The sequence below is a fragment of the Haemaphysalis longicornis genome, unplaced genomic scaffold, assembly GCF_048455015.1.
Source record: "Haemaphysalis longicornis isolate Haplotype H1 unplaced genomic scaffold, Haemaphysalis longicornis Haplotype H1 scaffold_2, whole genome shotgun sequence".
NCBI lineage: Eukaryota > Metazoa > Arthropoda > Arachnida > Ixodida > Ixodidae > Haemaphysalis > Haemaphysalis longicornis.
In genome coordinates, this window is record NW_027526295.1 from 34824880 (window position 1) to 34969058 (window position 144179).

At 46.3% G+C, this 144179-nt stretch overlaps 1 protein-coding gene and 1 pseudogene across 1 annotated transcript; one reads left to right on the forward strand and one right to left on the reverse strand.

The window, feature by feature from the left end:
- The first annotated feature begins 22866 nt into the window (after positions 1-22866).
- Positions 22867-66407, forward strand: LOC144167054 (uncharacterized). The gene is made up of 5 exons (XM_077696443.1): positions 22867-22908; positions 29786-29851; positions 33541-33647; positions 44730-44917; positions 65248-66407. The coding sequence occupies exons 2-5, from the start codon at positions 29826-29828 to the stop codon at positions 66187-66189; spliced, it is 1263 nt and encodes a 420-aa protein (XP_077552569.1). The 5' UTR covers positions 22867-22908; positions 29786-29825; the 3' UTR covers positions 66190-66407.
- An 8533-nt stretch (positions 66408-74940) lies between these two features.
- LOC144167904 (uncharacterized) lies at positions 74941-90915 on the reverse strand (annotated as a pseudogene).
- Positions 90916-144179: the final 53264 nt, after the last annotated feature.

Consider the following 144179-nt stretch of genomic DNA (forward strand, 5'->3'; position numbering starts at 1 on the left):
TCTTGCGAAGACTCAATCAGGAACGAAAACGATAGTGAGTGACTAGAAGTCCGCCATCAGAAACATCGATTGCGGAAGGATCTCCAACACCGCATGGAGGATTCTCGCGAACGCAAAGGTGCTCATTTGAACAGAAAACGTTTTTGTTGCCACCAGCTCATCGGCGTCTCATCGGGAAGGAAGTGTCACATGCGACCGCCCGAAGTCTTACCGTCCGGATGATCGCCACCGCCACCGTCATAGGCTCCATTCCGCCGTACGCGGAACGGAGAGAAGACAACGTTCCGCCCCCTCCTAGAGCAGACAACGGGATGGGAAACTTTCAAGTAAAAATGTCATACTATACACTAGCGAATATTACTATAGACTAGCGAGGGAAGTACGACCTCGTGCAAATACGTAGCTTAGTAGGAAAGACGAGGTAGTCTGCAGACGGCTATCTACGGGGTCTTCCTAAACCCTGAATGTACAGTGAATAACAACCGAAAATATTCCGTTCCAAATGCAAAAACCATAAGGACTTCGCAGATTTATCCCAAGTGGTCTGGTCGTGTCCCTCCAACAAAACGCCTCGCGGGGATACTGCATCCTGGGAGGCCCTGTTACTCAGCTAGGCCTCCAGCACGCACTAAGAGAAAAGTCATCGATCTTGCCCGAGAAGCCGCCAAATCCCAAGGGATTCCTGCTGACTGATTCGGGGTGGTGGGGTGAGGGTACACCTTTCTATCCTCCTCGATTTTCTCGTCCTTCTCCTCGTCCTCCGCCTTGTTCTCTTCTTCGTCCTCCTCCTCCTTTCCTTCTCCCCTTCCTGCGCCACTTCCTCCTTGTCTTCCTCCATCTTTCATTATCCCCTTCCTCCGCCTCTTGCACCTCCTCTTCCTCTGCTTCCGCCTTCTCCTGCTCCTCATCCTCCTCGTAGATTTTGCCGCACATTCTGTAGAGTTCGTTTGACATGAATTAAGATTTGGCGTTATTCAGGGGTTGGGCTTTTTAAAACGTTTATGTTTTAGGGGCACATATTGAGAAAAGCGACAGATTTGAAGTACGCACAAAAGCAAATTGCTATCAACTTCCTGCGGCAGTCTGTCAAAAGCCAGTTAAAGGTAATCGAGGATTGATGTGTCACTAACACTCACAGTTGAAGTTTTTGCTTTGTTTACTTTATGGTTGCTTATGAGACCAGCGACTACAACCTTATGATAAATAATTCCGTCCTTGATGTTGCCTTCATGCAGGAAGGTTTTATTCGATAAGAATAACACGTCAAGAATAGACTGCCGGTGTCCCAGTATTCTCGTCGTCGCTTTCAAAACTTGAATAAGCCTATGTTTGGCCATCATCTCTAGCATAGTATCAGCAGGATACCGCTCTGTGGGCCCTGCAATCAGTGTGCCCCACTTTACACCATAGTATATACTCAATATTCCGATAAGTGCATGTACTTCTGCTTCTGTCATTACTTAACGCTGATAGGTGTTTGTATAGCTGATAAAAAATTCTACGCTACTTCCGGGACGCCAACATTCATGCATTAAGAATAATGGCAAGGGCCCATATCTGAGTTTTATTTACCAGCAATGCCACGTGCCAATCACTCTCCCTTCAGCTTATACGAAAAAAAATGGCAGCCTCTCCCCTCCGTGGATGATTGTGAGGGTGCGGATTACGGAGACTCGATATGACCGCCGAGTTGCGCCCCGAGTGACATCCGATTTGCGCCCCGACCGTCATTGAATTTGAACCGTGAGTCGCACCTTGAAAATTCCCTAAAGGAAACGGCAACTCATGGCTGAAATCGAATTTCGTTTGATTTTCGTTTGATGGTTGTGTGAACGCGGATGAACGCGGACGGACATTGGCAGGTCCTAAGGTTCTGTGTAACGTTAATGGCGAGGGAGTAACCCGTTTTACACGTAGGTACTAGCTCGCGGTCGTAGCCCAATGGGTAGGACGACAGACATTACCTCTGTCTGGTCTAACAGACAGCGACTCGTATCCTGCCGGTGCCTCTGTGATGTTTTGCGATTGTAAATGCTATTCGCACGGACGCGGACAGACGTTGAGCTGTCCTAAGGTGCTCCGCCCCTAAAGGCTAAACGATTTAGGCAAACCTTTATCACTGCGGATATCCAGGTTTGCATTATAGGTTTGCATTATAGCAATCCAGTGTGGATCGTGTGGCAAATACAAGACTTCCAACAGTTCCGTTTTGTTAACAACGCTCACTGCGCTTACGTTGATTACCCTCAGTTCTCATGGCTCTGAATGGCAATCGCGACTCTTATTACCTAGAACGTTGCCTCGGCGATGCGGAGTTGAACTCCAAGATTAGACTGAAAGTCCCACGTGTACGCATGGTATTCGATAAAAAGCTGATCAGTTAAGCGTCTAGCCTTCGCATTCTCTTGCTTGTCGATTGTGGCGGAGGGCCCCAAAAGCTTTATTTTCTTCAGTTTGCTTTTGAGCAATAATCCGATATATTGTACCCATGGTTAGGAATGAGGACTGGTAAAGGTTTATTTACAAGGCGAACATGAGCCCAGAAACAATGCGCTGCTTGTAGACTCATGGCTGGAACGTCGTGTACCTATTCTCTCACACATAGTGCGTCTCGGCTTCTTCTTCCTTGCCTTTCACTTGTTCGCTGATGCCTGACATCAGTGTCCAGCCTACTCGTAATATTCAAACATGTTGTAATATTTTTATTGGTTTTCTTTGCCTTCTTGCAATGCTTTAAAACATCCGTTTCTTCGTTGAAATAAACAGTCTGAAGATCACAGGTCGCTTTTGATCGGTGACCATTCTGCCCAGCCTATGTGCATGTTCTAAAGATGATACCTGGACGCCGACACAATCAGAAAGGACACCCTTTTATACTTTCTGTTCAATGGCTTCTCGCGTCCCATCTGCGCTCTCTGGAATTCCAAAAGATATGAGATTGGTTTTTCGAGCTATATCCTCCACTGAGCAAACCTGTTTTGTCGTTGCTGTAATCATTTTTGCAGGTTTCGCACAGTTCTCTCAAGGGAAACCAAATTGGCACTTTAGGTAGAGATCAAAGCTAGGTTTTCTTTAATGTCGCCAAGTCTTTTTTTCGGTGATGTGTTACTAGAACAGATTCAAGTAATTATTTTACCGTGGGACATGGATTTGTCCTGATATTCCGAGACAACAAAATTAGAAGACAAGCCCGCGCCATACTCAAAAGTTTAAATCAGGAATTTGTGATTTCCAGCATGATAAGACAGAGGTAATTGGTACGGAACTGCAAGGTAGCCGAGTAAGCGATATTGTTGCACCGGTGCGGCGCTTCCACTGAAGCGCTCGCCTTCAGGAGGGGATTTATATGCCGTGAGTCAATTGGTGACGTTCTGAGCCTTGAAGGAATCCATTGGTATGTTCTCTAGCGTCACCCATTCAACCCACGATGACTACAGCAGCAATCGATGATCAGTGGTTCATAACGCGTAGTATACAATACGTGGCGCAATGTGCAAAGCAATCCAGGAATGGTTAGAGGACATTGTTGCATCCGTGCCACCACTCCCACAAAAATGGAGGGAAACGGGCTTTGCCTAACTAATCCACCGATAATTGTTCTTCTCTTCTGGCGTCCTGATCAACTATGTATCAAAAACACGCTCCGGCGCAACGCCCTTCGGATTGCTTTCTGCTGGGACAAGTTGGGAGATGTAACCGGCTGTTGGGAGAAGAAAGACGAAAAAACTCAGCGGGGAGCTGAATGCGTCACAAAATCTAAAACAGGCTGCATCAAAACGGAGGGAAATGTAACTGCGTTAATCATGGCTAACCTACGCCCGCCCCGCCACCCCCCCCCCGTCCCCCCCACGCAGAGGGGGGAGTATGAGTACGACGTGCGATACCAAATTGAAATGCAACAAACAGCAAATCACATGTTCTTCTTCAAGACGTACAGCAAGAGCTCCCTGCCCCCTACATGCTACGCTAGAACTTCAAACAGGGCATGCAACATAAGATACAAATGTTAATATTGTAAGCAGACGGAAGACACTGCACAAGTCGGCCTCAGATCCAGTCGACTAGCTTTAATCAGACCGTCGGTGACTCAACCGAATCAGCCAGCTGTGACGATGATTGCGTACAGATGATCATGATAATGGGTATGCACAGATGAGGGATTGGTCCTACCGAATGACGGCGATTGGCCACAGCATGTAAGTGTCCCATAGCGCAATAATTGTCGAGTAATGTTGACGGCGCTTATACACGCTCACAATATCCCCCCTCGGCTGGAAGCGGCCTCCTCGTCTCAGAGAGTCACGATGCACCCTGGTTGTAACGTTTCATGCGAGAGACGTGCACTATTTGAGTTCCTCGCCGTCGGCGGTCAGTAGGGTAGCTGCCGGAGACACCAGATAGTTTACAAGAGATGTCTGCTCCACTACGATGTACGGACCAATGTACGTATGCAAGAACTTCTCGCATAGACCGGGGGAGCGTAATGGTGTCCACAGTAATACTTCGTCCCCAGGTCGGAAGTGAACGGAGCGGTGAGTAGAATCGTACTGGCTTTTGTGTTCTTGCTGTGTGACTTCAGTGTGAAGACGGGGCAGGGGATGACAGTGGTCAAGCCGAGAGACGAACACGTCAGAAAACGGGGCGGCAAGGGAGTCCGGGGCAGAAAAGAAAGCCGTGTCAATGATGAAAGAGGGGGAGCGTTCATGAATCAGGAAGAAAGGTGAGTAGCCAGTGGTGCTCTCGATAGCAGAATTGTAGGCGAATGTAACAAAAGGAAGAATTTGATCCCAGTTAGTGTGGTCGGGCTTAATATACATGGATAGCATGTCGGAGAGAGTACGATGAAATCGTTCGGTGATGACGTTGGTTTGAGGATGGCAGCTAGTGGTAGTTTTGTGCACAGCATTTGCGGCTTTAAGCACTTCATCCAGAATTTCAGATAGGAATGCCTTGCCTCGGTCGCTCAAAAGCACGTGAGGTGCACCGTGGCGCAAGATAATGTTTTCAAGTACGAAATCTAGAATTTCGTGAGCGCATCCAGATCGCAGAGACGCTGTTTCCGTGTACCTGGTCAAATGGCCGACCCCCGTTACAATCCAGCGGTAGCCGGTGGGTGTGCGTGGGAGCGGTCCATACAGATGAATGCCCACCGCATCAAAAGGAGAAGGCGGACAGGGAACTGGTTGTAACGGACCAGTTGGGGAAGACGTACTGTGTTTCCTCTGTTGGCATTTGGCACACGATGAAATGTGTTTTGCCACACTTGTGGACATCCCAGGCCAGAAAAACGGCTACGGATTCAGTCGTACGTTTTTTTAAAACCTGGGTGTCCAGCGGTCGCATCATCGTGGAATGCCTCTAAAATGACTGGCCTGAGCATCCGAGGGAAAAGTGACCCATCGACTGCGTGCAGGGTGATGGCTGTAACGGCAGAGAACACCACTAACCAGCGAAAAGTTCTTGAGCTGCTGACGTAAGCGGCTGTTGGGTGGTCGTGCGGTGCCTTCAAGTCTTTTTATGATTCGGCGACAATAATTATCGCCACGTTGCAAGTCCGGTAAGTTGAGTGCGTCTTCAACGATGGCGCAAGAAATGGGTGCGATGTGTAGGACAGGCTGCGTCGACGCTGAGGCAGGTGCTGGCGATTTGGACAACGGGCAACGGGAAAGGGCGTCGGAATCCAAATGCTACTTGCCGGAATTGTATGTAACAGTAAAGCTGTACTGCTGCAGACGAAGAACCCAATGGCGAAGGCGTCTGGAAAGGCTCTTGAGTGTCGACAGCCAGCACAACACATGGTGATCGGTAACTAAAGTGAAATGCCTGCAGTATACCTAAGGGCGAAACTTTTGAATTGCCCAAACAAAAGCTAGGCACTCCTTTTTCTTTATGCTGTAGTTTTGTTCTGGCGCCGTAAGCGAACGACTGGCATATGCAACCACTCGCTCCTTGTGTTGGGCATCTAGTTGGAGCAAGACGGCACCAATGCCTTGCCCAGTGGCGTCCGTGTGTAGGATCGTTGGAGCGCTGTCGTTAAAATGGCAAAGGACGGGGCTCGATGTGAGCGCATCTTTGAGGGCCTGAAATGCCCGTTCACAATCTTCTGTCCAAACGAAAGAAATGCCAGGGCATAGAAGGTGATGTAGCGGGGAAGCAACTGTTGCAAAATTTTGTATAAATTTGTAGAAGTATGATGCGAGTCGGGTGAAGCTGCGGAGTTCTTTGTGCTGTTGTGGACGGGGGAAATTTCAAACTCCTGAAACCTTTTTGGGGTCCGGTTGAATTCCTTTTTTGCTCACGACTTGGCCTAATACTTTGATAGATTTGCTGGCGAAAGTGCATTTCTTTGCGTTTATCTGCAGGCCCGCATTGGAAAGACAACTCAGCACTTCGTCCAGACGGCGTAAGTGTTAGTCAAATGTACCTGTCAAATGTACCTGTAACAATGTCGTGCAGGTAGCAGAGACATGTTTTCCACTTAAGACCACGAAGCACGGTGTCGATCATTCGCTCAAACGTGGCAGGCGCATTACACAGACCAAAGGGCATCACGTTGAACTCTAAAAGCCCGTCTGGGGTGGAAAACGCAGTCTTCGCTTTGTCATCCTCGTGCATTGGGATCTGCCAATATCCCGAGCGTAAGTCGAGACTCGAGAAGTACTCCACTCGTTGGAGACTTTGCAAGGCATCGTTGATGCGGGACAGTGGATAAACGTCTTTCTGAGTGATCTTATTTAGTGCACGGTAGTCGACAGAAAAGCGAAATGACCCATCCTTCTTTTCGACTAACACAACCAGTGATGACCAAAAGCTCGACGATGGGAGGATAACGTCGCGCTTGAGCACCTCAGCGACCCGCTCTTCAATTATTTTCCTTTCGTGAGAAGAGACGCGGTATGCTCGCCGGCGTACAATCGCGGAGCCATCTGTCTCAATTCGGTGAGTGGTCACAGTCGTCCGTTTTACAGTGTTAGCAACCACATCAAAGGATGCAAGGTGCTTCGCCAGTACCATGAGCAGCTGTTCTGTATACTCAGAGGCTTATGGTTGCAGAGATACTAGAGACACCACCCGAAGAAGCAAGGCCACACACACGCGAAGGTGGTATTGCGTTGGAAAGGACAGAAACAGGCTCTCTGTCAACCACTGCATCGACGGTCATGCCTTTAGGCAACAAAATTTGCTCTTTGGTGATGTTCCAAGCGCCCAGAGCTGCAGATCCTTGTTGAAAACGAACGAGGCATGTGGACATAGCAATTCCTCAGTGAAGCATACGGCTTGACGGAGACGCTACCACATCGCCTGCGAAAATGCTGCTAGAGGCCACCAAAAAAACTTGTTCACAACCCGGCGGCAAAAAATATACCATGCGTAAGTTTACGTGCTTGTGTCGGGAGCTTGGCACAGGGGAAGGCTCTGTGCTGGAAATGTGAATGGCTGGTTGGCCACAGGAAATAAGTGCAGAAGCTGAAGAAAGTCCCATCCAAAACTAATTCATGGGCGCACTCTGGGAGAAAGGCAAACTCAATATAGTGACAATCGTCTCCGATGACGACACATGCTGTGCAAGATGCGGCAGGCTGTATGACATTTCCATTTGCACTACACAATGAAGGTCCACAGTAGGGCGTCTTCACTTTATGTAGCCGGGCACACAGGTCACTATGTATGACGGAGATACTAGCACAAGTGTCCACTAAAGCTTGCACGACAATTCCTTCCACATATACAGGGAAAATGTTCAAGGGACGCGCCGGAGGAGTTGTAGACAGATCGCATGATGCAGTTTCCCCTCCATAAACTGCAGCATCTAGTCTTCGGGCTCGTAGTTGGCGTCGTTCGATACAGGACGAACAGGAGAGGCAAAGCGTCGTCCATGTGAAGGTAAACGGCGCCTAGGGCCACGTGGACTGCGGGAAAGGTCGGGTGAGTCCTGAGGCGACGAGGAGCGATTGCGAGGTTGATTAACAGGTCGTCGAGGGCTGTAGTTGTAGAGGAGATCGCGTTCACAGGGCGCGTAACTCCACCGCTCATCTTTCTGTGCCGACGGCCAAATAGCGAGATGCGGCCGCGAATTCCCCAACAGAAACAGACCGCGCGTTCTTTAGGGCGGAAATCTAGACGTGGTCGCCAGTTGGGACATGTTGGTGAAGCATGGACCGCTGAGGAGATCGCTGTGAGCTGTTCGAGCATTGACGGAGGTGCAGGAACTACAATCGGAGAGACCGGGAATCGTGAAGCGGCGTCCGCGTACAAGGGTGCGGCGAAAGCCACTGCGGGGGTACAGCGCGGACTACAAGTCATCGACGCCAGCTCCTCGTTAATAATCCCCCGCAAATCAGTCGCAGGCTGAGCACACCAGTCACCTTGAGAGCACGATTGGCCTTGCTTTTGGAATTCCTCGCGAATGATATCGCGTATGACAGCACGAAGCTCCGACTAAGGAGGAAGACGAGCTGATTCCTGTCGTGGCTGCAGGCGGGTCGCTTGAAGCTGGTCAAGATGCTGACACGCGGTTCGTATGTCCTCCGCGGAAGACGGATTCTGCAGGGCAAGCAAGTTAAAGGCGAACTCTGCGATGCCTCTTGAAGTGCAGAGGTGCGCTGCCTGACATGAAACGTAGGACAGGGTTAATACCACAAAAACAGACAAGGTGAGGTGGAAACTATCAAATATTTATTATCTTGTGAAGGGGGGCGGTTATATAAGACGCAAATGAAGAACATGCACGAAAAATAACAATAAAACGCTACACGTGACATGATATCTATTCCTCATTTAGGAACCTTATTTCACGCGCCGAAAGCCGGATTGAAGGGGCGCTAACGCAATCTCCCTCCACTCCTGACAACATTGCATATGCTTCGTATATCTCGCGGGCAATCTTGTCTCTGGAGCGGAACAAAATGGTTGTCCAATCAAAATCGGGCGAACATTTCTTCTCGCACTTCTCAACATGCGCGGCCAAATTTCCATTCGCCGCCAGTTGCGCGCATGCATTCTTATGTTCCCGTAATCTGTCGTTGAGACAGCGGCCTGATTGCACCACGTAGGACCTACCACAGGTAGGTTGTACGTGGTAGGTCGTACGTGGAGCAATCAGGCCGCTGTTTAGGCCGCGCTTCTTAACATGCGCTTCTTAATTTGGCCGCGCTTCTTAACATGCGAGGCCAAATTTCCATTCGCCGCCAGTTGCGCGCATGCATTCGTATGTTCCCGTAATCTGTCGTTGAGACAGCGGCCTGATTGCCCCACGTAGGACCTACCACAGGTAGGTCGTACGTGGTAGGTCGTACGTGGAGCAATCAGGCCGCTGTCTCAACGACAGATTACGGGAACACAAGAATGCATGCGCGCAACTGGCGGCAAATGGAAATTTGGCCGCGCATGTTAAGAAGTGCGAGAAGAAATGTTCGCCCGATTTTGAGGGGACAACCATTTTGTTCCGCTCCAGAGACAAGATTACCCGCGACATATACGAAGCATATGCAATGTTGTCAGGAGTGGAGGGAGATTGCGTTAGCGCCCCTTCAATCCGGCTTTCGGCGCGTGAAATAAGGTTCCTAAATGAGGAATAGATATCATGTCACGTGTAGCGTTTTATTGTCATTTTTTCGTGCACGTTCTTCATTTCCGTCTTATATAACCGCCCCCCTTCACAAGATAATAAACATTTGATAGTTTCCACCTCACCTTGTCTGTTTTTGTGGTATTAACCCTGTCCTACGTTTCATGTCAGGCAGCGCACCTCTGCACTTCAAGATGCTAAAACACCAACTAGCCCACTCCCAAGCTCTGCGATGCCCTTGAGTAGATGGCGAACTTTGTCAGCCTCTGACATGTCTGAGTTCACCCGACGGCAGAGAGCTAGGACATCCTCAATATAAGACGCAAATGTCTCCTCCGGACGCTGCCAGCGGGCATCTACTTTTCTCTTTGCCTCATCTGAACACGCAGGTGGTGTGCCAAACATTTTGCGGATAGTCTCAGTGAAGGAGGCCCAATCAGTTATGGTGTGCTCGTTGTTTTGGTACCAGGTCTTTGCAACTTCATTCAGGGAGAGACTTACGTTATGTAGCTTGAAATTCTCGTCCCACCTGTTAAATTGGCTGGCTTGGTTGAATTCGTCAAGGCGCTCCTCAACGTCTTCGCCACGGAGAGCAGCGAAGCCGGGAGGGTCGCTCTGGTGGCAACTCTCCATCCATGCCGGCGAGGTAGGAGCGGCAGCATTCGGCGCGCCTTCTCGCTCCATTGGACGTGGTGGCGGTTGCACAAGGCGACCGGAACGGAGCTCCAGGGGTGCAGCTAGGTCAGGGAGAGGTCAGGGTCGAAAGAAGCACCCTCCACCACTTGTAAGGAGACGGAAGACACTGCACAAGTCGGCACCAGTTCCACTGGACTAGATTTAATCAGACCGTCGGCGACTCAACCGAATCAGCCTCCCGTGACGATGATTACGTACAGATGATGATGAAAATAGGTATGCACACATGAGGGATCGGTACTACCGAATGACGGCGATTGGCCACAGCATGTAAGTGTCCCATAGCGCAATAATTGTCCAGTAATGTTGACTGCGCTTATACACGCTTACACTATTTGCTAGAAACTATTTTCTGGTTTGGCGAATTTCAACAACTTCTGAATCCCGGTGCGAAGCGTTGGTCACTTAGGAGGGGATGGCGGCGGCTGCTGCTGCTCCAAAAAAAGAAAACAATACGGCTGAGTTTGTTCCAATTAGGAGTATAAATTAAGAGGAGAGACCAAGAGCCCAGACGTCCCGGTGATTCGGTGGTGCTTCTATTTACAAGATGGTGACCGGTGAAGATGAAGCAGCTCGAGAGAGAGCTGCTCACGACAGATTGCGGGCACCGATGATGATAATTGTATCGGTGCTGTGATGATAATTAGAATGTTTCTACCTTAAATTTTAAATGAGAAGCCATCTGTGCTGGGGGAGATTAACAGGCTATTAACCCAAAATCCCAAGAAGGCAAGTTCTAATTTTTATTTACGCGGCATAACTCTGAACTCGTAAACGTACACAGTCATGTCTGCGTGCATTTATGTGTATGTGGTTTTCCGGAGCAGCGTTAGCTTCACTGCAGCTTTGAAACATGAGCTTGTAAGAGGCGTGATAACCCAAATAGAATCGAATGTCAAAAGTAGCGAAGAATGGTTCGAAATAACAATGTACAAGATAGCTGTGTAAAAACTTGGTCTCTATCCCGCCCTGGGGAAGTGGATATCAAGCAAAGCTTTTGTAAACCACAAAAAATTATGATAAAGGAAGGTATGAAATATTTCTCCTTGTCTCGGCGAGCTTGTCGGTTGCGCTCGGCTAGTGTCTCTAGATAAGGGTATCTGCACTTTTAGACTGCGGTGGTTCATGGTGCCGCCATTTTGTTGCTAATTCATTTTAGTCAGTCAACTTTCGTAGGCTTAGCTTGGCCTTCCGACTCTGAGGTGACGGGGGAATGACGTCGTTCCAAATTCGGAGCAGAGATAACGCGTGTAACAGCATTTCAGCAGCAGAAGTGTTTTAAAAGATGCCGTTTTGCTACTATTTCGGTAGTATTGTTAACAAACGATCCTTTAACGGCGAGGGCGTGGACATAGATACACGCAAAATTGGCCCCCTTGCTGACTTTCGTGCCTCCGTTGCGGTACTCTCATGCTTTATATACTGACACTCGCACGGCTTCTGTTGCGGCAAATGCTGGGTCCTGCCTAGCCTTGCGCATGCACTCGGCGTATTGGGCAAGAATTGCTCTATATAGTGACACTAGTCCTGCCTAGCCTTCAAATATAATCTGCAAAAATTATTTTTGCCAGGAATACAAGGCCGGGAGGGGGTACCATTGTTCGCAGTCGCTTTATCATTCATAACACGGCTTCGATGCTTGTTTTGTGGTTTACTTAAAGGAATTCTGAGCCCTGTGCTGTACGCCTGATTAGCCTGACGCAGGGGCTCGGCGTCTTAGGCCTTGGTGCCTTGGTTTATTTGCCCGCGGGGAAGAACCGTTGGGAACACAGGTATAGAGATTTGCTGTAAAATATCGGTACCTCCCACACACCTATTTATTTATTTATTTATTTATTTGGAAACTATACCTAAATAAAATGGATGACTTTATGGTAAAAAAACACGAATCCATTATAGCAAAAAACGAAGACATAACTCACTGAAATTGTATGCAAATACACAGGATAAAAATAACATTGCAAAGCAAGGGCGACATTTCTTAAGCTAGGGCAACAACACCCGCCGTGATGGCTCAGTAGCTAAGGCGTTGCGCTGCTGAGCACGAGGTCGCGGGTTCGATTCACGGCCGTTGCGACCACTTTTTTGATGGAGGAGAAAACCAAAAACGTTCGTGTGTTTGCGATTTCGGCGCACGTAAACACCTCCAGGTGGTCAAAATTAATCCGGAGCCCTCCACTACGACGTGCCTCATCGCCTGCGTTGCGTCGGCTCGTTAAACACTACAATCAATCAATCAAGCAATGGGGAACACACAGCAGAAAAACTGTGGAAAATAGCAAAAGTAATTTTAATGGCAGGGGAAGATAACCTCTAGCAGCACACACAGGAATATACACACGAGAGGACACTACTAGAGGGCAGGCGGTTCCAACCGTCTGATGTTTTAGTATGAAAGAAATGAAACGTTGATTAGTACGACAACCAGGGATGTTCAGTTTCAAGGGGTGACCTATGCGCAAGAATATGTATGAGGGACTGGAAAGAAGTTCATTTGTCATCTGTGGACTGACGTGGTAGATTTTATGAAACAATATAAGCCGTTACAGTTTTCTGCGAACTAAAAGAGGGGGCAGGTTTAGCGTTCATTTCATTGAAGATGTACTGGTCTTGCGAGCGTAACTAGATAGGATCACACGTGCACTTCACTTTTGAGCGGATTAGAAAGTCTTAATAAGGTAGTCGTGCACTGGATAACCATTGAACCCGCATACTCCAGTTCAGGGTGGATTTGAGTCTTTTAAAGTGTCGGCGGTGAAATAGAGGTAGCCGATCCGGCTCGTGTGCAGAAGGACCGTGGTTCGAATCCCGGGGCCGGACAATGTCCTCTCGATTTAAAAAGTCTGCCTTTGATCGAATTTCGAATGGGGCTTGGGTTTCGGCCTGACAACGGCGACCATTGCCGGTAAAGCACTTCCTCACCAGAGCCGGATTGGCCACGCTGGTGCAGAAAGGGCCACAATCTCCCATGAACACGCCAACCCACGGCCCTCAGTCTCCAGTAGCTGCGAAGCAACTGACCACGGCGGCGGTCAGACCTGTGACCCAGAAGAAGGTGCTAAGAATACCCGGATCCGGACAGGCCGCCTTCAGAATCTGAACCTGGCAACGCTTAACACGAGAACCTTATCTAGTGAAGCGATTCTAGAGGTGTTGTTCGAGGAATTAAAGAGCACTAAATAGGATGTCATAGGGCTTAAGTGAGGTTAGGAGGACTGGTGTAGCCTTTACGTTGCTTAAAAATGGACAGGTCCTATGTTACCGTTGTCTAGTGGATACAAGAGAACTGGGAGTGGGATTTCTAGGCAATAAAAGCATAGCTCGCAACATAGAAGAATGCTATACATTAAGCAAAGGGCAACAGATCTGTTAATTAGGCTCAATAAGAGGAACAAACTCAAGTTCGTACAGGGGTACGCGCCCACATCCAGCCACAACTACCAGGCAGTGGAACGGCTCTGTGAAGATGTGGAATCAGCAATGACTAAAGGATAAACACAGTATACCGTAGTTATGGGGGATTTCATTGCTACAGTAGGCAAGAATCAGGCTGGAGACAAAGGGGTTGGGAACTATGGCCTGTGCTGTAGAAATAGCAGGGGGGACCCACTAGTCGAGTTCGCAGAACGGAATAACCTACGCATAATGAATACCTCCTTCTGCAAATCGGAGAGCAGCATAAAAATGAAGTACACTTCACATTATGCGATAACCGTGACATCGTGAAGAATGTGGATGTGCTCTGAAGAGTAAGTTGTAGAAATACCTATGTGAATATATCTTTTTTCTCGGTGAGATATTTACCTATGTAAGGTTTAACTGCGTGTAATTTGTTGTTGAATTCTTTCTTGCATTACTGCTGCCACATTTCACGAAATCTCCGTCGTATAGCTGGTTTCATGTCGAGATATGAAAACAAGAGGTTTATGCACGGAGTGTGAAGGGCAGCTGCCGCAGCATACCGGTCGGCGATTTCGTTCCCCCGTATGCTGCCGAGCCCGGGCACGCAGCACACCACTATCCTCATATCTGAAGCGTATGCCGACATTATCTTCCTAATTAGCGGGTTTAATAAAGGTTTTACTTGGTTTTGTCAAATTTAATGCCATCACAACACTGAGCGAATCTGTAAAGCTAGCAGACTGTTGTATATTTGTTTCTGCGGTGTAGTCTATCGTAATGAAAATTGCGTTTGCTTCTGCTGTAAAAATGCTGCAGTTTGGGCTCAGTGTATTTGTACTACTGGAGTTGGGGCCATGTGCAGCGCATGAGACAGCAGAAGCGGACTTCGAAGCATCTGTGTAAAAAGTAGTGTAAGGGTAGGTGTGTTGTAAGTGTAAAAAATGCTCTAAAATAGGTTCTCTTGGTGCGTTTTTTTGCTCGATTGTCAAAAAGATAACTCACACGACACTGGACGCAGGTCCCAAGGAGCAACAAGGTCGGTGGAAGCAGTCTTGTATAAGTCATTAAATGAGACCACAAGTTTCTGTGCCAGCAATCTAGTTCGGAAGGGTAATGGCATGGTGATAGAGGGACGGTTAAAAAGATATTGCCAGCCGACGCGTCAGTGATGATAGAATTAGATGGATTATTTGTCAATAATGCTATCTTGAGAGCATGTTGAGAGCATACGCTACTGCTGTATACGTCCGCTGATGGCCTAAACACCATTGGTCACACTTAACATATAGGCTCTAGACGGGACTTGTACGAAAGGCACCGGACGCAAGCCAGAGCCCTAGGCGGATACTGAATCCGCCATTTTAAGGTGGTTTACTAGGGGATTCATATACGACACTGCCATAGTCAAGGTGTGACCTCCCCAAGCTGTTCAAGAGACGCAGAAGGCACGTTTGATCTGCTCCACAGGTCTGGCGGGACAAGATTTTCAGTATTTTCATTGCCCTGGTGCATTTATTCTTTAGTTGTTTAATGTGAGTAAACTTGCCGTATAGCACAGCAAGGAATATGTTTTTTTTTTACCGGAATGGCCACACAATTTAAAAGAATATCAGGGTCAGGCCTTATACCACCCTGCCTTGAGAACGAAACACAGGTACTCTTTTCGGGGTTCACCTTAAACTCATTCTTCTCAGCCGACTTGGGAAGCCTGTTCACACCCAGTTTGGCCGGCCGCTCAATAATGGATAGGTTATATGATCTAAGGTACTCTTTTCGGGGTTCACCTTAAACTCATTCTGCTAAGCCCACTTGGCAAGCCTGTTCAGACCCAGTTGGGCCGGCCACTCAATAATGGATAGGTTATGGGACTTAAAACTGATAGGTATATCATCCTCATATACGGAGTAAAAAATAGTTAGCGGGAGTGCCTTTCGAAGACTGTTCATCTTAAGGGTAAATAGTGTACAGCTGAGCACCCCGCCCTGTGGAACTCCATTTTCTTGTGTGTATTTCCGAAACTGCTGCACCAACTCTTACTGGGAGGATACGCTCAGTCAGATAGTTTTCTAGTGTGTTCGGCATGTTTCCTGATGCACCGTATGACTTCAGGTCGCGCAGGATACCGTAATGCCAAGCAGTGTCATACACTTTTTCTAAATCAAAGAAAATAGACACGCAGGGCTGCGTGTGAACGAATGCGTGCTTGATCTACGTCTCCAAGGCCACAAACTAGGCAGTCGTGACACTGCGGACCTAAATCCTGCCTGGCAGCTATCGAGGATTCTGTGATATTCTCAGTACAATAGTCGTCTATCAATGATCTTTTCAAGCAACTTTCTCAGGCTGCTGGTAAGGGCAATGGAACGATAACTAGATGGAGAGGAAGGATCCTTGCCTTCCTTCAGAATAAGTACGTCTGTTGACCTTCTCCACCCCCGTGGAAAGCGTCCAAGAGACCAAATTTTATTAAAGAGGGAAACAAGAGCGTCAATTGTGTCCGCGTGGAGGTTTCGTATCACTTCGTATGATATTTCGTCCGGGCCAGGTGCTGAATTTTTCATGTGGCCAGGGCAGCATGAAGCTCCTGGAGCGACAATAGGGAGTTCCAAGAGCCCTTTGATGGCTTGTGGTCCCATATGGGTTTGTGCTCTGCGGATTTTTTATGCTGTAGCCCCTCGCGTAGTGTGAAGAACTGGATACGTGCTCAAAGTGTTTTGCAAGCTTGTTTGCCTGGTGCTTAAGCGTGTTACCTGTGGTGCTGACAAGGAGTAACTTGTTTGTCTGGTGTCCTTTGAGTTACCTTATTCCATTCCATATCTTGGATGTGTCAGTGTAAGAATTATTAGATGATGTAAAAACCTCCAACTGTGGGTTTTGGCTTTTTTGGGGAGCACTTTCCCACGGCTCTGGCGCGCATAATTACAAGCTATTATGTTCTGGGCACTGGGGTATCTACGATGACCCCAGGTGTTAATTTGTGTTTGTAGTGCAAGCCTGCATTTTTCATTCCACCAAAGCCTCCTCAGATTATAAGTAACAAAGGTACCTTGGGAATGGCACTTCGGGCTGACTCAATGATATGACACGTAATAAAACTACAAGATTCATCGATGCCTAAGTGACAGATGGTTGCGTAAGAGAGTTTTGATTTTTATTCAAACTTTGCCCAGTCCGCACCGGAATATCTGGACTTCTATGTCAGATGGAACTGCAGGGTCCTGTTTCTAGACATCGGAGGGTAACTGGGAAGTGGTCACTTCCGTAGGAGTTTGTGTCGGCCTGCCATTCTACGAACGGAAAAAGAATGGAAGAGCCAATAGCCAGATCGATGTGTGAATTTGTGTGGTGTGTTTGACTTTAGTATGTTGGCCGTTTTTCGTTGAATAGGCAAGCTCGGGATGATAAAAATTACACCACCTTCCCGTAGGGGACCCTGAGTATTATGCGAAGCAGCCATAGGGTCAACTTAAGTTCCAATTAGATTTCAGTTAGTCGTTTTCGTTGACGTTGAGCTTCGCGTGCCTTGGTTGTATCAGTAGCTTCTTGAAGTAGTTGGAATGAGTGAAGGACATAAGGCGCGTTCGTAGCACATGCTCCCGTCTCGGTTTCTAGTGTAGTGAGAAGAGTGCACGTACCTCCCGGTGCGGCCAAAGAATCGTGGGATCAAAACCGCGCGCCACCTGACTATTTCTTTTTATAGCAGAGTGCGGTGACATCAGCCTAAACGCTGACGGGGCTGAAGAGACGCGCATGCGCAGTAGAGTGCGAACGGCGGACAACGAAAACGAGAGAGGGAGGGAGGGACACAGCCATGAGCATGAGACGGTTCGCATCTAAAGAAACTTTTCCAGCAAGCGACCCCGGGTATCTGTACGTTCACACCCCCAGAGTTCACAATGAGCATTAGGATCGCGTACTAAGAAAAATGTAGTGGAAGCTCGTCTATTAGAGACTCGAAATCTGAACTTGATTGGTAGTAGTCACGAAAAATGTATAAGCAGCAGACTGTTAATAAAAATTATTGCCTGTGCAGCCACTGCTTCTACAGGAGTTAGTAACTGAAGGAATTTACAGCGGATAGATTTTTACACGACAATCGCTACGCCACCAGAGGAGTAAGTCTACCTCTATATGTCTTTCCTGGATACTGTGTATTAAGTGAGGAAGTTTGTTTGTGTGGGTTTCAGGTGTGTTTTTTGTGGGCACATGATATTCGGCTGGTGTTTGTGGAGAAGTTCATAGATGTCATCGAGGTTTTTCATTAGGCTGCTACAGTTACATTGCATTGTACTTTGGGCTACCATAATATTTTAGGAGGATTACGGTGTTTTGTATGGCGTTTTCTGGATGATGCTACCTACGTCACTGCACCTAAATCAGAACCCGTGTCGGCGGGGCTTGGGGTTTTTTCCACGGCCAAAACCTCCGCAGTGCTCTTTTTAGGACAGGGACGCAGCCGAGATGGCGTAATATCCATGTAGTCATTCAGGTTTTGAGGCTTTGAATAGATGGAGGTCTTACGAAGCCCACCCCGCGACGTGTTTTATGGAATGATAGCAGATCCCGCCGCCACCTTTTTTTATGTGTTGGACATGGCTGTGGAACCGGGGCCTTCCGCTTCCGCATCCATCGCCCCCAGTGTTTCGGCGGCCCAAGTGTGTGGGGTGGCGACCGAAACACCAGTTCCAATGTTTTTTTCTTGTTCTGCAACACCTGCAAACGCAGCATGAGTTCAAACAGTGTTTTGGGCCACCACAGGCAGTGCCTCGGGGGGTGGAGGCAGGACCAGGTCATTTCGCTCGCCTGAGTACCCGCTGAAACCAGACGCCACCCTACCCCTCGGCGGGCTGCGTCGGCGTAGCCCCTTGAAGGTTGCAGAGCGTGCCGTTTACGCGCTTCTGAGAATGACAGATTTTGGGTCACTTTGAGGCTGATGATCCCTTTTTCTTGTTGGAATTTCTGGCAAGAGCGAGAGAATGCTGCGTGGGGTTCATCAAAGTTGCTGCACTATAATGGTGTGGTTTTCCACTCGCCAGTCACATGATCGTGTCCGGTGCACTTAGCACGAGTTTGTTTCCCTCGACAACCATTGTTCCCATGCCCATACTGTTGGCACCTAAAGCAACGGCATGGGTTGGGTATGTATACTCTGGTCTTGCAGTGGATAAAGCCAGCCAGACCTGACAGACTCTGGCAAAGTGCATGGATCGAAGGTTAATATGATGTGCTTTCACTGTATTTCATTTCCGTTACGTCTAATTGTGACGCGTGAAACAGCGGTTACCCCCTGCTCACGCAAATTTTCAAGGAGGTTCGAGTCAGTTTCATTCATCAGTACTTCTTCGTAAATTACACCTTGTCAGCTGTTCAGGGTGTGGAGGGGAGTTACAGTGATATGAAAGTCGGCTAACTTTGTTTGCTTCAGACGGGTGTTCGATTGGTCCTTGTTGTCCACTTCGATCAGCAGGTCTCAAGAGGTTAGTTTTCGCGCGTGGTAGTTTTGCCTACGAGACTTTGAATAAACGTAGCTACTACGAACACAGACCTGCTGGTAATGGGCGTTGGTTTTTCGGGATTTGTGAAAAGCAGGTTTTAAATAGGGTTGAAAATTGCTTCGGTGTGGGCCCTCTTTGGAGCGTCGATCATTTGAGGACAGGAGAGGGGTTTTGAGTATGCCATGCGCCATAGTATAAAACAGGGACGGGAGTTCTTTCTTCATTGACGTTACCCTGGTAGTCAATGAAGTCCCGGAGCCTGGTAGGCTGATAGGGAGCCCATCGGCCGGAGTTTGACCAGGACTTCGAGGGCCACCGTTTACTGCTTCTACCCTTCACCTTTCAACGATTCGCCATGGTTGGACACAGCTTATGTCTGGGAGCTCTGGGTCCACGGTGTCGCTGCTCACCGTCACCATGAATACTCAAGGTGCCCCGTGCGGGAAGAATGTGTTTATTAACTTTACCCTATTTCTCTCTTCAAATCACACCTGTCCATTTTACGACTGTTGCGATTGTCTATTCCTAAGTTTCTTACTGACCTTTCTCCCATTTGCTTCTTACTGACCTTTCGTTTAAGTCTCCTACTACTATCTTGAGCTGCGTGGCCTTCTTCATTTACAATTCGACGTCATCGTAGAAGCTATCTAGTGTTTCTTCACAAAAGCTGGTTGTTGGCACATACGCATGTACTATCCTTGACCTGTATCGCTTGTTCAGCTTCATCACAACAGCCGCGTCTTTCTCGGTACTACTGAAAAACTACTCCACGTTTTCTGCGGTTTCTCGGTGGAAAGAAAAATCCAACCCCGTGTTCATTCTTCTCTTGGGGTCCACTGTAGCATAGAATATTCCCTATAGTCAGTTTCATAAACCCTTCTCCTGACCTTGTAACTTGCCTTAGCCCCATAATATCCTAGCTAATATCAGAAAACTCCTCTAGTAATACAGATAAGCTTCCCTCGCTAGACAGAGTGTGTGTTAAACGGTGCCAGGGTCAAGTTCTACTGACAGCCTGTCGGGAACGAAAGATTCTTAGCACCCTCTGCCGTATCGCTGTTACGACCGCCGCCATGCACAGGTGCTCTACAGCTGCCGGGGACTGAGGGCCGAAAGTTGAGTCGGTTAGGAATGGGGCGGTGACGGCCAACTACTACATCAGGGTAGGCAGGTCCTTCTCTGGAGAGGAAGTGCTGGTTATGTCTCTAAAGTCATTCCTAGTGTGGTTGAACCTTTCTAGTATAGCCCAGGATGCAGGATGCAGGAACCTTTCTAGAATAGCCCAGGATACAGGATGATGGTTACTTCGGGCGGCAGGCAGCACTCCATACCTGCATGTGTTGGGCATAGAAAGGAAGACGAAAAATAACGAGACAGCGAAAAGAGCTTTCCGTGGTCGGCGCTGTTCCGCAAGTCTGCGTTGATACTGAGACGGCGTTTGTCGGATTTGCTACATATACGGGTAGTTCTGAAGGAGCAAGCAGACACCATGGCTTACTAATGAGATTCCCTGACATCTGACCGCTGGAATGGTGCGCCACTTTTATGCTCAAATGTATACCTACGAAAAATCGCTAGTTTGAAGCTCAGCTGGTCAAAGAGAACCTGGCTAAGAGTACCTGAGTTTCTCAGCTGTCGCTCAGCTCTCTAGTTTGAAGTTAAGCTCGCGCAGCTCCTTCAAAGCATGTCTGCCATGAATGGAAGCTTCTCGAACGTACGGTGACTGTTTAAATTTTGGCTTATGGCTGTTACTTTACAAAGGATGCGCGTAACGGGCTGATTGAACTTGTCAAACTGTCGAAATAGCAATGCGCTGGCGCGAATATTGCCTTTAAAGGTTGACCTTCTCAGAGAGGATAGCTACATTGGTTTTAGTTTCGTTTCATTTATAACTCTAACACTATTCGTGATACCAGGTTCAAATTCGGTTCAAAGGTGCTCCACAACTTTTGAGAATAGTGCGAGATGATTAGACCTTTGCAGATTTTCTGACAATACTGTGGTACTTTGCGCAGCTCCGTGCAAACACGGCGTTCGAGAAGCTTCCATTTATAGCGAACGAGTTCGGACGGAGCAGTCTAAGTAATTCAGTACACCATTAGTTCACAGTGGAAAATACCGCAGCTACATGTCCCTCGCGGGTACCTGCAAGTACCTCTTTGACACTTTAATGATTAGGACTGTGCTTTTCGAGTTAGAATATTGATAACAAGTGTATGAAGAGATCCAAACACCAAAAATGCATGCCAATACCTGACTGTGCCGTCAACATAATGCGTTAGATTTTCATAAAGTAGCGCCATTGCTCTTTCTTAAAGATTTGTGCTTGGTAGCTGGGACGCCCTGTACATGTTGGATATGCATATGGTTCACGCAACTATTTAACCAATCTTGCTTGGAGGCATTCTCTCCCTTCTTTTGGCAGCTTATGGTATTTGGCGGATTATCAAACCTCTACACAGTCGTCAAAGCGGCAGTTGAGCTACAAGTGCGACGCGCAGACTCGCACGCACGCACGCATGCACGCATGTCACATAATTTATTCACGCAGGCAACCCGGAAACCCTGCCTGCTAATGACTTTGGGTTATTACTCTGTGTGCCTTCGAAGCTCAAAAGGCTTCGCATTTACACTCGGTCAAAAGGAACAAACTCCGTATGTTTTTTTTTTTTTTTTTTTCAACAGCAGCCTTCTTCGCCACTTAAGTGACCTGCGCTTCACTCGTAGAATCAGATGTTGAAATGGGTTGAGCCGAAAGAAGTCCGGCATATAAATATAAACTTTTTGAGCTCACGTTGGACTGGGTATGTAAAGCTCCGGCATTATACCCAAGGCAGTGCGAGGGTACGTCTTAAAGGAATGAGCACACAGGCTGTTTTTTATTATTCGTTTACTTACAGAAGCGGACATTGTACTTCCTACAGGGTCAAAGTAGGCAAAACCTAAGCAAAGTTGGTTGATTTCACCTGCGTCTCATTTCCGCGTGTTTTACAGATAATGATGAAATGTGGTGCCCACTGCGTTTTTCGAATGAAGTCAGCTATTATAGCGGCAATCGTTGACCCAGCACCGGGTGGATGGGAAGTCGTCCGGTAGATTATCTTACTGCGTGTATTTCGATTCGCAACGCCTGCTTAAATCTTTCAAGCTTGGAAAACGGAACATTTCCACGCCGGAAAGCATATTTTTCACACAAAATTATTCTGCATCAATTGTCTTAACCTATTACAAATTCTCACTTCCGAGGATTCTCCAAGGTCTGTTCCAGTAAACAAAATAGTGTATATTTCCCCAGCAAAGTGAATGGCGCAAGCTTTCTTCTTACTGATTTCCACAAATAAGCATTCCCTGTGCAACCTTGCCTTCATTTTCGCAGCTCATCATGGTTCCAAAAATACTCCGAATGTAACATGATGGGAATCTGTACGTTTCTCATCATTCAATGCCTAGCTAGGGGTGGCTTCTGTAGCCCTGATTTCACTGCGTGTTCCGCAAGGCAAGGTATCACCCCACAACACTAGCGACACAAACAGGATCAGCGTTTTCAGGGCAAGACGGCGAGTATTTGCCGACCAATCAGCAGCCCTAATGGACACAAGCGGCCAGTATCACTGACACATGAAACTGTTGAGTTCTCGTGTTACACTTTGCAAAGCCCCTTCTGCCTATATATTTGGCATCACGCCTGCCACTCAGCAGAAGCAGCAGTAACGTCGACTGGAGAAGGCAGAAGTTGTGCTCTTACAGGTTAGTGTGAATAGTCAATTTCTTGCGCATAAAGTGTCACTTCATGCACGTTTCGTGATGCAGACTTGGAATTTCGAATTGCACCGGTGTCTTGATGAAATTGCACTGGTTCTGCTGTGCTTCTTAAGTGACGATGCTGGTTGTCTAGCCTTTGTTTCTGGGAAGGATTATCTGTTGATTGGTCTTAATAAGGGCTTCGTTACAGTCATAGGCGGCTGTATACGTGACCCCCATGCCCGCTGAAAAGATTAGGAAATGTTCGCCCACATTTAGAAGGTCACAAAAAAATTTCATTGTCTTGTTTGTTTTGAAAGCTTTGGGAATTCTAGGTGAAAACAAAAATATTTTGTTCTTCTCGCCCTTTCAAAGGCGCTGCCCTAGGGGTGGCTGAAATTACTGTAAATATAGAGTTAGAGCATTCAAGTTCAACAAAGATAGCAACGCTAATCACGAAATATTGCAAAGTACAATTGTCAACATCAAGACACTAAAAGCTGATATAAAGTCCAAATCAAAGTTTAGTTAATTTAAATGATGGCTTTCTGTTGATAAAAATCACAGCACTTTTATTGCGTAATTCGACAGACCAATGAGCGACTATAAAGCCTGATGAAGCAGTGGCCACTTGCGATCCATTTCCCGCAAATTTCTTATGACGTCACATACACTTCTTTTTGACATTTGCGTCAGATTGCATCAGTCTGGAGGTTGCTGTCAAGAATACCATGAAGATTATAAATAATTATCGCTAGTTCTGTTTCAAAGGATACAAATTTACGAAAAATATGCTGGCAATTATGAAACAAATGTTAGTGCTCAGGAAGACGCTGGTCAGCGAAACGGGGCCAAAGTTTAGAGGACTGGTTCTTACCTGTTGAGTGGACCGGTCCAGATTTCCAAATTTCAAGTCACAGGTAACATTCCTGTTTCAAGCGACAGTGAGAACCGCATAAATAAATATGAAGGAATATTTGTTTTAATTTTCTTGAACAGTTTGTAGCTAATGTTGTCTATGAGAGTTGATGAGGAAAGTTTCATTATCTCGATAAGAGAAGGAATGCCAGCAATAGCGAATTCGGCTGCAGGTAGTATTGGTAAAATTGTTGTGTCTTGCGTTGGAAGCGGCAAATCTGCTTTGTTAATAAACATAAAGCAGAACGTGATGCTAAATCTTCGCCACAATTAGCGTCACTGACTTCCTCATCCATCTCATGAGTAAGCATTGTTTCGCTTCTCGGCGGCAGGTTTACAGCTTCCCTGAACCTTGCAGGGTTATTTGTAAAATTTTAGGTAAGTCGTTGTGGTATAGTGAATGAGTCTGCTACGAATTTCTGCATAAAATGCGTCTCTGCAGCGTATTGTATATCCGGCGTGCACGCGTTTCTCTTAAAGGGGCACTGACACAAAATTTTGAATGCGAGATAACTTTGGAGATAGATTGGCGGGAACACATATACATCATCTGCAAAATATCAGCGGCGAATACAGCCTAGAACATATTTAAAATCAATTTTAAAGTGTGGGAAACGCAATCGAACAGCCAGCAGAGGACCACACGCAATCGACATCCCGAGGATATTGTGTAAATAAACCACATCCAACACGTCACGAGTTTGTGTTTGCCGCTTCTGCACTGCCGGCGTTTTTCGCCGGCTCGCCCGGCTCGCCGCTCCAATCGGAAGGCCGGAGGGCGGAGCTTCTGCTCTCGAGAACGAACGACCCGATCGTTGGCGGCGGAGGCGCCGTCAGCTAATCGCGCAGCTGGCCGCGACCAAAGTTCTACAGCGATTTCAGGCACTCTGTTTCTATTACTGTTTATTACCATTGGATGCGAAAACGCGGCGGAGGCACGAAAAGCCCACTGAGCTAGCCGCACGGTCGCTGTGCAGGAGGCGGCCACAGCCTCGAAGTGGCCCAGGCCGGCGCAGGTAGCTCGAGTGATAGCTTGTTACCACTGCACGAAATTGTCCCCAAGTCCCGACCATGGTGGCTTGCATGAGAAAGGAGTTATTAATGCGATGGCGGGTTGCATTAAAAATTGTCATCTGCACCGCTTACGAGAGCGGCACTAGAATATCCGCCGCAGTGCTAAGCCGAACACAAGTGTAGGCGGGCCTGTAGGCAGAACGGCCGGCTGCTCCCAGCGCGCGTCTTGCCACCCACCGTCTCGAGCGTCGCGCGTCGTTCTTTAGCCGCGGTAGCATTTGCACTCGCAGCGCCTGCGTCACATCCACGGTCTCTGTTTAATTAAGCGCCTTACAAGATCAGTACGTGGGGGCATTCACAGAAACGGCCGTCGATACGGATTCGACAGCGCTACGGCAGCTCTGCTCTGGGATATCCCTCCGACGGTCACGTGGTCAGCTTTGTTCACTCAAAATCCATCGTTTCCCGGCACTCGCTGAAACCGAAACTGCGACTGGCCGCATTGAAAATGCCTCTAAATAAACAAAAGTCGCACGCTGAAGCAAATGAGGTTTCTACAGGTTATAAGTAGGTAACTAGCTACTTATCGCAACAAAAAAACAACGTGCAAAATTTTTGTGTCACTGCCTGTTTAAGATTCGCGGGGCGAAAGGGGCACTGCGTTTTATTTTCTGCTTTTCGTAACCTTTTTAAAAACAGGCGAATATTTTGGTCGGCCAGGCATTTATTTATTGTGTTTGTTTACGTATAAATGTACAAGGTATATTCATTATTCGACGGAAAAAATAACCAGTTACGTTTAGGGCATTTGGAATAAAACTTGATCCAAAATTAGACAAAAACTCGCGTGGTTTCTCATTGCATTAAAACTGCCTTTATTAAACAGAAGTCATTTCCTAGAAATGTGGCGTGTTTTAGGAGAAGGTAATATGGGCAGTATAAATTACGTTGTTCTCTGAAATTTCGTGTAAGTACGCAGTAGATTTGTTGCTTGTGGTGTCGTTTGTCAATCAAGAATTCTGGAAGATTCGCCAATCGCACAAGTTGGTTCGGATGCAAGTGGATTAAGGTTAAACATTAAAGAAACAAATTCTTATGTTTCAGTATGCCCTGTAATTAAAGATTTTTTGTTTACCCTGTGCATATTAGGAAATGTAAAGTCACTATGAAAAATAATATGTGCTATGCTGCATTTCAGAACAGGCTTAGAAAAGATTTCTTTTGGTTCGCGAGCGAAATTTGTATCAGTACTCGGGGACCAGTAGCATACACCAAGTAATATTGTATCCAGTGGGGCACGGCATATCACCCATTATATACCGTGTTATGAAGTGATGTTGACAAGTGAGCAAGAAAGCTCTTGGCTAGTCGTGATGTGTACTCCCGTACACGTGCATCTTTGCGGTGGTGAGAAAAAATGATAATGTTCGGCAATTCAACCAGAGCCTCTGTATCTCAATGTCATCACTAAAGCCCGTTTCGCTCAATATCAGTAAGCTGATGCGGGATGCTTTTAATAAATAAGGCAGCAGCGCGCGCTTTGAAGTCAAACTACATATTTTAATATGAATCACGAACAAAATTCTACCGTGTGTGTTTGTGCGTGGCTATTTGTGCGCACGCGCACTGCGTACTGATCCCTATGGTATTTATTTGACAATTACTGCTTTTTTGTCAAACAAGTATCCCTGATGTTCCGTGCGCAAGATTGTAAAACACAATGAAAATGGCACAGCGTTTCTTCTACAAAAAAAAAAACTTTCTTGATGCTATTCGGGCGAGTTCGGTGAAATATTCACGAGTGCTAAAGCTCTCACCTTTTCTTTTAAGCCCGCGGAAAGAATAGGTACTTTAGTTTTGAAGAGCGAATGATTATTATGATGATGCAGCCTATTGGTTTTTTATTTGTAGCGGGGTGATGACGTGCCATCTTACAAAAATGTTTTATACTATTCGTTTAATACTAGCGCTGCTTAGGGCAGGCACAAAAACTTGTTATGCACAAAAAACTTTTTCTCCTGTTACAGGTAGTAACTGTTTTAGGCATTATTCCCCTTTCTGCTTTTCGTCCACCAGCATTTTAATCTTATTTTCATCCCCTCGACAGTCTTGAAATTAACATCCTCTGTGCTACCCTTAAATGTCCTAGGGCTTCTGGAAGTCGAATATTTCTCTCATGTAAATTTGGACGGATACCCCCGCCTTATACCACTATGAGGCATGTAATTTCTGTTTCTTTTCCGCAAACCACGCATACCTCAACATTTTGTGTATACTTCTCCACAAAGTTCTTAGTTCGCAAGCAACCTGCTCTATCCTCAAAAAGGAAAGCACAAAATTTTCACAATAAGCGCCGTTTGCGGTTATTGGTGTGCCCGCAGCGGTCGTGCGCACGCTGTACTTCGTTATTGTAAGTTTAACAAGTTCAAGTGCAGGATTAATACAGTCGAGCCCGCTTATAACGAACACCACGGGAAACCGAAATCACTTCGTTATATCCGCTTTTCGCTATATATGGACAGAAAATTCATGTATACCAATGGTAACGGGAAACGAAGATTTGTTCGTTATAGCCGCTATTTTTTTAAAACCGGGTTCGATAGAAGTGGGCTACACTGTATTTGTTTTTACTGAGCGAACGTTTTAGTGACTTTAGTGCAAGAAAAAATTACATTTTTACGCCAAGAAGGGTTTTTGATGATGTCGAAACGCTCCTACAAGTAATACCCACACACACGCACGCACGTACGTACATGCACGGGCGGTCGCATGCACGCCATGAAGTTTGGCATCTGCTTTTGCTCCAAGAGTTAGAAGATTCTGTTCCTAATGTTCTAAATCTCCAATCCCCTGGCTACGATCAGTGGTGGTCTGGTTTTTGGTGGCTATTCAGGACGTTGCCCCTCAGACTTTGTGTCCGGCCGTGTTTTGTGTGTATGTCTCCAAAAGCAACAACAATGCGCGTATGACCTTCACACATTAGGTAACGGGCAAGCAGAATCACTGGGGCTTGGCAGTGGAACCCCACCATAGTCCCTTGATGTTTAGTAGATGGTCAATACAAAATACCTTCCTACATGGGCAGGATTAACGCCATAGCGCATGTGTGGAAATATAGCCGCGAAACCCATAGAACGCGCTGGAAAGTGACTGCTCCTTTTAAGGGGGTACAGGGGATGCCAGAAGGGTGATTGGGATGGCGGACTTGTCTCGGTGCGGTACAGCGGGAGCATGGCTATGTCAAAGGTCGTTAAAAATGGGTGGCAAAAAGGGGGCGAGCCTAATGTTCGGATTTGTTGATAGCAGACCGACAGTTTCTGATAGGCAGACGATGCTGCGAGCAGGAAAGTCATCGATCGTAACTGGTCCAGTTTTAGCGCTGTTACATACCAGTGGGGTACTAACTCATCTGCAGCTCGTTTAAAATGATTCTTTCTGCTATTGCTGTGGTGGGCATCGTGATAAGTAAATAAATAAATAAATTGTAAAAGATGGATGTTGTGTGATAACGGTCAGTGCTCACGGCCGTGATGTGTCTATACATTTGTGTAGTGTAAAACCAGCTTCCATCCACATCTAGGCACGAATGTCCCGGCGTCCACATGACATTGAATCTAAGAAGTCATTCCTTTACGGAACAAAGTACGGCCCTGTGATGAGATACGGCCGAGGTGGCAGTGTCGACGGGCGGCCTGGATGTTCTGGATAATCGTCCTGTATGGCATGTTGGCTGCGGGTGGGATGTGCGTAGCGGGTGGGATGTGCTAAGCCCATCTCCTCTGCGGTTTCGGGGCAGCTTGTAGGCGCTGCTGTCATGAGGAGTTATTTACCCTCAATTTCGAATTTGCTGACGGCATCTCCTGATCATCATGGGTATGGGCAGGCGTTCGTATATCTAAAGTTGGACTACGGAGCAGGCTGTGCGGTGATTGCTTTGAAGCGCGTCTGGCGGCGGGCAATATTATAGATGCAATGCTTTTTTGTGGGATTTCTACAACAATGAACGCTTCGCGCATGGTAAGTGGTATACGCCTTTTACGATCGTGCGCATTATGTATGAAATAATGGAGATAGGAAGGTGTAGCGTGCTAAGTCGGCGTGAATTTGGAGCGTCTTTATTTGTAACTCTTTTGTAATACGTGGAGCCCTTCCCCTGTGTTGAATAGCTGGTGAGTTTTCATGTGAATGTTTGCGGAGATAAATGTATGCCGATTTGTATGGCTGGAGAGTCATTATGTTCGGCTGAATGCGGAAAAGTTAAGTTGAAAGGTGGTGGTGAGCGGGTTATCAGATGAAACGCTAAGGTGATGATTGCGCTTTCTTGATGGTTGTTTAAGAAACTGTTATATACTTTAATATGACAGGAGTTAGGTTGATAAAAAGGTGGATAAAAAATTAGGGTTTCAATATAGTGATCAAATAGAAAACGGTTTGGTCGGCAGGCAGAAATTGTAGTTATTTTAAAAGAACAAACGGCCAAGGTCGCTCACAAATTACAGTCGTACTTTGAATAAATAGGTTGGGTGGATGTTTCTGTACGTTTTAAATGCCATTAGTACCGCTTTCTTTTTGCTATGTTCGTACCAGAAAGCTTATTAAAATATCGCATGTATTAGTGTTTTCTACTTTAAAATTGTCGCCCCTTATTGGGCTTGCGGTGGTGTGAGTTCCACTTATAGAAGTTCCTTTTGTGCTATTAGAGCCTCTAAACGACATTTACGAGATCTCAACACGCCGAAGTTCATAATTATGTTTAATTCTTCATGAAAGTGACACAGTTGATTCAGTAACTGCAATCTGCTGGAATTTTGAGCTAGCCCCCAGTGCTGATATGTATGTACGCGATGTGCTCACGCGTGGAAAGCGGGGTACATTTTTGCGGCTGTGTGGTCCATTATACGTGCGTTTATGTGCCTGTGGTTCTGTAAGAACCGAATTTCGCTTTCTACAGGTTTCGAGTGGTCACTACTGGGCCTGAGCGGCTAACCAATATGATGAAAACGCCGTATACTTCAAGGTAAGTGGTGTGGGAATATATAAATAATAATAATCTTTATATGCAGGAACCTATGGCTGCGGGTTAGCTTAGCTATTTGTTGATATGAAAAGCGAAAGCCTGGCTTAGCCAGGTTAAGTCTTGGTTTCGTTTCGTTAAAATTTGATATAGCTGTATTCACTGTACTAATCGTCCAAAGCCTGCCTTTGTTTACGGTTGTGTTCACTCCTCCGGCGTTTTCCCAGACCAACGAATCGCCTGGCATTATCCGCGGGGTGGTCAGATGCCACTTGCTGGCGACGGCTCAAAGCGTCCAGCTCCCGTGCAATGCTCAGAGAGCACGGCCCGGCCTCGCTCTTATTAACGGCCAAGCTCGCATGTACGCGGCCTGTAACGCAGTTAGGCGCGAACCAGCTGCGGAAAGCGCATGCGCCAAGCCGGAAGCGGCGGCGAGAGCAACGTACGCGGTTGTCGGCAAAGCGTGGCCTGCTTAGTCACTGATTGCCCTGCCAAGTATACTGCTCAGCTGCGTCAAATAAAGAACAAATTTACCAAAATTAGTAAAGATTTGGTTTTAAAGTATAGTCGCCAGCAAAAGTTTGCGGAATGTCCAGAGCGATGCAGAGCGGCGGAAAACAGCATTGCTGCGCAATCTGCAGCCAGCGGGCGCCTGGTCGGTCGAGGCTCAAGGAACTGGCGTGCTAGGCGCGCTTTGTGCATGCGTGTCCTTTATTAATTACGGGGCATCTCTGATCCCTCCCGTGCCCCCGACATGGTTTCGATTTTCGCGGCAGCCGCTGTGGCGCCGCGTGACCATCGCCGTCTTTCCGCTCATCACTGGTGCAACAAAACACTTCGCCCGCGGCCGCCGTTTTCGCGGCGGGCAACGTTGAATAAATCATATCTTAGTGATTCATTGGTCGACGACTAAATTTATTTTACAGGAGTTATTTAGGCTACCTAATGGAAACTGCGTCTGGTGACGGGGTGCATGAAAAAAAGTCGCGTCATTGAATTTATTATTGCGGCAAAGTAAACTTTCCGGTGAATATTGCGGCAAAGCAAACTTTCTTGTCTAATGTATGTATCAAGTAAAAACATCATACCGAAATTGGCCGCGAGGATGGCGTTATCATTAACGCCTAATCACATGTACTTGCCACAGGTAGTTTATATGGAAGGCGTAAACGATAGGGAATTCCTGTCTGCTGTCGATACATGACATTCAAAGGAGAAGGTATGGTTACAGAAAATGGCTGTAAACCTCGTTTTGTCGGAACTACCCCAGACAAAATCGTATGATAATTAGTCGCGCAGACGACTGCAACGTTTTGCAAGCCAGTTTCAGTCCCGTGTTTGTACTATAGAATAAAACATTAGTCCGTATTGCTTCCATTCACTCTTCAGTCTCTGACTCTGGGACCTCCTTCTGAAATATTATATTGTATACAGTTTGTTGTAATAAAAAATGAAATAAATTCAAATTTAAAAAAAAATAACTAGGACGTAAGCGAAACTCTTACCCATAACCAGTTTGTTTCGTGACCTTTTTGAATTCCGCCCAGGTTAGCTTGTTATCCTTCATCACAGACTGCAAGGGCTCTAAATTTGTTCCCATTTCTCTTCACTTAAACTTTCGTGTGTGTTCCGCCTGTTACAACTGGTGCACCCCCTAGTCCTCATATGAAAAACTTTGCGTTTGAACTGGAGTATTTGCTCTGCACCCAACAGTTCTGAGTTCGTTTTCTGTTATAGCGGATGCCCGTAAAAGTGCTTCGTACTCATCTGAGTGTGTAATTTATATTGCCACTTGCTCTCACCACTCTCCATTTGCCACTTGCACTCGCAACTTGCCACTTGCACTTCCGTCACTGGCTACTTAGAGCTGCCGGTAAGGCGGGCGATATGCGTTCTTTGGTCCTCCGGAGCGCGGGGCGGCACGGTCAGAGCACGCACCAACATCAATTGCGGTAGCTACAGGCGTGAGCGGTGAATGGCAATTCTGGGCCAGCTTACAGGTTATCGGTGCTTAGGGTAAAATTTAGAACATAATTCGTGCTCAACCAGTAGTGCCTCGGGGAAGATAACATTTATTCAACGTTGTGCGCCACGCAAACAGCGGCTGCATTCGGGCGACGTGTTTTGTTGCACCAGTGATAGCGGAAGGACGGCGATGGTCACGCGGCGCCACAGCGGCTGCCGCGAACGTCGAAAGCATGTCGGGGGCAAGGGAGGGATCAGCGATGCCCCGTAACTAATAAAGGACAGGCATGTGCAAAGCTCGCCTAGCACGGAAGTTCCTTGAGCCTCGACCCGGCGCCCGCTGGCTGCAGATGGCGCAGCAATGCAGTTTTGCGCCCGTCGGCCACGCGCTGCACATCCCGCAAACTTTTGCTGGCGACTGTACGTACATTATTCCACGGCAAATTTCACCTTGAACAAAAACCGATCCACACCAGCACTGCGGTACCCTTATTCTAGGGAAGCCACTGCGTGTGTTATTCTTTTTGTTGACGTAATTTGCGCCGTAACACAATGAAAGGAAAGCGAAGAATGATACTCAGCCACGGTACAGAAGAAAAAGAAGGGTTGATATTAATATGTTCCAAGAGACAAAGAAAAAAAATCAAACAAAGTGATGGATGCACCATGCAAGAGAAAACAAGTAAAAAAGTGTCGCCATGCCTTTGCTTTCAAAGTGCCTAAGGAGTCTTGAGTGCCCCAAAGAATGTTCCTATCCTTAGTTTCGAGAGGAACGCCCATTCGCTTTCTCTGTCGTATCTCTCAACGCAATCATTTTGGATAGGAAAAGGATATCACATCACTGACTATAACCTATAGTCTTCTGGTTTGATAGACCTTGTTTTTGATTTAGTATTCGATGGTTTCAAACGTCACCGTGTTCGAAGTGACAGAGCAAACGGCAGTAACCTTGATTCGGTGACTGAATGTGCATGTCATTTTGTTACTACTTGTTCAACTCTGGTACTTTCGTTTTTTTTTGCTGCGGAGCATAGGTTCGGTCCAAGAAACGTTAATTTCAACTAGAAACATCCTGTTTCTTCATTAACAGTGGATGACTTCTGTTTTATGTCAATGGTGTAATCATGCTCACCAAACGCGAACAACTGACATTGTGATCACAGTGAAAAACGGAAAGACCGTGTTGCCAAGAGCTGAGACTTGTGTATGAAAGTGTAATATTTTTAAACGCACTGGCTTCGCTGTATCGTCCCTGTATATAATAAAAGTGTGCAAGCGAAAATTCGCAAATTTGTTGGAATCGTAGTAATGACAGTGTTTAAGGCATTACGGTATGTGTCATTCTTATTGATTAGAGTGATCTACTCTACAAAAATTTAATGCGTACTTTCAAAGTGTTTACCTTGCAACGAAGGAATTATATCAAGGAGGTTATTCTCTTGATATTGCAGTAAATAGTAAACTTTCTTTGAAGGGCGCATACAAGAAACCGAGTAAAGATGAAGTGTTCTTGCGTTACCCAGAAGATTTTTTTGCTATGCGGTCAAGACATTGCGAGAAAATACGCCAGTTTACACACGCTGGTGAGACTTATGGTTCGCCGTAACATGCTCGGGGAGATCTTGATGTATTCGTGTCATGTGGCCGATGAATAGTGCTTACCGTAGAGCTATAAACCTGATCGAAGGAATTTCTCGCTGGCGAACTTGTTTCCTTTAAATGTGCAGGTATTCAGCAGTGCTGCTCAGCTCCTTGCTGGTAGTAGTGGTTGGATTAACGTCGCAGTCAGCACGCAGTCTTCAGCGCCATGAGCGGGACTTGCCATCCACTGCTGGTGAGAAAGAAATCGAGCCTGTAGATCAGCATGACCACTAAAACTCCTGATATGCCCGGATGTATCGAAGTAAAAAATACCTTTGAGCGAGACAGGGATAGAAAGAGATAAAAAGCAGGGATTGCGAAATACAAACGAAGGAGCGTAGAAATTCCGTTTTCGGGGAATATTGAGCTCTAAATAGGAACCACGATTGACCACCGACTTTAATTTCAAATGAAGATCAAATAAATCAAATGAAGTTTAATTATTACAAAACATATACAAGGATTTGCAGACAAGGGTCACAATGTCACAGGACTGCGACGGCACCCTCGATAAGTAAATGCAACGGAAGCATTCAATATGCAATGTAGCAGCACAGGTGAATGCAGAAAAGTCACCTGCTTAACTGTAATTCACGTGAACATACACAAGAATTCACGAGGAACAATCCCAAAAAACATACAAGAAAAAAATCGTAAGGGTAGCGGCGTTCAGTAAGCGCTAGCTAAACAAATATTCGCACAAACAAAAAACGGTCGTCGGTGGGGACAAACGATAAACAATGATACAAAGTAGGAACAAAGAAAAAAAAAGGTCGACATTCGGGTAATTTACAGCAAAAAAGTGCCAGTAATGCAACAAAAAACAACAAGAAAAAAAGGGAAACCACACAGTTGAAAGTGAAATTGAAAGTTTATTTTATAAAAAGAATACATACATAATATTATACAGACAAGGGTCCCATAGTCGACAGACTGTAAGGGGACCCTTGATGATGAATACACAAACAAATGTTTTAAAGCAGCAAATGGGCGTATCATCTCATCATAATAGTAAAAAGACAAGTGAAGTTAATCTATAATCTACATGCACTCAACAGTAAGCCTAATATATATAAACAAAAAGTTATACAATGTGAAGTAACGTAAAAGAAATAACGGCACAAGCAAACAGGAATGTAACTCATAAATACGAACAAAAGCAGGATTGTAACTAAACCAGAAGAAACTCTCTAAGATTGTTTTTAAAGCATGTAATAGAAGACGACGATTTAACCGTAACAGGCAAATTATTCCACAATGTGATAGCTGCGAAACAAGATGTTTTCTTACCGTAATTAGTTCAAACAGGTGGTAACAAGAAATTATTATTACTTGAAAATCTGGTGAAGGTTTTGCTTCGTAAACTAACAAGATCAATGAAATCATAAGAATGGTAAGAGTGCAATAATTTGTAAAAAAATACTCCCAGGTTATAGTGAAATACTGCATTAATTGATAGTATGTTATTCTGACGTAGAAGGCCTGAAGCAGAAGAACGACATGAACTGAACGTTATAATCCGAATACACTGATTTTGAATATGTTGAACCGATGAAACGTGTGAAGAGTACGCGTTGCCCCATAAAACAATGCCATAATGGAAATGACTGTGAACAAAAGCAGAATATAAAGACAACAGAGCATGATGAGGAAAAAAGCGCCGAGCTTTGATCAAAGCTCGTATGCCAAAAGCTGTTTTTTGCTTAAGATTGGAAAAGTGCGATTTATATGTAAGGTTAGGGTCGAGATGAATGCCAAGGAATGTAACGCGGTCACATGGTGCAATTAAATGAGGCCCAAGTTTTAGTTCAGGAAAAATAGTGATAGTTTTCTGATGGGACTTGAATACCATAAATTTAGTTTTTTCCGGGTTAATAATTAGGTAATTGTCACGGCACCAGTTTATAACGTTGTTAAGCACTGCATTCAAGTTAGAGGTAAGGCAAATTATTGATTTATTAGATAATGATATTGTAGTATCATCCGCATACAAAACGCAATGAGAGGGATTAATGCAATCGGGAAGGTCGTTAATATATAAAATAAAAAGTAAAGGACCTAAGATTGATCCCTGGGGAACACCTTGATTAAATGTTCTCGTTTCAGAGAAAGTATCAGCAACATATACAGTGTGTTTTCTGTTTAGTAAGTAACTTTTCAAAAAGGATAATGCCGGTCCGGTTATGCCATACGTTTCTAGTTTATTAAACAAGATTTCGTGATTAATGGTATCAAATGCTTTAGTTAAGTCTAAAAAAGAGACCCCACGAAATTTCCAGAGTCAATAGATTTCTTAATAAAGTCAGTTAACGAAAGCAAAGCTAGGTTAGTGGAACGTTCAGACCGAAAACCGAATTGACAAGGGTTTAGTATATTAAACTTAGTTAGGTAGCTATTAAGACGTTTGGAAAACAGCTGTTCAATTACTTTACTCAGACAGGAGAGAATGGAAATGGGGCGGTAGTTAGATAGTAATAATCGATCACCTTTTTTGAAAATTGGGTATCACTTTAGCTTTTTTTAAAGAAGATGGGAAGGTTCCAGACCTAAATACAAGATTTATTATATGGGTAAGTGTATTTACGATTAAATCGACAACTAACTTCAAATGACGAATAGAAATGTTATCTAGGCCTGGGCTCCTGTTTTTTTAGTGTACCATGCGTAGACCGGACTTCTTCTGGTGTAACCGGGAATAAAAAGAAAGATTGGCTAGCACGGCGCATACCATGTTGCGCATTCACAGACTGAAGGGGGTTATTGTAGACAGAGGAAAAATATTCGCAAAAAGCATCGGCAATGTCAGTAGGTTTATTTAGGTTTGCTCCATTGTAGGTAATTTTTTGTATTGAGGCAATTACTGTAGTCGTGTTAAGAAAGGTATTAAATAGATTCCATTGTTTTTTTGGGTTATTTTCGTGTTTAGCAAATTCATTCACATAATAACGTATTTTTGCCTGTTTTAAAAGAATGTTTAGGAGCGAGCAGTATTTTTTGTAACGCTTAGATAAATTGGAATTAAAGGGCTGCCTTTTGGTTTTCTTGTAGAGATTATCTTTCTTTCGCATGCTTTCTAAAAGTCCATGAGTAATCCAAGGATTATTCGGGTAGCTGAATCGTTTTTTACATTTAACAGTAGTAGTGCTAGATGACACAGGTCTTAAAAACGCCGAAGAAAAGTGCTGCAGTGCTAGTTCTGCATCATCCATAGAGTTAATGGTACGCCAGTCAGTCGCCCTGATAGCTTCTATACATTTTACCGAATCAAATACGGATGTGAAATGAGAACTGCATTTTTCAGGTACCTCCGCGTCAAAAATAAGCAAAATAGAAAAATGATCGGTGATATCTGAGTCAAGAACGGCTGGGAAAAGTTGGGGTGATAGGTTAGATATTGCATGGTCTAATAAAGTGCAGGGAGCATTGCGCACGCATCTCGTGGGTGAATGTATCAGTGATTCGAATCCAAACCCAGTAAAGCAATCTGTGTAAGCTGTAGACGAGTTAGATTCGGTGTCAAGTAAGTTAATGTTTATGTCACCAACTAACAGAACGTCCTTATTTTCGAATGCTAGCTGGTTAAGAATAGTATCAAGGTTAAGCAGTAATTCAGTGAGAGAGGACGAAGGGGAACGATAGATGCAACCAATGACGAACTTTTTATTGTTATGGGGGAGTAGTGACCTATCCGTTTCTATCCACACCGATTCGCAATGATTAGTAGTGAAGGACAGATCATGTCTACGTGGGTACGAGATATTAGGCGATATGAAAACTGCTGTTCCTCCATGGCTATCTGAAGCTCGATGAGAATACTCTGATGGATATGATGGAAAACTGTGCCTATTGCTGTCAGAATCAGAAAGCCAAGTTTCTGATATGCATATGAAACTATTGATTGTGTCGAGGTTCTTCTTTAGGCTTCGTGCATTAAAATGGATTAAAGACCGATTGTTGTTAGAAAGACGGTTTTTTGCATCATCGGGTGACAGCAAAGCCATTGGTTGCAGTTTGCCCGCAGTAGCTCAAAAAGCTACAAGCCTGAGGATTATGAGAAAACCCTCAAGTCCCTCTCTGTGTCAATGCGAAAGACCTTGCTGTCCTCGGTTTTTGGGGCCTTTATGCGACAGTTGTCCGTCCGTAGGAATTGCCAGTGGTGCTCTTTCTTAAGAGATAGGGCCTTGGAAAAAAGCTTCTTGTTTTCAAAAGTCAGATGCTCGTTAACGAAGACAGGCACATGGGTGTTTCCAGAAAAACCAATGTTGCTAGTGCACAGCCTTGCCTTGCGCGCCTTCCGGAGGAAGTCATTCTTTTTTTTCACGCGAGCAAAAACGGACGATTATGTTTTTTTCATTCTTATTTTTCGACATTGTTGGGACGCGATGCACGACGTCAATGTCCGTTACCTCAGCAGGGCACTCAATGGCGTTTGCCATGGTCTGTAAGATCTCATGGCAGTTTTCACCTTCCGTCACAGGAACGCCCTTGATCTCAATGTTGTTCAGTCCCGAGTATTGTTCTAGTTCGCCCACCCTTTTCTCGAGAGCAGCGTTGCTTGCCGAAAGCTCGTTATTTGACGCAATCAGCTCCGCCTGTTTCGACTTCATCAAGTCATATTCCGTACTTAGGAAGTCAACAGTCTCAGATAGCTTAACGTGTTCGCCGAGTACCAGGTTTTCTAACTTCGTCTTAAACTTTTCGGCAAGCGCATCTAGCATACCATCTTTCTTATCATCAAGCAACGCCTCAAGGGACGCAATCTTCTGCGCTAGCTCAGCATTAGTAGGCATTGCACCCCAAAAAATGAGCACCAAAACGCCACAAACGCTGGGCAGCAACAGTCGCGGCAAAACAATAACCAACGGTTGGAATTTTTACGCAACCAACCTGCAAAATAGGGCAGATGCGACTTAGGAAGCGTGTCTCGTCGCCGCCACTGCTGCTGCCATATGAAGCCGGGTTGCCGTGGGTGCTCCTTTAAGACTCCGCTTGGGGGTGACGAGAGCCGCGCAGGTGCAGCAGGCTGCAGGCAGCGCAGGCTCAGAGGGTCTGTTGGGCCAACGCTCAGACGCACACGTGCAGGGCAGCGGCGCAGGCGCACGTGGATTTGACCACGTAGGCAGGTGATGCAGCAGGAACCCGAAGATGGTAACCGGCAAACAGGCTGCAAAATAGGGCAGATGCGACTTAGGAAGCGTGTCTCGTCGCCGCCACTGCTGCCACTGTAACACTGTTACAGTGGGGGGTATGGAAAGAATTGGAACGATGCAATTCGAAGTAATAATAATAAAGCGGATGTCAAATGCAGAGCAACGCTTTTGTGTGTTGAAAGTTGTAGTTACTTTAAAAGGAACTTATTAACAGATCTTTTAAACGAAGACAAGTGCGCAGTGGATTTAGCCGTTTGTGGAGAATTCCAGAATGAAACAGCAGCGAAGTGTCATGTTGGCTTTCCGTAAATACGGAAGTTGAAAGGAGCAATACAAGATTTTGGGTAAACAAAAACCTGGTGCAGTTGGGATTAAGGAGAAAGAATAAATCTATAAAACTAATCGGCAATTCAGCATTAAGCAATTTGAAAAGCAGAAGGGGTAATTTATAATGAAGCATTTCTGTGCGGAAAAGATATTGTCACGAAGACAAGGACGATGCAGTTGTCTTGAATGAGAAACACGTTTATTGGAGCGAACTTGTGCTCCCCTAACAACTCAAAAGAATACAGAGGCGGCGAAGCAGCGGTCAACAAAGTGACTTGCACAGGCGAGTGTCGTCGAATGGAATGCCCCGGCGTCCGCACTGCAGGCTTTTTATCTTTTGGCGCGCGTGGTTCTCGAAACGTGATTCGCATCGAGAACATATTAGATCCAAGAAGATTATTCTGGGCTGTTCACGTTAGATCGGAATGCTCTCCCTATCACAACAGATAACACATGCGGCTCAGAAAGAAAGAATGGAACACGCGCTTCCCTTGGCGCAGAGATAACACAGACCGGCGCAGCCGGGCGGTAAACATAAATAAACAAACCCAATGTATGGTTCGCGGCAATATTACGTTCATATAGCACAACTAACGCGCTGGAATGTAAAGGGGCAGAAGTGATAATACGTATTCCTCGATTTTGAACATGCTGAATGGATGGCAGGCGACATTGGTAGGTGTTGCCCCATGCAGCGATTCCATAACTGATATGACAGTATGAAAGCAAAATAGACATCAGTGCATTGAAGCAGTAAACCTAAATTTAAAGGGGTAAGCTTAGGAGGTTACGTTTCCTAAGAAATATCTGTGTAATAACGCCTATTTTTAGACGTTAGTATGCCCTCAGAGCTCCTCCGTATACACTGAAGTTATTACCTGGCCAACAGTTCTCGTCTCGCTCAACACCTGACTTCAAAAAATTGTTCTGTTGTGCTTAACATAACTTATCGTAGCGTGGTCAATTCATTTCGTTGTGTGCGAGGCTCGTGAATATTTTGGTTGTTTGTCGTTACTGGACAACCACGGTGATACTTGGCGTTTGTTTGGCTGGGTTATTTTAAGTTAACGTTTAGCTGTTAGTTCAAATCTTGTAAATTTTCTTTATGTCGATATCGAGGGAACTGCCTATGTTACCGGAACCTTATAACCATGCGTGGCCGTCCGGTGTCGTACTTGCGGAGTGGGCTGCTATTTTTCTTGCTCAACTTCCAAGAAACAAGGAGCGATTCCAGAATTCATTTGCTTGAAGATACAGGAACGGATAAATAAGTGGGTATTTCGATAAATAAATCACGCTTTTATTCCCTGTTCCAGCATATTTTAAACGAGGAAGGATGCCATGTTCATAAACAAACTATGTAGAGAAAAATTCCTAACGCACATTTCTTTTCGTTTTGTGGACGCAGAAAGCACGTATGTAAAGTTCAAACTCACAGGGTGATACAGCCGAAAAAGGATGTCTCGCCGTTGTCTGGACCATCAGTAGTGCTGGCCAAACCTTATTGCGCGCCGTTTAAAGCAATGAGTGACCATCATTCATGGTGGTGGCAGGCAAGCCTAAAGCACTCATCCGGACGTCTGGCTCGATGCAACCTCCGGCTGCAGGAGTACGAAGTGACGCTCATATACTGGTACGGGGGTACGCATAGATATGCCGATTGCTTACGCAGAATTGCCAAAGTGCCGAAAAGCGAAATGATGATAGGGTAAGCGAAAATTAAGCGAAATGCGGAACATTTGCGGCCGAGTTAAGGGAATAAAAGGTATTTCTGGTAGCAATAGCTCCACTGCACAGGGGAGGTTTCTTAATAAAGGCGAAATGTTCGCAGGAAAAACGAATTTTTGTAATAGCGGGAGAGACAACTGCGCGATACTCGCCTGTTAAACGTTCGCATCTGGTACCAGAAAAACGTTCTCGAGCTGCTCAATGCATCGCGTCAACATCTTGGTTTCCACCGTCACATTCAACATTGTTACGAAGCAGGAGGAGCATCTTTGTTGTTTCTGCCATTCTAAGCACATCTCGAGACCCCCTTTCACCTACACGAACTTCTCCATCTTCCACACCTTCCTTAATGATGTAGGGATCGGACAGCATTCGAGTAAAGGGAACGTTGGCCTCCTACGGGGTAACTGCTGTTCATGACAGCATGCAGCACATAATGGGAGCAAACCGTTCATACGGAGACCTTACCGGCGACCTGTAGTGGATTTGGACTTGTGTCCTCTCTGTCAACATTTAGAGATATCTGCCCCCACCCCTCACTTCCCTCCCCCCCCAAAAAAAAACGTTTCGTGATAGGGGGGGGGGGATACATAGCGCTTGTGGGAGGTAAATGAAAAGCACAAAAAGAGAAAAAGCTGGAGGTGAAGATGGTATAACACTGTATCGCTTGAAGGAGCGAGGCTATATTGTACAAGAAAAGCTTGCTGTACTATATTTGGAATGCTTTAAGACTCAAAAAGTACCAATAGCCTGGAAAAATGTTGTCATAATTTTGATTCATCAGGGAGATCCCAAAGACCTCAATAATTACAGACCCATCAGCCTACTCTCAGTTGTTTAGAACCTGTTTAGCAAGCTTATAGTCAGAAGCAAACGTGACAGCCTAGGCTACCGTCCGCTCAGCGAGCCGGCTGTCTTTACGAAAGGGTACTCAACCATGAACCACACCCATGTTGTCAATGAAGTGATAGAAAGATGCGCAGATTACGCCAAACCCCTTTTCATGGCATTTATAGATTATGAGAAAGCGTTCGATTCCGTACTCACTGAAGCTGTTTTAGAATCACTAAAACACGTGGGAATAGAGGAACCTACATAAGACTTCCACAAGACGTATATACGGGATGCACGGGGAGGATAACCATCGACAATATAAACGATAAATTGCCGATTCAAAAGGGAGAGACACAGGGAGATAGCATCCCTCCAAAACTCAACACAGCATTTCTGAAGAAGTGTTTAGATAGCTTGACTGGGAAAAAGCACCATTAAGGATAAACAGGCGATGCTTGACCAACGTGAGGTTTGCGGACAGCACATTTTTTGTGTTCAGATTGCCAATACATGCAAACAATGCTTGAGGAGATACAAACAGAAAGCACGGCCGTGGGGCTAAAGCTGAATATAAAAAATCTAAATAAATGAGGAGTAAGCCTGACAAAAGCATCAACGTCAGCTTAGGAAACGGAACGCTGGTAGAAGTAACAGAATATAGCTACTTCGGAGAAATGGTTGGGGCTAACCCTAACCACGACAGAGAAATCAGGCACAGGATAGGTATGGGTTAGGGAGCAATGGGCAGGCACTCCCAAATAATCAAAAGTAAGCTACATTTGTCACTTAAAAAATTTTTCTACCAGTGCATACTGCCGGTGATGACATACAAACTGAAATTAGACGGCTCACTAACCGACGAGGAAGCAAGATTGGGTAGGGTCAACGGGCCATGGAAGCAAAAATGTGAGGAGTAACATTCAGGGAAAGCAAACGGGCTACCTGGATCAGAGAACAAGCTAGAGTAGAAGATATCTTAGTGCAAACAAAAAAACATAAATGGACTTGGGCTGGCCATGTATTGAGACGACCGGACAACCGGTGGATGCTTAGAGTAACAGAGTGGATTCTAAGAGATGGGTCTAGAACATGGGGTTTCTGACTAGCTCACCTAGAATGGAATCTGGCCCTTGTGTCTACGTGATTCTGCGAAAGCGCTGTATGTTACCATAGGTGCGCCATATCGTGTAGTTAGGCTGGTTGTTTGGTGTGGCCTGGGTGGCAATGACTTTGTGGCTACGCAAATTTACTTTTTGGTAAAAGAGGTGCTGCCCAAAATGCCGCTGTCAACAAATTTATTTTGTGTAGAGCACTGTGTTAGAATGCTTAGGCTGAAAAAAATAATTTTGCGGGTTCGGGAAAAAAAGCCGGTGTCCTGAATTTGGCTCACTGCCGGAGACAGCGGGCCAACCAGGCCATATTTTTAAGTTTTTACATCCTCCAAATTAGATGGTGTTTTTTTTTGCGTTTTCGTCCGTGTAATGGCAGAGAGTAGGCAGAGTAAAGCAGATAGCGGCACGCCGCAAAGCGGACAGTCCGCAGACAGTGAATGAGGCGGCGCGTTCAGTTCGGATGTGATGAAGAGTGATCAGTCCCTCCTCAGTGCTGCCGCAAAGAAAAGAAAAGGTACACATTTGATGCTAAAGGCATGAAAGTTTAAGAAAAGACGTCAGCCTAAAAAACTCCGAATTTCGAAACTGCAATGTCATGAGGAAACGCGAAATTGGAAAACACGGGATAAGGTACGGTAGCTGTGCGATGACGCACAAATGACACCGCCCACTCAAAAGACGTCAGTTTTTTTAAGAAAGCACTGCCCATTTGGCATAGTGTCAGCAGAACGGCGATGAAACCATAGTTTATGGGGCGTGAAAACGAGATTGGAAGCGACGAAGGACAGCATCACGTTACCACTGCAGACATTAACTTCGTTGTTATCGACTTCTCACTGCATGCCTGATTATATCAACAAATGCAGAAGTAACCGACACATTGCACAAAGAGCAGACCGAACAAGCGAGAACGCAAGTATGACGTAAAAACAAAAGCGGCCCACATGTCACCTTTCGCAGCAAGGCGGCTCTAATCTCGTTACAGTATTACCACTTTTAGACGATACAATCGTAGCACGAGACAACTAAGGAATGATGGTTGCAGTATTCTCGCGTTTGACATTTTTGATGTCATTAGAAAATATATACTCGCGCGTGCCTTACATAACCAATAGTAGGATACCCTAGTAGCATGCGAAAGTTTTTAATGTAATTTATTTTGAACTTTGAAATGGCCAGCAATCTGAGCATTGACTTAAAAGAACATTTGAAAGCAAGTTTTAAATGACATGTGCCATGCCCAATTACTATTTGTACATGTATACCGACTTTTGTGTGGTGGGCGTTCTGTCTTGTAAAGAGAGTGATTTAAGGGCGCATTTGTTGTGTGGTTCAACTATTATTATTGATGCGCATGCATACACCCGATTTCTCTATAAAGCCGTATACGCCTTTCTAATACCTTGGCAAGGTACCGATTACGCAGGTATTTCTGTTTGAAGGTAACTGTTTTTTGTGGGGCAGCACATTGCAGCCTAAACTCTGATTAACGTCGTTATTAATTTATATCCCTTCCTTTACCTCCAAGGTATAAAAGTTCAACGATGCCTAAAGCCTATACCTTTATAGTTAGCTCTAACGTCCATGAGGTCCCTTATGCTTCATTCAAGAAAATATCGGGACGCCTGTACTTCCTTTTTTTACGCACTGAGTAGACACTGGAATTTCGACTGTTAACGACCATTTGTGTCAACATTGGAGTGACCCCATCGGCAAAGACAAACTTCTTACGGTAAGCTTGCAAATCTCGCCACGAGATGTGATAGCAGCCACAAATGCAAGCGCAAAGCTTCAAAAGCAGCAATAGTTGTAGGTTTCGAACCTAACTAGTGTTCCAAACACATCACCGTTAGCAGGCATGGAATTTTTGTACGTAACACTAGTTGACGGCCTCGCATTAAAACTCCAAAGACGCACTAGCCGTTGCCTAGCTATCAGTTTATATTGCATCTCCTTCAGGGGAATATTCAAAGGAAACAAAAAGTTGTTTGATACAGTGAAGAAGGCACCCGGCGAGACTGTGACATTTTTTCCTAGAATGTTTTCGCGAAACATTATACTGGTATTTCGCCAATTCTGACAATACCTAGGCAAGAGTCACACTCAAGATCGCATTCCATCCAGAAACCCAGGAAGACGCGCAAAGCCACACGAAGCCAAATGGAGAGGCGACGCTTAAGGGAGAGATCTTCAACACCGGCGACCCAGCGTCATGGCACTCATATGGTTCCCAGCTCAAACCACAACTGGACGAGAAGTTTCTTTATCAGCGTCCGCTGAATCGAGACCTCTCAGGGTACCTTGCGAAGCATGTGAGTCCGTCGGTAATCCCTTCCCTCTGTTTGTGTACATAGTTAAGGGTTGTTGCATAGGTAGTGCATTAGGCGTAGAATTGATTCAATTGCGCTAATTTGCCTAACCAAACTAAACCATTTAAAGTTCGCTGGATAAGACAAACTGCAAAACTACGTAACCTTTCTGAGAAGGTAGTTTCATAATGCCATATCTGCTCTCAGAAACTGAGTAATTTTGAGACTTTTCTGTGGAGGGTAAAAATGAATCATCAATATTACTTCACAAGTTCGGTGCCCGGAAAAAGCATGAAAAAAAACAATACAACACAAATGTTTGAAATAGTCCTTCAAAGAACCACAATATGTGTATACAAGAGAATTGTGCGGTAAATTTTACTTTTAAAAATGAGTAACCTTTCAGAAATCTCTGCAAAATGGGCAGCACAAAACCGAAACATTTTATTCTGAAACGTGGCCGTACTGCTCGATGGTTTTTATAAATTACGTTATTTTGATTTTTGAGTGATGGCCGTGTTTCTTAAGTCTGGTACTTTATTTTCAGCAAATAAAGTGCGCAATTATTCTAGTCAACACTACAAATTTTTATTACGTCACCTTCTCTACTGTATGCTGTTCCATCAATCCATCATTGAACCAATCGACAAATCAAATGCTTACGCACGTTTTTAGGGTAAAACGGGTGACAAGTAGTGACATGCTGCTGATGACAACTGAAGACTGCAGCGGGTAATAAAAGCGTCAGCGTGGTAGAATGAAAATATTAAGCAATAAAAACGAGGACAACAGTTGGTGAAAGTCGGTGTGTATAACGAAATAGTGTAAAATACGGGACCCAGTAACACTGTTTGAGCAGTGCAAGTAAAGCTGCGCGTCGTTTAGCTTGCACTACCATAAATGCGTGAGCCTAATATTACACGTGCACGTTCAGCGGTCAGCGCGCAAATCGCCGGGAAAGGCGCGGAGAAACCAACTGCGCTCACCTCAGTTCTCCTCATTATGCACCCCACGCAAGGCCTAAACGACGTCATTGAGGTCATGCCTGTCCGAACAGCTGTCACTGGTGAACTTCGCGGCTTAGTTGTCGTCGCCGGCGCTGTGCGCGAACCTTTTCTATGCCTGAACCTGTAGGCACAGTTTTGCCATTTCTTTTTTGTTCTGAGTGCGTGTGCAGATTGAGTGATGAGCTCAATCAGACAATTTAAGCTGACCATTTAATAGGACCATTCAACCAGACCATTCGATAACAAATGTTTATTGCTTCAAAAACGCCCTACCAGCTCAAGAGCGCGCTGGCCAGCTGGCACCCATGCCTGCTTTTTTGTGGCACCAACCCAGAAATACACCCCTCCATATTGCGAAGAAAAGGCGAAAACTCCCCGGCCTGTGATATATCGAAGGCCGCGAAAGAGAACGCCGCGAGTCGCCCCCCTCTCCAGGAGAGAGCGCGCAGCTTTCGTCGCGTTGTCCGCAGTCGAGTTGAAAGGGAACGATTATGCGCGACGTCTCATCGAGCATAGTTTTGGTGATAGGGAACGGATTTTCATCATTCTGGCGGGAGGAGATTGCTAGGACAATAGACCTTACACCATAATACATTCTTGGTTGTCGATTGTAAGTGCTGCAGGGCCCCTTTACCCTAGTGGTAACTTAGGGCGCCAGGCACACAGTCATTTTGCGGTTCTGTAATGCTGTTGTTGCCGCCAGAAGATTACGCCACATTTATTCTGAGCAACGTATTCTGATGGTCTGGTTTGTGAAACACCTGAAGATGTTTAAAGGGACACTGAAGTGAATTTGTCAAGCCCCCGTTTTTGCTTGCACTGCGTAGAGCTGGCTCAAATTAACACACTTTCATCGTTTTATCCAGTTGATAAGTCGGTAATTATTTTATACAGCGCGAAATAAGAAAAACTACCATGCGCGGTATTCGGCGGCCACATCAACTAACGGCTCTGACGACGGGAGGAGAGGCACCGTGATTGGGCGATGTTCAAGATTGTCATTCAAACAAGTTTCCATTTCTCTTCTGTAAACCAACATGCTTGACATCCAAAGGCGTCGTTGGATGGGCATTCTAGATATCGCAGTAATCGTCGTACGGCGCTTCTGCCATGCTGTGGGCTGTTAAATTCCCAATATAAGCCTCCCAGGAACGCTTGAAATCGTAGCAATCACTAGCTGAGGCGTACGCAGTGGATGACCCCGTCCGACGACCGCGTCCCCGCCGACGGCCGAATGCCATGCGCTTTTCTTCCCCTATATTTCGAGCTTGCCTTACTCATGCCTGTATCGTAAAAAAGCGTGTTCGCGACACGCTAAGGGTCTGTTGATTCTGGCCTGTGCCTACTGCCCGCAAGCAGTCGGTGCTTCTGGTAACAGCACGCCAACGAGAACTCGCTAGAGCGTCAGTGTCATCCTGTGAGCGTTATGTGAACTAGTTCGTGTAGCAGGGAGCTTTATGGCCCAAAAATAGTAAACACAGCATAGAGAACATCAGCCGACAACGAAAAAGTGAACTTACAAAAAGAAAACACAGCGTACCCTGGGCGATTCGAACTTGTGACATGCGAAATATCATGCCTCGCTCCAGACCACTCGCCCATGGGCCAGCGCTGCCAGCAACGAAAATATAAGGTATATAATGTATAACCAGTTTAAACTTTAAATTAACATTTCAAGCAGCTTAAGTGACTTTTTGTTGTATAGCGCTCATGCAGTAAGCGTCCCCGACATTTTCACAATATCTCACGCCTAGCAATGACATTTCTTAGACGGAAAAGCGTTCGCAGATATGTGGTTGTGCTGCTGACCGCTGTGCTCGTTCAACCACGACAAAAAAGTGCGATCTGCTCCTAAGTTTAATGCTGCACGGCAAAAGTTTCAGTTGATTTTATTTCCTTAGCACCTATATTGACTTCGCTGACTCTTCTCCTGCCTTCAAGTGGCCTTAGATGTTCTACTAGTGTACGAGTCAGAGAAGCATCGCACGTGCGCTTGTGCAGCGCTTGAGTGGAGAGACCTGGACTTGGAACTTGATACAGTAAAAAACTAACAAAGCAAAGCAGGGCACATTCATCCATCCACAAACGTGTCGTGGCTTCGTTTCAACTGAGCGAACCAATTCCGACGACTTGGCGGCCGGCGGAATAAACGCTGGGTCGACTGACTCTGTCGGAAGGTCGGCGAGCCCTGCAGTAGCGCAGTCACACAAAGTCATCTCCTCCTGACATCACACGAAAACGCCACACAGAATGGGCGAGGATTGAAAGAGGAGGACAGCATTTTTGAATTGATGTTTCTATGAATGCATTCGCGTAAACGCACTCATAGTGGTCGAAACATGGCCTATGAGCTCCGGACTACAATTTGCGCTAGTAATCCCGCAATGTTTACAAATCAAGTCAGCGTCCCTTAAATAAAGAATCAAGACGGATAATTACCTACATGTCACCATAATGAATACTTCCGTATTTTTTCTCTCCCGCTAAATTCTTTTATTAGTTCTGATAGCCGAATTTGTGCACATGCTAACACACACACGGGGGCATTTTTCTCGGGCTCACTGGGGTTTCACGCTTGGAACCGCCACTTTCTCATGTTTGGTGGCAATATGCAGCAGATCTGCTTATGTACCGTTTACGGAGCTTTTTTGGCTGGTATAGTTGCCCGTACATCTGCTGTAATGAATTGCATGGTTTGTCTACTATGCACACTAAACTTTTTTACACCCTTTTTGGCCGAAAATGGTGTAAAATATTGTCCAATGGCTAACACCCTTAAAAGGTTAGTTGGCAAAACAAGGGTGTACGAATGAGAAGTGGGTTTTGACCTCAACAGCCTTAAAAAGGGTGTTGAGCATACTCACACCCTTTTATTATTGTGATGTCATGCGCAGTGGCAATGTGAATCAGGGGAGTGCACAGCATTGAACACAAACCGTCAATACGCTCAGGTTACAGTTGCACACAAATTAATTGAGCAAGAAAACCAACAGGATGCAAGCGGTACAGGTAGTGCATTCTTACTTAGTAATACAAGTGCTGTTCTTGCTTTTATATTAAACAGAGGAAAGCCGCCCGATCGTGTCGGGGGGCCTGTTGAAGAAAGCAGATATTTTAGCGCTAATTTTGAAAGTATAAGCTTTACTATAAGGACATCAAATCAACACGCGGATTTGCAAAAACGTTCTACTCAAGAGGCAGTTTTTGCGCTCTATAACTTATACAATTTGTGTTAATAAATACCAAACAAATCTTCCCGCCACCTCAACACCCTTTTTCCCAGAAGGGTGTAAAGCTACCAGTTAGGGTGTTCGAAACTAAGAAAAAAAGGCGCAAAGAAAAAGGGTGTGAGAGAAGACCGCCAACTAAGAAAAAAGGCGTAAAGAAAAAGGGTGTGAGAAACACCGCCAAATACGAAAAAAGGTGAAGAGACCTCTATCTTTGGAGGCAATTTGTATCTGTTTACACGGGTGGATTCAACATTTTCTACAAGCGGGGGGTGTTTTGTACCTCACGATGTTTAAAGCAATATGAATTGGCATAATTTGTTACCAGTGAAGTTCTTTAAGCTTGAGCTAGTTTCGGTGGGGTAAGCAAAAAAATACAATGAAAAAGAACTGTGCCACCTGTAAAGGGTGCACCACACCAGATGGGGTATTATAACAGTGAAGTCGGCTTTCGAGCTTGTTAGAGTGCGAGCACAAGGGGCTTATGCGTTTCCGCACATATTACTAATGTACTAGTCTTTCTTTGGATTCTACAAGACAAAAAATTCGCGCAGCTTGCAACAGTGGTGCAAGGTAACAGCAGAGCTTAGGGCTGAACCAGCTTGTTTCCCCCTTGCTACCCTGGCAGTGGGAAAGGTGCGGCACACTGGAACAGCCTTGTAAAATCCGGTTAAACTTGGCCTCACCCCTCAGTGGTCATCCCAGCTTAGCAAGAACATTGTAAATGTTAGCAAATATAAGGAAACTTAGCAACACCGGAAAAAACTAGGTTGACAACCAGCTCCGCGTTCTTTTTTTGCAACTGAACACCTATTTCACACCGCTTCAACAACCTACAGAAAGCCAAGCGTGTTGCAGTCAGTAAAAAACCTTCCAACGTTTTCTCCACACGACTACAGTCTTTTTAATTTTGGAGGTTCAAATTGGGGTTTCACGTGCCAAAGCTAAACTCGGGCCATGAGGTGCCCCACTTATGCAAACGAGCGATCATTGCATGCGAGCAATTATTTTTTGGCGTTTGAAAATTTCTTGCGAGTAGATGAGTATATCAGGGGATGTGTATTCCTTTACAGCGCTATTATGCATCCAAGCATGGCCTTATTCACTGAACAGCTGAACACCTTTTCCACATCCTTTCAACACTCTAAAAAAAACCAGGGGTGTTTAAGTTGATCAACACTCTTTTTCTCACACAAAAAGGGTGCAGAGCTTGGAAAAGGGTGTTGAGATAAAAAAGGGTGTAAATGCCTCCAACTCTCTTTTTCCACTTATGCTGCACCATATTTGGCTAAAAGGGTGTAAAAAAGTGTAGTGCATGTGAACGCGGTGAGTGCTTGGTCACCTTTAAAGAGAAATTTAAAGAAGGTCAAGATTAGAAGATGTCATCTTGGGATGCCACCTTATGTGCTTTGGTAGCTGTTTCTTCAGCATAAATACGAGCATATTATTGAGCCTCTTCCAGTTAAGCTTTTATCGAGTAGTATTTTTGTTATTGCCTTTAGATTCCCGATCCGAAAACTCAGGGTATTTCAGCGCCATTTTTGCGCTGGACTCTACTGAAAGCGCGGTTTTTCGCTGCTAGCGCCGCTGAAAGCCATTGGCGCTGCCTCGAGCGGTTTAACCCCGCTATTAAGCAGCGTCACGCGTTCCGGAGTGGCGTAAATGCGCTGAAATGTGCTGCAGGCGCTCCAACCTCACTTGGGAACAGCGCTTTTTGTGCTGCAATTGACGTCACGCTGGCGGGCGGTACGCTGGCCACAAGCGGTGCTGGCACTGCAGTGTGCGCGCGCGTGTTGTGCGGTGAAGCAAAGAAATAATTGCTTGCAGAAACTTCGAAAGATTCTGTTATTACAAAATGAAGGCGCCTAACTTACAAAAATTTCAACTCTGCCGTTTTTGCTGCCGCAGAAACAGCTACCACTTACCATAAGAGTGCGTGCGTAGGTGCGTGGTTAGGAGGTTAGTGAAGTTTGAGGCACATCGTACGGTTTCACCCCTATCCAATAATTTGATATTGCTAGAACTAACATTATTCATTGCAATCAAATGAAAGAGCGTACGAGGACAGACAACGCGCGATGATCAATTTAAGCAATACGTATACCCTAGTTACACGGGCACAGTTCACCACGGTTAACGAAACCGCGGTTCGACAAAACCGCAGTTTGCTTACACGGCGGAAGTACTGCAGCTACTTTTAACCATGGTTTAACCGATCACGTTTAAGTGTTACATTTAACCGACCGACTAAACTGCGGTTACCCCGCTAATTATGGTTAACTCAAACTGGGCTTTGCCATGCCACTTTGGTCACGCTAACTGCAGTTGCCGAAGCCGCAATGGTCAAAATCGCACAGTCAGTTCGGATGCAAGTGGCGGCGCATCAGCGGAGGCGAAAAAAATCACCTGGCGTTCGGAAAAAAAGAAGGCCCTCAAATAGCGGGCGCCCCAAAGCTTCCCCCAAGAGGCGCTTGCGGTCTTTCGGTGGCTCTCGCAGTCAGCGCGACTAATCGTGAGCAGCGGCTCGTTTCTTCGATCCACTCTATCAAATATACGACAAAAGCTGTGCTAAATTTGTAAATTCCGGGCTTCGTTCGCCAAAAAACGATTAAGCAGGCAAACGATCCGCGCGCACGTCGGCCATGCCTGCAAACACGCCGGCTCGCCTTTCCGCATGCTACTGGAAGCGGCTCGAAGCGGCCCACACCATGCCAGAAACTTTTATCGCCGCTCTTCGAAATCAATCTGATTACGCAAAAGAACTTCCACATGCGAGAAAGTGGATGTTGTTGGGGTGAAAAATTATGCTATGTATTGTAATTCTCAGTTGTAGAGATAGCCGCGGTCAAATGTCTACCGCGATAATGAGCCTAAAGTTCACATCGCCGAGCCGACCCCAGAAAACCAGGCCGGTTGCGAGCTAATGGGGAAGCCCCATTTTCACCGCGCGCGATTGCATCACGTTTGGGCCTGAAGCAATTGTCTTAACGATATTTTTTTAATCTCCACTGCTTCTCTTTTGTTTTTCATCATGAGGTTATAAGTTTGTCATTTTATTGTTGTTACGCTCCCAACGAAGTGACCGCTGTCGAAACACTTGGAATTTCGCGTGTAACAGCCGCAACCATAGTTTGCGGTAACTGCGGTTGAAGCTTAAAAACCATGGTAAAACGTAATGTGGTTACTTCCGGAGAGTAACTATTAAGAGGGGAAATGTGGTAAGCATAGGCGAGCGACCAGATTTATTGCAATGAAAAGCGGACTTCAAAAGGTAAGTGCGTTGCAGCGACGGCGAAGGTAATGATAGCGGCAACTAATGAACGAACTGATAGCTGCCGCAATTCATTACTGGGCTGTGCAGTTTCTGTGCAGTTACTGGGCTGAGCAATTTCTGGCCAAGCGCTCGTCACGTTATCTGCCTGCGCTAGGAAGCGGCGTTTCCCCTCCTGTCTTGCTAGTGTTTTAAACCAATTTGTTGCATACCACAATCACTCACGCTCAACAGCTTCGGCATTTACCACATAGTGTCCACATCACACGAAGTCTACTTGCCAGTCAAGCGTCTGCAGGGACTACTGGCCTGATATTGCACGGTGAACATGAGAACTCAGACAGGAAGGAAAATTGAAACGTGTCAGAATGATAAAAATTTGCGATTTTCGTGCTTAGCAGAATGTTATCAAGGTTTTATCCAGAATGATGTCCTTGTTTGGAGAAACCATCTGCTGAATATATATTACGACAAACGTAACAATGTCCTAAATAGTTTAAAAGTTACGTAAACGGTATTGTAAAGCATCGCACAACATACACAACATACCGTTGTAGCAGCTGACAAGTGTGCCATACAGTACGCACCATGCAATGCATACAGCATGAAATATATAGATATTGTACAATACATGATGCCAGGAATACGAAAACGCCACATAGAGCACGCCAAAACAGCAGTCTGATTGATTTAGGTATGCTACAAGTGATCATTGAACATTTTACTAGCTAATAATACCTGACCATTCCATGTGATTGATCAAGCTGGATTTATGATATCATACAAACTTCCCGGGTAATGAGAGAGAGAGAAAGGAGTTCTTGAAATCTTCACTGTCAACATATTCAAGATAAGTGCAAGAGAGGGTAAAAATCTGAAGCATTTCTTTTGTTTTGGGGACAAAACATTAGAGTTATAAAGCTACCAAACGTGTTCTTCTTAATTGCAGTCTGCAGCACAGGTATGTGAGTGTAGTGCAGGCACTCCATTTGCTTCACAGAACCGGAAACACGCCTTGCAAACACCTATCTGCTCCTTCATTAAATGTGAGGACAAGCTGTTTATGCACCTATGCTGTGGACACCTGTACTGCAGGAGGAAGTTCCTGCAAAAGTTCTTAGATGTTAGAAGGAAGCTGTACTACAGGAGAACAAATCTTAACTGGCCACTTTTTCAAGATGCTGTACTGTAAAAACTTATAATAACTGGTTCCTCTTTATTAAAATAATTCAAATGTTTTGTTTTTACCCTGCTTCTACTCATTCAATGTATTTGAAGGCCACATAATTTAAACTCGATCATTCAGGTGTTTAGTAATTTTCACTTGTCCACCTTCGAAAATATCTGCTGCTTTCGCACCGCCGCATAAAAATTTCGGTCCATATATCATTATGGGAGTAGTGAAACTTGGGTGTAAGTACATGATTACTTCGAAAAAAAATAATTTGCGGGTGGTAAACACACATTTCAAATCAAGCAAAAGCTTATTGTATAACAACTTTCTTAACATAATTAGTATTCGGAGGAAACCGTATTCACAGTGTGGCTATTTTTAAAACACTCATTTTTCACGTCACTTCATAGGTTGAAAATAACAAGTAATGTCATACAGGCACCTGCTTGCTGGTTTTGGACCAGCAGTAGACTGCCAATAAACTAGTATTGGACTTTTCACCTCTGCTCTATTTGTTTTGTGTAGTTGAAGTGTAAAAGTGTTTAAAAATGTGATTCACATTCATGCCCAATCATAACGTGCATTGTCTTCTTGCTTGGAGTCATATACACCAGAACGTCTGGTCATTAAAGCATACTTTTCAGGTCCCCTCAAGTTGAATAATGTTAGTAGACTGTCCGTGCAAGGCAGAATCAATAAGTACAGCATTTGTTTTTTCAATGAGGAAAGGTTAAGGACACTGAGCAGCGGCACGTGTTAGTTACCTTCAACAGTAGCCACATCAGCTATTTGCAGCAAGGGCTTGGTAATTGCAATGTGTAAGTCCCCTATATCTTTTTTAAAGTGGTTATTGAGTACCTGTTATTTTGTGGTGTTGCTGTAATTGTCAGCTGACAACTGCAAACTGGTTCCTTGTAAATAGGTACATGTTTGAGTGTGTTCCCTTGAACTTTTTTCAATCGAATCTCTTGGATGTATTTTGTGTGTACATTATCTTCCATTGGTGTTGCTTTGTGCCTAATGCAGCATGCATGCAAGTATCGCTTGGAAATTTCTCAGTTTGAAACATCTTTTCATTTTTATAGCATCCTCCATAAGCCACACCAGTGCTCACCAGGGCGCACTGGTGCGTCTTTTTACCCTTGACAAACCGCACCACTGTGCACGATCTGTCCTCGATAAACCGGGGTGCACCACTTCAGGGCAATTTTAGGCTGTCCCGTTGCGCTCTGTGAGAGGGTGCCGGGTTGAAATCCCAGCATGCATCTCAAACGACGTTTGCAAAGTGGCTTCCTCCACCGTCTGCTGCACCGACGGCGCATCAGCGAACTCGTGTTAAGGTGTAATCGGGTGTATATTGTTGCTGACAAGGATGAGTCGCTTGCGAATTCATCAGACAATGACGCAGTCAACTCAGTACGGCACGGTAATAGCAGCCAGCGATTGCAAATGAGCACGCCAACATACTGTGCAATGTAGGAGCTTCTTGCTTGTACGGCAAGGAAGTCTCCATGGCCAGCCAGTAGAAGTAATTTTGCAGCTTTACATCCGTTTTGTTTGATTGAATTATCACGAACAGTAACTGTAGGGTCTAGACCAGTAATGGCCCACATGCTTTGCCTTAGCGGAAGAGGGGATCATGTAATAACAGGCACTCACGTTCTGACTCACAGAAAGACGAGAAGCAGCTTGTAGGCAGCTGTTCAGTAGAAGAGTGGAATTACCTTGTCGCATATAAGTGAGGGATATACGTTGTGTGTGTGTATCATCGTTGGCTTTCAATAACGTCAGGCTGTTCTAACGTGGTGTCATTTTACGTTGCTTTACTAATGCTTTTATGAGTTTCTCGAACAGCCTTAAAGCTGGCACTAGGGTAGAACCGCTAAGTTTGTTTTCGTTCAACGCTCCGTGCCGGTGCACACCATCATGGGGCGCTGTCCACCACGCCTGTTTTGGGGGCAAATCCGGTGCGTGTTTATCAAGGACGCTATTAGTCATAATTTGTGTTTGGGTCCTCTACTTCCTGAGTCACTTACCCTGTCTCCTTACCTTACCACAATTGGAGGTGCTCCGGTGACCGCCCCAGGCCATTATACACTACGCGCGCTGGCCCGTAGACTATCTCGTCGACCATTCACTCAACCATTGTGAAACCCTAAAGGGGCCACGAAGACAAAATACAAGTTCGTTTTATACGAAAGACTTCGGGGTTTACACTGTCAGCAGTGCTTGTCCGGATGCAAACGATGTTTTATTCACTGAGAAATATTACAATTTACGTTAAACTTTCGATTTTCTCGCTAAATTGTGTGTTTCCAGTGTCTGCAATGACATCCCCCGAACGAACCGCTCTGCAGCCGATTAAGAAGCCATATTTCCCGTTAGTGAACCTAGATGGCGCCACCATGCCATGGCAAGCCGTTTTCTGTTTCCTATTTCTTTGTGCCTGTATTTAAAACTGGCTTGTTTTTGTTCGTGGAGAAAAAAATCGTTTCGTGAATCATGGGGCTTCCTCGACAAATATGGTCACGTAAGACACCGTCGCTTGCGTTCATCGGCCACTGTCATATGAGACAACCCAAGGCCACGCAGTGCTGTGCATCTAAACGAAGCATAGTGTGCGCCGTGCCAACAGCAGCACGCCTTGGAACTTATATGTCTACGCGTGCTTTCGTAAGTTCCACTGTTTGTACCACCATTCTTACTGATATAAAAAAATGTGCCCTAAATTTAAGCGCAAACAGCTCGTTCGGCAAGAATGTAAGCTCCGCCTAATTTGCGCTTGCGTTTTCTGGCCCCCGCCAATCCCAGAGCTGGCTGGTATGACACCAGAGGTTCTGTTGAGAGAAATGAGTTTGTGGGTCGCATGGCCGTTCCCTTCTCCCTAATTATACAATTTGCGTTAAAAGTGGTGTCGGTATGATTCTAACGAGGCCATTTTTTTAATGAACCAAATGTGCATTTTGTCTCCATGGCCCTTTTAAACAGACTTAGCAGCGTACACATTTAGCACTCGCGCGCCCTGAGGAGCGCCTACGTCATCTTCGGCGTTGCTGTTACTCGGCAACGCTGGACGTGCTGGACCTGCTGGATGGCCCAGAGTTGTTGGTCTTGGTCGTGGCTTTTCGCAGCTGCCTGAAGCCGCGGCCGGATCATTCTTCATCTTGCTTCCTCTGGGTATTTGATGCAGCCCCAAAAGGTGTGCGTGTGCTCTGCCGGCTCCCACTGGCATACCTTGCACTGGTAGGTAGGGTATGCCTCGGGGTACACGCGACGCATCAGTCCCGGGATCGGTAGAGATCCGGTCTTGAGCTGTCTCAGGAATACCCTCTATGCTCGACTGAGCCTTGGGTATTGGGATGGGAGAGTCCTGCGAGCCTTGCCGTAGGCCTTCGTGATGTCATTGTAGCCTGCCATGTGCTCCTTGGCTTCGAATAACGTCGGACGGTTGGTCGCCTGGGCGCGGTTAGTTAGCGCTTGACCGTTGCGTGTACCATCTCGTTGTGGTTGTCGTTGCAATCCGACGCGTCGACCACGTGTGCCGGGAACCACTTTATTCCCACTTTTCTGTCTTGTAGTTTGGCCGCTCGAAATACATGCTCGGCCTTCCAGCAGACTTGGCTAATTGTTATCAGTCTGCAAAGAAATGAACAAAAAAGTTTCCTGCGTATCAGATACTTTCGTTCCAAATGTCGACGAAAGACGATCGTCGACTGGCCCCCGCTGGCAAGTAGATGTCTCCCTTCTCTTGCCCGCTCACCTCTCATGCTGTTCCTCTCCCGTCTCGTTCCTCCCAAGATAACACAGTAGAGATTTGCAAAAGTCAATTTAACTTTACCGCGTTTCACTACTCCATGTCGGTTGCCTCGATGCCAGCGCTGCCGTACGGTGGAGACGCGTGTGAATCGATGCACCCTACTACAACGTTTAGAGAACAACGCTGCCCTACTCCACCAGCGATCCAAGCGGAACGTGGAACATATCTAGTGGAACCTTTCGTTGCTGTTGCCGTTTGATTTTTTTAAATGCCGCTAGGTCACGCAGGCAACGGTTTTATGCAGGTGATGAAGTTTTTTATTTCCTATGGCAAAAACCAAGCATCCGTAAGTTTTTAAATAAAGGAGCACAACAAATATCTCTCATGTATTGAATTTCTGCCTATAGTTGCGTAATGTCTTGTTCTTGTTGAGCAATTTTAGAAGTATGAACATTATCATCGGACTTGGACGCTTAGATATGGCTGTGGTTCTATTGCACCCTTTCTGTTTCACTTTGACCGGGTGCATGAATCGAGACACAGACAGACAGACAGACAGACAGACAGACAGACAGACGGACAGACAGACCGACAGACAGACAGACAGACAGACAGACAGACAGACCAAAATTAGGTGTTCAGATGTTGGAGAGGGATCCGGGAGGAGGAAAGTGATCTGTAGAAAAATATTGGGCATGATGGCATGGTGTGGCACCGCAATACGGAAATATTTCTCGAAGCACCCACCATCGTGCCCTAGCCGTGGTTTTTGTAGTTCTACTCACAACTTCTACTAATTTATGAAAGAAGAATACTCTGCTTAGATTAAGAGCAAGACTCGGAGAGACAGCGCTTCTCGCCATTTAAATGGTGAAGGCGATTTGAAAATTAGAGTTGCCTTCAAACGCACCTAGTTAGCATAATAATATTTCAAATAGCACTGCGTCCTTTCCGTCCGTTCCACGGCAAGGGGCAACAAGACAATAACTTGGGAGACTTGCTATTGGTTCTTTTTATTGGTTTTGAAATGCTAGGTTTTCTGTATAAATGCTGGCTTTTTCAACAAAACATTTAGTAGGGAGTGCAGCGCTGTATTTGTACCCTTTCTCGTGCTTGTCGCATTTGCGCTGGTTGTTTTTCAGTATGGCCTAGGGGCAAGCTGCTTTTCAAGATTTGTATGTATATCCTAGGAGTTCAGTGCACTATACATTTGTGTGCTACGTAGTAGGCATGGTGCAATGCGCACTCACCTATGCAGTTACAAAGCAGAAGAGTAAGAGTGCGGTCACGCGAAACTAGACAGTGAAAGCTGGCTATTTGATGTGCTAGCTCGTGCGTAGACCAACGTGCTACAACAGCTCAGACACCGAAAGGCTTCGGCGTGTGTGCTAATTGGCTCTGATGTCATTCCAATTCTGAGCCACACAGTTTAGTTAAGTTCAAAAATAGTGGAAGTACTAGGGGAATGCTTAGTATCGCTATCCTATTTGGCTTCTTTCGGCTTTTGTTATACATGCTAAAACAGAACCGAATTCATATTCACCAAGTTACATACGGAGTACAATACGAGGCACGTAGTGCGCAAAAGCTGGCGTTGTTCTAGCAGGCAGATATTTGTATGTCGTGCCTTTATTTTGTTTTCGAGCCCTACAAAGGAAGTCTTAAAGTATATTTGCCATTAGATAACTTCCATTCGTCCGGTACCAGTTACTCAGAAGGTGCTGCCGAACAATCTCATCTAACCATGGGTAGTAGCCGCGCAACGGACGTGAAGCTGTACCAAAGCACGCCCGAACAACCACCCGTAAAGCGATCGACAAATTCTGCCGGAAAGCTTGCTGCCGTCGCAGCAGACAGTTAGAGGAAGTCCTGGCACAAGGGAAAGCTGGGTTATAGTGCTTATTCGTTGCGACGTCTACACTGTCGCCCGCGTATTGGGGACATTTACAAAGCTTCTGCGATGGCCTAGTCGGTGCTGCGGTTATTAGTTTCTGTGTTTCCTTGACACTACAGTACGACAAATCTCAACGAACTTCTCGCTTACGAATTTTGGGCCGGGGTGCCGATCGCTTAGGGCTTCGCAACGATTGTTAACAAGATCCCAGGCCCATGAATCTGTTCGTGCTGCAGGGAACCTACAGATTGAGCCTCCGCAAACAGATCCCGATGAAAATCTGTAGATGGTTCTACGTGCGCAAGTGGCTTAGGGGAACGGAGAAGAAAATAACTTTATTCGTAGTCAGCCGTTTCTGTCTATCAATATTTGGCCGAGAAATTTAATTTCATCTTCCCTGTCCCTGCAGCGATTTCCGCATCGTAAGACCCTAAAGTTACTATCGTAGGGTTAGCCTGCACGCTTCCCTTAAGCCTTTCTAGAGGACCGAAAGGAACAGATGCGGCTATAATAGTCTCAATTAGCCTGCCATACCATAAGTTAGCAAACGCCACACTCAAAACACCGACAGGTGTAGGAGAGACGGTGGCAACTGCCAGGCAACCCATTTGCCATGGAAGCGAAGAAAAAAACGGACAAAACCCACAAAATGACCTACGCGTTGAAGACGAGGAAGGAGGACCAGAATGGCCGCCCCAGCCAAAGAAGCCGCAATGGCGGGCGCCCAAAGAATAAATTACGCAGCCTGGCCAGAAATTTGTTACAGAAACTGGTGGCGATAATTTTATTATTCCTTACAAAAGACTGGAGAGATCTCAAATTAACAAGCAAGGCTTGAAGGTAGGTAAGCTGTGCGAAATCTGCACGACCATTACGACGGTTGAAGTTCACGATTGCAGCCGATTTGCTTCTTCTTCGCAGCCCCAACCACTTTTACTCCATCACTGTAGCTATAGTGTGAGGTTCGTTCACTTTAATAGAAGTGATAATCACTGACATCACCGTGGAGGGGCGTACGCTGTTACGTCACTTCCTCGTTCCAAAAAAGTATTGCCACAATTACGGCAAACACAGGAGTTTTTTCAGCGAATCTTGGCCAATTTTCCTGGTGGGTGTGCTTGGCTTGACAAACGTGCTCCTAGTATGCTTGGCGGTCGCTACGAGGCACGTACATACGAGAGGTGGGCATTTTTTGTTTATTTTGCTGCCGGGCGGTGGCCGCAGTTTTGTCCAATCTTAGTGGGTATGCTTAGCGGTACAAACGACCGCAGGGGGGCTCGGCGGTCACTGCAAGAAACGCACACAAGAGCGCTAGGTATTCTCTTGGTTTTGTATACTGCCCGGCGGTCGCTGCGAGGTCCGCGCTCACCAGCCCACTCTCTCGTGAGCGCACTCGCCAATTTCGTGGTATTTGTGTTGCGGACACGGTGTTAAAAGGCGTCACAACATTAACCCGCAACGCAGCTTCGCGTGTGAAAGTTTTGAAAGTACGACATCCAGGGAAACACGTTTCCACGTGACGTGGAGAAATCTATGCATAAAACCGTCACGCATGTTGCAAAATGAGACGTATTTGTGAAGTAACTAGCCTTATTAAAGCCGAATCCTTAGATTCACCTATTTCCGAAAAACCCTGGCTGTTTTTGTCTTTGACAGAAATTAACCGTCGTTATCAATTCTAAATAAAAACACCATTGAGTTCGGTTTGACTGTAGAACATTCCAGATTATGAACCAAGCGCGTTTCAAACGTTGGATCTCTGCACGCCACGAGGGTTGAAGGTCCCTTTAAAATATAAGCCCAGCTTGCCAGTCTTTACGTCGCGAACACTGATGTAAACAGCAATGTGGCCTGGCGTTCCCTAACTGTGAGGCTAAGTAAGCTTCATTGAACTTTTCAAAGACAGCAGATCTATTTGTACAAGTAAAGGCTGGATTCGCGCTAAGATCCGGCGCCCCTTCGCGCGCCAACTCTTGCTGGTGTTCCGGACGGGGGATTCTCCTGGCGGAATGATGGCGATTTTAAACATTTTTTTCAACGTTCCTTCAGCGACAGCCAAGAACACTCCTCTATACTATCTTTCATACAAAGCATGCAATTCTGCCGTGTGTGGATCGCGTAATTGGGCTCTTCCAGCGAAGAGGAAATGGGGCGCAAGGCTGCTCAAAAGAATACGCATACAAATAGTGTAATCAATTTTTTTATAATTAGGATTTTGCTACTGTTCTCTGGACAGTAAAAGTTTACGTACGTGTACTGCTGCTTTGAGGATTTCTTACAAAATTAACTTGAGATCGCGCTATGTCTCCAAGCAGAATGCTGCGAGACGGACAGGTCAGAACTCTGAGCAGACGACGCCTACGGTTTCGCCCTTCCAACAGTTCCTTTCGGCTACGTAGCCGCTATTCCATGGCGTGTGCATCTGTGTCACGACGGAAGGCGGAGTTATACCATTTGTTTATTTTGTAGGCGGACTACATACGTAGGTTCCACTCCGCTGCGATGCTTGGCGCTTTCTTTAGCATTCGCTAGGCGATGCACTCTCCACATCGCTGTGTCCGTGTTACCTCACCTGGTTCCATGAACGTCTCTACTAAGAACACCTTCGCTGTAAAATATTGCTTGCGCATGAGTACAACAGGGAACCCACAGTATGAACAGACCGCGTTACCACCACGCAATCGCCACTCGTTGGGAGCCTGGAATAACCGTGAGAAAAGTACTTCATGCACGTAAATATAACAGAGGCACCGCAGCCGCGCATAACTCTCGTTCTCGGAGCGGGTGGCATTTTCGGGGTTGCCATATCGTTCCGGCTCTCTCAACGATTGCGTTCTCCTTCACGTTTTCCAGTATTAATATTTACTTCAAATTTATCTTACCCTTGAGGTTGATGGGCAGTGCGGCTGCGACGACTTGCGGTTAAGGGGACCTTCCCGTCAACCGCACTCTACTAGCAGGAGTCCGGCGGGAGTCCCTCTCATTCCTTTTGTGTAACCAAGGCTCCGATGACCTTGGCCCCTGTTAGCGCCTGCACCCCGTTTTTTATATGGGTGCTCGGTTATTTGCAGGCATGGGAAAAATTTTTTCGGGGATAGTGGAGGCAACTGAAATTGATAAACGTGGAGAGGAACTTTGTCACAAAAATGTCACTGTGGCAAAATTGTTCGAGCTATTAAAAGTGGCATAAACCCAGACGTTAGAAGGTATAGGCTGATCTCCCTCAGCAGCATTTTTCTATGTTTTTTTGAACATACAATCACTATGAAACCATTAGTAAACCTTGACAATTTCCATATTCTAAACCAATGAAAACATGGGTTCCGTCAGAGACTCCACAGTAACTCAACTAATTGAAGCTATTCAACCTCTCTTGTAGACATACATAATATTCTTAGGCATTTCCAAAAATTTGGATAAAGTATCCCACCTAAAGTTCAAAGTCGAAATTATTTCTTTGATTAACAATCTCCAGTTGTCGGAACAACTTTCGTCATACCTTTTCGAAATGAAAAAGGTACCACGAAATAGAAAGGTTTGAAGAAGTCATAGTGACGTTCCTCGCTTCTGGAGTCTGGTGTACCCTAGGGATGTCCATTGTGTTCCCATTGTATCAATGTTTTATCAATGTTACAAGGCATTGTTGTTCCCATCATACTGTTCGCAGATTTCTGTGGCATATACAACCGTGTTAAAACGCGTCCCGATTATATCTAATTAAATTTGATTCTGCAAGAACAACAAAAAGGTGTGACATCTGTCTAATGCTTTTAAACGCCTAGAAAAAAGCGGTGTATACGTCAATCCCAACAAAACGAAGTGCAATTGATTATGCTTATTGCATTCAGGTGCCTTGTTAAAATGTGTATCCACGTTTAGAAACCTATACTTGAAACTTACAAACTTACCTCGGATCTACACTAGAATAAACATGTGCATTATCTGTGTAGTAAGGCCGGAAGATCTTTGTGGCCCCTTTGAAGAAACGCGTTTATTGCAGTGGAACAATTTGCGTTGAGGACTAGTTGGTATGCAGTAAAATGAATTAGGCTTAGGCGATAGGCAGGGCTTCAGAATAAAGATATTTATAGCGCCGAGGCGCTCCGCCCTATCCCCTTCGTTTTTCCTGAAGTTGTGCGTGGCGACGATTACACCTAATTTATATGGTATACAGTGTTACCCCCGATGTATAATGTTTGTCGTATAAAACCTAATTACGTCCAACTATCAAATATGCTAAAATTTTGTGGACCGGCACACTTCAGCAACGCATTATCAGCTGTGTAAAATTCAACGGCTTGCTGAAAGAGTATATAAAACAAATATTCTTGTTTCGACTCCCCCAACCAGTTATGTGAACTTGCTGAACTCCGCTCTCTAGAGTCGTGAAGAGAATGCGACCGATGGAATTTTATTTCCTTGTTATTACTCCTGGAGATGTTAAAAATAACAGATGACTATTTCTGCGTATCTTCTGTAAGGAAGGGGGTGATCATTTTAGTATAAGTAATAGTCACCGCGTGTATATCCCTCCTCCAAATGCTAGCGACCGCATTTAAACACACCAGTTTTTCAAGAGGCTAAAAACAATAGATTGTGTTATCACACGCCAAATTAGGACTGGTATCTTTACTTAATTTCTTGGAACTCTCAGCCGCACTTCCATTGACAGCACAACTCTCAAGAGCACATTCAAAAGCACTAAGAAAACTTTCAACGATGTCCTCATGCTTGTTTGTATCAGAAGTTCCAGTTCTTGTCTTGTTCCATTTTCATGCTTTACTTTGTGTTAGCATTTCTAGAAAATCACTTTGTTTTTCTTTTTGCAACCACAATACATTGGCACATTCGACTCCTGTATTAGCTAAATACTGGACTCATATTATCAGTAAATAAATATGAGTGAAAAACTTTGAGTTGTCCCAATCAACGTGAACGTTATTGAGACACGTGAAAGTGTCTCAACAGAGACACGTGAAAGTGTTTCTGGTGCCCATGGTATTTTAAACCAGTTTTGGCAATTAATGCGGCAATTGTTTATGGTATTCTTATTTTTATATTTGTGTACTTATTTCCGGCCTAGCAACGGTCGTGCGTCTGTGGCAACGTAGCAGCGAAACGATCACCCCCAACACTGTGCAAATGATATCGCGTATCTCTTTGGTGCAACGAGATAGGCTTTAGCTTCGGTACGCGAGGGACCGATGATTGATCCGAAAGAGCGAAAGTGGTTTTCTAAATGAAGCGTCTGTTTCGGTGCGTTACGCCGGGCGAGCTACGACGGCAAGAGTGGCCCCCAAAGTACTCCACACATAAAAAATATATGAAAGAAGCGCATTTCCTGGATGTGGACGCAGCCGACTCTGTTTTAATACCTGCTTAGCTCTCGTGGTGGATTGGCTATTGCCACTATCAGTTCTACTTGGTCATTATCGTCACTGTACGAACGTACGCCTTCGTTTGTCGTCTTCAACCATTTTGTAGCATTTTTCTATCAAAGAATAAGAACCAATCGCCGTGCGATTACTCTGAATTCTTTTGTAACCAGTCGTCACTGCTTCTGTCTTTTGTTTTTTTTTCGGTTAGATTCTGTAGACTGAAGAGAACTGCTATCGGTAGATTTATTTAATTTGTAATTGGGCGCTCTGTCTTTTTTTTCTGCCTTGTACGTCGTGGGTTTCGCGCTTTATTTTTGTAATGTACCAAGTTGCCCAAGCTTCAGCCTTAGTAAAGTGCAGGCAGTAAATTTACTCTTGATCCCAGCACCGCAAAGTTACAGGTCCCCCCCCCCCCCAGCATAAAAATGTATACAAAGAATCGTTTTGTAACAGCTCGCGTTGAAACGTTTTACACGGTTATTTTTCGCTGATGGGCGCTACCAAGAGTACTTTTTTAATACCGCGAACGCAAGGCAAGAAATGCCTGCCAAACAGCCTGTACTTAAAAAAAGGAGCTGTGAGTTCGCTCAGTACTAACATTTGTCGCTTTTTGTTTATGGCGCAGATGCCCTGCCGGCACTACTCCAGCGGCTGCCGACTAATCATTCCAGCTGAAGAAGCCGCTAATTCTTCTCCGCAACAGGACCCGCCAAAATACTTCGAGTGCTTGGCAACCGTAGTATGTCTCGACGAATGTAGACTCAAATGTACGGCGACTGTAGAGACTTCAGTGCAAGAAAAACCACTCGCGCCAGCCGGAAAGGAAAATGAACAGCTGGTTAAGTTTGACAAAAATGTTACAAGCCAGGGGGTTGCACTAGACGTAAAGCTTGCAAAGCTGCTAATAGAGGAGTTTGATTACCAGAAGGAAAAACTTAATGAAATTGGCCAGCAGCTCGATCATTTCACCGATGCACTCAAGGACAAATTGGGAGAAGCCACCGCGAGCACTTTAGAATCTGTGGACAGTAGGGCACGTGAGGTGAAAGCTTTTTTGAATGAAAAAACGGAATTAATGAGGATGACGTTGTCCTCAGAATTATCAACGGTGGCAATTAATCCGAAAACACACCGGTGGACTCTAACAGGATACGCACGACACAAAGGACTAGCAATCTTAAAAGGTTTGCATTCGGAAATGGGGGAGGAGGTAGTGTATTTACAGCACTACCTAATATCTTGGGGAATTCGAATGAAAGCTGAGGATGGCGTAGTGACCCTTTACTTGTTGTTTAAGTTGCATAAAGGCCGAAATGACGATGTTCTTGATTGGCCATTTTCGAATAGGTTGAAGCTATGCCTCATCCATCCGGAAACGCAAGAGGAAGAATGCGATACCCATAAGCCAAAGCGAGCCGAGGCGAGTAAAAAATATTTCGGTAGACCGCTAGAGGACAGCAATAAGGAAGTTTGTTTACTTGGCGCCAAGTTTGAGTCAAGCTACATTGAGGAGAACGGTTTTATAAAGGCAGACAAGCTGCTTTTAAAGGTGGAGGTTGAATCATGATTTGATTTTGAGGCACAGTTTTTTTAATCATTCGAAGAAAGGAATAATTTCCGCATGAATAATGAAAAGAACTTAAAAACAAAAACATGTTTCAACCAGCAGCTGTTAGTTCAATCCTCGCTTGCTTGGGAACGCACACATAGAACCGTGATTGTTATCAATCAAGGAAAATGTAGTGTGAACGGAATTACTTCAAATAAAGTTCCCCAAAAATATGACCCCTTCTGCAGCGTGGTTGTCCTTCAGAAAAGAAAACAAAAAAAATTCAGTTCCACAAAAAAAAGACAATGACAAAAGCACCGATTGGTCAATATCTCTCTGCGTCGCCCATATTATGCGCAAGGAGTGTTTTGGCCCAGAGAAGCTGGCGACCCTGGACAACTGGTTCAGGTTCTGGCAGTCGTTGGAATAAAAAAGTACTTTTTGGGCAAGGTGAGCGGCGGACGTTTTTCCGAAGGATAACTTTATTCAACTGCCGAAAGTGAAGTGTAACCCCAGAAAATAGAGCTTCACTATAATCGTGGCTGGGAATACCATCCACATATGCATGAACTGCAAAAACTGTCAGTGTTTCCCAGCGGCGGCAGTCGCGTTTCTGATGGAGGCAAAAAGCACGGACGCCCGTTTGTACGAGATTTCGGCGCATGTTAAAGATCCTCAGGTGGTCACAATTGATCCCCAGCCCTCCATTACAGCTCTCCCCATCGCCTGCGTTGCGTCGGTGCTTTAAACCCTACAACCAATCAAACGCGAGAGTGGTTCAGACATACATGTGAGGTGATTGTACAGTGTTCAGTCAAACCTGCAGTTGCAGTGAGCTTCACCGTGGCACGGGCGCTATTATAGGGGCAATACGGCTTTTTCAAACGAAGCTTGTATAGGGTGGCTTGTGTTGTCTTCTCGTCGCTATTTCTTTTGGAACTCTCCTCTCAACCCCCCTCTCCTACTCCTCAGCCTCGGCTGGCGGCCGCATCTTGCCATATTTCCAGACGTCCACAGGCGCGGCGCCCTCTGACCACTTGAAAAGGTTAGCTCGCTCCACGCAAACTGTTTGTCCTCAGTTCAAGGCCAGCTGTGCAATAGATATGCAGAACTTGTCCAGTAGCGCCGAAGTGGAGGCCGCCATGAAAGAATAACGGGAGTTGGCCATGAACCTTTATGTGCTCGGGAAGCATATCCTGAGTTTCGCCAACTGTGAAGACAGGCGGAGCCACAACAATGGGTAGCTAAAGGGGATTGGCATTCGGTTTTGGCAACGATTTTACAATGCATTGGTTTCACATAGTCGCATAAGATTCGCATGCACTCCTGTTCCCGGCATGGGAAGAGATTCTTTCCTTTTTATTTAATGTGACGAGACATTTGTGTCCCGGTGGTACAGAATAAAGATGCACGTCCGTGAGGCGGAAGAATCTATGGTGCTTTACTGGTTCCTCCCACATTCACAATCAGAGTGTCAATGGGTATTCTGTATTGTTCACGGAGCCAGTTCTGAAGCATTGCAATGCCGGCTCGCTCGGCGGCGTGAAACCAGCGCAGTGTGGTTAGGCATCTTGTGACAAGCGCGCTCGCCCTAATTCCCCGCTGTAAGGGTACTCCATTCAAGCCGCTTTTTTTGTAAGCATTTAACTTCCAGGCTATACAATAATTACTCGTCGTCACCTCGAAGTACTGATCTGTATATGAGTACGACTTCAGTAGTAATGAACTACGGTGTGCCAGGGCTACATGGTTGATTCCGTTCCGTCGCATTACTGTCGTGCTTCTGTTACAAAGGCCAAAAGCTCAGGGGTCTGAAAAAGCAATAAAAAGTGCCTGTAGTGGTCGTATTCTTCTCTTTGTCGCGACAAACGTTTCAAAATGATCAGTGATCTGTAGAGAAAAAATGACTTGAAATATTATTTCAACCTGGGTTGATGTAGCAACACTAAGCCGACACCCTGGGTCAACAGAACAGGAATGAACCTGAATCGTGCTCCGTGACAAGTGCACTTGGTGGCACGTTCGATGAACGAGAAGGAGGGGAACAGAACGCTGGTGGAGGGGATGGTGGAGCGGGGAGAGCACCAATCTGCCTGTCAGAGTGATTCGTGTGGATGGCCAAGGAGGACAAGAAATAGCTGAAAACTTGGTGTAGCTCTAAGGTGCATATCTTTAAGATGTAGCTGCTCAGCCGCGGCAGCCGAGGGAGCTCGCGCCGCCGGAGCGGGGCACCGCGTGACTGCAGCTCGTCATCAGCCGTGAGCCACGAGGCACCAGTCACGCGGCCAGCAGTTGAAATCGAGACACTGAGCCGGCAGCACCGCGCTCGCACTTGGCCACGCAGTACCACCACTGGCACCATGGGTCACCCATCTCCGCCGCAGTTTGCCTTCTGCTCTTCGCTCGGCACTCCTCAATAAATGAAGACGCAACGTCTCATCATAAGGCTTGGTAAATCCCCCAGTGGGTATGAGTCATAACTTATGCAGGAGCGGAAGTAAAAGTAAAATTCCTCTTCAAACCAGGTTAGGACCCTATTGAAAATGTGGAGTTGATGGAATCCATCAAACATCAACATGGTGGATTATGGTAATGGCATTAATGATGGCATGACGGCAGATGACGGCAGATGACTGCATGCTGGCAGAGTGATGGATGTGGGCATGATGGTAGACGTCCGTAGCTGACGGCAATGGTAGCGCCGATGCTGGCAGGTTGGGTGACGGTATGACGGCAGATATGTGAAATTGCACAAAAATGATGACGGCATGAAAAATAAAGGTGCTATGCAATGCTAATTAAAGACTGGTTTCACTTCTTGGAAATAAATTTATAAAACAAGACTTGCAGCAAATAAGTAAGCATGCGTAACTTGCTTTTTGCTCTGTCCATTCATGTTATGATTATTTTTCTACTATCCTGCTACAATGCTGATGATGATGATAGTTGGGTTTTATTGGCGCAAGGCCGACTATGGGCAAAGAGCACCAAAGAAGAAGTTACTGAATTGTGATGAGACCGTACATACTAAAACATTTGACTAAAAGTAAAAGTGATGCTAAACAAAAGACAATGGAGATGGCTGGTGTATAGGGCCAGGATGATTATACGTGATATGACAAGAGCTTCAGAAAGTTCACCTCAGCTAAAAACTTAAAAACACGCTGACTAGAAAACATGGGTTCGTCGGCTAAAAAATATGATGGGTGCAAAGGGATGTGTCGTGTGTATAATTCAGGGAAATGTTTGTGTCGTGTTGTGTCAAGTGCCTTGCATGTGATTAGTATGTGGACTACGGATAGGCCCTTTCCACACCTGCTACACGTGGGTCCCGAAGTTCCAGTGAGCAGGTGGGAGTGCGTCGCATGTGTGTGGCCTATCCGCAGCCTAGCCAGGGCGACTTCAGTGTATCTGTTGTGTGAGTCAGTTATGTAGCGTCCCAGTTGTGGTTTTATTACGTGTAGTTTGTTGTCTGTTTGTTGACTCCAGTGTGATTGCCATGTGTTACGAACCTGTCGTCTGATGTGTGTCTTTAGGTCGGTGTAAGGTACTGTTGTAATGTCACCCATAGTCATGAGAGCAGCATCACCAGCCATTTGGTCGGCGGCCTCATTACCTGGGATTCCACAATGCCCTGGTACCCAGCATATAGTTATTTCAAGATTTGAGGCATATGCAGACATTAGTACCTTGAAAAGAGCATTTATAACATAGTCTTTAGATGACCTTCCTAATGACAGTGCCCGTACAACGCTTTGAGAGTCTGTGTACACAATGGACTTGGGAATTTTGTGTCTGATGATGTGGTTTGAAACGAGTAAAATGCCATATGCTTCTGCCGTGTAAATACTGTTATGAAAATTCATTGTTTTGCTTACTCTAAAATTTGGTCCGTGCGCTGCACAAGATACTGTAGAACCAGTTTTCGACGCGTCGCTATAGAATTCTGCACACCTGTACTTGTCCTGCAGGAACAGTAAGTGCTGCAGAATTGCATTCCTGGGTACCCTATTTGTTTCTAAAAGAGTGAATGACAGGTCGCATGATATAGAACGAAGATGCCATGGTGCGTTGAAATTATAAATGGGTGTCTTGTGCGTGTCAGAAAGGGGGACATTGAGTGCAGAAGCCTCCTCCCTAACTCTGAGAGAAAACGGTAAGGGAATAGATGGCCTGTTTAAAAAGAGTTGTAAATTTGATGTATCGTTCATGGTGGGATTAAAAGGATGGTTAGTCAGAGACACGATCTTGGATGCATAGAACAGGTCAACATACTCCCGCTGATGCCCTAGGCACCATTTGTCGCACTCGACATAAAGACTTTCAACAGGGCTAGTGCGGAATGCGCCACATGAGAGGCGAAGGCCAAGATGCAGCACTGGGTCGAGCATTTTCAGGGCTGTTTTTGTAGCAGACCCATACACGACACTTCCATAGTCGAGCCGAGACCCCACCAAGGCCGTGTAAAGGCGCAGCAGGAGTTGTTTGTCGGCCCCATAAGATTCATGTGAGAGGACCTTAAGAATATTCATTGTTTTTAAGCATTTGCATTTGAGCTGTCTGATATGCGTGATGAATGTAAGCTTTTCGTCGAATAAAATGCCTAAAAACTTGTGTTCCTTGTGCACAGGAATCGACACGCTGTTAAGAGTAATGTCTGGGTCTATATGGACCCCGCGCTTCCTAGAGAACACAACGCAGGAGCTTTTTAAAGGATTCAATTTAAAACCATTCTTGTCTGCCCAGACGGCAAGCTTCTTGACGCCGAGCTGGAGTTGACGTTCGCAGATGGACATATTACATGATTTAAACGATATCTGCACGTCATCTACATACATGGAGTAAGAAATTGTAGGCGGCAGTGCCTTCCCAAGAGAGTTCATTTTTACTATGAAGAGAGTGCAGCTTAGAACTCCGCCTTGCGGCACGCCATTTTCTTGCACGTGTACCTTAGACAGTGCAGAACCAACTGACGCGAAAGGTTCTCTCCGACAAATAGCTAGCAAGGGTGTTAAACATATTACCAGAAACACCGAATGACTTCAGGTCAGTAAGGATCCCATAACGCCAAGCAGTGTCATAGGCCTTTTCTAGGTCGAAAAACACAGTTAAACAGAACTGTTTGTGAATGAAGGCATCCTTAATATATGACTCTAGTGCCACAAGTTGATCATTTGTGGATCTCCCTGCCCTGAAGCCTGCCTGGCAGATCTCGAGAAGGCCGTTATACTCCAAAAAGTACACGAGCCTCCGGTTTATCATCTTCTCGAGAAGCTTGCACAGGCAGCTGGTCAGGGCAATGGGTCGACAGCTAGTGGGAGAAGAAGGGTCCTTCCCTTCTTTCAAGAATGCTACAACTATGGCATCCCTCCAAGACTTTGGAATGCAGCCCGAAAGCCATATCTTGTTGAAAAGGTGAAGAAGTGTTACAAGAGTGTCTGTGTGTAAGTTCTGTATCATTGTATATGTAATGTTGTCTGGGCCTGGAGCTGAGGGTTTACACGTGCTCAGAGCACCCCTCAGCTCATGAAGCGTGAACTCCGAGTTATAAGAAGTGGCTGACGTGTCATTGTCACGTAAAGGCTTCTTTTCGGCCACGAGTTTGTGTTTCATGAAAGTGTTTGTGTAGTGTGCTGAACTCGAAAAGTGTTGGAAGTGTTGTGCGAGTGTGTCAGCCTGGTCTTCGAGTGTGTCCCCTGTTGTACTGACCAGAGGCAGGCTGTGTGTTTGATGTCCCTTCAGTTTGCGTATTCGGGTCCATAGTTTCCGTGTGTCTGTGTAGGAGGTAATTGATGTTATGAATGTACGCCAACTATCGCGTTTTGCCTCACGGCGCACACGTTTTCCGAACGCCTTGGCCCGTTTGAACAAGACGAGGTTACTCGACGTGGGGTAACGACGCAGGATACCCCACGCCTTGTTCTGGGCCTCTCGCGCCCGCCTACAGTCCTCATTCCACGACGGCCTCCGCTGGTTGCGCGGGACACCAGAGGCGTGGGGAATGTTCTTTTCGGCGGCGTCGAGGATGTGCGCCGTGAGGAGTTGGGTAGCTTCTTCAACATGTAGGTGTCCTATGGATGTGTGGTGTAGTTTGGATGTCTCTGTAAATGTATTCCAGTTAGCTTGTGCTTCATCGAACCTATTATGGGAAGATGAACTGCTTGGGCCTTTACCTATATATTTAAGTGAGGTGGGGAAGTGGTCACTGCCATTTGGGTCAGTTCCCACACCCCACTTGAGAAGAGTAAAGAGAACTGCGGAGCCAATAGCCAAGTCAAGACATGAGTATGTGTTGTGACCTATGTTATGGTATGTAGGCTGTTTATTGTTGAAAAGGCATGCTCCGGAGGATGTAAGAACCCTCTCTATCAGGCGACCCCGGGCATCCGTACGAGAAGAGCCCCAAAGAGAATTGTGAGCATTAAGGTCGGCTGTTAGAATATACGGTTCGGGCAGCTGGTCAACCAGCGCCTCGAAGTCAGAGCTCAAGAGTGTAACATCAGGAGGAATGTATATGGAGCATACCGTTATCAACCTATTAAATATTATTAAGCGTATTGCTACAGCCTCAAGGATAGTGTTTAAAGTGACAGGGTGGCATGCTAAGGATTTCCGGATGATTATGGCCACACCGCCAGAAGAGTGTGTGCAGCCATCCCTGTCTCCTGTATACCAGGTAACTATTCAAGAAATTTGTGTGTTTAGAATTCAAATGTGTTTCCTGAACACACATTACACTTGGCTGATTGGTATGCAGAATCTCATACACGTCGTCAAGATTATTCATAAGGCCTCTGCAGTTCCATTGAACAATATTTTCTCTTCCCATTATTTAGTGTGAGAGCTACTGGAGTGTGTATGTTTATGCGTCGTCTTTCGGGGCTGTGACTCTTGGATTTGGCTTTTTGGGCGGCCTATCTGTAGGCTTGGACGACGGAGGCCGCTCCTTGCGCTACGTTGCAGGCAAGAACGGCACGACGTCCATCTCGTCGTCCGATGTCCTGGGTGTGCCCGAGGAACCGGGCCCCCCGGACTTGGCCCCCCTGCGGGGGGCCCTTCGTTTGACCCGCCACTGCCGCTGGTGTCGGGGGCACCAGAAGTGGCACGGGCGGTGCAGTGGCGGTGGGAGCCGGTCCGGGGCCCGTGGTGTCCATTGCACCCTCCAACGCACTGGACGATGGGGAGGCAGGAACGGGAGCGGCACCGGTACCGACGGAAGAGGTTGCCACCACAACCGCTGCTGGCTGAGCGAGCGGTGCGGAGGCGGGCTGGGCTGCCATAGGCAACCCAGCGGGGGCGGGGGCGGGACCAAGTCCGACTCGCGGTACTGGGTCCCCGCCGAAACCAGACGCCGCTCCGCCCCCCGGCGAGCTGCGTCGGCGTACCTCCCCAGGGGAAAAGAGGCGAACCTCTTTCGCGCCTCGGGGAAGGTGATGTTTTCTGTAACTTTTAGATGGATTATTTTCTTTTCCACTTGGAATTTCTCACACTTCCTGGAGTAGGCCGCATGAGGGCCCCTGCAGTTTGCACATGTGAGGTTGTCAGAATTGCAATTGTCAGTTGGGTGGTCCTGCGCTGCACATTTCGCACAGGTTGTTTTGCCGCGGCAAGAGGTTGTGCTGTGCCCGAACCGCTGGCACTTAAAGCAGCGGCGCGGGTTCGGTATGTAAGGACGAATAGAGCATCGGATGTAGCCTGCATTTATATATTGCGGAAGTGTCGAACGGTCGAAGGTCAGGATAATGTGTCTGGTGGGGATTATCTTATCGTCCCTGCGCATCGTGATGCGGCGCACAGCTGTGACGCCCTGGTCCTTTAAACCTTCGAGAAGGTCGGCATCTGTTTCCGTCAAGAGATCTGTCTCAGAAATCACACCCTGGGAGCTGTTTAGGCTCCTGTGGGGCGTGACCCTGATGTCCAGATCATGGATGCGGGTTTGTGCAAGAAGAGTGCGGGCTTGTTGTTCAGGATTGACTTCTACCAGGATTTCTCCGGTCCTGAGCTTTTTAGCTTGATATTTGCCACCTATGGTGCTTTGCAGAAATTTAGAGATCAAGAATACGGACATGGAAGCGACAGGTCGTGCTGAGTCAGCAGACTCAATCACAAGAAAACGAGCATAGTTATTCGTGGTTGTTGACAAGACAGTTGTTGAAAGAGGTGGGTACGAAACTTCGGTGCGGCCCCTTTTCGGGGACCGATCACCTTTGGGGGGGGTTTGGAAAATGCCATATGACACATTGGAAAGCAGGGAGACGGGGGTACTTTCTCCTTTGACCTTACCCTGGTAGCCAAAGAGGTCCCGGAGCTCCCTGCCTGGTGAACTGACAGGGAGCCCATCCGCCGGAGCTCGACCTGGGCTCCGACGGCCACCGTTCACGGCTTCTAACCTTCCACCTATAAACACATTGCCACGGTTGGATCCAGCGTATGTTTGGGGGCTCGGGGTCCGCGGTATCGCAAGTACCATCACCAAGATTGCTCAAGGTGCCCCGTGCGGGGCTGCTACAATGCTCTAGAAACTTATCAAGCATTTTATGAGAGCTTAGAGGTGTGTGCTGGGGTGCTTAAAAATACTACACAAAACGAACGTGGTTTTAACGTTGAATATATTATCATTAAATGTCAAATAAGGTGACTATTTTCGAACAGGTGGGCAGCTGAAAAGAAAAAAAAACTGAGTTACACACTAAAGCTTATACTATCCAGATCAACTCAAAACAAATGTATACGCACATTTCACATGCATCCGTAAACATTCCGAGATGGTCACTCCGATGTGGTCCCTTGCTTCTGCCATTCCTCTTCGCCAGAAAAATCGAATATCTGCAGAAAAAGAACATTTTCACCAAATTAAGTGCAAACCATCCTGGTAGGACTCCCCTCAGGTCATGGAAGGGTGCTCTTGACTTGCACTGCTCTAAAAGGCATCGCATAGTGGCAATGCCCTTCCCGGGAACAAATTTTAGTAAGACGCAAGCGCACATGCATGCAAGCAAGAATATCAAGAGAACATGCGTTAGCAGCAGGTAGGGAAAAAAGCAAAACACCCTCGTCTAGAAGAATTCTACGCTCAAAGCGCAGCCAGTGAATACCAGACGCAAGAAAATGTACATTCAGGTGATTGTGTTGAGGGTTAAGAACACAGTAAACTGAAAGGTGAAGAATGCCAGATGACATTTAACCTGGTTGGATGCATTGAAGCGACGAAAAAAAACGCACACCGTCTTGAGGTAAAAGTGCTGACTAAACAAACGCTTGCAAAAACTTCAGCAAACCTGTGATGAATTTAGAGAAAGTTCAACAGTATGAGGTCAACCGAGCTGTGCAAGCACTAAAGACCCTTTCGGAAGCCGCACAAAAAGGAGACAGGTGTGCCAAATTTGTCATGGAACAGATTATCAATAGTGAAAAGGCGCGCTGACTAGGCAGGAACCCACGTTGCGGGAAAATGCTGTGAAGGTGACTTCTTGCAAAGTTTATGAGCATGTGAGGGGCAGAAAACTGCTGGAGCTGCCATGTCAAAGCGCACTAAAAATCTCGTCGGACCTTCTGCAGGAGGCTCAAGTAACAGACCTACTAAAGGGACGGCTACAAGTGGAGGGACAAAGCTTGCGGTCGCTAAAAGAGCCATACTGCAGCCTGATTACTGACGTAATGCCAATGCAGCAAAAAGTAATTTATGGCTGTCAAGTCGACAAAATTTTCGGCCTTGAATCGGCTGTGAACCTCGAACCGGCAATGCCGCTGAAATAGCCTGCAGGCTCCTTTGGTTTGTCCTGCGGGGGCTTTCCATGGCTGATGTTATCCACTTAGGGTATTTTTTTACCAGCAACCTCAAGGGTGACCGGCTCCGTAACCTTTAATTTTAGTGTGCTCAACTCTGTGGAAGTGGCGGGGTTCCTCATTTTCCGTATTGTCACAGACAGCCACCAGACAAACAACGCCATGTTTCTAGGCATGTGAGTTGACAACACACTATAGCATGTTGTGCAACATCCATTGCGGGAAAACGGCCCATCGTTCCTGTTATTTGACCAAACCACCTTTACTTCACTTCACTTTATTTCCTTAAAGGCCCCACAGGTGGGTGAGAGAGAGAGGGATGTTTAATGGTATGCAGAAAGTTAGAAAATGTTTTGTTCTCAAGGCCCCCTTTAAGATCCAACAAAAGTTGTGAATTGTGAACCCAGTTCGACTCTTAAGCTGATCGCACATTGAGCCGAACGTGGAAAAAATGAAGCTGTCCCGCGCCACCTTGATATTTTCACCTGTCGTCATCACCAGCCCGAAGCTCCTTCCCGAAGACAATCGCGCCACCTCCTTTTTTCCTAAAAAACGTTTCATCTCTCTCTCCTTCAGAAAAAGCCCAAAGCTCACGAACAGGCTTCAGAATCCAAATTCCAGTAAATTAAAATAAGCTGAATAGTGCAATCCCATATTAAGGACCATGCATCTACTCCACGTATATCTGTGACTGCAGCCTGTTCAGCAAGGTGTCTCAAGTGAAGCATGACAAAGTGCAGTAATACTGCCAAACCCAGAACTGCTAGAGCGGATGGCTGATTGTGTGGCCACTTTCCGAATTGATGCCGCCGCATCACTGATAGTGCGCGCCACAGGCGATGCGACCGAGGGAAAGAGGACTATTGTTCTCACAGGGGGAGAGGAGCATTCGGCGGGCTGCACCAAAAGAGGGACTTCAAGCGGCCGTGTCACTTCTAAATGTCACATCTTGAGCATACCAGTTCTGTCTTTTTTACTAAGAACTCCCACCTTCATGACTTTGTTTCAGCAGTCCAAAGAACAATAGTAGCAAAGGTTCAGGTTAAACAATACATAAAGACGTTAAATACAATACATCCAAATTCACTGATTCCAAACTCGGAGAGCAATAAATTGCTGAAATGAAGAAGCCGACATGCATATATATACAGTGCTATTGGAAGACCAAAGCACCTCACTCTCGGTCAAATTTGGCAAGTTCTGGCAAAGGCCGATCCACAAGACAGACCAAGTCCACGGTCCAATCGGTCACGTGACGCGACGCCAAGGTCCGCTGTGGTCCGACCCAGAGCAAGGCGCATCCACACGGCGGGCCAGCTGAGCGAACCACGAATAGCCGACCGCCTGAACTCACAAGCTAGAAGGTTTACACAGGCGTCCTTTGGCTGCGATAACATGTAACGCACAAGCCTGCACGAACCATTTCATCCCCACAATAACAGCCAGCCACATGTATGCGGGGCGGGCGCGCTCACGCAGCCGCCAGCGTCGTTTGCATGAAGGCGACACGACGGGCGGCGACGCGACCCGGGTTGCATACGGCTCGTCACCGCTCGCTGGAACCAACTTCTTCCCTTATATTGAGGTCCACATGCGTGAAACAATGTGATAATGATGGCTAGCATCACACTAGTAAGAGGCATAGGGGTATCTAGTCAAAGCGCGCATTGAGTATGCGCCGCGATTGTAAGCCTAGCCCGCTGCCTATCCCACCGGGGGTGATTGACAGGCCCCTTCGAGCGCTTCGAAAGAGCCACGCTCCCGCGACGTTCTATATTGGCGCAACTGGACCCGGCTCCGCATACACGACGCGGCCGCTGTCAGACCACGCTCATTGATGTCGCAGTCCACCGTCGAGACTGCGGACCGAAAAGCGTCGGCGAATATTTGGACCGCGAAGGCTGCGGTCCTGCGTGGTCCAACGGCGATCCGCGCGAACTGGTGTCGCTCTATCACGTGATGCGTGGACCGCGGTCCAAATAATCGTTTTGTTCTGCCGTGTGGATTGGCCTTAACTGAATTTCCCAGTGCACGTCATAGCATTGCACTATAATTGTATATAACTAGGTGCTCACCTATTATAACCAACCTGATAAACAGCCAGTGTCATCTGATGAGAGGTCCATCCAGATCATCAAAGTAGGGCATGCCAGCTGATCTCCACAGCAACGTGTAACAGTCAGCAGCCTCCAAGATGGAAGTGAGTGGCAAACAGCAAGCAAGTTGCATTAGCCTTAATCCTTCAAAGTTCTAAATGCGATATTAAGGTGTGGAGCAAGGTGTTCTTCACACTCCAAGTGAGAATATAAGAACGCTAAAATACCACATTACCTGGATGTAAGGATGGCCGAAGTGACTATCACAGCATAATGACAATGTCAACAATCAAGTTTCTAACTCTATTCTCTCTTTGCAAGCAGATGCCGTTCATTATGACCAGTTCAGGTATGCGTAAAAAGGTGCCGAGATGAGCTCTCTGATCGCTACTACGGCAAATTGCCTCCACGATTCTGTGACAAAGCGCAGACTTAAATGATGATAACGTTGCCTTAACAATTAGAGAGCGTCTAGCGTTCCGTCCAGACGGAGTGCTAAAAACTGTAAAGTTCCGTCCAGACTGAACGCCAAATCAAAACCAGCCGATTAACCGCCATTTCTAGTTCTGAGATTTGGTGTAGTGGTTCCGCGGCTGACTACGGACGTTGTAGCCCCTGGTTCGATTCTTGCACAGTTTATTTTCTGTGTGTGGCCGTCGTTAGCGTTTTCTAATAGCAAAACTTCACGCCCACTTTACAATTCACGCGATGAGAGCAGTCGGTCTTGGGTTTATTACTCAAGCGGCCGAACCGCTCCCGCTCACTGGAGCCACGGCCGACGTAGCCATCGCCAGTTACGCCTGATCTCCTCTAATTATTACCAGTGATTAATAATTAACAGTGACTCTGGCTAGTCAGTGAGCGGAAGTGCTTTAGGTAAGGTAAGGCTGGTTACGTGAAAATCTAGACCGACTGCTCTCGCTGAAATATTGGGAATTGGGCGTCGGGTGGCAGCTTGGAGATCCGTCTGGATTGAGCTAGAGGTAGTCCGATCATCTGTAATTATTAATATTGATTAATAATTACCAGTGATTCTGGCTAGTCAGTGAGCAGTAGCGGTTTGGCCGGTTAGGTAAAAATCAAGAGAGGCTGCTCTCAACGTGAGTTGTGTTTCCTCTGGACGGAACTTTAGTGATAGTTGCCGTTCCCTCTGGACGGAACGGTAGACACAGCCTAACAATTATGCTGGGGGAGGCTGGAAAGGCTATGTGATGAACTCCTGAACAAAAATACGAGTGAAGCAATTTTTTTGTTTCTGAAGTCTCTTCTAGGTGTTTGCAGCTTAAACCAGGTGCAATTCTCCTTCTCACGCAGTGCTTGAAGCCCACATGATGTGTCGGTGCATGTTTTCAACCGGTACCGTCAATATCATGGCAACAATTTTTTTCCTTCAAAACATGCATCTAATTAGGCCTTAATAATGGCCGCGATGTCTTCGGGAAGCATAGTGAACCAGATTTAGGGTTGTGCTCACATTAACATCAAACCCATTCAAACGATTTTCAAAAATGACACACACTGGTACAGGCCGCAAAATTTGAAACATGACAATAATGCATTACTGCCAATAATGACAATAGCCAGTGCTTAAAAGATTATTGCGATGAGAAAGAGGTTATCCTCTTCTGAAAAAAAAAAACTTTCAGTGTGATATAACCATCTAGAAAAAGCTGTTCTCCCATCTATTCTCTAGCGGCATATTTTCTAGAACTATATTTATTTACATCAAGTCATGTGTTTTTACAAAGAGTGTATTCTTTGCTGTGCAATGATGTACACGAGCTACTATAAAGAGACCTTCGGCCTTAACCAGTCCAGAGGAGACCCACTTTTTCTTTTTTTTGAAGCATTTGCTCTTGTTCGGGGTGCACTCATCCACAGAATGAGAGGACAATACAAAATTTAACTGAGCAACACGCGTGGCCGCGAATTACTTGGAGACGGTAGTCGATGTTGCAGTGTTTAAACGCTCCCCATGCGCGGCCAGCATTGCTTATGCCTCTGCACCAGACGCACGATACGCATGTAGTTTCGACGTGGTAGCAAATTCGGGTTGAATGTACGTTTTTGGTGCTACTGATACACATGTACAAACGTATATGCGATTATCGAACGATTGGAACACTCAAACATTCACTGCACATGCGGGGCTTGCGAGTGACGCCAATTTCAGCCATCGTACCCTCAATCTGAACGCAGAGAGCCGTGTTTGTACCAGTGCACTTTACTGAGTGACCGCTTTGAAAAATGACAATCCCTGCAGTGTAGTGTTGACTGCTATGTGCTTCAGCTACAAGTTACCTAAAGCGTACCACTCCAGTCCAGGTACGACAAATGATGCGAATAAGTACAATATCGCCATTCCTTAAAAACTACCCACACAAATAAAAAACATAACTGTTGCGAACTCAACCTGGAGCGGTCGACCGCGCGTATTGGCGATCGGTTGTTGCGAGCAACAAACCGTTTAGCCAACGTAGCAGTATGATCCTACCTCGCTCAACAAAAAGCCTACAAACGGCCTAAACACTAGGGCTCTCCGATTTACAGACTCGAATTCACCCCGGATATTCCGCGGGAGTCCGAGGATTCCCTGAAGCCATAAGGATACACAAGAAAAAATCGAATGACTGACAGCTTTCAGGGAATCGGTGGTAAGTAAGGGACTATAAATCGAACAGCCCTACTGTTGCTACTCCCCCGGTCGAAAGACTGATCTACGTAAGCCTCAAAATCAGTCGCTTTCAAAAAACATTAGGGCTAAGCGGCGACGCAAACGTCTAACACGAAACGGAACAGCCCTGGCCTGTTAAATACACAAGTAAAGTGCGAAAAGCAGACTAGTCACTTACCTTAAATCACAGGCGGCATATCTTCGTCGAAAGAATAATCCAATGTCTTCAAAACAACCACAACAAAGCACTCGACAAGCGTGTACAACTCCACCGACTCGGCGGCCAGGAGGAAGGAAAGACGATTGCGTGATGGCGTGGCGATGTTGCTGGATGGAGCAGTAGAGTACTGAGGCCGGGGTTTCGGTTTCGGTTTCGGCCTTTGTTCTTTCGTATCGCAGTTCATACAAGTCGCGAATTGAACAAAATGCGTCGAAACAAATTCTCGCTTGAACATAGACACATAAAGCAATGTAAATAGAAAGCTCAGGTTGCCATACCCAGCAAGAAGTTGAGTTTGTTGGGCTATCCTGTATATAAGCAAGTTGTGGAATAAACCTCCGACATCACTTGGGGGGAAATCACTTTTGGTTAAAAACTACCAAGAATAGGCACATTTTCTGTTTTAAAAAAAATCACATCTCGCTGTCGACGAAAAAAAAAGGAGACCGATGGAGGATCGAACCAGCAACCTTTGCAACAAAAACCGAGCGCGTTACCTCTGCACCACCTTAACAAACAGAAAGGAAGCACCAACAATCGGCATTTATTTGGTTTCTCAAACTGAATCGCCAATGAATGCACAAATGTTGTGACTTATGTTTACTGCTTCTCGTATAGAACCCATTCCGGCAGTCCTACCGCTTCTTGGGCACGCACCGGTCTCCAACACGAGGCTCACCTTGAGCCGTGTAGCCACCAATCTCAACCTAAAAGAGATATCGCACATCCCCGTTCTCACCGACGATTGCCAACGTAGCCATGAGTGAAATGGCATGCGCGCCCGGAATGAAAATTATGTTGTGTAATAATACCGTGGTTGGATCTGTCTCAAGGCAGATGATTACAACTAAGGCGGATCGGCGAAGCGGTAGACCCGTAGTCTGCCGCGTACAATTTAAGCCATGCCACGGGCGGTTGTGTCCGCGGGCTCAGAACAGCGAAAATGAACACGTACGGCTTGACCCTGTCGCAGCGAAAAAAAGCTGCCCATGTTTTCAACGTAAGGGTCGGCACTGCCCCCCTTACACCAAAAACGGCGAATAAAGGGCATACAGTTTCATACCAGCCCTTCAAGTTCTGACTTAAAAGCAACAAGCGCTAATCAAAGTACCTTTTCTCTAATATGCCAAGTTTTCAGCAGTCTTGGTGCAGCGTGCCGATTAGGAATTTCGGCAACATCTTCTCAAAAAGGCAGCTTTTGCAATGTTCTCGCAACGGTCAATGCCACCGCTATGTTTCTGTTAATACAAGCGCTTCGCTCTCGTATAAATTTTGGATTTCTGCCGTCATTCATTCAAAAAATGCATTTCCATCATCAATTCAGCAGTTAAGGTTGCCGTCACGCCAACATCTGCCGCCATTGCACCGCAAGCCTGCCAGCATGGAGAAAGGTGGTGGAAGACGATGGAAGGTGCTGGCAGGCATGCCACCATGCCTGCCAGCACCTTCCAGCGTCCCCTTTCAGCAGCTTCCATTACAGTTTCTTACGTACATCAAGCTTTCCGAGGCGACCATCAAACGCAATCAACCTTTCCAGCAATTAATCTTGATGGTTGTTGATGGAATTTTCAACAGGGGAGAGTCAAGTGCCCGTAAAATTTCGTGAACACTCCCAATATCAAGATGGAGGAGGAGAGGGAGGAATGCCTTTAATGAATGAAGAGAAGTCAGCCTGGCAGCGAGCTTGGCTTGCTACCCCACATGAACATGAGATGTGCGAAAGTGAAGGGAAACGAAGACACAAAAACTCACGCAGACACTACAAAAGCAAATAAGCACACAAACTGACAAATGCAGGATCACGCACACGGCGCACAAACAGAAGTGAAGTTAAGGCACACATTCACAGAGTTTCGTTCAGGCCGGAGTCACGGAGAAATGACACCAAAGCCCGTGTACTCCGTGTTGCCGCGGCAGTTGAGTGCCAAGGACCAATGGCGTCAGAAAGCTTCAATGGTGCATCAGCACGCAGTCCCAAAGTTGTCTTCCAGGTTAGCCGCGGGGTGTCATAACGGGGACACACACACAGAACATGTTCTATGTCCTCCGGACACTGCATACTTGACAGTGAGGGGAGGCAACCCGGCGCGTCTTGTGCAGGTAGTAGCTGGTAAAAGCGACGTCGAGGCGAATGCGGTGAACGACTGCTTCGTCGCGCTTTCCCAGGCCACACGGCATTCGAAAAGTGCAGGCGGGATCGATTCTGTATAGTGGCTGATAATTTTTTGTCCCGTCCGTCCATGTGGAGAGTTGTGACTGCCGCGCCACGGAGTACGCAAGTGTCGCGGCGTCACGCCTAGAGAAAGGAATCGGGATGATGACACTAGATTGGGTGTGGGCCGCGCAAGCTGTTTCGTCGGCCACCACATTCCCATTCACCCCACAATGTCCAGGTAGCCACTGTAACACTACCTCGTGAAGCATTCTGGCAGCTTGTGTATGCAGGGTGTGTATTTCGTGGGCCAGTTGCTCGCGCGGGAATGATGCTAGTTGCTGTAGCGCCGCCCGTGAATCTGTGAAAATCACCCACACAGAAGCTTCTTGCCCAAGAATGTACTGCAAAGCGGAGCGCAAGGCAGCAAGTTCTGAGGTCGTCGACGTTGTTTTGTGGCTTAACCTGGCAGCAATTGTGGTGCGCGTTGATGGAACCCAGATTCCGACAGCAGATGATGTGGCCGTCACCGATCCATCAGTGTAGATATGCTTGTGGTTACGGTAGCAATTCCACATGTGCTCTAGAGTGAAGTACTTTAGGGCTGGAATTGGCAACCTTGATTTACTGCTGATGCCCGGTATTGTGGTGACGATTCGCCAGGGGGAGTACAACCAGGGCGGGAGATGAAGCGGCGCAGGGCACTTCTGACACAAGGGTGGTAGAGTGTCTTTTACCTCTAAAGCAGAGCTAGAACTCAGCGGATGTCCATGGGCCCTAGTCGCCAGCCGGAGATGTAGGCGAAGCTGCTCCTCTTTCACCAGTACACTGGGTAAGAAGCGCCTAGACTCTCGTATGGTCTCCAGCGTAGAAGTTGTCTTCAGAAGACCCAGACAAAACCGCAGAGCTCGGGCCTGCATACTTTCTAACAGCCTTGTGTTGGTCTTGGAAAGAGGGCCGAGTACTGGGAGGCTGTATCGGAGCAGTCCTTCACAGAGTGCCGTGTAGAGACGTAGGAGGGGCCCAGCAGAACAACCTCCTGAGCCGCTGGTCAGCATGCGCAGCACATGAGCAAAGGAGCCCAGTTTCTCCTTCAGGAGACGAACGTGGGGGGACCACGTCATCGACCTGTCAAGTGTTACGCCCAGGAATCGGTGTGAGTCCACAAAGGGTATGGGGACCCCTGCCGCTGAAAGATGATAGCGGGAGACATCACGCCTGGTGAAGGCTACTGCCGCACATTTCCTAGCCGAGATTTCGAGGCCACGTCTCGCCAAAAAGTCCGCTATAGAATTGATGGCTTTTTGAAGGCGAGCTTGTAAAACTCGCCTGTTGCGGCCAGAGCTCCAGATGCAGATATCGTCAGCATAGAGCGATATTTCGACAGTGTGTGGCACGCACTTCTCAATTCCAATGAGGTTGATATTAAAGAGGGTTGGGCTTAAAATACCGCCCTGTGGCACACCTCGCGTGACATTGTGAGGGGCTGTTTCACCGTCTTTCGTGGACATAAAGACGGATCTGTCAGACAGATAATCGGATATCCACGCATACATGCGACCTCCGATGCCTACCGACTCCAATGCAGATCTTATTGCCTCATGTGCCACACAGTCAAAGGCTGCTTTAATGTCAATGAACACTGCTAGAGTGATGCGACGCTGGGCGTTCGCACTCTTAACGTCATTGACAAGGGCAAGCACGTTGTCGATGCTGCTGCGGGACTGTCTGAATCCAGTCATCTGTGGGGCATACACGTTCCGCTCTGTCAAGTCCCAGTCTAGGCGAGCAAAGACCATCTTCTCCATCAGCTTCCCCACGCTGCTCAGGAGTGCAATGGGGCGGTAAGACTCAATTTCCGTAGGGATTTTGCCGGGTTTGAGCACAGGAACAAGGCGACCGCGCTTCCAGCCCGGTTCGAGGCGGCCCGTTCCCCAGCTGTGGTTGTATGTGCCGAGAAGGAAGCGCTTAGCTTTGTCTCCAAGGTGTGACAAAGCTGCATAGCTTATGCCATCTGGGCCCGGTGCAGAAGCCTTGTTTACGGAAGACAAGGCAGCAAATAGTTCTGCCCTTGTAAATGGCTTGTCCATGACGGTTACACTTGCAGAGGGCGGAGAGACATCGGTCAATCTGGCAGGTAAAACTGGAGCCGAGAAGGCTGTGACCTTGGCGCAGAAATCTTCAGCGACGTCTAGATCACGGCGGTTCTGTCGCAGAGCGATACAGAGGAAAGGATGCAGAGCAGTAGGTGGTGCACGTAGGCTGCGTACTAAGCTCCAAATTCTCGTAAGAGGTGTTCGGGGGTCTAATTTTGAGCAGAACGACTGCCATTCCCGCTTAGCCAGTTTCTTCATATGTCGCTGTACGTGCCTCTGTGCTCGTCAAGCGGCTTGCATATCTTCAGATGTTCGTGTTTTGCGAGCACGCCTTTCAGCCCTGCGACGCACCGCGCGGAGCCTTTGGTACTCCGCATCGGCCACAGAGAACCTCGAGGGTATACGGAAAAACTTCATACAGGAGCTTCTCGCCCGTGTCATGGCGTCTATTAGGTCGCTGTACGATTCAAAATTCCCATCGAGCTCCTCAATAAGAGCAGCATACAGAGACCAATCCAGGCAACGAATTTCTTGATTGAAGGGCCCTCCACAGAGACCATCCAGCAAGATATTTATTTATTTATTTATTTATTATACCTCAAATGCCCCAGTACGGGGTGTTACATGAGGGGTGGGCTGTGGTACAAATTTCTTTCAATGTGTGTTTTGAACAGAACCGGGCTTGAGTAGTGCACGACGTCGGGTGGAAGATCATTCCAATCCTTTGCTGTTTGAACAAAAAACGAGCGAAGGTGGGCAGTTGTACGGGCACGCGCAGGATAAACAGTGTTGCGGTGGCTAGTACGAGAAGAGATTCGATGTGCGGGCATGATACTGGATGCGCCAGAGAATGAATGAAAGAATTTGTGAAAAAGGGTTAGTCTAGCGGCCTTGCGTCGCAATTCTAGATTCTGAAGTTGTGCTTGGCTTTTCAGATTAGTGACGCTTGAGTGATATGAATAATCAGAGTAAATAAACCTTGCTGCCCTATTCTGAATAGATTCCAACATTTTAGATAGATTGGATTGGTGCGGGTCCCAGACGGCGCAAGCGTATTCGAGTTTCGGGCGTACTAATGTTAGGTAGGCTAAACGTTTTACAGGAGGAGGGGAAAGGCGCAAGTTTCGTCTGAGGTAGCCAAGAACTTTATTTGCTTCGTTACAGATATTTATTATGTGGCGTGTCCAATTAGGATCGGGAGTTATGTTTATACCTAAATACCTATAGGAGTCCACGGGGGATAACGTAGAGCCGAAAATAAAGTATGTTGGATCCGGGTAATGTTTCCTACGATGAAAAGAAACGACAGACGTTTTGTTAATGTTTAGAGTCATTAGCCAATTTCTGCACCATGTTTCAATTGTTAATAGATCGTTTTGGAGAATGCAGGAGTCATTAGGGTCATTAATTGGGCAATAAATGACGCAGTCATCTGCGAATAAACGGATACTTGACGATATATTATTAGGCAGGTCGTTTATATAAATTAAGAACAGGAGGGGACCGAGGACCGTACCCTGGGGCACGCCTGAGACTACTTGACAACGGGATGATGATGTCTGGTTGGCACAAACGAACTGTTCAGGGTTTGAAAGAAAATTTTGGATCCAGTTTAAGACGGCAGGGTCAAGGTTTAAGCGCGAAAGTTTTAGAAAGAGACGTTTATGGGGTACCTTATCAAAAGCTTTTTCGAAATCTAGAAAGAGAGCGTCAACAGGAATATTATGATCAAGACATGAGCTGATATCGTTAATAAAAAGCGCGAGTTGGGTGTCACATGAGAGGCCTTTCTGAAAACCGTGCTGACTGGGGTGGAAAAAATTTACAGACGAAAGAAATTTGACGGTTTGAGAGTAGATAATATGTTCCATAAGTTTACAGCATATGCATATTAGTGATATTGGACGGTAGCTGGAGGGTGAGGATGACGGACCTTTCTTGGGAATTGGAATGATCTTGCCGACCTTCCAGTCTCGTGGCACCACTCCAGATGACAGTGATTGCTGAAAGATATGCGACAACATAACAGCAGAAAAATGTTTTGTGTTTATCAGAACTTTAGAATTGATGCAGTCAATACCAGCTGATGACGTCACTTTTAATGACTCGATCACTTTAATGATACCGTGAGGTTCGAAGATGACGTTAGGCATAACAGGGAAATCATGGGTGGAAGCACAAGGAAGTATATCTTCGGGTTCATCAGTAAAGACAGAACAAAATGTAGAATTTAGTGTTTCTGCGACATAGGACTCCGGTATTGTAACATTTTGTGGATCGCATAACGAGATAGGTTTCGTATGAGTGGGGTTAATGGCCTTCCAGAACTGTTTGGGGTTAGTGCGTATCATGTCTGGGAGGGTAGACGAGAAGAACGTTCGTTTAGCATTTGAAATCATGGATTCGTAAAGTTTTTCAGTATTACGATACTTTTCCCATGCTTGCTTGGAATTCGACGCCTTAGCCGAGCGGAAAGGTCTCTTCTTTTTGTTGTTAAGGCGTTTTAATGCGTTGTTGTACCACGGAGAAGTAGGGCGTTCTGTAATGGTGATGGTAGGAATATAGGTGTTTATTAAATGCTGCATTTTCTCTTTAAAAAGCTCCCAGTTTTCGTCAACAGACCGTTTCCAGAAATCTATAAGAAACCAATCGCAGAAAGAGGAAAGTTCGTTATTCATACTTTCATAATCAGCTTTGTCGTATAGGGTTATTCTTTTCTTGATTTTGGGGGGGTTCGGTAAGTTGTATTGGAAACTCGCATGAATGACTGAGTGATCGCTTAGACCGGTTAGATTAGAAACCGACGAAATTTTATCAGGTTCGGACGTTAGGAGTAAATCTAGCAAGCTTGTTGAATTATGGGTTGTTCGTGTAGGGAATGTTATCACTTGGGATAAATTGAACATTAGGCAAGTATCTACAAAGTCACTTTCAATATTATTTTTTGAAGTTGTTAATGCTAAGTTGGACCAATTTATTGAGGGAAAGTTGAAGTCTCCGAATAGCAGGAGAGGGGAACCGTCCGAATCTGAAGTTGCCATTTGGAGAGCATCATTAAAGTTGCCAATAAAAGAGGAATCGGAGTCAGGGGGGCGGTAGCAGACGCCAATTATAATGGGCGGGGCTGCAGCTTTGCAGCGGATGAAGATAATTTCAAGGCAAGAAGGAACGTCTACCGCGCAGCATTGCAAACTGTGGTGAGCAGCGATTAAGACCCCACCCCCCCGTTTGTTTTGGCGATCACAGCGGAAAATATCAAAATCAGTAAGCATAGGAAGCAACTCTGAGTCGAAGATAGATGAATTCAACCATGTTTCGGTTAGAACTACTAATTTACATTCGGTAGCCTGGATGAGACTGTGCAGGGAATCGCGTTTAGGCAATAGGCTCCTAATGTTAGTATAAATAACTGAAAGAAAGTTTTTCGATTGAACATGGGCTTTAGTGGGTAGCTATGGTGCACGTGGGAGCACAGTTTGTGTAGTCGGGAAAAAATGTAAGTCACCTCATGGATGGTTAATTTACGGTATGCGAGCTTATAAGGTCGGGACTGGGCTTTCCCAAATTCGATCAGTCGTTTGTGTATCAGACGGGTGTTGGGGGAGTAATCTTGTGAAATGCTGTATGTAGTATTTTTTAGTTTTTTTGCGTTCGCTAAAATAAGGTCTTTACCTTTGAAATGCGTGAACTTTACAGTTATGGGCCTATCTTTGCTAGGATGGAAAGTTCCCAGTCGGTGTGCGCGTTCAATATCGCGTGGGTTAACAGTCAGATTGAGGGCAGCCTTGCAGTGATCTATGATTAAAGCCTCGGATTGGGCCCACGTTTCGCGTCCGGAATCTTTGTGTCCATAAAAGATAAGGTTATTTCGTCGGGCTCTATCGTTGAAATCGTCCATACTGCAAGCTAGTTCAGCGATTTGTTCGGAATTTTGTACAGCGATGGAACGGATTTCCTCGACGTCTGTTTTAAATGTGGCTACGTTCGCACAGTCTGCTTCAATTTTAGCAAGCCTTTCGTTCATGTTTTCAAAAGTTTTATCATACTGGGACAGTGTAGTTTGAATGCTTTTCATTTCTTTTAGGAGGGATGATCGAACTTCATCAAGGGCTGACAGTACGTCGCCAGCTGTTTGGGTGGAGAATGAACGGGTAGTAAGGCCTGGGTTTTCTTCTATGTCTCCGGAGAGCAACAACAGGTTTAGTAAGCAGTAGCAGTAATGATAAAGGGCACCGATGCAGTACCGTGGGCTCGGCAACACTATCAACGCATAATGCCCTGTAGGCTTGGCAAATAAAGAGAAGCGGTTTGTTACCTGCATGAAAAACAGGCATCGTAGGTGAGCGTTCGCCATCGATACGCTGTTGCCGAGCCCACTGGAGGGGCCACGGGTGACGCTGGTGCTTTTATGGTAACGGTGTGGCGCCGGTGTCGAGTCGGTGACGTGGGAACCACGTGACTTCAGGGAGTGCAGTAGGCGGGGCAGAACAGGAGGCAGTTTGGCGATGCAGCGGTCATGAAGGGGGCTGTCAGTGATGGGCGGTAGTGGCAAGTCGATTGGGCGCTGTGGTCGCCGGTGCAGTGAGACCAAGCTTCCGTCGGTACCGTGAGGCTCCGTGCGGAAGACTGTCGGAACACCTGCCCAGGCGACAATCTGCATGAAAAACAGGCATCGCAGGTGAGCGTTCGCCATCGATACGCTGTTGCCGAGCCCACTGGAGGGGCCACGGGTGACGCTGGTGCTTTTATGGTAACGGTGTGGCGCCGGTGTCGAGTCGGTGACGTGGGAACCACGTGACTTCAGGGAGTGCAGTAGGCGGGGCAGAACAGGAGGCAGTTTGGCGATGCAGCGCTCATGAAGGGGGCTGTCAGTGATGGGCGGTAGTGGCAAGTCGATTGGGCGCTGTGGTCGCCGGTGCAGTGAGACCAAGCTTCCGTCGGTACCGTGAGGCTCCGTGCGGAAGACTGTCGGAACACCTGCCCAGACGACAATCTGCATGAAAAACAGGCATCGCAGGTGAGCGTTCGCCATCGATACGCTGTTGCCGAGCCCACTGGAGGGGCCACGGGTGACGCTGGTGCTTTTATGGTAACGGTGTGGCGCCGGTGTCGAGTCGGTGACGTGGGAACCACGTGACTTCAGGGAGTGCAGTAGGCGGGGCAGAACAGGAGGCAGTTTGGCGATGCAGCGGTCATGAAGGGGGCTGTCAGTGATGGGTGGTAGTGGCAAGTCGATTGGGCGCTGTGGTCGCCGGTGCAGTGAGACCAAGCTTCCGTCGGTACCGTGAGGCTCCGTGCGGAAGACTGTCGGAACACCTGCCTAGACGACAATCTGCATGAAAAACAGGCATCGCAGGTGAGCGTTCGCCATCGATACGCTGTTGCCGAGCCCACTGGAGGGGCCACGGGTGACGCTGGTGCTTTTATGGTAACGGTGTGGCGCCGGTGTCGAGTCGGTGACGTGGGAACCACGTGACTTCAGGGAGTGCAGTAGGCGGGGCAGAACAGGAGGCAGTTTGGCGATGCAGCGGTCATGAAGGGGGCTGTCAGTGATGGGCGGTAGTGGCAAGTCGATTGGGCGCTGTGGTCGCCGGTGCAGTGAGACCAAGCTTCCGTCGGTACCGTGAGGCTCCGTGCGGAAGACTGTCGGAACACCTGCCCAGACGACAATCTGCATGAAAAACAGGCATCGCAGGTGAGCGTTCGCCATCGATACGCTGTTGCCGAGCCCACTCATATATGTAGGCAGGTGATCGCTCCCATGTGACTCGATGTCGACGTACCACTGGGCCCTACGTGACAGTCCGAGGGAGACCATGGTGACATCTAGTGTGCTCGATACTGCGCCTCGGCTGAACGTGGGTTCGCCGGTATTAATGACAGCCAAGCCGTTACGGCAAGCCGCATCGAAAAGGCGCCTGCCTCTAATTGTGGTCTTAATGCTGCCCCAGGAGGGATGGTGCGCGTTAAAATCTCCAGTTGGCACGTGCTGTGCCGGTGTCGTGCGTACAATGTGTTGCAGCCTATCCACGTTAAATGCAGCATCAGGTGGAATGTATGCCGCTATAAGGGTAAGCTGCTGCGCAGAACTTTTAATAGTCGCTGTGACGTACTCGTTTGTGTCGTCTGGAGGCAAGGTCAATGGAGCAAAGTCAATGTGTGAACACGTGTTAGGTCCTATAATATGCTATCAGGGCTGTTTCGCAATGAAAATGCATACTCCCGAGAATGTTAAAAAGTTTTCAATGAAGCGACCGTGGTCATCCTTGCAGAAATAGCCCCAAATAGAGTTATATTCTTTCACATCGCCTATATGGATAACGGGTTCCGGAAGCTGACCTACCAGTGCCTCGAAATCAGAACTTGATAGCTGGAAATCAGTAGGGATGTTAGGGGAGCTTGCAGGTTTCCACATATTAAATATATTGTGTTAATTGCAAAAGCTTCAAGGCAGTGTATAGTTTGATGGGCGCACATTTTGAGGATTTTCGAGCGACAATAGCAACAGCACAGATTGATTGTGTAGGGGTTAACGCGCCAACGCAACGCAGGCGATGAGGAGCGCCGTAATTTTGTTCACCTAGGGATCTTTAACGTGCACCGAAATCTCGTACACAAGGGCGTTTTTGCTTTTCGCCTCCATCAGAAAAGCGGCCACCGCGGCCGGGAATAGAACCCGCGACCTTGTGCTCAGTAATGCGTCGCCTTAGCCACTATGCAACCGAGGTGGTCTATGCCGCGATCTACGCATTGCGTTTATTTATTTATGTTTTGTATTTACAACCCCGCTGCGCCCGTCTTTTATATGTATGCCAAGTGAAGCGCTTGTACCATTCTTTATTTTTATTCCGCACGTGTTATCCTTTTTGATAGGAAGAGAGTTTCGAACCAACGTGAACAGTCTAGAATATTCTTCTTTGATCTACACTGTTCTCGATGTAATTAGATGGTTCGAGGAACACTCGGGCCGAAAGATGAACACCCGAAGAGCGGATGCCGCAGTATTCGAGTCTCCGACCCCAGTCTGCGCACGCCACTTGGTTGGCTGCTATTTCGTGCGCTCTGTATTCTTTCAGTTGTTAGTGGAGCCAAAGCTCCCTTCAATCAACTTGTTTTTCCTTCAAGACAACTGCGTCATCTTTTTCCTCGTGACATCTAGTAGAGGTGCTGGGTACAAGCACAATAAGCTATCATCAAGCCGACCAGCAAGCGCAACCCGTGTCAGCCACCCACAGCAAGGCCTTCAGCCAGAGTTTGGGCTGCTTCCGGATAACGTGAAGCAAGAAGACGTTGGGAAAAACACCATGATCAACGCAGGCCCCATGACCGGCACTTCTAATTCTGCCCTCCTTATTAAGCAACCAAGGAAGCCACCATCCTTCCATGGGTCACCTTCGGAAGATCCTGAAGACTGGTTGGAGCAAGTCGAACGAGCAAGTCTGTTTAACCGGCGGGACGACGCAGAGACAGTGAGGCAAGTGTTCTTCTTCCTTGAAGACTCAGCACGTATCTGGTTCGAGAACCATAAGAGCTCTCTAGAGACTTGGAAAGATTTCAGTACGAAATTTTTAACGACGTTTCCCACGGTCGTGCGAAAATATCGGGCCGAGGTCTTTCAGCAAACGCGGACACAACACCCTAACGAAAGCGTGGTTGTTTGCCGAAGAGATGAAGAGGCTTTTCAGGCATGGCAAAAGAAAAGAAGTTACGCTTCTTGATGCGCGGTGTGAAGGAGGAACTACTTGCTGGACTTCTCCGTAATGCGCCCAAAACCGTCGCTGAATTTGTGACCGAAGCCAGCACCATTAAAAATCCTTGGATATGCGCGCTAAGCAGTATGACCACCACTTTGTTCGCACGGCCAATGCGAACTTTGTCGACAGCATGCGTGTTCAAGCAGATAGCCTACGCGAGACTACCCGCGAAATAGTGAGGGAAGAGCTGCAGAAACTTCTCCCTGCGCCACCGCAAGCACAACGCGCCTCCCTTACCGACGTCATTACTACAACGACGCCAGTACCTACAATAGGAACTGCAACGACACCAGTAGCACCTCGCGAGCCGCAAGCCACGTCCAACGCGGCCGCTACGAGGGTGATGTGGCCTAGATGTCGCCTTCGCCCATTTTCGCCCTATCATCACGAGGCTCCGCAACGTCACCCCTGTCACCGGTCAGACCACCTGCGGTGCAACCACCCGCTCCAAGGAAGACCAACGTGTTGCGAACACCCGATAATCATTCGCTGTGCTACCCCGGCGGAGAGGGCGACCACATCTACCGCCACTGCCCCTACAAGATCCTCGGTTTCTTGAGGGTTCTCCTTCGACGCACCACGCCCCCGACACGGCCAGCGCTCATTTGTGATCGAAGAGTACCTGTCCAACACCAGCCGTGGACAAGCCCATTTCAACTATTCGCCGTTGCCCTACCCATTCCATACCAGTCGCCGAACCGCCGTAGCAATATTGTGTTCGCGCGTGGAAGGTCCCCCAGCACATGCGGGGAAACTAAAAGCAGCAACGTCTAGAGGTGAAGTTTCACAACGGTGGAGAAATAAAAACCCTCCAGCGACGCAACGACTCCTCAAAGACCATGATTCAACAGATGCCCTCAGCCCAACGACCCCATATAACCCCGACGTGAATCTCGAACACGACGTCAACGATACGGCGCGACGCGTACCCGACATGACCAAGCCTGCCTCTGAGACAACGACGATAGAAACGACGCATAGTGCTCAACGGTCAAGACGTGCAAGCACAGATACGACACCGGGACTCACCAGGAACTCGAGGAAGGCGGCGTATCACGACCAGGTGTCCATCGACGGCTTTGATGTTGTCGCCCTCATAGACATGGGGTCGGACCACTCGGTGATGAGCTGATCGTTCGCATCTAAGCTTAAAAAAGTTACAATCCGACGGGGCGATCCGCACATACGCACAGGAGGAGGCCATCTCGTAAGGTTAAGTGGAACGTGCAAAGCACGTGTCACCATAGGCGGCACGATGTACCCTGCTGTCTTTGTTAATTTGCCTAACTCCTCCTGCAACGTATTTCTTCGAATGAACTTTTTGACGCACAAAGGTGCCATATTCGGTCTGCAGACGAAGTAGATAACTTTTTCCCACGACCACTCCATGACTCCGGAACAGAATCCGGAACACCGGGCTGCTGTAAGGATCGCCGAAGATCACGTCACCCTGCCACCCCCGGCAAGCTTGACCATCACCGTCTACTGTGAGGATGCTGCTCCTGACGTCGACGCTATCATCGACGTCAGGTGCAGCATCCTATGACGAGCATCAAATAACCTATGACCAAAAATTTTTTCTCGACCGCGGTGTCTCTGTTGCAAGAGGCATTGCGTGCTTTAAGGCACGCCAATCCCACGTTTTGATCAATAAGTTCACCAAGAAGTACCACAATTTAAATAAGGGCGCTGCAATGGTGTTCCTCGCAGAAACGCAAGAAACAAGAGACGTGATCGCGGTTGCCGACTTCCAACAGGCATCCGAAGATACCCTAAAGCTCCCGGAACCGTTTGACGGGAATCTGGGGCTACCGCAAGAACACCGGAACAAATTATTTGCTTTGCTGAGTCGCTACAGCAAGTGTTTTTCGTCGAACGCAAATCTAGGTCAGACACCTGTAGCGAAGCACCGAGTAACAAGCTAAGGAAACCGACCTACCCTACAGTCACCGTACCGCGTGTCTCCACACGAGCGCGAAGCCATCCGAACACAAGTGGAAGACCTGCTGAGCGATGACATTATAGAGCCACCTGAAAGCTCGTGGGCTGCGCCGGTCGTACAGGTGAAGAAAAAAAACGGCACATCAAGATTTTGCGTTGATAACCGGCGACTGAACAAAATCACAAAAAATACGTGTAGGCCCTCCCGCGATTCGACGATGTCCTCTACCATCTCTGCCATGTGAAGTACTTCTCATCGATGGATCTAAAGACAGGCTACTGGCAAATAGAAGTGGACGAGAGACACCGAGAGAAGACTCGATTCATTACCCCGGACTGCCTTTACGAGTTAAGGGGATGCCGTTCCGCCTGTGCACGGCACCAGCAAACTTTTCAAAGAGTCATGGACACCGTGCTAGCTAGCGTGAAGTAGTAAACCGATCTCCTTCACCTCGACGATGTTGTGGTATTCGCCCGAAATTGTGGTATTCGCCCGCCAAAATGAAGCAAGATGGCAAGTTGGGCTAGTTCGTGCAGATTACGATTCATGGTGCAAAACACTACTCACACGCTTTGTCCGTATTATCTGTTCCCGCGATGGTATGGTTATTGTATATAAATGTGCTTTCTTTCTAAAAAACGTTCAGTAGCGAGGTCAGCGCTGTGTGTTGTCCACTCTTCCTTTTTGTCCCTGTGTTTCTTGTGCTGTTGTTCACCATGAATAAAAATAAAGCAGGTGATTAGCAGAAATGAGATAGTAAGAAATAATAAGACTCGGCACTCACAATGACCAGCCGGATATTGTACACGCTACTATACAACAAACATACCCACGTCAAAGACAACTAAATATAAGCGGTTACCACGACCAGATTTGGAATAGCCTCCAACCTACCAATTTTACGGTGTTAAAAATTTCTACCATTGGTCCTCATAATGTCTTAAAAAAAACCGGTGATTGAACTCTCCTAGCAGAAACGAAGGCGCCAGAAATATCCCGGGCCATCTCCACTGATATTGAACCTGGGGAGGGTGAAGCATGCACTGTTTTAGTGTCGTCTGGCGCCTTGGCCTCATTGCCCCCTGGAGATGAAACAGTGGGGGGCAGTGGTATATAGCTTGGCTGTAAAAGGCCAGTGTATTTGAAGTACGAAGCGTTCTAACTTGAGGCGCTGGAAGCCGATTATCCGAGTGCATTTTCTTAGTACGCGTTTTCGACAGCGAAGAATACACGTGCTCGCGCGAGGCGTTGGGTAACGAGTGTGCGAGTGTGTTTTTGCGAGTGTTTTTTTAGTTCGCGTTACGTACTAGCCCGAGGCGTCAGAAAACGAGTGTTAGGGTGTTTTAGTACCGTGACTACATGATACAAGATTCGAAGACGAGGACGACAGTACACGCCGAAAGGCCCAGCCCCTATGGAGCTTCGCCCCTAAAAGCAGTCTCGAGACGGCCCGTCGTATGGGAGATAGGAAGCCACCCCTCGGGAAAACGAACGCCTGGACTTCATAATGCACGTATCGCTAACCCAATGAAGTTCCAAGAAAAGCACTCCCTCCACTTTCGAAAAACGGGTTTCCAAAGCTATCTTTGGGGGGAGAAAGTTCGGTCCTGGCAGTTATAAAGTCCTTGGAGCAAAGTTCCAAAACCATGAAAACCTAGTATACACCACAGCTGAGATTCATAAAGTAAGCAGGCCAGAATTGCTGTAGTGTCCAACCCTGGCAACCTTTAGACGTTATGGCCTTCCTACATGCAGAAACAGAAGAAGCGCAAGTTGTAGCTTATATCTTGACAATACAATTAGCAGAGCTACATCTCACATGGAAGCATAGGCATCACTACAAGCTCCTAAGAAACCCTTTGACTGGTAGCCATATGCGGAATACATAAGAGCTCTGTAAACATTCTGCCATTCAGTTTGAGCAACATTCGTGACATGATATGGACGTCCCGACACGAGCGTATGGAAGTGCACGAGTCAGAACCCACGAACGGTGTTCATTGGAACCAAAACTACTACCCTCCCCTACCTGACAAATATACAAAACGCCGCCTATTCCTCTGCCCAGGAATACTATCCCCCCTACCGTGATAAGCGGGTTATCAACGCAGAACAATGTCAAACGATCTGCGGGATAGACAAGCATATAAATAACCAAATCCAGATAGCCGAAGATGTTTCGCGGAAAACACAACACATCAACGTAAACCTGAGGTAGTTGCAAGCAAACTTTACACCCTGGTTTGCATATTCTGGCTATGCCAAGGTTATGCCTAGGGGAGAACAACAAAAACATTACATATTTCACACAAATTGAAACATCGACGGCAGCTTTGGTAATCTCTTCGCGTCGAGGTACGAGCGAGCAGATTCACAAAACAAGGAAAGAGCTGCTGCACCTCGGTTCAGGAACTTCGCACTCTGCGCTTGAGCTCTTTATCATCTGTGTATGCCTTATTTTCGAAATACCATAATGTATTGCTCAGCGAAGGTGTACTCCCTTTCCTTTCTCTTTTTCTCTCTCTCTATCTCTGTCTCCCGTAGCAAGAACTAAAAAATTCAGTCCTGCCATGGCACTAAAATATAGGCACTTTGAAACACGGACACCGACTGCTTCTCACAGAAATTGGCAAACACCCCGAAGCCGCTACTTTTCACCCCAGTATTTGAAACCATACAAAGGTAGACAGCTCCCTTTTCTGCTACGGCAATTAAAATGACTGTGGCTATAGTATGGCAATCCTCAGAAATTTTCAGTGCTTGTAATGCATAAATCGTAAATGCCGCAACTGCGTTTTGCACGCACACTCTGTGTCGAAATAATGCTATCGTGATTCGCGCCATACATGTTGATACCTAAACGCAGACTTCATACCGAACGTTGTCCTCAAAAGAGTAAGAGCACTCTTGTAGGTGGAGAAGCAAGGGCCCGGTTCTTTCTGCAAAATATTTCAAGGATGCAAGCGACAGAGAAAGTTGTGCCGCATATGTAACGGCGCAATTTACTCACTACCCTTGCACCCGAAACGCACTCGCCTCCTGTTACGCAATCATTTCGCTAAGATGGTGACAGGCCACGGAGGGCGCAGGCAATAAGGATCAAGGTCAGCTCCAATGCAATGGCGACTAGCGTCAGTTTGTTTTTCGGTGAAAGTGTATAACGCAAACTCGGTTAACACAGCCAAGGTCGCTAGTGGAGATACGGACGTGGTAAAGGCTTCAGGCCCCTTATTTCCCCCAAAAGATTATCACCTTTATGAGGAGTCCCGGAAGAGTGCGAGCGATACAATTAAGCCTGTTAATAACCGACCAAAAATGCACCAGATGCATAACACTTCTCACATCTTGTTTTGAACAGACCGAAAACAAATCTCTACTTGTTTGACCATTTCCTAATCACTCTGCAGGCGATTAAATCGGCATGGCGGCTAAGATAGTTATTTGGACTCTCCCGATACAATACTTCGCGAAGTCGAGCTGCAGGCTCACTTAAAAAAAAGAGAAAGGGTTTCGACAAGGTGCTCGGGAGTCCCCTTAAACGACGATGAAAAAAACGACGTCATTGATGTACCGGAGGCAAGTAGTTCATTTCTTTCACAAGCTGATAAACGACAAATTGGGATGACAGTAATAGTATGTATTATTCGACAGGCATCACAGTAATTACCTATAGCGGAAAATGGATTTTCTTTGAAATAAACACATTTGACAGGTTTTCTAAAACCGAAGGTTAAGCTGAATGCAACGTCAAAATATAAAACTACTATAGTAATAATTTCTAGATTTACAGACGCGTTCACAAACTAGGATATCAGTTGCCTCCTCAAAACCTTTACCATGCCTTGTTTTCCCTGTAGCTTTCTTTTATACTGTCCAGTTGCGCAGAAGCGCAAGAATGGCTGTGGTGTCTAGGAAGTTCACTTGTTTATCCGAATACTGGCATGAGAATATAATGGTCGGATGCGAAGAAATAAGATGCGAAATGAAACCATCTAAACACCGTAGAGCGCAGTAGGCAGACACAGGACGAAGGGGGCACGGACGAGCGCTAACTTACAACTGAATTTTGCAACAACACGAAAACATATAAATAGGAAAGATTACCACGCTCATGTGATCACGAAAGGTTGCGAAGCCACCTCGTCATGCAGGCATAATCAGCAGCGACCATCCAAGAAGGCCAGCTCCTTCGAGGGCAAAGATATGGACGTCGTGCTTACGCAGTCACCAATCTTCTGCATTTCCGCTGCTTTGATAATCTCCCGCGTGCGCTGATCAGAGTCTCGAAAAAGCACAGTGCATGCATCGAACAAGGATTCACACTCGCCGCACTCATGGCAATGAGTGCGGCGAGTGTTACTCACGAGTGTTACCCACTTGATGTTACTCACGAGATGCCTCAACAGGACCGCCTGAAGTTTTTGGATTTATGCCTGAAATTCTCACCATCCCATGTGTGTCGATGTTATGAACCACGAAACAAAAAACCGATATTACCATTTGCGTCTGCGCATACGAAGCTTGTAAAGAGAGACATTGCCAGTACATGTCTGACAAATGCGCTTAAGAAATCATGCCATCACCTCTCGGAGAGCAGTTTTCACGCGCAAGTATATCGCCTCACCTCAGGAGGTAACCCTGAGAATCTGATTGTGGCAGTGGCTGACTCCATCCGTAGGAAAGAAAAACGAGCGCAGACTGATATGAGACAGGACGGTGATCAGGTGGCTGAAAAGGACCAACAGGTAGCGGTCATCCCGTACATGCACGGCTTATCACACAACCTGAAAAGAATTGGTGGTAAGGCCGGCGTGAAAGTTGTCATGTCCGCCCCTGACAAGCTGTCCAGTCTCTGCAGCAGAACGTGCCCCGTGAGGAAGGGAAAGACTAAATGCTCCGTCAACCACAAATACCAGTACGTGCATTGCGCGGAAGGTGTTGTCTACAAGTTACCCCTCTCCTGTAAAATAGCGTACATTGGTCAAACGGGTCGATGCCTCAACACGCGCCTGCGGGAGCACCACAACAAAGTGCATATAGGAAAGGAGGGCAATCTGGCAATTCATTGCCATGAGTGCGGCGAGTGTGAACCCTTGTTCGATGCATGCACTGTGCTATTTCGAGACTGATCAGCGCACGCGGGAGACTATCGAAGCAGCAGAAATGCAGAAGATTGGTGACTGCGTAAGCACGACGTCCATATCTTTGACCTCGAAGGAGCGGGCCTTCTTGGATGGACGCTGCTGAGTATGCCTGCATGACGAGGTGACTTCGCAACCTTTCGTGATCACATGAGCGTGGTAATCTTTCCTATTTATATGTTTTCGTGTTGTTGCAAAATTCAGTTGTAAGTTAGCGCTCGTCCGTGTCCCCTTCGTCCTGTGTCTTGCCTACTGCGCTCTACGGTGTTTAGATGGAGTACCAACTAGCTCGTACGCATACGTTCCGAAATAAAACTTTCTAGGGATGTGCGGCAGTGCTCCCAAATTATGAAGATGTCTCCTATGTATCGAAAATAAACCTTCGGCTTGACGGGGGAAGACTCTAAGAGGCAAGCGTCAAGTTGTAAAATAAAAAAAATGACCATTAGGTTCTCATGCCAGTACTCGGATAAAAAAGTGAACTTCCTATACACCACTGTTGTTCTTGACAAAGGTAAACTGAAAACCACGCTTTATAGAAAACCAATGGACAGATAACTGTACCTAGACTACACTAGTCATCACCCACGACACTGCAAACAAGGCATCTTTGTAGGACAGGCTACGAGACTAAGAAGACTATGCAGTTATAACGCAGACTATAAAACACCTTAATAACCTAAAGTCCACCCTGGCAAGCAGGAATCACCCCGTCCGCACGCTGGATATGGCTTACAAAAGAGCATCCAAGCTAGAAAGTGATGAAGTGCTCAAGCAACAACGTCTTAACGAAAGCGCCCGACCAACAGCCTCAATAACCAAATTCTCAAGTGCGCGCCCTAACATGAACAACATCCTCTGGAAACACTATCCCATGACCGACTTAGAAAGACGTTTTCGGAAGCCCCAAGAATTACCTACAGAAGAAACAAGAACTTAAAAGACATTTTAGTGTGTGCCAAAATTACCGCTTTCCAGGAACCAGTCATCAGCCCTTGTCTCCGCCCTAGATTCAAGCCTGCAAGCATCTGCAGACGTAATGCATTGTCAGTAGCACTGCCAGTCAATACGTTCACTAGATTAATTGAAGCTTCACTTTCAATTCTTCTAACATTGTGTATATGCTAGAATGCTCATTCTGTCAAAAGCAGTACTTCGGAGAAACGAGTCAACCTATGAACTTACGTCTGAATGGACATCGGGCCGACACTCATAACAGTGCCTCTATAGCAGTCGCGCAACACTTCAACCAGCCGAACCACAATTTCGGTGATCTCAAGCTATATATTCTGCAGTTAAATATGTCTCCAAGGGACCCGAAATACAGAGAATTGTACTTCATCCATAAATTCAACTGCCTGGAGCCGGCTGGAATCAATGCTTAAAAACGCTGCTTAGAAACCTTACGGTATGTGAATCGAACAGAAAAAAAATGCTCTTACAAAAAGTGGGCATCTAAATTTGCAACATTCCTGCCTGCCCATACCTAAAGCTGTCACTTCAATACAATTGCTGTGCTTTTAGATCCGACTGCATCTCAATAATTCGCCTTGTCCATGCAACATCGTCGGCGTTGTTGTCGTCCGCCCCTCCCCGTTCTCCTCGCCGCGTGAGCCTGGCTCTCCGCCGCTCACCCCCTCTCCTCTCCGATGCCCCTCTCTCGCGAGGGGCATTGGATTTGATTGGATTTGGATTGGATTGGATGATTGTATTGGATTGTGTTTCGTCATAGCCGTGGCAGACGCACTCGCGCCGTCGCATATGCAGTACTCTATCTTCCGCGGTCTCCTTTCCTTCAGGCGCGCTGCGCATATAACCGGTGCGCGCTCTCCGCCGGCCTTTCGGTCGACGGTTACTCTCCGCTTGCGCTTGAACCCCCCTCAGCGTCGCATCACACCAGGGTTCCCGCGAGGGGAGGTGGGTGTAATTTTTCTCCTTTTTTCCCCTCTTGTCTTGCTCTTAGCAGATTTTGACATACCACCCGCACTCGCCTCCGTCGACCTTCGGCATTTGGTCTTACTACCTGCTTTACACACACACGCAAAAAAAACGAAAAAAAGAAAAAAAGAAAGAAAACAGAAAACAAGTCCTTGAATGTACCGCAAAGCCCCGCGTGGGTTGTACCCGCGCATACCCCTTCTATTCTTCTGCGAACACTGACCTCCCAAGTTGGAATTTTTCCAACTATACGGGCTGGTGCTCTTTAGGAGTTTTCTCTTTTACACACAGTTCAGTAACCTGCAAATTGCACCCCCAAGACGCCCCTCTCGTCCCCGAACTTCCCGGAAGCCTTCTTTGATCTCGCCCGGCACCACCGCAGCCCAGCTTAAACCATTCCTTCCTGTTTTCTCCGACCCTCTCGTGGTCTTCCCTCTTTCTCTACTGCGGTGTCCTGTCACAATAACCAAACTTCCCTTTCTCTCTCACTATTTCGCTCCTTTCAACCGACCGTTGACTCACTCTGCTGGCCTCCTTCCCGCTCCGCTCTTAACAACCTCCCCCTTCTCTCTCCAACTCAATCTGTATCGATAAAACAGTTTGCCAGAGATGAACCCTCATGACTTAAAAAGACGAGTCTCCTTGTCGAAATGTTAGACGAAGTCTGAGCCCGCTACCTTCTTCGAAGTATTCTTTCTTTCTGGTGACCAGCTTCAAATCCCTCTCGTTTCCTATATATATATATATATATATATATATATATATATATATATATATATATATATATATATATATATATATTCCGTTCAGCAAACTAGTTGAGTTTGCAGAACGGAATAACCTCCGCATAATGAGTACCTTCTTCTGTAAACGGGAGAGTCGGAAGTGGACCTGGAGGAGCCCGAATGGGGAGCACAAAAATGAAATAGACTTCATATTATGCGATAACCCTGGCGTCGTGCAGGATGTGGAAGTGCTCGGAAGGGTAAGGTGTAGTGACCACCGTATGGTAAGATCTCGAATTAGGCTAGATTTGAAGAGGGACCACAACAAGCTAGTACGAAAGAAGCCGATAAACGAACTAACAGTAAGACGTAAAGTAGAAGAATTCAGGATCGCGCTGCAGAACCGATATTCCGCCCTTAACGAGGAAGCCGAGCTTACGACACAGGAAGCCAGCGACAACCTTACACGCATCATCACGGAGTGTGCAATAGAAGTCGGGGGCACTATGGCTAGACAGGATACTGGTAAACTTTCACAGGAGACGAAAGATCTAATCAGGAAACGGCAAACCATGAGCATCTCTACCGCAGCTGACAGAATAGAACTAGCCGAGCTCTCGAAGTTAATCAATAGGCATAAGGCAGCTGACGTGCGGAAGTATAATATGGAGAGGATTGAATACGCTGTAAAGAATGGAGGTAGCCTGAAAACAGTGAAGAGACGTCTTGGCGTGGGGAAAAATCAGATGTATGCACTTAAGGATAAGCAAGGCAATGTCATCACAAATAGGGATAAAATAGTCACAGTGGCCGAGGAGTTCTATAGGGATCTGTACAGTAGCCGGGACATACAGGATAATGCCGAACGAGACAGTAGTTCAGAGGAGATAGACATCCCACCAGTAACGACCGAAGAAGTAAGGAAGGCTTTGAAAGAAATGAAAGGGGGCAAAGCACCTGGTGAGGATCAGATAACAGCAGACCTCTTGAAGGATGGCGGGGAAATTGTACTTGAAAAACTGGCAAACCTGTATACGCAATGCCTAATGACCGCAATGGTACCGGAATCTTGGAAGAACGCGAACATCCTCCTAATCCATTAGAAAGGCGACATGAAGGACTTGAAAAATTACAGGCCGATCAGCTTACTGTCAGTCGTCTACAAGGTATTTACCAAGGTAATCGCAAACCGAATCTCTGCAACCTTAGATTTCAGTCAACCTAAAGAACAAGCAGGGTTCCGTAAAGGTTATTCAACAATGGACCATATTCACGTGTACGATCAATCAGGTGATAGAGAAGTGCGCTGAGTATACTGAACCCCTATATATAGCCTTCATAGATTATGAGAAAGCATTTGACTCGGTCGAAACCCTAGCAGTCATTCAGGCACTACGGAACCAGGGGGTAGATGAGCAATATGTAAGAATACTAGAGGATATCTACAGTGGGTCTACAGCTACCATCATCCTCCATAGGGAGAGCAGTAAAATACCTATAAGGAAGGGTGTCAGACAAGGAGACACAATCTCTCCAATGTTATTCACAGCATGCTTACAAGAAGTATTCAGAACGTTGGATTGGGAACAGGTGGGAGTAAGGGTTAAAGGAGAATACCTCAGTAACCTCAGATTTGCTGATGACGTCGCCTTGCTAAGTAACTCGGGGGACGCATTGTAAAGCATGCTTTCCGCACTGGGCGAACAGAGTAGAACCATGGGCCTGAAACTTAATATGCAGAAAACTAAAGTAATGATCAATAACCTCGGGACAGCACAGCAGTTTGAGATAGGTGGCGAGGCAGTGGAAGTGGTAAGCGAATATATCTACTTAGGCCAAGTTGTGACCCCAGATCCCAACCACGAGGCAGAGATAATTATAAGGATCAGAATGGGGTGGGGTGCATATGGCAGACATTCTCAGATAATGAATAGCAGCCTACCATTGTCGCTGAAGAAGAAAGTGTATGACAGCTGCATCTTACCGGTACTCACCTACGGGGCAGAAACTTGGAGGCTCACTAAGAGAGTTCAACTTAAATTGAGAACGACTCAGCGGGCAATGGAGCGGAAAATGATAGGTGTAATATTAAGGGACAAGAAGAGAGCAGAGTGGGTCAGAGAGCAAACTGGTGTTAAGGACATATTAGTAGAAATTAAGAAGAAGAAATGGACGTGGGCAGGGCATGTAATGCCAAGGCAAGATAACCGCTGGTCATTAAGGGTAACAGAGTGGATCCCTAGAGAAGGCAAGCGTTGCAGGGGGCGGCAGAAAGTTAGATGGGCGGATGAGATCAAGAAGTTTGCGGGGATAAATTGGTCACAGTTGGCACAGGACCGAGGTAATTGGAGAATAATGGGAGAGGCCTTTGCCCTGCAGTGGGCGTAGATAGGCTGGTGATGATGATGATGATGATATATAGTATAAGTAAAGAGTCGGATACACAGCAAGAACAATACCAAACAAGGTTTACTTACGTAGCGGCAACGGGACTTGCCTTCATCAGAGTAAAGTTACATGATTTTGCTGTCGCAAACATTTCGAACACATTTCTTATATAGGTTTGCAGAAAACTGTGAGAAGGAGCGGAAAATGTTTCGGGAATGGAGAGTGTGCATACAGTCGGGCTACGCCTATGTTACAACAACAACAAACCAGAAAAAAAAAAGAAAAAAAAGGGGGGGGGGGAGCGAGAGAGAGAAAGGGGTCGTGTTAACAAAGCGGCGTTCAAGGTTGCATCATGACAGGTCAACGTATGCCGCGCGGGCTGCAAATTCAGAATTTGCGGGAAACTGGACAACCGCGGTTTCAAAAGAAAGGGAAGAGTATACAGTAAGGTATTCAGTGGCTGGGGAGACTGGTTGGGGCGGAAGCGAAGATGGGTGTGCCCCCCGCGGATAAAGAGAATAAATAGGGGGCACAAAAGAGCATTTCACGGAAGCTAGCAACTGAACAGGAAATAGGTAGGGTCACAAAAGGTTAAACATGAATAGATCACAAAGAGTTAAACATTCTTAAGTGGTAGTGGGAACGAGGGCTCCTTCCCCAGGACAAATTGTATTTTTGAGCCGCATTAGGCTAATAAAGCTGCTGTATTAGGAGAGTTTCGGCGAATTCTGATGGGAAACTCGAGGGTAGGAATAATGAACATAGTTATAAAAATTATGAAGCCGCCAATTTTAATCGAGGGATAACCACGTTAGTTTTCCGTAACTTTCATTAATTCCAAGTGCGGCTGTCCCAAACCTATAAATGAGATAAGATTCCCAAACCTCGCGGTCGTGGTGCGTTTTGAAGGCGGATTCTAAAATCGTTGCTTTAAGATGTTCAAATGCAGGCCCGGGAGTGTTCACAGTCTTGACAGGGGCAAGTAAGGGAAGCTTTTTGCATGAGAGCGGTGATTATTGAACCCTATTCGGAAGGGCGTTTCAGTTTGGCCGATATATTGTTGCCTACAAACAGTGCACTCTAGAAGATATACGACATTAGCGGAGTCACAGTTAAAGTTACCTTTGATATTTACGTATTACAGTCAAACGCCGCTACAACGAACGCTTCTACTACGAAATGGCCTGTTCAAGAAAGCATGCCAATGGCCTGGCCAGATTCCGGTGTATCCTACGTACTGCGAACGCCACTACAGCGAATACCACTACAGCGAATTTGCCTGTTTAACGGAGAAAAACATGCGTTCCCAATCGCTGAATTATTGTTTGATAACGAATAGCCCCAGATGCACACGTGCTAACACGCAGCAGCGAAGCGAATCCGAGCAACCGGCCTGCTCGGGGCTGCGTCGCCGCGGCCCGCTACTGCCGCCAACGGCACTGGCTAATGCAAACGGCAAGACCAAGGTCAGCCCGGGCTATCTTTTAAAGAACTACAAAAATAAAAAAGGCGATAATGCCGCTGCACTGGTGCTCAGGGATGTAGCCAGCGGGAGGAGGGAGTTCGAACCCCCCCCCCCCCCCCCCCTTTCCCCGTCCTTACGAGATATTTTCCAGGCAGCACGCGTAAGCGAGGGCTAGTGTTTCCTCACACAAAACTCCTCCCCAGGAAGCCCACATGTTTCCTTTTACGCAGCCAGAGAGGGGACGGTTCGCCTAATTGTGCCTTTGGCCCTCGGGGCGAAGAACACAATCACTGCGCGGGCGCAAACGCCTGCACAGAATGGCGGCGTGGCCCCACTGCGGTTACTCGGTGTTTTGAAGGCGTTGGCCTGGAGATGAACCAGCTGTACGCCGAATAGACAAAATAGAAGCGCGGAAGACATCGACAAAGAATTTGCATGTCGCATCTTAACTTCAAGGTGGGGTGGCATTCCTTTTCTTCCGCTCCCTTCGCTGTTTCCTGCCTGCGGAAAAGCAGTCTGGACCGAGTTTTGTCGTCGCAGCAGGGTCTACAGTGTACTAAATAAAATGAGAAATTCCACAAAACAGGCACGGTACGTCGGCGTGGTCCCAAGTGCTGACTGGCTGTTCTGCTGTTCCCGGAGCACTTGCACTATTTAGCGAGAAGAAGGAGAAGGGCGATCGGTGTGCAAATTTCGGATGAAACGTGTATTTGAGATTTTTTGTTAGAATGGCAGGGCGGTTGCGAGAAGGAAGCGACAAAGGGCAATAACGATTTGCAGGAGAGTTTTTGGGCTAGTCTTGGGGAGGCGGCAGCAGAAAAACGGCGTAAGAAGAGTCAGTAAGTGTGCGCATGCGCGCACTGCCTGAATGGGGAGAGAAGCGAGTCTGTTCCTGATGTGGTCTGTAGCGTGGTTGTTCGATTGCGCCGTGTTCGTGTCGCAACGTCTTGGAATCACGATGAGTGCAGGTGAAGGTGCAGGGACTAAAAAGCGACGACAATTCAGCCTCGATGAGAAGATGAAGATCATCAGTGCCGTGCAGAGCGGCCGGAAAAAAAGGACGTAGCCTAGGAGTATGGTATCAGCCCGTCGACCTAGTCGACGTGCCTTAAGGACAAAAAAAAATACAGGAGCAAGTGGCACAACATAAAACAGACCCGTTTAAGGAAGCAGATCCATGCAGCCACATTTTAGGATGTTGACGCCGCCGTCTACACGTGGTTTGCCGATGTACGTAAAGGAACATTCATGTCAGCGGGCCGTTGCTGTGTCAGAAGGCCAAAGAGTTTGCCTTCGCCCTCGGCGTGGATGCAGCGGACTTCAAGGCGATGAGCGGCTGGCGGAGAAGCTTTAAACAACGACATGGCATTGTTTTCAAGACTGTGGCTGGCGAAGAGGCCGACGCACCGCACGATCTCGCTGACAATTGCCGTGAGTCCAAACTGCTGAAAGTGCTACACGAGTACAGGCCGGAAGACACATTTAATGCCCGACGAAACTGCTCTTTTTTATCAGTTCCTACCTCAGAAGACCCTGTGCGAGAACACAGATCGCTGCAAAGGAGGAAAAAAGTCCAAGCAACGTCTGACTGTGCTGCTCTGCTGCAATGCAGCAGGGACTGAAAAGCTGAAGCCCCTAGTGATTGGGAGGACGGCAAAGCCGCGATGTTTTAAGGGCGTGCGTAGCCTTCCAGCAGATTATGTTGCGAACAAAAAGGCCTGGATGACGGCAGACTTTTTCCAAACCTTACTTTTGCAACTGGAGAAAACAATGCGCCTTGGGAATCGCAAGATTTCTTTTCTCATCAACAACTGCGCCGCACACTACAAGATCCCGGTGGTGAATCACATGGAAGTGATTTTTCTGCCACCGAATTGCACGTCGGTGCTGCAGCCATTCGACCAAGGGATCATACGGTCCATCAAAGCCCGCTACCGCACGATGATGCTGCAGCGAATTCTACTCAACCTCCACCACAACATTGAAGGGCGAACTAGGATCAACGTCCGCCAGGCCATTGAAATGGTTACCGGCGCATGGTGAAAGGTGCCCGCCGACGTTGTGCGCCATTGCTGGCGCTGTGCTGGCTTGACTGAAGTTGACGACGCAGCCGATAGATGTGCCGACGATCGTGAGTCACCCATTGCGGCCACGGAGCTGCAGGAGTCCATAAAGACGTACAGTGCGTGTTGCGACGCCGCATTGGTTGTGAAGGCCGACGATTACGTCTCGGTGGACGACCAGATACTAATTTGCTCTGACCTTACAACTGATGACATCGTGGAGGCCATCATAGAGAAAAGGGACGGAACAAATGACCCGGCGAGTAGCGTTGAAGAGCTTGCAGAGGAGCCAAGTGTTATGACTACCCGCGAAGCGATGGCGGCATTTGACGTGCTACAGATATATATCTCGTCACTCCCTGACCTCGCGCCGCATCATGCCGTGAACCTCGATAGCATCAGGTCGGTGGTGGTTGCGCATTCAGTTCGTCATACTACTGTGCACAAGAAAATTGTTGACTTTTTTTCGCCTATTTGAGTTTAAATCTGATGTAAATATAAACATATAGGGTCGCTGCTAATTCTAATTATTTGCTTACTTTATTCCACAAACTACGGTAAAATTCATTCGCATTTTTCAGTTATTGCAAACTACAACAGCCTGCCCGATGAAATTGAATCTCTATCAAATTTATCATAATTTAAAAGGCTTCTTAAAAAGTTTCTTCTAGGGTGCTGAATGGTACATAACAGTCATAGTGAAATTTTTTGTGTATTTTTGAGTAGTATTCGTTGCACTTTTGCGTATTGTTTTTTCTCGCTGAATGTATGTTTGTAGTGCTGAACTGGTCTTTATTAATTTGTGTTACATTTCACTTTAATTCCATCTTTTCCTTTTGCTTCATCGTGTTTTATCATACTGAGGGAATGTAATTATGCCTACTTTTGTTTCTTGTGGCATAGGGTGTTTAGAAATTTCACCTAGATGCGCGGTTTAGTGTTTTCTATCTCGTGAAAATTTCTTAGTGTTCTTTTCAATATGACTATAGTTTTACATGTATAATATTGCGTTTCCTGTTATTCTATTTGTCCTTTTTTTTTCTCCCCTTCGAGTCCGCCCTAAATATACTACCTTTTTTGTATTGCTATATTGTCAATATTTTTATAATTTATATTACTACTCTGCAATGCATATAGCTCTATAATCTGCCATTGTATAATATGATTATAGCGGCTTTCACTGTGTTTTAATCTTCTACGTAATATTCAACCGAGGGTGCTGGTACAGTCTCGACTATGGGACCCTCGTCTGTATAATTTTGCTTTGTAACCTTCATCTTCTTGTAAGATTGAATAAACTTCTGCTTCTGAAATACGCTTATCTGCTTTATAGGGTGTCAATTCAGTGCGCGACGCATATAGCCAAGTGACGTGTATACCGAACAATTACCACTGTCCCGCACGCTTCGTTATACAAGCGTTTGACTGTAGTCTGAAGCCGTGCTGGTGGCGCGCGGTGTAGTGGTCATGTGTGGGCATACTTTACATCGTGGTTTATTGCAGGGCATGCAGCCAGTAGTTGCCGGTCGGTTGATACGAGAGTTAGTAAGAAAGTCACCTAAATTCTTATTAAGCCGGTAGACAACGCGTGGTGGTTCGGGGAATATGCTTTTTAAGCGGTCACCTTGCATTAGGATATTGTGATGTTTTTTTAGCACGGTTGACACTCTTGGAGCGGAGGATGGGTGGGTTAAAACTAAGTTAGTTTGCGGGTTCCCGTTCGGGGCTTTTTTCTTACAGATTACGTTACGGTCTAATTGGTTGGCTCGCACAATAGCGTCGTCGATAACTTTTTCCGGGTATTTTATATTCAGGAGTGCGGTCTTGAGTTCTCGACAGTTTGAATCAAAGTCGGCTTGGTTTGAGCAAATTCTCCTAAATCGGTGTGCTTGGCTGTAAGGTATTGCTGTCTTGCAGTGTCTGCTGATGATTGTTGTTGATTGTAGGGTTTAACGCGCCGACGCAACGCAGGCGATGAGGCGCGCCGTAGTGGAGGGCTCCGGATTAATTTTGACCACCTGGGGATCTTTAACGTGCGCCGAAATCTCGTACACACGGGCGTTTTTGCTTTTCGCCTCCATCAGAAAAGCGGCCGCCGCGGCCGGGAATCGAACCCGCGACTCTTGCAGTGTCTGACATCGCTACTTCGGAAGTGCAAATACTGCCGCGTGTCTGTCGGTTTTCTATACAGTTTAGTTTGAAGCCGACCTTGGAAGGTAGTAGCGGTGACGTCCACAAAGTTTACACTGTGTTCCGAATAGAAATGAGCAAGGGAAATACTAGGATGAGCTAGGTTAAATGCCTCAAAGAAGGTGAGGAGCTCCGCCTCACCGTGTTGCCAGATCATGAATATGTCATCAATATACCTTTTATAGTACATTGGCTTTAAATTTTCGGTGTCAAGAAAGTTTGATTCGAGGTGAGCCATAAAGATATTAGCGTAGTTAGGTCCGATTCGAGTTCCCATTGACGTTCCGCTGACTTGCACGTAATGAACTCTGTCGAACTCAAAATTGTTAAGTTCAAGAATAGGCCTAAGGAATGTTTCGAGAGCAGAAGAATCGATAGGTTTGTCGCACGATGACTGCTCATACGCAAGGGATACGGCGGCGATGCCATCTTCATGGGTGATGTTAGTATACAGTGACGCAACATCTAGGGTGACTAGAAGGCAGTTATCAGGAATTTCAATTTTTGAGATGTCTGAGAGAAAGTCATTGGTATTCTTAATGAAGGAGGGGAAGCTGGGCGGAATGTCGCGAATGAGATTATCCACATAGCGCGAGAGGTTTTTGGTAACAGTGCCAATGCCAGAAACAATGGGGCGCCTTGGGTTGTTTACCTTGGGAATCTTTGGGAGAAGATAGAATTTACCGGCTACTGGGCTTAAGGGGATCGGGGAACGAGCCGTGGTTTCATTTATTGTTTTATTTTTAACAAGCTCAGCAAGTTTATCTTTGACAATTTGCTTATAATCCTGAGTGGGATCATTGGGTAGTGCTTTATAGAACGCCGATACTGATAGTTGCTTATTGGCCTCGTTAACATTGTCGGTTTTGCCAAGGATTACGATTGCGCCTCCCTTTTCGGCAGGTTTAATAATTATGTCGGGACAGCTTGCGAGTTCCTCTAGGGCTTTGTTTTCGTTTGTAGTCATGTTGTGGTGGAAAGAAATTTGTGTTTGGTATGGTTTTCGCACATCGCGTTGGACAGCTTTGATGTACATGTCGAGGCAACTATCACGCTGTGTGGGAGGGGTCTAGTGCTTATAGCTAGGTAGGGTTCGGCGGGATTCTTCCGTCGCGGGGTGATCGTAGAAATATTGTCGTAGCCTCATGTTTCTGGCGAAGTTATCTAAGTCCTTAAAAAGTTGAAATTCATCAAAACCACCAGTAGCCGGGCAAAAGTTTAGGCCGTTTGACAAGGCGTTCATCTGAGCTGTGAGCTGAGGAGAGGGTTACACTTGAAAGGTTCATTACATTCTCGGTAAGGTTTTCTTTTGTTACGGCAAGCGAGGGAAAATTATTACTACAGGGGTTTAACTGAACTGTTTGGGGTGCAGTAGTCGAAGCATTTATTACAGTCGTAGTGACATTATCGGTCGTATTGTCAAGTGGGGGCAGTTACTAGTGCCGGATCTTGTTAGGTTCTTACGCATGTGGCCAGTGTTAGAAATCCTATCTCGGTTAAACTTTCGGTCTTTTGTTCGGGATATGGCGGAGGCCGTCTTAGATTCGTAGTTGCTTAAAAGGTTCAACTGCCTCTTGCTTAGTTCGTGACTAAGTAGTTCCTCTTTCTTTCGGAGAGAATGGGCCGTAGTTTTGTAGTGATTGAGGATTATTTCAGTTAATTGTAAAGACGCTTTATCGAGCACCTGTTTCCACTTATTTATGTTGTACGGGGAGAGTTCGGTAGTAGCAGGTTTTATTCTAATCCTAAGACCCCTGGGAGCGACCGCGGCCGTCAAGTACTGTGCAAGAGCAGAAACGTGCAATTCGGAACGTATGCGCTTTTCGGTGATTTTTCTTAGCTTTAAAAACTGTCTTTAAACGGGGAAGGAGGCCGCGTTACCTGTTTTTTTGTGTTGTAGTCAGTTGCTACTATGCTGATTCTTTCGAAGGTTGTAAGGGCATGTGGCACGGAGGGCTGGATTTTGGACCCCGGAAGGTCCGGCGGACGCGCTGCTGTTGGTCGCTGAGGATGCGGAGCTTGGGCGTGGCATGTTGTTGGTGCGGCGCTGGTCAGGGAGCTTCGTAGTGTCACCGCGAGCGTTCCCTCGGGGCGTTGTGGCCGTTGCAGGTTTGCCAGTAGGGGTTGCCATGTCGCTGCCGCGACGCTCGTCCGTGGACTTACCCGCCGCGGTGGCTCAGTGGCTAAGGCGTTGCGCTGCTGAGCACGAGGTCGCGGGTTCGATTCCCGGCCGCGGCGGCCGCTTTTCTGATGGAGGCGAAAAGCAAAAACGCCCGTGTGTACGAGTTTTCGGCGCACGTTAAAGATCCCCAGGTGGTCAAAATTAATCCGGAGCCCTCCACTACGGCGCGCCTCATCGCCTGCGTTGCGTCGGCGCGTTAAACCCCACAATCAATCAATCAATCAATCAATCGTCCGTGGACTGAGGGGTTGGAGCGCTGGCGCTCGCCCGGGGCGCCGTGGTTGCGGTGAATCTGGGAGGCGGTGGCGGTGGGCTGCTGGCTCGACACTGCTCCGGGGTCCTTACACTGGATAGAATTGGAGGCAGTGGAGGAAAGTCGCTGTCATTTGGCAAGATAGCCGGGGCTGCTACTAGGTCGGCGGTGCATGCGAAGTCGCGCCAGCCCAGAGGATTGCAGCGCTGTTGCATGAAGCAGAGTGCACGAATGTGGCCGGCCAGCATGGCCAAACCATCGAAGCTCGGGCGTAAGCCGTCCGCAGCGAGTACTCGGCGGGCTGGAAGGTGCTCAAAGTCATGATCGACGAAGCGGACAAAGCGTGAGTGGCGGCAAAATATATATATCGAGATGTTTACCAACAAGACGAATGGGTAATAAATTGAAAGTTTCATTTAATAACGTTTTATCTTGAGCAAGCCTTCCTCAGAAACGTCAGTGAAATGTTAATAAACGTTAATTAGCCGAAACGGTAATAAAACTTTAAATAATGTTGTACTGTTACCTGATTGCTAGCAACATCAAGTCAATGTGCTCTAATGGAGGCACGTCCCATTCCCACTAAGTTAGAAAATCTCCTTTGTTATTATTCTTGGTGTGTGTCCGACTGGTTACTTATCCTATTACTTATTATGCGATATATATATATATATATATATATATATATATATATATATATATATATATATATATATTCAGAAATATATCTTTGGGCATTATAACTGCCTCACATTACTTCATGATATTGGGATAGCTGCTTCAATTCAGAGGGGCGTATTCTGTACCAACTGTGTTCCAGGTTTCTTAATCTGTATCTAGCAAGTTGAACGTTTTCTCCCTTTGTGGCTCCGTCACTCTCCCACTCTCCCCTCCTCTCTCTTTGTCGTTTTGATACCTACAGCAACGTACGCAATTTTTGTGGTCATGCTTTACATTACATTACAAGCATTACAGCAAAACACGTTGTTCGGCTGGAGTTCTCTCTTACCAACATCCAGTGGTGTGCCTTGCACGGGGCGCTGAGGATCTCGTTCTGACTTCAACGCAGATCCAACCACTACTGCCAGCATCGAGCTTAGCAGCAGTGCCGAATACCTGCATGTATAAAGGACAAAAAGTCACCAGTGAACTATGCAATCGTTTTTCTTCGGGTTTGTTTTTCTTCGGGTTTTCTTCGGGTTTCATGAAATGAATGCATAGAAATCTCCAGTTCAGACATGGTCAGCCATATGTCGCGTCATCGCCCATAAATGGTTGTATCGCCTCGCAATAATCTAAATGCTATATAAAGCAAATGGTCCTTTTGGGTGCACCTCATGACATCTCTATCATTCCTCCGGGTCTTGGGCACACTATCCGAAGACATGGGGGATTTTCACAACATGAAGAGGATACAATTCAAATTGTTGTTTATTTTCAAGGTAAGCATTATTAAATGTCGCGTTAATTTTTTGAGCTGTTAAGCTATCTTAAATATACGAAAAATATTTACCGTTATGTTTTATGCAGCGTAATCGCTACAAAAACAATGGCGTGTAGGTTCGAGCTAGTTGTACAAATCCATTGTGTGAATTTCAACCTGAAAATTTAGATAAAGGCGAACAGGAATAGCACTTGCCTCTGTCCAGTTTGTCTTCTATCTGAATTTTTGTGCTTAAAATTCTTGCAAAAACCACAGATCTCCAACATATTTCTTGTGGACTTTTAACCCAATCCAGGCAGCTTACATTTAACTCAGTAGGTTAGGGCTGATTAGGTATTTGAATTTAAATTTCCGCTTTTGAAAAGGCGGTATTCCCTTCTTTCGGTGTGACCAGGGCTGCGCTTGCTTACATTTAATGGAAATTATTACACAACTTCCCAAAGTGAAATCACAAATATGACCGAAGTACAAAGAAATTTGGTTTTAAAATTCGGGCTTATTGGGGTGAACTTACGCTCTACAATGAAGGCATGAGCAAAAAAGCGACCACGAACCAGGCAATCAAGCGACATCTGAAATGAGCGTTTGGAAAATCAAATTTTGTGGCTCTTTTTTATGAATCGTCTGAAAAATCAGAAGCAAGGCCGATGAACCGAGAACAGCTGAGAGATAAGGAGCATTGAGGGTCACTTTTGTGTACGTGCTCCCCAGCGGAAGCGCAGTTCTGTGTCGGCGCCTGCAAAACAGCGCACAAATTAGAGTCCCTCGCGAAGGGGTCCTTTCCCTCACCGACACCGTGTCCGAGTCCCCGGAAGCGGTGCTTTTCTTGGCTGAATAAATCGTATTTTTCAAGTGCGCCCGTGCGTCAGCTTGTCACTGACTGCGCGGACATAACAGTGGCGACGTGGAAGTGTTTGTGCAACCTACGTTGAACAGCAGAGCTCTACGCAATGGCTACGCACGCTTCAGGACAAAAACTTGAATTTAACGGCACCTCCTGGTGATCATAGTTGCAGGCCGTCAATTCTACTTCGAGGCCAACAACATCGTAGACCCCAACAAGAACAAGGCACACCTGCTCACGCTGTGTGAGGTGGACACGTACGACACCGTCTGCTCCTTGGTTCAGCGAAGCACCCAAGCGGCAGTGGACTACGACGACATCGTTGCGGCACTGCAGAAGCACTACGACCCGAGGCCATCTGGAGTGTATAGCGGGGCACGTTTACAACGAAGACACCATATGGAATAACAAGCGGTCAGCGCCTACGTTGCGGCGTTGAAAAAAGTTTACGCCGATTGCAACTTCGGAGCGCTGCCCACCACATCGGTAGCTACCGAACACCCAGTCGCCACACCACCTGCGAACCCTACCATGCTACCACAGGACATTATGCTCCGTTACCGCTTTTTGTGCGGGCAGCGGGACGACTTCCTACAACAGCGTGCGTTTGCTGAGACCGATTTGACGTTCGCAAAGGCTTACGACATCGCCATCCGAGCGGAGAGTGCCTCCAAGGAGCAGCGTGACATCCGGAACCCCACCGAATCGGCATACCTCAGAAATCACCAGCGCCAGCCCCACAATCCAAGTGGCAGAAAGCCACCTAAGGCGGAGCGCTGTTGGCACTCTGACGAGCAGCGCAGCCTGCAGTCATGCAAGCTTCAAGGCGCAAAGTGCCATTTTTGCAAGAAACGTGGTCACATTGAGAAGGCATGCATAACAAAGAGGAAGCAGTCGAGGGCACACCCTGGACGGCACAAGCGCGTTAACGCGCCAGAGGCCATAACACAGGAGGAGAGGCACGGTAGTCTACCAGCATCACCCGTGCTGTACCACCTGACACTGTTCTCAACCTATGCACGCAACCGAAGACCATGATCGACGTCACAGTGCATAACCAGTCCGTCCACTTCAAGGTGGATTCCGGAGCAGCATGTACGCTGATTAGTGAAAAGACGTGTCACCAGACTTGGCGGCAGCATAAACCCATCTTGCTTCACGACCACATGCACCGGAAAACGCGGTCAGGGCAGGTCTTGCCACTACTGGGCAGTGCCAAACCAGACGTTTGTTACAACTGCACAACCTGCCAGCTACCACTACTCATTGTGCGAGAGGCCGGATCTAGCCTATTCGGCCGGAATTGGTTTGACGCTCTGGGGATAAAGATCGGAGGTTTCAACCCGGCATCCGAGGACAATATTCCCGAGCGAACGGATTTGGTGGAGCGACTTAAAAAGAAGTACGAAGCGGTCTTCGCTACGGATATTGCCAGACACAACGGACCTCTTATCAACCTGGAGCTCCAGTAGGGCGCCAGCCCCATATTTTTAAAAGCCATTAGCCATGCAGTCAGCGTACGACGAAGAGCTTCGCAAGCTGGAGCAGCAGGATGTCATTGAGCCGACGCAGCACTCAGACTTGGCCACACCACTTGTCGGAGTCGGGAAAAAAGAGGGAACTCTACGTCTTTAGGGAGACTACAGGAGCACCGTGAACCTGGCAACAAAGGCTTCTGCTTACCCATTAACAATGCCGCAGGATGTTTTCTGCACACTCCGTGGAGGCGGAATTTTCAGCATGCCGGACCTGACGCAGGCGTACCAACAGCTGAAGGTGAGCTAAGAAACATCTGAATGTCTCACTATAAACACTCAGAGGGGCCTCCACAGGGTTAAACGACTTTTGTTGAAAGTGAAAGCAGCCCGAGAAATTTATTAGAAGTACATGGAGTGCAAACTTTTTCGAATTCCAGGAGTGTGCGTTCACCTGGATGATGTGATCATTAGTGGCACATCAAGCGAAGAACACGCAGCACGTCTAGAGCTTGTACTTAACAGGCTAGGCAGCGCCGACTTGCACTGACGCGTAGATAAATGCTGTTTTGCAGTTCCCGACGTTATGTTCTTGGCGCACTTGAACAATGCTCAAGGTATTCATCCCACTGATGTCAAGGTTCGTGCTGTCAGAAAGGCACCAGCACCAACCAACAATCAGGAACTGCAGCAATTTCTTGGGCTCATCACATTCTACTATCGATTCCGAGAACAGCAAACAACTGTGGCTAATGACCTGTACCACCTGTTACTAACTGATGTCCATTAGAGCTGGTCGCAACGCCACCACAAGGCATTCGATGCGCTTAAGGACCTCCTCCGACGGCGCGTAGTCGTCAGGCACTGCGATGAAACGAAGCCCCTCCTTCTACCTTGCAATGCATCGCCCTACGGTATGTTCGCAGTGCTCTCACAAGCCGATGATCAAGGCAGGGAACACCGTTTGCTTTTGATTCCCGCACCCTTTCAACGGCAGAGCACAGTTACTCGCAACTGGATCGAAAAGGACTCGCAATCGTGTATGGAGCCATACGCATTCACCAGTACATTTGTAGAAGACACGCGATCATTATTGCGGATCACCGACCTCTGTTCGGTATTTTGGGCCCCCAGAAACAAATATCCTCTACGCCGTCTCTCCGTATGGCATGGTGGTGCATAAAAATATCAGCGTACGACTAAGAGACCGTGCACCGCCCAGGAAAAATCAATCATCTGCCGCTCGGCGAAACAATTGAGAGATCCCACACAAGTGGGCTGCGTGCTGATGTTTGAAGTCAAGCTAAATCCCCCCGCTAGCGGCAAACACGGTCGCCGTAGTGACGCAAGAAGACTCGACGTTGTCGCAACTGAGCGAGAGACTGCAACAAGGACGAGTGCAGAAACTGACCAGAGGAAACTTCAACGCCTTTAAAAAAAGGGCAAGGGAGTTGAGTCTCCGTCGCGGCTGCGTGACACGCGGGTAACCAGTCGTTATCCTACACGCACTACGCGAGCAAGCCATGGCCCTCAGCTATGCTGGACATCGACGAGTAGTAGCCGTATAAAGGTGCGCTCACCGATACATGTGGTGGCCAGGAATTGAACTCGAGATCGAACCAGCTGCGCAAACGTGTCAAGCTTGCCAGGAACACCAACAAGCCCCCTCGAGAGCCCCCATTACTTATTGGGAGAAGCCAACAACTCAATGGCACACCCTCCACGTTGAGTTTTCAGGCCCAATGAAAGGAAAAACATTTCCAGTTGTGGTGGATACTTACACGAAATGGCTGCAAGTTACACAAAAGAGTAGGCCAACATCCTCGGCAGTCATCGACGGCCTGCGTGCGTTGTTTGCAACGTTCGGGCTACCTCAAAAATAGTATTGTACAGAGGCACCGCATTCGTGTCGACAGAGATCAGCGGTTGTACAAAGACAACAGCATCACAGCTGTGACATCCGCCCCGTACCATGCAGCAACGAACGGACAGGCGAACGCTACGGGGCCGAACTGAAGAGGGCACATTGCATGGATGAGACAGAGTAAAAACGACGCTTGGATCGCTTCTTTTTTAAGCAGCACACAGCAGTACAAATCCCACAAGCCAGACCCCTGGGAGGGTAACATTTTCACGGGAAAGGAGAATGCCTCGCAGGGCTGTTCAACCAGGGCCATCCTCAAAGGCGGCACAGGATGCCCGCGACCCAATGCGCAGCCGTGGGATAAAAAAAGGAGAACGCGTGCTCGCCCACCCGTTTCAACCCAAGCCGGAATGGGACCCAGCAGCCGTGAAAAAGCGGATTGGACTGCGGTCGTGGCTCGTCAAGATTTCCAGGACAACAACTCGGTGGAAGTTCAATCAGCTCCGCTAGCTGAGGCCGTCTTCAAATAAACTAGTTCATTCTGAAGGAAGTTGTGCATCACCACCCGTCAACACGGCCTGGGATCTCACTTCGGAAAGTGTTGCTGCGACAACAACAACCACATCTGCAGACGGCCAGCTCCCGTCTTCGTTGCACCACACAGCCGTCGACCAACGCCACTCCACATAGCAGCGACACTTCCCTGACTGCTACCAGGCGTTCTTCTAAGGGAGAAAGAAATGTGTTCGTGCTCCCCAGCAGAAGCGCAGTTCTGTCTCGGCGCCTCACGACAGCGCGCCAATTAGTGTCCCCCACGAAGAAGCCCTTTCCCTCGCCGACGCCGCCCCCGACTCCGAGGGGAGATGGACAATGCCCGGGGAGACACTTTGATACCTTGCTTCAGTTCAGTCGAAAAATCCGTGCACTTCTTAGCTGAATAATCCGTATTTTCAAGTGCGCCGGTGCGTCAACTTGTCACTCACTGCGTAGACATAACAGGCACACTACCCCGCACACCTCGTACTTTTTAGGCAATACCCCAAGTATGTGTCCCCAACAAAGGAGAAACAACAACAAGAAAGCGTTTTTTTTTCATGGAAATGTGAGAAGAAAGCAAACTAGGTAGAGCACTAGACTACTACTACAAAGACCTGAGGTGAATTCTCAGCAGATGACACGTGTCGTTACTTCCTCCGTAATGTGGCGGCCATGCTCCTCACTAAAACCTGCAACAGCAACGGTTGAGAGGGGGGCAGTTGAGAGCATACAGAATTAAGTCATAAGCATTGTGGGAGTACTTGCGTAAATTAGTCTGGAGTTTCTAGTCGGTATTTCGCCCTGTGCAGCCGCGTTTACGCGTACTAAAGGCTCCGTGCCCCAGGTATCATGCAGCAACATTTTAAAAACAGCAATGGTGTTACTTGAAAAAAACTTTGTGTATAATGTTTGTAGTGCAGGAAAGTAGTTTCCAGTAATTTTTGTTAAGATTTGTCTACCTGAAATAATTTTTTTAAGTCGGAAAGTACTTGCCTAATCACTTAGGTGTCAAGAATACACTTCAAAGCACCCAGGAAAAGAATCTAACTGCGGTATTTTCAGCGACGAAATAATTCATAATCATTCCTTTCCGCTGCTAAAGAAACCCCCCAAAATATAAAAATATAAAGTGATAGCACCCCTACGCCCTGACGTGGGAGTCTTATAATCTGGTAAGACAACTCACACTCCTCCAATTTCACGAAGAACAAGAAACAAATGGTACGGAAAACGACGCTAACTGTCCTAGAAGAAGCGGAGCGAACAATGCGGAGGCAGGAAAATTGAATTGCAGTAAACAACAACAGAGAACGGCCCCACACCCCCTCTCCTTAATAACTACTCCACACTTGCAAGCTTTCACGCTGAGCGGAACTGATTTTTATTTTTTACAGGTTTCGTCACCTTCTCTCTTCATCTAGCCCTCTACACTTCGTAAAGCGCGCACACCAAAATGTCTGACGCGACGGGGTTTGACGTGGACGCGGCGCTCGTACACCTCCTACTGGAGTTTAGTGAGCCGCTGCGTATGTCAGCTGCACGCTCCCGGCAGAGGTATCATATGTACCCTAGGAAAGAACACTTCGTACAACTTTTAACCTTGCATTTATGGCCACCCAATAGTTGTCGGGACAGGACATGGCGCCCCTTACATATAAAAGTGGTCACTTTCAGCGTTTCACCGTTAAGTTGCAGTAATGCCTTATCTCTGTGATCTACAGTTGTGGTGCGAAGAATGCCTACTCTGGTGGACTCTTCCTTTGACCGGTGGTCGTCCCTTAGCCTCTCTAGCCTCTCAGGGCAGTTTATTGCATGCCTTTCAATATCTGGCATGACACCTGAGCCGCGTAAAAACCTCTCGCATTTCTTCGATATCAACATCTATTTCAAGAGGGTGCTTCTGGACGGTTTAGGCAGCCCCAGCCCTTCGAGATCCCGCCTGCCAGTTCCCTATTCGTGATAACTACCTCTTCCACCATAGCTACATCTCCAAAGACCGGCTGTGGCTCCTAGTAATTCGTTGTCGTTTGTGCCTAATACCTCCGATTTTATTCACGCCGTCGGAAAGTGTTCTCAAGACGTCAAGATCCAGACGTTCCAAAACAATCGGCTGTCGTACGACCTAGGGAGAGTTTAGTATCTTAGATGCAAAGTTCCTTGCCCAATTTTTAATTCCGGGACAGAGAGTTGGGACCTGACCTAAAAGCAGGCGCTGGGAAACTGTTGGAATAACTAGCCAACAATTGGACTTTTAACGTGACTTGTTAAGAGAACTTGTTTCGACGGCTGGTGCTAAAGTGATAATCTTATTTGCTGTTGATCACCCCACCAGCACCTCGAAACCTCACGGTAAGCATTGGGCACAGCACAAGAAGTCAATTCCTTCCTTTTGCGTAATTTCGTTCTCCTTGGTGTTGCGGCGAGATGATTGTTTAACAACAGAGGCCGTGTTTCACTATTAGTTTAACGAAGACGTCCTCACTGCTTGTAGCGGCACAATACACCCTAATTCCGGCACTATACACTCTAAATCTCGCACCTAAATTCTAGCACTATACACCCTACTAGCCAGAATTTGCGGTATTACCGAGCGCCTGAACCGTGTCTTCAGCGGTATGGTGGCCACATTAATTTTCCTATATTTTCGACGGGGTCCTCTCATGTGGGCGAAAACCGCCCATGTGATAAAAACAGGGATTTTTTCTTACTTTTTTTAACCTCACAAAAATTGACGCTTGTTGCACACAATGCAACACAATAGATCTGACTCCTCAGAATACACGCTCTTTTATGCCACCACGTATAACGCCGATAATTGCTGCAACTTTTGCCCATATCTACACCGAAGGATAAACCGGTAGAACAGCTCGGTCGGGCGGAGTGTAACACATGTACTGAATGTTTTCTCACTCTCTTGTTTGAATGTCCGTATCGTTTCCTGCTATCGACATTCCCGGAAAGCCCATTTGAAGTGCCGTATTCCATGCCCATTCATACAGCTTGCCGCAAGCACCTCTTCCGTCCGCTTTGTCGTGAAGGCGCTGACGCCATCGGAGGATCGTTGCTGCCTGGCGGCAGAAAATAGTCCTTAGGCAGTGCCTCAAGCCGAAAAATCGGAAGAATATTCTCTCTTCCTGAAATATTCCAGATGAACATTCTTTAGCCTCCGTGAGACACTTTAACAAAGAGTTATATGTAAAGCCATTCGTGCCGTCGATAGCCCAGAAATGGAACGAACTGGCCGTAGAGCTCATGGGCGTCTCGACAAGTGCGTCATGGTCCTTGCGAGATTCAGGATCACTATTTTCTTGACAATCTGTTTGATTTAGAGTGGAGTGCTTCATTCATGGGGGTAAGTCTGACATTGAAGGGAATTAGAACGGGACATGCGCAGCGAACTGCAACGATGATTCGCTGCCATTCTTTTTGGCCATCGAGTACGAGTCGCTCGCTAATGTCGGAGGCCAATGCTACTGCCCGTTGGTGAAGCAGAAGTTGCTGATCCAGCATGTTAAGGCCTAGCTCCAATTTGAGGAAGAGGGCTCATCGGGTGTGCTCAGGTGATGCTCAGGCAGCCAGCTGCGGTGAAAACATCTGACGCGGGACAAACTGGTGGCACGAATGCATTCCTTAAGCAAAGCGCGTGTTGTCAGTGCGCTGCCATAGGCGCGGGACGGCGGAGCTTTGTTGCTCTCTTCCCACACTCGGCATGTTGCAGCACAACTTTTAAATGCAGAGCATTTGTTTAACTCACGATGTCACCCGGCGTTGTCGGTGTGCCTCGGCGTCCGCAACATCCGTTCCAGGTGCGCCCTCTCCACCACTCCTCCTCTCCCGCATCACGCTACCCTCCTCGCTCTCAACAACAGCTCCGCACCCGTCCCCCTACACTATATAAAAAAATAATACTTACCGGCGCCTGGTTTCGATCCCACGACCCTGAGGGCGGAACGCAAGGTACATGGTGCTCTACCCACTGCGCCACAAAGCGGACACAGAATGGAAGGCTACAAACGCGCCTTATATCCTTGACTCATTCAAACTACGTCAAGAAGCTGATGATACAACTCATTCACTACCACCAACTACCCAAACACTAAACATTAACGCAATACACCCACCCCCTATGCGACGCATTTACTCGAGTCCCCCTAGCGGGGAGACGGGCCATTTTTTGTTCCACATTGAGCAAAAACAGTTTCTTTCGCTGCCAACTTGTACAATGTTAGTAAGATTGACGCTCCGTTCAAAGAAATCATAAGTGGCGCCGCTAATTGCTCACTTTAGCAGGCTTTTATGTTCTCCATCGTCACTGATTCCTTGTTAAACATGCCTATGTATCAAAAACTGAGGGCAATAGCTGAATTTATTTCAGTTGCTTGGTTAACCTAATACTCATAAAAATTCAATACACTTGGCACAATCATTAAAAGCTGCAGACCATTACTTTTTTATTTATGGGTTTTCAATGATTGTAGCTCGCTTGCTCCTCATACAGCATGTGTTGCAAAATCGGGAAATATGGGAAGAAGCTGACAGAAAAAATAAATATTATGACTTGGAGAAACTTAAGAAATACAATCACTTGTTAATGTACGATTTATCATCCGAGAAATTAACGACATTTACATTAACTCAAAAGAAAATACAGCTCCAATGGAGAAACAGAGCGATTCCTTGGGTGGAAAACAAGATGATAACACTGCACTATCTAACTGGTGTCGTGTTTAAAATTGCTCAAGCAACACAGATGATATCACAATGGAAGGGGGATCTAAAGAAAAGAGGAAAATGGATTCTGCAAACATAAGACTACTACTAAAACATACTACGTGATCCAGTTTTAGCTTTCCAGAATAAGGTCAAGCGAACTTCGAGAATAGCAACATGGGAAGGACTGCCGCGAGACATATCGACACCGCCTTAAGCGAGCCGTTTCCAAATCTGCTCTAGAAAGAATTATTATAACTTGCCGGCAAAGGCAATACTTTACTGAATAACGTGCATCACAGAAAAATTGTTTATAAGAACTTTATGTTTCGTACGAAATATACCTTGTGTTTTAAAACTAAACCATTCCCTTTATTACGGCCTTTGGGCATTGATAGTAAAGTAATAAATAGCTACAAAAATAAATATTGTGCAGTTTGATTAATGCACGGCAACACCACTAGAGGACTGACGGCTTCTTAAGACTACACTGAACTATATATATCTATTTTATTGTTTGTTTGTACACTTACAACGGGCTTTTGAAAGCACGTACCAGAAATAATTATCACTCAGATATATTAGATCTAGAGGGCCTTTTGTTGTTTTTTTTAGTTATTGTTTCCGCGATTGCCTAGAGTGGGTCGAACTAGAAGTTTTTTTGTCGAAAACTGGGTGGTCGTATCAGGTGTTCTACAAGGGTTGTTGCTAGTAAATATTTTGTTTTGCATTTTCGTTAACTAAAATAGAAAGACAGGAAGCTTAAATGCATGCTGACGACACGGCATTAGCCCTACCGATTTAGTCGTAAACAAAGTCCAGGGAAATATTCAGACAGATATATGTTATTTTACCAAATAAGTAGTGTTTTTCTATATGATATTTACCAATAGAAGCTTCGATTGCTTTCAGATTGCGCATGAACGTCTCATACCATGAAAGAATAATTTTACGTGACAGCCACAGCTTTAGGCGTTTCTGTCAATTCTTGTCAATGCGAAAATAGCGAAGTGCTTGAAGCACCGTGGGCGAGCTTAGAATGCCACGCTAACGAGAAAATATCTTTGGATGTGCACTTTCAAGAAGTAGCAAAGCGTTTACAGGAAATGTGCAGTTACATGTGTTTTTTACAATTTAAGCCCCACATTTTTTACAAGAAATGGAATAGAAATCTTTGGAGGCATCACCATTAAAGTGCGGAACAATAATTTATGACCAAGCCTCTCAATAGCGACCAAACATCTGCAACCGCAACATAGGAATATCTCGGAGCAATTTATGTGGAACACACTTTGACTGAGAGGGCAGACTTAATCATACATCCACGTAAAATTCTGCGTGTCAACAATCAGTTTATACTGATGCACTCCGCCAAGAATATATTTTTTTACAGTGTCTTTAAATTTGATGACATAAAACAAACACATCTTGGTTGTTCTTAAAAAAAAGTCATTAGGTGCGTTTAAATCAAGTACGGTGCGTTTAAATCAAGTTTAAACCAACACGCTCCTCTTATGAGCTTTCTCGCTTTAACAAACTTGAGATAGGCTCTGGCTTTCATAGCTTTACAACAACAAGCTGTTTACTATCACGGCTAACCCTAAATACGTGAAAACCCGCCGCGGTGGCTCAGTGGCTAAGGCGTTGCGCTGCTGAGCACGAGGTCGCGGGTTCGATTCCCGGCCGCGGTGGCCGCTTTTCTGGTGGAGGCGAAAAGCAAAAACGACCGTGTGTACGAGATTTCGGCGCACGTTAAAGATCCCCAGGTGGTCAAAATTAATCCGGAGCCCTCCACTACGGCGCGCCTCATCGCCTTGGTTGCGTCGGCGCGTTAAACCCTACAATCAATCAAAAATGAAATACGTGAAAATTTAGAAGCGCGCATATTTATAATGGGGCTGCCCGCATCTTACTAATTTAATCAAATGTACTGCATTTATAATAGATTATCACTCCTACTATATGGTGTTAGCATGCACTATTTTTTGTTTCCAGTATTAATTTGTCAGTTATAGGTTGGGTTGCATTTGTAGTTTTTATGTTATAGAGATTTCTTACTACTCCTTGTCTTCGTATACTGTGTAAATAGATAAACCTTGTCCCCGTGCACGAAGTTGGTTGCCCAGACGGCTCTAATTCATAGCTGCGCAACTGGGATCAATATTTATATTGTTGCATGGTATTCGGATAGTTGCTATGAGTTGACTGCATCTTCCTCTCTTTGTTTTTTGGGCCACGCAGGAATTAGCTCTAATTCGCTCCACATATGCACTTTTCCATGTAAATGAAGAATATAAATATTTTCCGACATCACTTACTTTGAAGTACATGGTGCCCTCGACATGTTTCTCAGCACGTCAGGCCCACACATGAACACTGCAATGTTCACGAAAAAAAACACAAGTTTACAGAAGCACAGGCATATACATGCAGGTATGACAGAGCACACAGCGTACAACAATATACCCCGCTTTTCTCGCAGTCGGCCAGACAGTACAAAAACATCATCATTACCATGGGTGGGGGTAGAATCCCAGCAAATTGAAGTGACTCAGTCTTCTGTGCCCCTTACTTCTTAAAACTAATGCAATGCCAACGGCAAATTTTGCCGCCAAGCAGATTGTCCTATATATCTATACACGAGTTTTTACAATACACCTGCGCTTTCGAACTCTATCGCGGCCCAAAAAACTTTGCTATCTGACACACCAATGCAAGCCGCTCGAGACATTCCTTTAAATGTAAAAAATGTAGGAAGCTTACTTTAGCGCGTAAGACTTGAAGGTAGCGAAGCTGTACGCAACCTTCACCCTCGTCACACACGCTTAGGTTCACGATTGCAGCGGCTGCGCTTCTTCTTAGGGGCCGCAACGACCTTTACTTCATCATTGTTACTGTAAGTGTGAGCTTGGTTCATTTTGTTTGTAGTCATAGTCGTTGGACATGACCCTTCAATTGCGTACGCTATGACGTGTCCTGGAGCAGCGCTTTGACGGGACGTGCAGCAGCGTACTGTATGACAGGCTACGTAAAGTACCGTTTCCCCGGGGACCTGGGAATTCGGTGGTACACCACATAGCCTGTTCCACACGGTATAAGAGAACTACCAACCAAAGGAGACCTGGTGCGCACAGCGAAGACCGATTAGTAGAACGTTCTCATAACATCGTAATTTATTGCAGTGTATAGAAATCTTGTGCCCACAATCAGCCGGTTAGTAATTTTATGCTCCTGTCCAGATCATCACAATGGCTTTTACTAGCATACCGGCCACGGCTTTTTCCCACCAGACTACAAAACCTCGCTATGTTGTCCCCGCTTGAAATCTTTCGCCATACTTCTGCTTAGATGTGGTGGCATGCGGCGAAGAAAGACGGGTGGAAACATTTGGAAACATCGGAATTCGTCGGAATATATTGAAGTTTTGCTTCCGCACTTTTCAGGACATGTGTGCTCATCGAACCTGTAGCACGTGGCTTTCTTCCATTCCTTCTACGCCGCAGTTGATGGAGTGACGATAGAAAAACTGCATCGTTATCGAAGTATGTTTTTACTAACTAAGGGCAAACAGGTAGATCGCACACGCGTTTTAGAAGGACATGCAGGATCGCAGAATGCCACGGGGTATGTCTGGCGCGCATGCGGGTCTACCATTGCTCCCGTAACCACGCTTTTCCTTTGATCACCCTTAAACACCTCGTACATGGCTCTCTCGGCGAAATTATCTAGTGTAAGAAAAAGTTCCACTGCGCTGCTTGGGCCAATTTGCTTTGTTCGCGGACAACACCCTCGACCATGCCTTATTTGGCTGCGCTCACTGCTATTCATGCACGGGGAGCGCTTAAAATCTTAAATACTTAGGCCAATTACAATTTTTGTTGCCGCTTGCGATTTCAAGAGGGCGATTAGGAGCAGATGTATTGCAAATATACACGCGCCCTGCAATATTTCCAGACATGTATTGACTGCAAAAGATCTGGCCTTTTGACATATATCTTTTGAAGGCCGCACTAGTATACACATACCCCTCTTTACTCGTGAGCGGCAAAACATAGGCGAGCACCGTCGCGAACTCCGGCTTCATATTCTTTTCTCTTTTTTTCATTTTGGTGTTCAACTGCTCTCAATTCAATTGTGCAGCCGGCTTAAAACATTCTGGGCGTGCCTGCGGCATGTCGTATTAGATTCGTGGTCAACGGCCTGTTTAACACCCAACTGACCCACTTTTTGACGCAAACCGATTTAGCGGCTGCAGCTGCGTCACAACTTCATCCTCTCTGATCATGCCTATGAGAGGTGGGCAAGCATCAAACGCAATGTTGTAAATTTTCTTGTAGGAGTCTGCGTTTCGCTTAAAAAAGATGGAGAAAGGCTGACCGATTGTGGCTTAGGGGATGCTTGTATTTTGTGCATTTGTGGTAGCACACGCATTTCTTTTCATTTTTCTGTTTTATTGTTCTTTTTTCTCCTTTATTTTCTTTTAGTTTCTCGCTCTTTTTTCTGCTCGTTCTTTCTTTCCTATTCAACTCCAAGAGCACAACCAATGCGGTTGTGGAGCGCTGCCTACTCCGACAGAAACCAGCATGCCGACTCCTCTGACACTAAACAAGCTAGAAGCAACCTCTCTAGCAAGGCCCTTTGAGACACAAATATCATTCCCTCACTGAAGAAAAATATGGCGACGTTGGTGTAGCATTTGGCCCGCACGTCCCTCGACTGACCAATGCAAATGGCTGCCCTCAGTCAACAGCAGCTGTATAGCACCGGACCGCGGTGCCGATTAGGCCAGTAATCCAGCCGATGGTGCTAAGAATCTCTGGGTCCAGACTGGCCACCTTTGGAAATCGACCCTGGAAGCGTTCAATGCACGAATCCTGTATAGTAAGGGAAGCTTAGCTGTAGTATTAGAGAAGCTCTCTTCACATTGAGGAATATAATAGGGTTAAGTGAGTTTACAAGAACCAAAGAAGGCTTCATGGAGCTCACTTGCGTAAATATTCCGTGCCATCGAGGGCATCAAGAAAAGAAAGGGCACGGAGTAAGTTTCCTAATCCACAGAGAAATAGCAGGTGAAGTTGAGGGATTCTTCAGCAATACAAAAGAGCAGAAGTCATTGCGATCAAGCTAAACAAGCGATACAGTTTAAGGATGTACAAGCCAATACGCCAACAGTTCACTCCGATGGTGATGCCGTGAAAGGTTCCTGGAGGACGTCAAATTAGGAATGAAGAGTACAACACACTTCATGATTACAATGGGAGACTTTAACTAAAAGGTAGGCAAGAAGCGTACAGGGCCAATGTAAGTGGCAAATTTGGGAATATTTACTCGCAACCGCAGAGGGGATGCACTGGCAGGATTTGGAGAGACGAATAACTTGAGGATTATGAACATATCCCTCCGCAAACAAAAAAGCAAGAAATGGACATAGAAAATACAGGATTGTTCGAAAAATGGAGTTGGCCTCATTTTTAGCGACCATTCAGGAATTGCGCCGGAAGTAGAGGAGCTAAGCCAGATTCGCATCAGAGGGCATATGATTGTTAGAAATAAATGAGGATAGAGTCTCAAAAGAGAAAGAAGGAAGATCAAACAAGTTAGAATCTAAGCAGAAAGCAGGTATAGAAAGGGCGCAAGAATGAATAACGACCCTTCACAAAAAAATTGACCTAAGTAGGTAAATTTCTTTCAGGAAAGTGGAAGAAGAAAAAGTCGATGGGGTAGACAGGCTAAGTGACAACTTAACAAATGCATTAACAGAAACTTCAGCAGCTGTATGGGACGCAACATACAGAAAAAAAAACTGGAAATATATATAATTCGGAAAATGAAGGAACAAATTCGAAACTTAAAATAGTGAAAGCATCGAGTAAAGATGATCTGACGGATTTACCGGAGCTCTCAAATTTGTCTAACCGGTACGTAAAACAAACACCATTTCTGCATAAAACGTGGTAGTGATCGGGCAAATTTTGGAAACGGGAGGACGCCGAAAAGTATCTAAAAGAAGGCTGGATATCGGAAGACAGAATGTACGCATTTAGAGTCGAAAAGGGTAACTGAACGAACAGCATGCTACTTAATACAAGTAGGAAATCTCCTTCTGCAACACGTTGTACGCCTGCCACGCTACATCACGGGTATACAAGCTCAGCGCGCAATGTCCCATTATACCCAAAGCCGGTGTTTAAAAGCCTCTCAAAGGCATTAAAAGAGGAACGACAACGGCATAATCTTATAACTACTAAAGGCAACAGGGGATATTTATATGAAAAAGCTTGCTTTATTATCGGAATACTTGATGAATTTAAATGTGCTCATAGCCTGAAGGAACACCTACATTATCCTGAATCAGGAAAAGGGACGTACCAAAGACCCTAACAATTACAGGCTAATTAGCTTACACTCAGATGTACACCAGCTGTTTACCAAGATATTGGCTAACCGTATTAATCACAACCTAGATTCCCAAAAACCCAGGGAGCAAGGTGTGTTTAGGAAAGGATTCTCCACAATATGTCACATTCATAGCATCAAACAAGTAATTAAAACGTTTCCAAGGTACACCTTAGGTTTTGTGTCATTTATAGAGTACAGAAAAACGTTTACTTCAAAACACATCATAGCAGATCTTGAATTAGTCCAGCACCAGGGAATAGGGAAGACCTACATAGAACACTAGAAGACTCGTATCAATCGCGTACAGGGCCGCATATTTCTTCACACGCAAAGCGAAAAATTTCAGATCCAAAAGACAGTTAGATGGGCAGATACCATTTCTCGAAAAGCTTCACCGCATGTCTGCGGGAGTGTGGGGGGCTGGTATTCAGGAACGTTTCTGCGAAGACATACCTGCAAAAATGCTTGAGGAACTTCAATCACACTGCAATGCCCTGGGACTAAAGATAACTATGAATAAATATGAAGTCATGATGAATATGATGATGATGCTTAGTGGCTTCCCCCTTGTAATGGGGTGGCGTTGCACAGCGGCCTTAGTCGCAACGCCACTGTACAATCACATCGCCAAAATAATACAAACACAATAAAAAAATAAATAATATCAAAGTAAAAAAGAAAATACTTTTACAAGGTTTTTCTGCTAGTCTGACTTCTTTGTTCGCATGTCCTCCCAGATTGTTCTCCGCTCTTTTCCCACCAACAATCTAACCTTCTTTTACTAACCTCTACTGCTGTCCAGTTCACTTTTCCACTAACCTTAAAGCCAAGGGCTTCTGGAAGCTGGATGGCTCTATCGCTGAGGACTGGACGTATACTTTTCCACTCCATTACAATATGTCGCATGGTTTCTGGCTAATTTCCGGAGCCTGCGCATAGTTATTCCTGTTCCGCCTCGCCGATAAGCGTTTTTGTCCGCAAGAAACCCGCTCGGGCTTCAAAAAGCAATGCAATCCCTTTGGTATTATCGAAAAATTTTTCCCTTGTGATCTCCTGCTTCCCGATCCTTTAGATATCTAAGGACTTCTTCGCATCCATCCTCTTTTTCCAGGTGATTGTCTCTCTTTCTTTCACTTCATTTTTATTGCCTTGGTCGTTTCCCCTGCACTTCCAGGTTTCATGTAGTTTGTCCTGAGCCTTCTGGTTCTTTTGCTCCATTGTGTGTCCACCCTTTTCATGTAAAGATACCGCAACACTTTCCGCCCATCTCTGATCATCCATATTTTTAAGTCGTTCCTCAAAACATATTTTGCTCTGTGCTTCTCTCACTTCGAAGGATGTTCATCCCATGTCTCCGTGCACTGCCTCATTTGTTGTTTTACTGTGTGCTCCTAATGCCAATCAACCTACGGCCCTCTGATTTACTTCTAGCCATGATTGAATCTCTTATTTGACACACACTACTACGTTTCCAAAGGTGAGTGCTGCTACCACCACTCCCTTCTAGATTCCTCTGACTACTTCATATCTGTTATATCCCCACAGTGCTCTGTGCGTCATGATAGATACGTTTCGTCTGCCTTACATTCTCAAATGCTCCTCGTGAGTTTTTTGAAACGCCCGACCTTCGTTTAACCATATGCCCAGATATTTGTATTCCGTTACCCACGGTATTACTGCTTTTTGAACGAATACCGATTTCTTACGGGCATTGTCATCAAAACCTACAACTCCCGACTTTGCTATGCTAAACTCTAACCACAGTTCAGTGGCTTCTTCACCGCAGATATCTGTGAGCTGTTGCAGACACTGTTTGCTATCTGCTAGCAGTACTATGTCATCTGCATATATCAGTCCCGGGATATGTTGTTCCACATCCTGTCCTTTGCGGCTGTAACGTAGCTTGAAACATACTGTAAGCGCCCTTTTCAGCCTATGTAACTAAAGGCTAGAACAACTAGAAGAGTGCATCTATCTAGGACAGGTCATCAGAGCTCACCCAAATGAGGAGAGAGGAATTGGTCACGGGATAGCCGTGGGCTGGAGCGTTTTCGTCAAAACACACCAAATAGTAAAAGTAAGCTACATCTAACACTCAAAGAGAGAAAATGCAGCCAATGCATCCTGCTCGTGATTTCGTATTGTTAGAGGAATCGGCGCCTTACGAAACCGTTCTAGAACAAACTTAGGGAGGCTGGATGAGCGATGGAACGTGTGATCATCGGGGTAACACTTACGGACAGAAAACGAGGTTGCGGGATTAGGGAGCAACCTCGAGTAGATGACGTCAGAGTTAAAATTTTAAAAATGTACTTGGTCAGGTAATATGGGACGAAATGATAACCGGCGTACCGCCTGGGCGACGAACATGATACCCAGAGACCGATCTAGAAGTAGGAGAAGTAAAAAATTCGATGCATTGACGGAATAAAAACCTTCGCGTGCCAAGACTTGGCTCAAGCAGAACCGGATCTCAGCGCTTAATGGTAAATTTAAAATGAAAGATGTTTAGCACGCCAAATGCACAAGCGCACTCATGTCGGGTGTTCAACATCATCGGCGCAAACAAAAACTGCTTCACGGGCAGAGCAAGCGAAGCTCACACTTTTGTCGGATTTTTGCCGCTCCGTTCACGTCACCTCCTGAGTGTTTTTGGACATCGCATTTAGATGCATGCACGTTATCAATCCTGTTTTGTGCGTCACGAATCAGGGATTTGCTTTGGACGGCTTCATTCTTGCACTTCTCGCAAATAAAACGGGCGTCCGATCAGCCTCGGCGGGCAGCAGCGCTGCCTTTGGTTATTTAGCGCTTCCTAAAGGACGCTTACATGATATGCATTTTAAAGCAAATGTTTTCTAGTTTCGTCCGACCATTTTCTGGAGGATGGGCAAATAGCCTTTCTACCGGAGACACACCCCCGCGACGCACCCCTCGAAGCGCATCGCTTCATTCGCCGGGCCCGCCGTTGGCGCCTGCAGGCGCCGACAGCGGGCGCCATTGCCGCGGCGGCCGAGGCAGCCAACCACCCCCGCAGCCTCCCATGCATGTGGCGCTGGGCCGTTTCGGGCCAGCACCGCATGCATGGGAGGTAGTACAGTATGCATGGGAGGAAGTAGGCAGTACGAGTGCTCCCTTAGGTCAACTGCTTCAAATAGGGCACAGGCAGTAACCTTGCTCCACACTGTTCATAGAGCAGCTGGTGCACGTCGGCCTTTAAAAAAGTCGCCATTTGAAGGCGATATCGAGAGCAACGCACGCGAGAGATATTCGAAGCCTTACTCACCAACCAAAAGGGAAAAGATTGCACGGCCAGTCCTTCTTTAGAATTAAGGGACATGCAGACTGATTGATTGATTGATTGATTGCAGGGTTTAACGCGCCGACACAACGCAGGCGATGTGGCGCGCCGTAGTGGAGGGCTCCGCATTTATTTTGACCACCTGGGGATCTTTATCGTGCGCCCAAATCTCGTACACACGGGCGTTTTTGCTTTTCTCCTCCATCAGAAAAGCGGCCGCCGCGGCCGGGAATCGAACCCGCGACCTCTTGCTTAGCAGCGCAACTCCTTAGCCACTGAACCACCGCGGCGGGTGGACATGGAGACTGGTATCACACTTCATATAAACTTGTACTACCATATCTATTGTTTTCTATAAGTTCTTCCAGAAAAACGTGTTTGAAAACCCCTTACTTTTCAATAAACTTTAGTCAGCTGTCAGCGGTGTGTGTGTCGAGTCTACCCTTTGTCCTGTCTTTAGAGCTGGCTGTTGTTTTGTTTTAAGACTTATGCGCCTACTGGCCAGCATACCACTCTTAAAGCATTTAGACAAGAGGGCAGCATTTTATAATTAGTTTTTCTACTGAATAAAGTAGCGTAGACACCGCGATAGTGGCCCAGACATGGCCGAAAGACTCCAGACTGCAATTTCCGCTAGTAACACCGCAATCTTTACAAATCACTTCAGTGCCCCTTAAAACAAAAAACAAACGTATGTGATGTTTGCTGTTTTTTTTATTCTTGCTGTGTTTCTCAACTTGTTGTGAATGTGTAATGGGTGATTCAGACAATATTTGCGCTGGCTGTTCTAAAGCGCTTCCTGTGCACAGTCGTTCTATGCGATCCTCGTAGTGCTCGAGGATTTATCATCTTGGTAAATGTTCCGGGATCACTGAAGCGGCGGTTAAGGGGAAGAGTGATGCCTTTTTTGAAGCTTGGAACTGCGCAGTGCGCTACTCCTCCCGACTGAGACGTAGAGGTGCACCGAAGAAGAGGGCCGATAGCGACCTATATGAAATGTTGCTCTCTATTCAACAACAGTCAAATAAGCTGGAAGACTTGCCGCAAAGATCGACGAATCCTTGCACGAGGTCGCGGGTTCGATTCCCGGCCGCGGGGGCCGCTTTTCTGATGGAGGCGAAAAGAAAAACGCCCGTGTGTACGAGATTTCGGCGCACGATAAAGATCCCCAGGTGGTCGAAATTAATCCGGAGCCCTCCACTACGGCGCGCCTCATCGCCTGCGCTGCGTCGGCGCGTTAAACCCTACAATCAATCAATCAATCGACGAATCCTTCTCAATGATGTCTGCCTAATATGACGAAGTGTTGGTGACCAAGGCAAGACAGAACGCAGAGTGAAAGGAACTGCGCAAACGCATGAACGTTCTTGAGGCTGGTAATTAAAAAAAGAGAACTGAGCAACTCAAACTAGATGTTAACGACTTAGAATGGAGGAGGAGGCGCGATAATCTCGTTTTTCTTGGAATTTCTGCTACGCAAAATGAGAATTTGCTTGCGAAAGTGAACGAAGTTACCAAATTAGTTAATTTACCGGAACTGGGTGCAACAGATCTGGGTGTAGTGCACAGGCTTCCTGCGAAGCGTGGTACGAAACCTGGCATTATTGTTCGCTTCCTTCAATACTCTGTTAGAGATACGTGGCTCCAAAAGAATAAGGACCTAAAAAAGTCGGACTCTATTGTATACATTGTAGAAAATATAACTGATATGAACAGGATCCTACTCGCTGCAGCAAAAGATTGGACCCAGATCTATGGCTAGAGGTTTGCACGGCACAGCAACGGAAAAATACTCGTGAGTAGAGCAACTGGCCAGAATCCTTATGTAATCTAATGCGAGTCAGATTTAACCAGGTTGTCTCGCTAATAACTTGATGCTCTGTGGATCTGTTCGACGATTGTTCACTGTATAGCTAAGTGATGTTTCTAATCTTAAATCTGTCCATTGCCCTCAATTTTCTGTCCTGCAGTTGAATATACAATCTGTTCATGGAAAGCAAGATGTTTTGCAAGTGTTTTTGAAGTGCGTTATATTTCAGTTTTTGGTGGTAATGCGCACGGAAACATGGATTTTGGGCATTATGACTTGTTTTTTTTTGGAACGTTACGTTTCTTTCTATCTTAGTCAGAACGATAGACGAGGTTGTGTGTGTTTATTTGTCACTGAGAAAATGTAATGTCAAATTATTGATGAAATAACGGTACTCACACCTGAATATGAGGTATTATCTTTGTGTTGTGGACAGCTTATGCTAACCATTATATAGCGGCGTCCTGATGGTAATGTTGATAATTTCTTTGACTTTAGGGAAAAACCTTTTCAGCGTTCAATTGATTGTGATTACTCGTTATTTATTGACGGTGATTGCAACATTGACATGAATGAGAAGTCGGCGCGAAGTTCTTGGTTGTCACTTCTCCTTCAGTTTTATTCTCGTGTTAATGTTGTACAGATACCTAACCGCAAAACTCCTACTAGTGCAACAAGTCTTGATTTACTGATAACCAATAGCTCAACGCATTCCCTGTCAGGTGGCGTTAAAGCAGCGTGCTCAGTGACCACCTACCTGTGTTTTTAGCGTGCACCCCTAATCATGAGTCAGCATGTCAGCAAAGAGAAGACGTATAAGAGTCGATGTATCACTTCACAGACTTTAGACATATTCTGAACCAAGGTTAGGAACTCCGAAAGGAAGTCAATTTATTCACTTACTACATGTAATGAGGCATTTCATACTTTTGTGAATATATTTGTGTTCCTTTATAATGATTTTTTTTCCGTATCAAGAAGTAAAGCAGCCTAAGCAAGCACAGAAGCCATGGGTTACCTCCCGCATACTTAAAATGATCTAAAAAAAGCAGGCTTTTTCAAAAATTCCACGGGATCGGAACACTGCAACCTTTTCTGTTTTCAAATCTTATCGAAAAAAGTTAATCTCTTGTAAAGGAAGGCGGAAAAGAACTATTTTAATTTATTTGAAAGTACAACTGACTCAAGCAAGGTCTGGCATCAACTAAATGAACTGTTAAACCTTAAAAATCCAATATGCTGGACACTCTAGTGATTGACGGAAAAACATATAGTGTAAATGAACTTGCAGATAAATTTAATAATAATTTTTTGACGTCTATTGATAGTACCCATGATTCTAGTGCGTTTGAATATTTGAATGAACATGTAAGTAACAGTATATTTTTATCACCCTGTGATGAGGCCGAAGTACTGTCAGTGTATAGAGATATAAAAAATAGCAACAGTGATGACGCTTTCAACCTTAAGCTGAAACCCATTAAGTATGTATTTGATATATAATATCCCACCTTAACCCATATTTATAATTTATCATTGGCTTCTGGTGTCTTTCCGAGGGAAATAAAAAAGGCGAAAGTCATCCACAAAAGGGGTCCTAATTATGTTCTAAATGATTATAGTCCTTTTTTATTCTTCTGGTGGGTTTGAAAGGTCCCGAAAATTTATTATTCCGGTGCCTTTCCAATTTCTTCGTAAAATACAATGTAACAACGTCTAAGCAATTTTGTTTCAGGCCTAGAGCCTCCATCGAATTGGCATTACGTCGCCAAAAGGAAATAATTTTCTGTAATATACAGCGTAAAAATATTACGCTTTGGTATAATTGTTGACTTCTCGAAAGCTTTTGACAGGATTAATCATTCCACTCTCCTTGAGAAACTGTCTGTATATGGTATTAGAAATGAAGCCCTTGAACTAATCAGCAGCTATTTAAATAATTGCCTCCGGTATGTATCTATAGGCAATCATCGATCAGGTTATTCTACTTTAATACGCGGCGTTCCTCAGGAAAGTATACTTGGATCATTGCTTTTTAATATATATATATATATATATATATATATATATATATATATATATATATATATATATAGATAACGAAGTTCCGTATGTCATATATGCTGATGACACAAGCTGATTCCTTTCGAGTATGATGCTAACCTTTTAGTACTAAGGCTAATCTTCGGTTGTATAAATTACACGAATGATCCATAAAAAATGCACTGAATATTACATCACTCAGAACTAAAGCAATATGTTTTAGAGGTAAAAACGTAAAGTACAGCATTGTTGATTGCCTTAGGATTAGGAATGATGTCATTGAAATAGCTGATTTTGTTATAAGCTTGGGAGTACGGTTCAACAAATTTTTGCTCTGGGACAGCCATTTTGCTCAAATCCAGACAAAAATTGCGCGTGGGGTAGGTACCTCTCGTAAAATGCAATAGATGCTGCCAACAAAAACTAAGCTTTTGATTTACCATGCACTATTTCAGACACATCTCAACTACTGTTATTTGGTTTGGGGGACCACAACTGCCAAATATGTGCACAAACTTTTAAAATTACAGAAGCAGGCCTAACGAGCAGTTGCTCGTGTTCCACTTTTATTATCGTCCAGTATCTTGTTTCCTAAATACCGCGTTATTAACGTTAATCGTCTTTACAAATTTCGCCTTCTCCAACTATACAAAACTCAGATGCAAAACAATGTTACTTTTGTGCCTGACAGCGCTAGCTTACACGAGAACTTAATTTCCCTTTATACACGACACCATTAACACTGGCACATAAAACCTGCGCGCTTATATTACGGTCTCCAGACTCTATACTATACACTTTGCCTTTAGCGCTAAACAGATATAATTTCGACGATTTATCCATTCGCTTTAAGCCTTAGGGTACCCTCCGGAAAATGTTTTTGTTTTTACAATAGAGCATAAATACCCCCATTTGACGTAATTGGTTTACACAAATATTTTATTGCGCTTGCATTTTCTTTTCTTTTTTTGTTGTTGTTTGCTTGCTTCTTGTTTGCTTGCATTTTGTATTTTGTATTTTTTTATCTGCCTCGTCCCTTCTGATTGTGTCGGGTGGGAGCTTCGTCAAGACGCGAGTACAGGGGCTTTTTTCCGCCTCCTCAGCCATAGTACTTCACTGGAATAAAGAACTTCAACTTCAACATCATATAAAGGCTTGACACGTTGTTATAGGGGTAATTGTGTATACACCTATGTAAAGGTGCCGTCATAAGTAATTGGAGCACGGGAGCTGTGGCTGAACTGCATAGGAGAGACGTGTAGTTGCACCAGCGGTAAACGAAAGGAGCAGAACCCGCATGCACGCCTGCTCACGGTGATAGCCCATCTAGGCTTCTCAACCTACTTATTTTAACGTTACTTCGAGCATTATTCGCAGCATACTGGTCTCAGCGATGGCGCTGATAGTAGAGGCAGTATCTGGCAGCGTAGCTCACACAGTTTCTGCGCACGCGAGCTGCTGGAGAAGAATCGCAATGGCAATGATCTGAAGTGACAATTTTTTTTCTAATATTTTTAGCTTGGTATGCTATCAGCGCCAATGCTGAGACCAGTATGTCGCGAACAACGTTCGAAGCCGCGTTAAAAGAACTGGGTTGATATTCATAGAAGGGCCATCTGCGTCGTCGCGCATGCATGCTTGTTCTGCTCCTGTAGTTTACTGCCAGTGCAGCTGCACGCCGGTCCTATGTGGCTCGGCCACAGCTCCCACGCTCCAATTACTTTTGATGGCACCTGTACACGATGTTAATTATTTACATATCAATGCAATTATATAAACTTATATACAAACAAGATGTACTCATTTACATATCGATGCCGAGGAGTTGGACCGGAGCACGGGCGGTATATGGCCATGAAAGTCACGCTTTGTTTTCTTTATTGCCTGACTTGGCATAACACAAATGTTACATGCTCAACCAACAGGTTGATGTAATAACACCCTGCCATGCTTTAAGCAGGCAGCTAACATTTGTGCACTCATTACACATAAATGGTTCTTGATTCTGGCTACATCATCATTACACCCCTGTGATGCGTGCACTTCTCTAAGTTTACACACATTTTCAATGAAATAATTTACCACAGGAATAGCGTCCACGTCATTGTTACAAACTGCCATTCTGCTCCTCCATATGTCGTGAAGGGCGAGCAGGAAAAAACATCGTATGGTATGACATTGTCTTTTATGTTAAGGTAACGTATCCCATCTAGTGTTAGTGGCAGATCTTTGTGGAATGTTCGTTGGAGGACATCATAAAAAACACCGCGTTCCAGCAATCCACGAAGATATGCTGTACATGTTCTGGCTTTTCACAAAGCCTACATTCGTAGCTCCATGGCAAATACATTGTGTTTTTATGCATCAATGTCAAAGCTGGCCGGGTCTGTCTGTGTAACCTAAAGAAAAAGGTTTTTACCCCCCTGTTACTGGCATACGCTTAACTCTTTTAAGGACGTTGTTAGTATGAGCTCCGCGGTAAAGCTCTCTGTACATAGGTTCCGAGCATAAAAGTTCAATAACATCACAATACAGACATATGCGCGTTACCTGAGACAAGTAGTCTAGTGTAAATCGTGCGTTAAAAAACCGGAAAGACGACACAACTTCGCGTAAGTACCCGCTAACAGCGTATCGTTGGACACCTCTTGTCGACACAATAAAATCAGGCATTGCAGAGGACAATCTAACCTGAATGAATGTTCGTATAAATAGGCGACACTGGTCGCGTAGAAGCAGAAACCTTGACACAAACTGTTTTACAAACAGATTAGGCAGTCCCAGGCCCCCACCTTGTAACTTTCTAAACAAGCTGCTGCGCTTTGTTCGTTCAAAAGACGATTGCCATACAAATACTGCAAACATCCGATGAAATCTCTGAATGTTTGCTCTCGTAACGAACAGTGCCTGCATTACGTACCGTAATTTAGCAAAAACAAACATGTTGCATATGGTCGCTCTCGCAAAAATGGATGCGTGACGGCCAGCCCATGCAGTTGTCTGTGCGCGCATTTCTTGTTCTTTTTCCCTCCAGTACATGGTGTTCTCGCGGTATTTGTCGAATGGAACTCCCAAATACTTTGTGGGCGTTGATGAGCACAATCCGTTATCATAAACGCGGGGAGTCTCCTGCCACTCACCATGCCAGATTCCATAAAATTTGTCCAGGTTCACACTGCTGCCTGGTTACTTCGCAGAACTCTTTAGTGGTTCCACGTAAAGCGCGAACAGTAACTTTGACATTGGGCATCCTTGACGAACTGAAGCATTTACGTTTATTCCTTCAGTTAGTTCTTTGTTTATTATGACATTGGTCGAACAGTTTTTGTATGCCATCTTTATTCCCTCCAATACCACTGAACCAACTGTAACGTGGTCTAAAAGTGCAAATAAGATATCATGAGATGCCCTGTAGAAGGCTTTTTCCAGGTCAATTTGTAACATGGCCACGTTTCGGTGTTCAGCATCACAGCACTCCAGAACGCTCCGTGCGACGTGTATGTTAGTGCATATGCTTCTCCCTTTGATGCCGCATGCCTGGTGTGGTCCGACCAAATTCTTCATGACAGAATGTAGCCGTTTCGCTAACACCTTCAAAAATACTTTGTAGTCGATGTTGGTTAAAGTGATGGGTCGGTAACCTTTCACTTTGCTTAACTTTTCTGCCTCTTCACTTTTCGGGATAAGTACCGTGTATCCGTTGCTGAAAGACGGTGGCAGACATCCTTTCACGTAACTTTCAGCGTAAACCGTGTGCAACAAAGTAGTTACTTCTGACTTAACCATTTTGAAAAAAGCGGCATTTAGTCCGTCAGGTCCAGGTGATTTTCCAGAGTTGAGTTTATCAATTGCTTCTTCAATTTCTTGTCTACTACTTGGGTATTCCAAACTGTGTGTTTCGTCATTGTCAAGGGTTGGTAGCAGTTTTAGAAACTCCGTTTCATAACCGTTTCTTGTCGGAATTTTACGGCTGAAAAGCGTTGTGTAATATTCTGTGAACGCGTTTTTTATATCACTTTGTGCCATCTTCATCATCCCACCATACTCTATCTGCCTTATCTCGTGCTTGCGCGCGTGACGTTTTTCGTCAGCCAGTGCCATCTTGGTTGGCTGCTCCCCAACCAGCAGCCTCTCGACACGAGCCCCGATAGCAGCTCCTTTGTATTTTTTAACTTCAAGCTTTTCGAACTTGGCTTTTATGTTCCGAATATCTTCACTAAAATACCCTGGTGTTATTGTTACCTCTTTAGTTAGTTCTATTAATTGGCTGCGTAAATCTTTTTCCTCTTTTATTTCCAAATAGTGAAGCTTACCAGCCGCTTCAATCGCCATCATCTTTACATCTTGTTTGAACCGTTCCCATGCTTCGCCGGCACTCAGGCAATTCCTGTCGTAGTTTTCGTACAGCCTTTTTCTAACACTTTCCACAAAAACACTATCCTCCAAAAGCTTTGTGTTAATTTCCCAGAAATCCCAGTTGAATTTAGCTTTTCTCTTGACTTTTGCCCCCAAAGAAATGGAAATAAGACAGTGGTCACTGCAAGCCTGTGGCTCTACTTGGTAATTGTAAGACTCTGAAGACAGTTCTGAGGACACGTAGATACGGTCTAAACCAGCATGGCGAAATCCTTGGAAGTGGGTGAACTTAACATCATCTTGAGCAGTCACAAAAGTGGTTACGTCATGTAAACTGTTTTCGAATAACTTGGTTTCCAAGAAATGTGCACTAGGGTCCGCACGGCCATTCTTATTGGAACGTTCATAATTTCTGAAGACGCAGTTGAAATAACCCATGACAATTAGGCTCCTATCGCAGACAAAGAACTTCGTTAGTTCATCAAAAAACTTTATACGTGGCTTAGGTTTCGTTGGCGCGTACACACAGACAGTTCTAAATCCTTTTTCCCAAACATGTATTCCGCGACAAAGAAGCGCCCAGAAACACCTGAAACAACACTTTGCACTTCAATGCCTACGGCATTCCTCAGAAACAGACAGCATCCTGCTGAATTTCCCACTTCGTGACTCACGCACACGAAGTAAAGATCACGGAAGGCTTCAACCATGCTGTCAGTACCACTCTCGCTATCAATTTTAGTCTCCTGAACTGCCAGTAAATCAAGGTCGCTTTCTAGCAAAAGCCTTCTGACTTGGTAATGCTGGCGTCTAGACGCAATACCTCTAATATTTAGAGTGGCCGCGCGTAGTAATGTAGAAAGCAATGCCATTGTCTGCATTTAGTAGGATGACAGCATAGTTCATAGCGATATCAAAACAATATCACAAATCATTTCGTATGCAGCACTTACTTCGGCGGTTGGCTGCCGCGTACTGGCGACGACGAGGGAGAGCGCCGTTTTTGAGTCAGGACACGCCCCCCACATCCCACCACCAACCACTTCTAATCTGCCTCCCGAATTTTCGTTCAATGTCCTCCTCCGACATTGACGGTCCGTCGTTGCGGCGTCGCTTTGGCGGCGCCTCTGTTGATTCCTTGGGTGGTTCACTGTCTGCCGGACTGCCGTTCTAAGCGCTCTTTTGTTCGTCGTGTAAAAGGTTGCGGGTCATCGCCTTGGTGCGTCACTGTCGACTCCACGGCGGCCTTCCCTTTCGGAAGGATTTCCTTATTTGATTCCACGCTGGAATCACCGTGGTTTCCACCTTAAACCCGAGACGCCTCGTAGTCGCTCGTTGGTGCTGTCTTCGTCGCCTCCTCTGCGTCCATGTATTCTTCTGTACTTTCTTCAGCATTAGCGGCACTCACCGCCACGCTCGCGTAGCTCCATACGCAGTCCTGGCGCAAGTGCCCGAAAGCATGGCACTGCAGGCATCGCGGCGTCAGGCAATACCGCTGTATGTGGCCGCTCCACCGGCACCTGAGACACACTGGTGCTCGTCCAGGCACAACCACCAGCACGGGCTCTCCCTCCACTTTAAACAGATGAGGAAGTGCTGCCGGCGTGATGTTTTCTCTCAGCGTCACCCGGACGACGCGAGTCGTTGAAAGCGCCTTGCCGAAAACTGTTGACGAACTTTAGCCTTCCTGCCGTACTTCCTGAATGTCGCCGAATTTACTGAACACCCGACGAAGTGCCTCGTTTGGCATGAAGAACGGTACCCAATGGACTTTGAAGGTAACTTCTTGCTTCGTCAGTTTTACGACGACGCAGAAACGCCCCTTCACTTGTAGGCTTCCTTTGGCGAGCAGTCTTTCCTTGTCTTCCTCCGTCCGTACACTGACGAGCCAAACGTGGCCAATCTGATAAGAGCCGACACCGGTGACATCCTTCAACAGCCCCAACGCTTCCAACGGGTTCCGAAAATCTTCCACGCGGTACGGCCGGGCGGCCAGGTCGCAGTGCAGAACCACGCAAAGTTTCATTCCTTCGCCGGAAGGAAAAGCCGGCAACAAAAAACGATACCCGGGAGGGGGTGCCGATAACGACTCAACCCGGCCAGCATCGGCCGTTACGTCACCTAGCTGAGAGCTAGCCATCCTGCGACCGCTCCGCTCGG

Coding starts and splice junctions, on each gene's coding strand:
- LOC144167054 (XM_077696443.1), top strand. CDS start 29,826: ATGATGAAAACGCCGTATACTTCAAG. Junction 29,852..33,540: donor AAAACGCCGTATACTTCAAG/GTAAGTGGTGTG, acceptor TTAAATGTGCAG/GTATTCAGCAGTGCTGCTCA. Junction 33,648..44,729: donor GGACTTGCCATCCACTGCTG/GTGAGAAAGAAA, acceptor CATTCCATCCAG/AAACCCAGGAAGACGCGCAA.